Source organism: Pristiophorus japonicus, chromosome 3, assembly GCF_044704955.1.
Source record: "Pristiophorus japonicus isolate sPriJap1 chromosome 3, sPriJap1.hap1, whole genome shotgun sequence".
Classification (NCBI taxonomy): domain Eukaryota; kingdom Metazoa; phylum Chordata; class Chondrichthyes; family Pristiophoridae; genus Pristiophorus; species Pristiophorus japonicus.
Genome location: NC_091979.1, coordinates 304,693,860 through 304,838,038, shown reverse-complemented (window position 1 = coordinate 304,838,038; position 144,179 = coordinate 304,693,860). Strand labels below are relative to the sequence as shown.

General features: G+C 47.4%; 1 protein-coding gene across 1 annotated transcript; it reads right to left on the bottom strand.

Annotated features, from left to right (window-relative positions):
- Positions 1-59,462: 59,462 nt before the first annotated feature.
- On the bottom strand, positions 59,463-108,810 carry tmem26b (transmembrane protein 26b). Its single transcript, XM_070875053.1, has 6 exons — positions 108,620-108,810; positions 89,464-89,593; positions 71,602-71,670; positions 71,116-71,321; positions 70,955-71,031; positions 59,463-59,806 (listed from the first exon to the last, which is right to left on the bottom strand). The coding sequence occupies exons 1-6, from the start codon at positions 108,808-108,810 to the stop codon at positions 59,463-59,465; spliced, it is 1,017 nt and encodes a 338-aa protein (XP_070731154.1).
- Between the last annotated feature and the right edge of the window lie 35,369 nt (positions 108,811-144,179).

Genomic DNA, 144,179 nt, shown 5'->3' with positions numbered 1-144,179 from the left:
GGCCGCCCATTTAAAACTGTGATGAGGAGGAATTCCTTCTCTCAGACAGTTATAAATCTGTGGAATTTGCTGCCTCAGAGAGTTGTTGAAGCTGGGTCATTGAATACATTTAAGACAGAAATTATCGGGAGCGGGCAGGGAAGTGGACCCGAGTCCATGATCGGATCAGCCATGATCGTGTTAAATGGCGGAGCGGGCTCGAAGGGCCGTGTGGCCAATTCCTGCCCCTGTTTCTTATGTTCTTATGTAATATACTTGCATAATTGGTAAATGAATTTCAACATAGGGAAGTGTGAGGTATTACATTTTGATAAGAAAAATAAGGAGGTCACACATTACTTGGAAAATAAGGATCTAAATGAGGTAGAGGAGCAAAGAAATTTGGGAGTACAAATACCCAAATCACTAAAAGTAGTGACACAGGTTAATAAGGCCATAAAAAAGCAAACAAAATACCAGGGGTTATTTCTAGAGGGATAAAATTGAAAAGTAGAGAAGTTATACTAAACTTGTATCGAACCTTGGTTAGACTGCACTTGGAGTATTGTGTACAGTTCTGGTCTCCATATTATATAAAGGATACAGAGTCACTGGAGAGGGTTCAAAAAAGATTTATAAGGATGATTCCAGAACTGCGAGGTTATACCTATCAGTCAAAGGGCTACAGGGGGGGAGGAACTTAACACAGTCACAATCACTAAGGAGGTGGTACTCAGTAAGATAATGGGTCTAAAGGCAGATAAATCCCCTGGACCTGATGGCTTGCATCCTAGGGTCTTAAGAGAAGTAACGGCAGGGATTGTAGATGCATTGGTTGTAATTTATCAAAATTCCCTGGATTGGAAAAGTGTAAATGTAACGCCCCTGTTTAAAAAAGGAGACAGACAAAAAGCAAGAAACTATAGACCAGTTAGCCTAACATCTGTGGTTGGGAAAATATTGGAGTCCATTATTAAAGAAGCAGTAGCAAGACATTGGAAAAACATAATTCAGTCAGTCAGAGTCAGCATGGATTTATGAAGGGGAAGTCACGTTTGACAAATTTGCTGGAATTCTTTGAGGATGTAACAAACGGGGTGGAAAAGGGGAAACCAGTGGATGTGGTGAATTTGGACTTCCAGAAGACATTTGACAAGGTGCCACATAAAGGTTACTGCATAAGATAAAAGTTCACGGGGTTGGGGGTAATATATTGACATGGATAGAGGATTGGCTAACTAACAGAAAACAGAGAGTCGGGATAAATAGTTCATTCTTGGGTTGGCAATCAGTAACTAGGTGCCGCAGAGATCAGTGCTGGGACCCCAACTATTTACAATCTATATTAATGACTTGGAAGAAGGGACCGAGTGTAATGTAGCCAAGTTTGCTGTCGATACAAAGATGGGAGGAAAAGCAATGTGTGAGGAGGATACAAAATATCTGCATAAGGACATAGACAGGCTAAGTGAGTGGGCAAGAATTTGGCAGATGGAGTAAGTGTGAGGTTAAGCACTTTGGAAGAAAAAAAATCCAAGAGCAAGTTGTTATTTAAATGGAGAAAAATTGCAAAGTGCTGCAGTACAGCGGGACCTGAGGGTACTTGTGCATGAAACACAGAAGGTTAGTGTGCAGGTACAGCAAGTGATCAGGAAGGCCAATGGAATCTTGGCCTTTATTGCAAAGATGATGGAGTATAAAAGGAAGGAAGTCTTTCTACAGCTATATAAGGTATTGGTGAGGCCACACCTGGAATACTGCGTGCAGTTTTGGTTTCCATATTTAGGAAAGGATATACTTGCTTTGGAGGCAATTCAGAGAAGGTTCACTAGGTTGATTCTGGAGTTGAGGAGGTTCACTTATGAGGAAAGGTTGAGTAGGAAGGACCTCTACTCATTGGAATTCAGAAGAATGAAAGGTGATCTTATCGAAGCATATATGATTATGAGGCGGTTTAACAAGGTGGATGCAGAGAGGATGTTTCCATTAGGGGAGACTAGAACAGGGTAGGGCATAATCTTAGAATAAGCGGCCGCCCGTTTAAAACTGAGATGAGCAGTAATTTCTTCTCTCAGAGGGTTGTAAATCTGTGGGATTTGCTGCCTCAGAGCGCTGTGGAAGCTGGGTCATTGAATAAGTTTAAGATAGATAGGGACAGTTTCTTAACCGATAAGGGAATAAGGGGTTATGGGGAGCGGACAGGGAAGTGGACCCGAATCCATGATCGGATCAGCCATGATCGTATTAAATGGCGGAGCAGGCTCGAGGTGCCCTATGGCCTACTGCTGCTCCTATTTCTTATGTTCTTATGTTCTTATGAAACCATGGGTGAGGATCCTGACCAACATGGCATTTGTAAGATCAGGGAACTTCTAACTATCAGGGAAGACTGAACAAGCTGGGGCTCGTTTTCCTAGACAGGAGAAGGCTGAGGAGCAGCCTGATAGAGGTCTTAAAATCATGAAAGGTTTGATAGGGCAGACATATAGAAGATGTTTCCACTTGTGTGGGTGTTCAAAACTAGGAGATAAATATAAAATAGTCACTAATGAATTCAATAAAGAATTCAGGAGCAACTTCTTGACCCAGAGAGTGGTGAGAATGTGGAACTCGCTACCACATGGCATGGTTGAGGCGATTAGTATAGATGCATTTAAGGGGAAGCTTGATAAACACATGAGGGAGAAAGGAATAGAAGGATATGCTGATGGAGTTAGATGTAATAGAATGGGAGGAGGCTCGTGTGGAGCATAAACACCAACACAGACCTGTTGAGCCGAATGGCCTGTTTCTGTGCAGTAAATTCCATGTAATCATCTCCAAAGTCTCCGTCAGTACATGTTCCAGTTTAATGACTTCACCTGATAAATATCTGCAGCCACCATTTGAGAGTTTAATCAGACATTACGTTTAATATCAAAGTTGGCCATGGGTATGGAATGTACATTGGACATAGTTAGCTGTTCAACAGATTTTGTCCCCAGTTGTAAATGTGTGGTACCATCTGAGAACTTCTGTTGTGTATGGAGAAAGAGTCAGACTGAACACTGTGAGCTCTAAGTAAAGTGTGACCTTAGTCTTTTATTGCAGGTTTCCAGAGTGCCTCTTCAACCTGTGAAGCCTCCTTAAATACCTATGCTCCCAAGTGATTATGGGATCTCTTGGGACTCCAGGGGATGAGCCCTCTGGTGGCTGTACAGAGTAAATACAAGTTTACATATATAACAACCCTCCCCCACAAAGTCAATAGTGTAACTATTTACAATGTGAGTCAATCTGGGGCCCTTCTTGCCCTGGTTGATCGTCTCGGTGTGAAAGCTGGTGTTGTTGAATCATTTGTTGGGCCCTCGCTGGGCTGCTGTGCAGCTGGCCTTGCTGGGCTGCCTGTTGTTTGGGCCCTGCTGGGCTGCTGTGGATGATGGGTTCTGCTTCGTGGTCAACCGTGGTGTCGGTTGCCACTGGTGTGTGTGTTGGGGGATCAAAAAAGGTAGGGTCCAAGGTGGGTTGCTCAGGATAGTCTGTGAATCTGAGTTTGATTTGGTCCAAGTGTTTCCGGTGAATTAGTCCATTTGAAAGTTTGACCCGAAACACCCTGCTCCCCTCTTTGGCCATGACAGTGCCGGAAAGCCAGTTGGGACCTTGTGCATAATTCAATACAAATACAGGATCATTGATTTCAATCTCGTGTGACACATTTGCGCTATCATGGTATGCACTTTGTTGAAGCCACCTGCTCTCTACCTGTTCATGTAGATTAGGGTGAACTAACGAGAGCCTTGTCTTAAGTGCTCTTTTCATGAGCAGGTCAGCAAGCGGGATCCCAGTGAGTGAGTGGGGTCTCGTGCGGTAGCTAAGCAGGACTCGGGATAGGCGAGTCTGCAGTGAGCCTTCAGTTACCCTCCTCAAGCCTTGCTTGACGGTTTGCACTGCTCTCTCTGCCTGACCATTGGACGCTGGTTTAAACGGGGCAGATGTGACATGTTTGATCCCGTTACGGGTCATGAATTCTTTGAACTCAGCACTGGTAAAACATGGCCCGTTGTCGCTCACCAGGACATCGGGTAAACCGTGAGTGGCTAACATGGCCCGCAGGCTTTCAGTAGTGGCAGCGGACGTGCTAGCCAACATTATCTCACATTCATTCCATTTAGAGTACGTGTCTAAAACCACAAGGAACATTTTACCCAAGAACGAGCCTAGACCACAGTTTGGAGGGTCAAGACCATAAACTTAGCGGCGTCTCCCTGGGTACATTGCTTAACTGCGAGCATGTATTACATCTGTGAACGTAGGACTTTTAAGTCCGCATCGATCTCGGGCCATCACACGTAGAATCTGGCTATCGCTTTCATCATTACGATGCCTGGGTGGGTACTGTGGAGGTCATTGATGAAGGTGTCTCTGCCCTTCTTGGGGACCACTACTCGATTGCCCCAGAGAAGGCAGTCTGCCTGTATAGACATTTCACCTTTGCGCTGTTGGAACGGCTTTATCTCTTCCTGCATTTCCACTGGGACACTGGACCAGCTCCCGTGAAGCCCACAGCTTTTGACTAGAGATAATAAGGGGTCCTGGCTTGTCCAGGTTTTGATCTGCCGGACAGTGACAGGTGATTGCTCACCCTCAAATGCTTCCATAACCATGGCTAGATCTGCGGGCTGCGCCATTTCCACCCCCATGGTGGGTAATGGCAGCCTACTGAGAGCATCGGTGCAGTTTTCTGTGCCTGGCCTGTGGCGGAAGGCTTAGTGGTATGCAAACAACCTGAGCGCACATCTCTGGATGAGGGCCGATGCGTTGGTATTTATCCCTTTACTCTCGGAAAACAGGCTTATAAGTGGCTTATGGTCAGTTTCCAATGCGAATTTTAGCCCAAATAGGTATTGATGCATTTTCTTTACCCCATATACACATACTAACGCTTCTTTCTCAATCATGCTGTCGGCTCCTTCAGCCGTGGACAGACTGCTGGGTGCATAAGCAACCAGTTGCAGTTTGCCAAAATCATTAGCCTGTTGCAATACACACCCGGCGCCATATGACGACGCATCACATGCTAGTACCAAACGCTTACATGGATCATACAACACAAGCAATTTGTTTGAGCATAACAATTTTCTCGCTTTTACAAAGTCATTTTCTTGGCTTTTGCCCCAAACCCATTCACCCCCTTTTCGTAGTAAGACATGTGTTAATTCCTGGATTCTTTTACCTCAATCTGGTTCAGTAAAATTACTGAGTCGAATACCTCTTGTGCTTTGAACAAAGCAGTCTTTATTACCGGCCAGTAAGACCTATCAGACAGAAGATATACTCTCTGGATAGAGCGTACACACTCCCTACGGATAGGTGAAGTTACATCGTAAAGCGTTAACAGTTATACAGTTTTGAAATCAGATAACAAAATACAAATGGATTGACAGTCTAACTCAGCCACTCATTAGTCAATCTATATGAGATGTTCTTCTTGAAAGCTCAAGTATTGCCTCCAAATGTTTCAATCTAATGGTGTGACTATTTACTGAGACCTTGCAATTCTGCAGATGTATTTCATGTTACAATTATATATTATTGGCAGGATTAGTGACTTGAAACCTTGAGACAGATTGTTAGCTATGCTGATGTTGCACTATTTGCAATCTGACATTCTCCCAGCTATTCTTCCATGGCTTATACATTTTCATATATCCCGTTTACTTTACTGTCCTTAATTCCATATATTCCGTTCAGATATCCACATCCCCCCTTTTATCATTCTATGATAACATTTAGGATCATTCTATGAGTATTGCATTGTTGAGTAGTTCTCTAGTTTGTTGGATCATAACCCGGGAACCCTTGACCACAAGAGGGTCTGCTAACCTTGTCATTGCTTTACAGCAGAGGTTAAGGCAACCAACAATCAAACAGCAGGTAATTATTATGAGGAGAACAATTGCCCCATGTATTAGATAGGATCTCCAAGATCCACCCAGAAACCAATCAAACCTGCTAAGTTCTTTTGCTGGTGTGGATAACTTTTTCACCTCCCTCCTTATGTGATCGGCAAGGTGGGTTATGTTTTCTGAACTATCAGGAATGTAAGTGCAACATTCAGATCCTATCAGGGCACACGTTCCCCCTTTCTCAGCTAACAGGTAATCGAGGGCCATTCGGTTTTGTAATGCTACGGTCCTTATCGCTACCATTTCAGCTGTGATGCCCTCCAGAGCCTCAGCAGTGCGGTTAGCTACCTGTTCCAATATCGTTTCTTTGAATCCATCTAACAGTCTCAGTTAGGGTCAGGGGAACGGTGCGCAAAGGAATTCCCCCTTTGGAATGTATAGGGATATGTGAACACACCCAGCATCTAGTGAAGTGCCCTTTTTCCGCATAAACGTAAGACATAAACAAAAAGGTGTTTACATGGAGCTCTCGCCTTTGTCTTCCTTCCCGTGCACCAAAACTGTCATATATCAACACTATTATGCAGACAGTAGCATACAGACACAGTCTCATCTTATAAATAGTCCAATTATTTAGCTGATAAAAAGAGTTCTGTTTTCACGTTTCCCTTCAGGTCTCCGTCAGTGTATTTGGCTGTCTGACAGGTAAGATTTCAAACTGATCCTCCTTCAACTGCCTTGTTCAGCTATAGGGAGGAGGAGATCTGGAACAGAAACAGGAATTAGACTAACCAGCAAAATTTGTTTAAATGGTGATGAGCTTGCAGTGGTGCAGGTGAACCCAGGCACTTTTCCCCTCAACCTTGGCTGCAGTGGGGGTAGTGAGTGACACCTAAAAAGGCCCCTCCTATTGTGGCTCTAATCCCTTCCGAGTCCATACTTCCCTGGTGCCACGAGGGACAATTCGGGTAAAACTGGGAGGTCGAGGTGAGCATCTTGAACCTGGTTGTGAACTAGTCGCAGAGCCTGAGTCAGAGAAAGAACATAGGTGGTCATCAGTCTAGCTGAGATCTCATATCTAGGAACAATTTCCCTCATTAACACCTTAACAACAGTCTGAGTCTTATCGTCCAGGTTAGGGTAGGCTTCAATCCATCTGCTAAACACATCTACTATTACTAACACATATCTGTAACACTGAACTTTTTGCAACTCAATGTAGTTCAACTGAAATGTCTCAAAGGGACCTTCGGGTAGGGGCGTTTTACCCCAATCACAGGGGACTCCCTTCCCTGGATTATGTTGCTGGCCAACCAGGCAACGACTACTGATGTTCTAGGTGAGCGCCTGGAGTCTAGGGTGCCACCAAGTAGCCAAAAGCGTATCACTTGTTGCCCTTGCTCCACAATGAGTAGCAAAATGCAGACATTCTATAACCCATGAGGCCAACTCGTCAGACATGCAAGTCTGTTCCGCGGGAGTGGTCCAGAGTTTAGAAACATTGTCATAAGTACATGCATAATATTTCCACAACAGTTTATCTTTTTCAGGAGCGTCCTCCTGTGCTTTTATAACATCTTGGATGGTTGGCATTGGTTTTTCCGAGGCTAACTTATCCTTCGCAGGATTTTTAGTCTGACTCATAATTTTGGGCACTACCATATGTTGGTCACGAGAGGCCTGTTTGGCCTCTTGGTCAGGACAACGATTCCCTATATCAACCAGAGAATTTCCGGTAGTATGGGCGGTACATTTGACAATGGCAATGCGTTTGGGGAACATGAGGGCTTGCAACAAATCAGATACTAACTGTTTATGAGATATCTCATTCCCCTGTGAGGTTAGGAATCCTCTATTTTTCCATAATTGTCCGAAATCATGGACCATCCCAAAGACATACCTAGAGTCGGTATAGACATTGACTTTGAGATCTTTGGCCAAGATACATGCTCGGGTGAGGGCGAATAGTTCAGCTTGTTGAGCAGAATAGGCGGTTTCAAAGCAGCAGATTCCAAGACCTGATTCTCCTGGTTTACTATGGCGTATCCTGAGATTTGTGTATCTTCTGGATTAATAGAAGTACTTCCGTCAACATACATAAACAATCATGACTGGGTTCTTCCTCATCTTGGGGTGGCTCAGTAAGAATACAGTCTGGATCTTCCATTGGTACATCAACTAAATCTTCCCTGACTGATGTGGCCTCCTAAATTAAAGATAAGCAATCATGACTGGGTTCTTCCTCATCTTGGGGTGGCTCAGTAAGAAAACAGGCCGGATTAATTGCAGTACAGTGCCGAAAGGTCAGTTTAGGATTGCCTGTGATTTCAGTGGGTTCTGTCTGATTGCCCTGCACTGGGATCTCAATCGGATCAATGGGAGTATAACCCACTTGGGAGGGGTCCTCTGCCCACACATGAGGATCCACATAGTCAGGTATGCCGGAGCCAGTATGATGCTGTAGAGTCCTTAAGACCTTCTCGGGGTCCCCATGAAATTGGACTGTTCGGCCATGTTTTATGATTTGCACATCCCGGCTGGTAGGGTCAGCCTCATCTATGGCCTTGCGTACCATAACTCCCAAATCCTTAGCATGGTGAGGGGCTAATACTTCACGAGCAATATGCGGTGCCATTGTTAGGGGCTGTTTCCACAGATTCTTATCCACTTCCACAAAATCTGCCTCTCTTTCCAGTCCAGTCACTCTAGCCCTTAATAGAATTCCCTTCACTTCCCCTTCGTGATCCTGATAAAAGTTCTGCAGGTCCTGATTCTTTCCACTGGGATCGTATGCTAGGGTCACGTGATAGGGTGCCTGCGGCAGGTCCAGAGACCACCACTGAGGGGTTCTAGTGGTATAATACTGCCGCTTAAGGGTTTCCTGTTTTACAATAATCCCATTATCTCCACACTCCAAATGCAACTGGAATTTGCAAAGGAGGTCTCTAGCCATCAAGTTACAGTCCAGATTGGTTGTGATAACAACTCGATGTTCCACCGATTCTTCCTGGTAACCCATTTTAACCGGTTCTGACACTGGGAATGTCGAGATTTGTCCCAGGAATCCTGAAAGTTCCTGTGTTTCAGTAGAAGCAGGGAGTTTAAGCTTTGATTGTACAGAAGACATGAAGGCTCCCGTATCTATCAAAAAGGGTTGCCACTCATTCAGAATGGGTTCGTCGTCCGGGGAGGATCCCTGCACAATCAAGCTGCGTAGTCAATCGGGGGACAATTGACCAAAGGGGTTGTTCTGGGAGAAGTTAGTGTAAGATCCTCCTCTCCCCCCTTGCCCCCCTCCTCTTCCTCCTCTTCCTTTTCCATGCTGACGGTAGGGGCAATTTTTATTCCAATGTCCTTCCTGCCCACAATTAAAACAGTCAATTCCTCTTACCCAGTCCCGGCCTCTTCCCATACCATGCCGGGGACAATAGGGAGGTTTATTAGCAGGGCTCGGGCCATTTGGTTGTTTAGTATAACCGTATCCTTGCTTATCCATCCAATCCTGTATGCAACACTGCGGTTCTATTGATCCTTCCTCCCGAGATGGCTCTTCCTTTCTAGTCACGTATTCAGTCTTGACCCGGGTTGGGGGCGCACCTCCCCCCTCCCCTTTCTTTTTCTGCCAATAATATCTAACTGCCCTTTCCATCTGTCCGGATAGCGTGAGCAATCAAATAGTTGTTTGAAGATCACAGACATCTATAGAGAGGTGGTCTGCAGCTTGTTGTGCATCAGGGTTTGGCATTGGTCTGACAGGGAATTGGTGTCGGGACTTTGGGATCTTGGAAATCATTTCTAGGCCGGTGGATGTTTCAGAGCTGTCTGACTGCTTGACAGTTCTGCGTCTCGATCGGCGGGGGTGTTTGCTATGTCTTTCACAACTTGGACTGGTAGGTTGACTAGAAGATTTACGGGACTGTTTGTGATGTTGAGATATAGTTCTGCCCTTTCGAGTGTGAGATCTGGTCCTTTCGGCTATATTGCTTGTAAACTGGGGATCCGAATCGCTATCAGAGGATGAGGAGTCAGTTTGGGTTTGTTGCTTTGGTGATATGTGGTTGTTCCTAACTCTTTTTACCGGAGTGTTAGGTGGAGGGTATTGGGAAGAGGACTGGAGCAAGAGGCCAGGGGGTGCGGGAGGCGCCGTTGGGCGCTGAGTCAGTGGCCACTCATCAATTTCATCATCAGCCTCGGTTAACACAAAGCCAGCCATTTTAACTTGTAGTTGATCAATACCTTTCTCAGAGGTCCCAGAGGATCTCTTAGCAAGTTTCTCGTGCGCACATTCATTCTTTTTTTTTTTAAAGACGTCTACAGTTTTAACATGTGTTCCCTCTGTCAATGCAAGTCCTAATTTAATAGCATTTGTTTGCCAACTCGATAGAAGTGATGCATCTTTTAATTTCTGACAATAATGTCGCCAGGTTGCAATTAAATTTTTTTATCCCCTTTTCCTCGTCCCCTTCTCCAAATTAATCCCTGTGCTTTTTTTTTTACCTCAACGCTTCTAGTGTCGCTTAGAGGCCACTGGTCATCCCCTAATAATTTGTTCAGGGCTCCTGATAATTTTCTAAAGTCTTCAGCTCTTTCAGGGAATTCCTCACATAGCTTTTGTAGCGGATTATCCGCATCCGTGGTTTTATCTAACTGATTACCCATTTTCACACTGCCCCTCGTATTACTGTGTCGCTACGCGTTTGTGTCGTCATGCAATTTAAACAAACTTAAAAATAGACACAGACTTTACAGAACTAACACGGACTTTAACTAACTCCAAATAACCAAACTTTACTAATGCTAACACTTACCCGCATCGCCGCACGGTCCGCGTCGCCGCGCGATCTCAATACTAAACTACCACGTCGCCTCGCAGTTCACGTCGCCGCGCAATCCGCGTTGCCTCGCAGTTCATGTCGCCGCGCAATCCGCGTCGACCCGTGGCTCGCGTCGCCGTGCGAGTTAAGATACTTTAACTTTAAAAGGTAAACAAGGACTTCTAACACGTACCCGCGTCGCCGCGCGGTTCGCGTCGCCGCGCGATTTACAAAATAGACAAAGACTTCTAACACTTACCCGCGTCGCCGCACGGTCCGCGTCGCCGCGCGATCTCAATACTAAACTACCACGTCGCCTCGCAGTTCACGTCGCCGTGCAATCCGCGTTGCCTCGCAGTTCACGTTGCCGCGCAATCCGCGTCGACCCGTGGCTCGCGTCGCCGCGCGAGTTAAGATACTTTAACTTTACTTAAAACTCTAAACACTTTAAGACTTACAGACTTACTGCCATTAGCACTGACTTTCGCGATTCGCGTTGCTGCGCCTCTGCGTCACTACGCGTCGGCGTCACTGCGCGTTTACGTCACTGCGCGTCTACGTCACTGCGCGTTGACGTCACTGCGCGTTCGCTTCACTGCGCATTTACGTTACTGCGTGTTCGCTTCGGCCCTACCTTCCGAGTTGCTGCGGGGGTTTTTTAAAAAAAATTCAATCAGAGCCTAGACGGGCCAAGTGATATACAAGGTCGACGTCGTACCTGAGTTGAACACCTATCTTCTATTTAAATCCCCATTTTATTCCCTGTGAGCCTAATTTTCTAATTTTGATTTCTTATGAGCCTCAATTAATTTCTTTCAGTTTCCAAATTTCCCTATCCTTTGACGTTACTGCGCAGTTTAAATTCAATCAGTCAATGAAAGCCCTAATTTAATGAAGTTTTTCTGCCAATTGGACAGGAGTGATTTTATATTTTTCATAATTTAAAATCTCAGAACATTTTTTTCTTTCAGCACCTATTTAGTACGTTACTTTTTTTTATAACTAGAGAGAAGTCTGGCACGTAGGCTGTGGACTGCTTTTCGTTATCTCAATTGTTCCAGCCTCAAGGTCGTGTTATTTAATATAATTTTTTTTTTAAATCCTTTTGAATCCATCTCAGTTGTTTTGCTGTGCCTTCTCTGAATGTTTGCTTTCAACAAGTTTTTCTTTTTTTTTTAACCACCGGGACCATGTAATTTTTTCTTTTTTTAACAAATCTATCCTTTGGGCATTTCCTGGCTCCGCAACTTATCATCCGAATATACGTAATTCAATAAGGTTCACACTCTTAAACTTCCCACATACAGGACAACACTACGAAGGGTTAAAACAAACTTTCATTCTGTTTGAGATAAAACAAACCACAACTTCCCGGCTTTTTTTTTACAGTAAAAGTCACAGAAGCATTTCTCATTTAAACAGACATTCACAAGAGTCTCTTTTCTTTCCTATTAATTTTTTTTTTTTTGGATCCATGATTGATCATCTATCCCTATCTAGCTCTAACTATCTTTCCAAGTCGCCGCTTGGTTTGCGTCATCGCACAATTTCCCTATCTCTATCCCTATTCTAAGTTTGAAAGGTATTCACCAGATTGTCCTGGATCTCGTTCAGACACTACCTGAGAACCAGTGAGTGGCTAAACTTTCCTCAGACTTTTGAAACCGGGGGAAACTGGAGCAGTATTGAAATCATACTCACTCCAGTGGCCATTTTCCCCTCGTCTCGTCCAAGGCTAGTCTGGCTCTTAATTCGCAAGTTTTCGGCAGTCGTCCGTTGAGATCCCACTTCTGACACCAAATGTTAATTCCTGGATTCTTTTACCTCAATCTGGTTCAGTAAAATTACTGAGTCGAATACCTCTTGTGCTTTGAACAAAGCAGTCTTTATTACCGGCCAGTAAGACCTATCAGACAGAAGATATACTCTCTGGATAGAGCGTACACACTCCCTACGGATAGGTGAAGTTACATCGTAAAGCGTTAACAGTTATACAGTTTTGAAATCAGATAACAAAATACAAATGGATTGACAGTCTAACTCAGCCACTCATTAGTCAATCTATATGAGATGTTCTTCTTGAAAGCTCAAGTATTGCCTCCAAATGTTTCAATCTAATGGTGTGACTATTTACTGAGACCTTGCAATTCTGCAGATGTATTTCATGTTACAATTATATATTATTGGCAGGATTAGTGACTTGAAACCTTGAGACAGATTGTTAGCTATGCTGATGTTGCATTATTTGCAATCTGACATTCTCCCAGCTATTCTTCCATGGCTTATACATTTTCATATATCCCGTTTACTTTACTGTCCTTAATTCCATAACAGTGTGCTGAGACCCGGTATGAAGTTACCAAAGTAGTCCAAGAGTCCCAGAAACGACCACAGCTCCGTTACATTCTGTGGCCTAGGTGCGTTCTCGATTGCCTCCGTCTTCGCGTTGGTGGGCCTGATGCCGTCCGCCGCAATCCTCCTTCCCAAGAACTCCACTTCAGGCGCCAGGAAAACGCACTTTGAGCCTTTTGACCTGAGCCCCACGCGGTTGAGTCAACTAAGAACCTCCTCCAGTTTTGCAGATGCTGGACTGTGTTCCGACCTGTGAGCAAGATGTCGTCCTGGAAGACCACGGTGTGCGGGACTGACTTCAGTAGACTTTCCATGTTTCTCTGGAATATTGCCGCCGCTGATCGGATTCCAAACAGGCATCTGTTGTAAACAAAAAGACCTTTTGTGCGTGTTGATGCAGGTGAAGGCCTTCGATGATTCCTCAAGTTCCTGCGTCATGTAGGCTGAAGTCAGATCCAGCTTCGTGAACGTCTTTCCTCCCGCCAGCGTTGCAAAGAGGTCGTCGGCCTTTGCTAATGGGTATTGGTCCTGCAGGGAGAAATGATAATTACTTTGCAATCACCACAAGGCCTTGAGGACTGGGACGATAGGATTGGCACACTCGTTGAACTTGATCGGTGAAATGATGCCCTCTCTTTGCAGCCGGTCTAGCTCGACCTCTACCCTTTCTCTCATCATGTATGGTAATGCTCTTGCCTTGTGATGGATGGGTCGTGCCCCCAGAATTAGCTGGATCTGCACTTTTGCTCCTTGGAATTTCCCGATGCCTGGTTCGAACAGTGAAGGAAATTTGTTTAAGACCTGGGCACACGAAGTGTCGTCAGCGGGCGATAGCGCTCGGACACCGTCCCAGTTCCAGTGTATCTTTCCCAGCCAGCTCCTGCCGAGCAGCGTGGGACCATCGCCCGGTACCACCCAGAGTGGCAGCTTGTGCACCGCTCCATCGTAGGAGACCTTTACGATAGCACTGCCGATTACAGGTATCAGTTCTTTCGTGTAAGTTCTTAGTTTCGTGCGAACTGGAGTTAAGACTGACCTTGAAGCCTTGTTGCACCACAACTTTTCGAAAGTCTTTTTACCCATGATGGACTGGCTCGCGCCTATGTCCAGCTCCATTGACACTGGGAGTCCATTTAGTTCAACATTCAGCATTATCGCGGGACAATTCGTGGTGAATGTGTGCACTCCATGTACCTCTGCCTCCTCAATCTGAAGCTCTGGTTCGTCGTGATCCTCCGTGGATCTGTCCTCCTTTGCAACATGGTGGTTTTCAGGTTTAACAGGCTTTTCAGCTCGCCTGCACACTTGTTGGAGGTGTCCCATTGTTCCACAGCCCTTGCAAACATACTCTTTGAATCGGCATGAATGAAAACGATGATCATCCCTGCAGTGCCAACAAGGTGTTAATGGCCTTGCATTCATCACCCTTGATGGTGGACTCTGAGTCATCTGCGGACATGTAGCTGCAGGTATGTGTGACCTGCCCTGTATGTTATGATACGAAAACAACATCACTTTGTTCACAGTAGCACTTGTGTGCTGAGAGATTTGCTTCGTATTGTCACTGGTGGTCTCTACAGTCAAAAGTTTGCGAAGTATGGTATCGTGGCCAATGCCAAGTACGAAAAAGTCTCTGAGCATGTGCTCCAAATGTCCTTCAAATTCACAATGTCCTGCAAGGCGTCTTAGCTTGGCGACATAAAAAAGGGAAGGTGGCTCAACCGTGGCTATCTAGGGAAATCAGGGATAGTATTAAAGCCAAGGAAGTGGCATACAAATTGGCCAGAAATAGCAGTGAACCCGGGGACTGGGAGAAATTTAGAACTCAGCAGAGGAGGACAAAGGGTTTGATTAGGGCAGGGAAAATGGAGTACGAGAAGAAGCTTGCAGGGAACATTAAGGCGGATTGCAAAAGTTTCTATAGGTATGTAAAGAGAAAAAGGTTAGTAAAGACAAACGTAGGTCCCCTGCAGTCAGAATCAGGGGAAGTCATAACGGGGAACAAAGAAATGGCAGACCAATTGAACAAGTACTTTGGTTCGGTATTCACTAAGGAGGACACAAACAACCTTCCGGATATAAAAGGGGTCAGAGGGTCTAGTAAGGAGGAGGAACTGAGGGAAATCTTTATTAGTCGGGAAATTGTGTTGGGGAAATTGATGGGATTGAAGGCCGATAAATCCCCAGGGCCTGATGGACTGCATCCCAGAGTACTTAAGGAGGTGGCCTTGGAAATAGCGGATGCATTGACAGTCATTTTCCAACATTCCATTGACTCTGGATCAGTTCCTATCGAGTGGAGGGTAGCCAATGTGACCCCACTTTTTAAAAAAGGAGGGAGAGAGAAAACAGGGAATTATAGACCGGTCAGCCTGACCTCAGTAGTGGGTAAAATGATGGAATCAATTATTAAGGATGTCATAGCAGCGCATTTGGAAAATGGTGACTTGATAGGTCCAAGTCAGCATGGATTTGTGAAAGGGAAATCATGCTTGACAAATCACTGGAATTTTTTGAGGATGTTTCCAGTAAAGTGGACAAAGGAGAACCAGTTGATGTGGTATATTTGGACTTTCAGAAGGCTTTCGACAAGGTCCCACACAAGAGATTAATGTGCAAAGTTAAAGCACATGGGATTGGGGGTAGTGTGCTGACGTGGATTGAGAACTGGTTGTCAGACAGGAAGCAAAGAGTAGGAGTAAATGGGTACTTTTCAGAATGGCAGGCAGTGACTAGTGGGGTACCGCAAGGTTCTGTGCTGGGGCCCCAGCTGTTTACACTGTACATTAATGATTTAGACGAGGGGATTAAATGTAGTATCTCCAAATTTGCGGATGACACTAAGTTGGATGGCAGTGTGAGCTGCGAGGAGGATGCTATGAGGCTGCAGAGTGACTTGGATAGGTTAGGTGAGTGGGCAAATGCATGGCAGATGAAGTATAATGTGGATAAATGTGAGGTTATCCACCTTGGTGGTAAAAACAGAGAGACAGACTATTATCTGAATGGTGACAGATTAGGAAAATGGGAGGTGCAACGAGACCTGGGTGTCATGGTACATCAGTCATTGAAGGTTGGCATGCAGGTACAGCAGGCGGTTAAGAAAGCAAATGGCATGTTGGCCTTCATAGCGAGGTGATTTGAGTACAGGGGCAGGGAGGTGTTGCTACAGTTGTACAGGGCCTTGGTGAGGCCACACCTGGAGTATTGTGTACAGTTTTGGTCTCCTAACTTGAGGAAGGACATTCTTGCTATTGAGGGAGTGCAGCGAAGATTCACCAGACTGATTCCCGGGATGGTGGGACTGACCTATCAAGAAAGACTGGATCAACTGGGCTTGTATTCACTAAAGTTCAGAAGAATGAGAGGGGACCTCATAGAAACGTTTAAAATTCTGACGGGTTTAGACAGGTTAGATGGAGGAAGAATGTTCCCAATGTTGGGGAAGTCCAGAACCAGGGGTCACAGTCTAAGGATAAGAGGTAAGCCATTTAGGACCGAGATGAGGAGAAACTTCTTCACCCAGAGAGTGGTGAACCTGTGGAATTCTCTACCACAGAAAGTAGTTGAGGCCAATTCACTAAATATATTCAAAAGGGAGTTAGATGAAGTCCTTACTACTCGGGGGATCAAGGGGTATGGCGAGAAAGCAGGAAGGGGGTACTGATGTTTCATGTTCAGCCATGAACTCGTTGAATGGCGGTGCAGGCTAGAAGGGCTGAATGGCCTGCTCCTGCACCTATTTTCTATGTTTCTATGTTTCTATGTTTCCTGGCCGTCAGACCTTTTGTAGGTGTAAAACCGGTACCTCGCCATCGGAACGCTTTCCTTCAGGTTCAAATGCTCTTGGACTAGTGTGCACAAATCGTCGTATGATTTCCCCGTGGGTTTCGTGGGAGTGAGCAGATTCTTCATGAGGCCATACGTTGGTGCTCCACAGATGGTGAGGAGGATCGCCCTTCGTTTGGCAGCGCTCTCTTCCCCATCTAGCTCATTGGCCACGATGTATTGGTCGAGTCGCTCCACAAAAGTTTCCCAATCATCTCCCTCCGAGAATTTCTCCAGGATGCCCAGTGTTCTCTGCATCTTTGGGTTCGCTATCTATATCTCGTCGCCAGTTGTTGTGTATGCTGAAAGAGTCAGACTGAACACTGTGAGCTCAAAGTAAAGTGTGACCGTAGTCTTTTATTGCAGGTCTCCAGAGTGCCTCTCCAACCTGTGAAGCCTCCTTCAATACCTGTGCTCCCAAGGGATTATGGGATCCCTTGGGACTCCAGGGGATGAACCCTCTGGTGGCTGTACAGAGTAAATACAAGTTTACATATATAACATCTCCCACCAACCATGCATAGCAGAAAATATTCTGGGCAGCCAGTATCCATGTAGATTTTGTGTGTTACTGCTCCTTGCTCAACGGGAAAGCTGATCGAGCAACTTGGCACAGAAGTCAGCATGTTCATTTTACAGCATTCTCAATTATCCAGTCATTAACTTTAATGACTGTAAATTCATGAGGCCTGTGAATCAGCCATGGCTGATTGTCCGATCGGCTCTCCCATCGAGCTACACTCCATACCATAAGAACTCAATCATAAAATCTGCCCCATTCTTGTATATTGAGAATCCAGATTACAAATGTGATGCGGATGACAAGTACATGGTCTTCATTGTACTGATAGAATGAAAGTGTAAGAACATAAGGTCATAAGAAATAGGTGCAGGAGTCGGCCATTTGGCCCCTCGAGCCTGCTCCTCCATTCAATAAGATCATGGCTGATATGATCATGGACTCAACTCCACTTCCCTGCCCGCTCCCTATAGCTCTTTACTCCCTTGTCGCTCAAAAATCTGTCGATCTCCGCCTTAAATATATTCAATGACCCAGCCTCCACAGCTCTCTGGGGCAGAGAATTCCATAGATTTACAACTCTCTGAGAGAAGAAATTTCTCCTTATTTCAGTTTTAAATGGGCAGTCCCTTATTTTATATCCCCTAGTACTTCTCCCATTTCCTTTATCTGCCCATGACACAAATGATTCCCTACCTAACGACTTCCTCCCAAGCCTCTGCCAATAGCACTTGGTCACTGGCTGCTTGGAGATATATGAGAGTGGGCTAGTGCAAATCATTAAACTGTAAGGAACCATCTGGTTTGCACTAAGGACATGGCTGAGACAAGCATGCACTGTACAGGGATGACTATGTCTCATGTTTAGCAAAGACGAATAAGAGGCTGGTGAGATAGACAAAATGGTGGCTTGCACAATAAAATATTTACAGTGGCTGATGCAAAATTGAAGTGACAACCCAAACTGGCCAAGTTAAGTTCTTCAGAAACAAACTTGAAATGGTACAATTGGGGTGCTCAGTATGGTTCAGGCCTTGCTTTGAATAAATCATTCAAATTCATGTTGTTCCTCATCTAAAATTCTGCTGCCAATCCCAGATCAACCTTCTTTCCCAGCTCGCCTTTGCTTCCTATCTATCTCACTTTGTCTTTTCTTCTTTTCTTCACTTCATCTTCTCATTTAAAATTCTCGTTCCCTACTGTCCACCTAAACACGATAACAATTTTATCAGCGAGATATCTTCACTGTTTTCCTCCCTCAGCCTCTCCACCGAGCGACTTCATATCTTCGGTGATTTCAACCTCCATCTCAATTTATCATGCTCTCTCTCCTCTGAGTTCACTAGCCTCCTATCATCCCTTAACCTCTCCTTCCATGTAAACACCCCCAACCCATATTCACAGCCATCGCTTTAACCTTGCAATCTCTCGTGGCCTCACTATTCCCATCGTGTCAGTTGCAGATACGGCCATCTCTGACCACTTCCTTGTATCGTTCTACACCCACATCCCCCTTCCCCACCCATCCCTGCTTTCTTCTGTGCCCACCCCTGGAAAAAAACTCTCTTACAACTGCATTTATGAAATCTGAATTGTCCGGCCTTTGTCCCTCCATTCACCATGGCATTTCTGCAGCGACCGATCTGCTCAACCACACCCTCACCACCACCTTTGATGCCCTTGTCCCTATTTAAACCATTACTCTCTCACCCTGGCCATTTCCCCTAGTACAGCCCTCATCTTTGCTCTGTCAAGTCCAAGGGACGCAGACTTGAACGGATATGGCGGACAACTGGTTAAGCCATTCACCCCCAGATCTGGCTGGACCACATAAAGCATTATTGGGTCCTACCAAATACCTATGACATCCTTTGTGATAATGAAAAAGGTAAACTATCCCTCCTCGTCCTTCTCGACCTGTCTGCAGTCTTTCACACGGTTGACCACTCCATCCTCCTCCAACGCCTCTCCACCATCGTCCAGCTGGGTGCACTCGCACTCGCCTGGTTCCATTCCTATCTATCTAATCATAGCCAGAAAATCACGTACAATCTTCCCACTCCCGCATCATTACCTCTGGTGTCCCCCAAGGATCTATCCTTGGCCCCCTTCTATTTCTCATTGCTGCCCCTTGGCGACGTCATCTGAAAACACAGAGTCAGTTTCCACATATACGCTACGACGCCCAGCTCTACCTCACCACCACTCCTCTCGACCCCTCCATGGTCTCTAAATTGTCAGACTGCTTGTCCGACATCCAGTACTCAATGAGCAGAAATGTTCTCCAATTAAATATTGGGAAGCCATTGTCTTTGGTTCTCACCACAAACTCCATTCCCTAGCCATCCACTCCATCCCTCTCCCTAGTATCTGTCTGAGGCTGATCCAGACTGTTCACAATTTTGGTGTCTTATTTGTCTCTGAAGTGAGCTTCCAACCACATATCTGCGGCATAACTAAAACCGCCTATTTCTACCTCTGTAACCTTCGCCCCTGCCTCAGCTCATCTACTGTTGAAACCCTCATCAATGCCTTTGTTACTTCTAGACTTGACTACTCCAACGAACTCCTGGCTGGCATCCCATATTCCACCCTATATAAACTTGAGGTCATCCAAAACTCGGCTGCCTGTGTCCTAACTCAAACCAAGTCACGTTCACCCAACACCCCTGTCCTCGCTGACCTACATTGGCTCCCGGTTAAGCAACACCTCGATTTCAAAATTCTCATGCTTGTTTACAAATCCCTTCATAGCCTCGCCCTTCCCTATCTCTGTAATCTCCTTCAGCCTCACAATCCCCTGAGATATCTGCGCTCCTCAAATTCTGTCCTCTTGAGCATTCCTGATTATAATCGCTCAACCATTGGTGGCCGTGCCTTCAACTGCCTTGGCCCTAAGCTCTGGAACTCCCTCCCTAAAGCTCTCCACCTCTCAACCTCTCTTTCCTCCTTTAGGATGCTCCTTAAAACCCACCTCTTTGACCAAGCTTTTGGTAATCTGCCTTAATTTCTTCTTACGTGGTTCGGTGTCAAATTTTTGTCTTATAAAACACTTGTGAAGTATCTTGGGACATTTTACTATGTTAAAGGCACTATAAAAATAAAAGTTGTTCTTGTTGTTTTTATTCGGGAGTTGTGTGGGCTGCCTCTTCCTCATGACACAGGAGTAAGCCAGCCCCTCAAGCCTGCATTGGATCATGGCTGATCTGTAGTTCAACTCCATTTATGCACCTTTGTTCCGTATCCCTTGATACCCTTAACAAAAAAAACTACCGATTTCAGTCTGCACTGTCGGAGGTGACGTCTTTCGAATGAGATGTTAAACCGAGGCCTCATCTGCCCTCTGAGGTGGATGTAAAAAATGCCATGACACTATTCAAAGAAGAGCTTTTGAGTTCTCCTTGGTGTTCTGGCCAATATTATCCCTCAACCAACACCTAAAACAGATTACCTGGTCATTATCTCATTGCTGCTTGTAGGACATGGCTGTGCACAGATTGGCTGCTGCACTTACTACATTACAACAGTGACTTCACTTCAAAAGACTATAAAGTGTTTTGGGACATCCTCAGGTTATGAAAGGCACTATATAAATGTATGTTCTTTCTTTTAATATTGGTCTAAGGGCTGATTCACCAAGCACGGCCCTCGGTTTCTCTACTCGCAGCCTCTCTGCCAACAGAGCGTACTTAGGAAGTCAGCCCTCTAATGTTTCATAGACAGAAGAAAATCGAAGGGGAGGCTGGAAAAATAGTCTGTCCACAGAGGGTAGTTCGAATACAGATCTCCCTGCACAACCCGTCACTGAAGCAGAGTCCGTAGTGTCTTTTAAGAACATACGAAATAGGAGCAGGAGTAGGCCACCTGGCCCCTCGAGCCTGCTCTGCCATTCAATAAGATCATGGCTGATCTGATCATGCACTCAGCTCCACTTCCCTGCCCGCTCCCCATAACCCTTTTACTCCCTTATTGCTCAAAAATCTGTCTAACTCCGCTTTAAATATATTCAATGACCCAGCCTCCACAATTCTCTGGGGCAGAGAATTCCATGGATTTACACCCCACTGAGAGAAGAAATTTCTCCTTATCTCAAGTTTTAAATGGGCGGCCCCTTATTCTAAGAACATAAGAACATAAGAATTAGGAACAGGAGTAGGCCATCTAGCCCCTCGAGCCTGCTCCGTCATTCAAAAAGATCATGGCTGACCTGGCCGTGGACTCAGCTCCACTTACCCGCCCGCTCTCCATAACCCTTAATTCCCTTATTGGTTAAAAATCTATCTATCTGTGATTTGAATACATTCAATGAGCTAGCCTCAACTGCTTCCTTGGGCAGAGAATTCCACAGATTCACAACCCTCTGGGAGAAGAAATTCCTTCTCAACTCGGTTTTAAATTGGCTCCCCCGTATTTTGAGGCTGTGCCCCCTAGTTCTAGTCTCCCCGACCAGTGGAAACAACCTCTCTGCCTCTAACTTTTTGTAGATGTTTCTCTTTTTAATTATCTATCCCTTTCATTATTTTGAATGTTTCTATAAGATCACCCCTCATCCTTCTGAACTCCAACGAGACCCAGTCTACTCAATCTATCATCATAAGGTAACCCCCTCATCTCCGGAATCAGCCTAGTGAATCGTCTCCGTACCCCCTCCAAAGCTAGTATATCTTTCCTTAAGTAAGGTGACCAAAACTGCACGCAGTACTCCAGGTGCGGCCTCACCAATACCCTGTATAGTTGCAGCAGGACCTCCCTGCTTTTGTACTCCATCCCTCTCGCAATGAAGGCCAAAATTCCATTCGCCTTCCTGATTACTTGCTGCACCTGCAAACTAACTTTTTGGGATTCATGCACAAGGACCCCTAGGTCCCTCTGCACTGCAGCATGTTTTAATTTCTCCCCATTCAAATAATATTCCCTTTTACTGTTTTTTTTTTCAAGGTGGATGACCTCACATTTTCTGACATTGTATTCCATCTGCCAAAGCTTAGCCCATTCGCTTAACCTATCTCAATCTCTTTGCAGCCTCTCTGTGTCCTCTACACAACCCGCTTTCCCACTAATCTTTGTGTCATCTGCAAATTTTGTTACACTACACTCTGTCCCCTCTTCCAGGTCATCTATGTATATTGTAAACAGTTGTGGTCCCAGCACCGATCCCTGTGGCGCACCACTAACCACCGATTCCCAACCCGAAAAGGACCCATTTATCCCGACTCTCTGCTTTCTGTTCGCCAGCCAATTCTCAATCCAATCTAAAACCATGGGCTTGATTTTCCATTATTTTTGCATGCATAACGCCCACTTAACATCCATTCTAACGCTGAAATGAGGTGTAACGTCCAGATATCGCCCATTTAGCCACAAAATGGAAACTGACGCCCATTTTTCGGACACTTATCGCCGAACGTTACTTTTCCCATGTACGTAACGCTGGGCAAAAATAATATCGCCCGCCCACTTTTTTGGGGCGGGATCAGAATGGGCGAAACCAACACCCATAATATCGCCCAGCGTTACTTTCAGCACGTAATTAACGCCAAGATTCAATAATACTGACTACCCACTTTTTTTCGTCGTAAAGATCAAATTTGCCGAAACTAACGCCCAGTATATCGCCCAGCGTCACTTTCACCACCTCGCACACATCTCACCCACAATATCGCTCGTCCAAAACACTGCTCTGAAAAAGTGGAACTGTTCTGAACGAACTACAGCGGTGTGGGTGTCATTTTTCAAATCACAGGTGGCTTCATTGAAAAGGCTACTTCAACTTCGGGGGAGTTTGAATTGACTCTGGAGTTCTTCTCAGGTGAAGTGATCATCTCAACAGACATCTTTTCAGACTCTGGATGCTTGAGTTTTACTGTAGGTGTCCTCTAGTGTTGAAATTATTGCCTCTGATCAATCAGTATTGTACTTTCCTTGGAATGGGGCTAGCCATTTCTCAGCCTGCATCGATTAATACGCAGATGCTGCAGAGTGCAAATGGCACAATGCCTATTGCACACCATTATGTGCCAAATCTAAGACATGCCAGAATGAGGAGGAGGTCCAGACTATACATACCCTGCACTTACAGGGAGAAGAGGTCTTACCTCGACATGTCCAAGAACACCGGCCTTCGGAGACTGCACTTCCACAAAGTGGTGATCACTGAAATATGCCAGCTCATCAGGCCCAGATTTGCAGCCTGCCATCACCATCAGGACATCAGTGTCGGTCGAGGTCAAGGTCACCGCGGCACTGCCTTTCTACGCGTCCGGTTCCTTCCAGGCCTCCGCGGTCGTCATTTCCCCTCTGTCTCACCATGCAACCCATCGCGGTATTAGACATGTCACGGAAGCCCTGTACACGCGAAGGATGGACTTTATCAGCTTCCCCATGACCACAGAGCTCAGACTGACAAGGCTGGAGCATTCTACCACATTGCTAAGTTCCCCAGGTGCAGGGAGCAATACAGTGCACTCACATCACCATGCGGGCACCTTTTCAGGACCCAGAGCTTTTTCGCAACAGGAAAGGATTTCACTCCCTGAAGATAATAATGGCAGTAAATGCCAAATGTCCGGGCAGCTTCGATGAGACTCACATCCTTTGTGAGAACGCTGTCTCTAACATGTTTAACAGTCAGCCACAAGGACAATGCTGGATGCTTGATGACAACCGATATGGCCTAGCCACCTGGCTGATGACCCCCCTGCGGGACATCCATACCGTGGTCGAGAGGCGATACAACGAGAGTCACAGAGACACACGCAATGTGGTGCAGAAAACAATTACTGTGCTTAAGCAGCGCTTCAGATGCCTGGACCACTCAGGAGGGGAGCTACAATACAACCCTGAGCAAGTAGCTAAATTCGTGGTCGTGTGCTCCATGCTGCACAACCTGGCTATCAGGAGGGGGCAAGAATTGCCAGAGAGACTAATGGAGAGAGAGGAAGAGGAGGACGAGGGGCTGGACGCTGACCTCGGGCCAGACAATAAGGCTGACTATGTAACTATGACCACGTCCCCCTCCAGACCGCAGGAAAGGGCCCGTGGTGGCTACATAGCTGTAAGACCCTTACGTCAGGAGCTCATAACTGAACGATTTGTCTGAAAGAACATTGCTGTAATTTACAAAGCTGATACACTACTATGTGTGTGCAGCTCAGACATCAATGGTGGGCAACACCTTGGTGCCAGTTTAAAGTTTAAGTTGATTCAAGTTAAGTTTAATTCTACCCTTTCATGTTAACGAATCACCAGTGTGTAACGGTCCAGCTATCTGAGACAATGCACAACAAGGTTATGTTGAATAAATAACATTTTATACGATCATTGGTCTGAAATCATTAGTATCACGGGCAAAAACACCCCACCCCCACCCCACTTTTTCGAACATTGACATCAGTCAAATGGTCAACATGTCCAGCAACACAGAACACAAATGCAAAGCAGGAGGGTGGCTCCTTCCCCCCATACATTACAACAAATTGTATACACCCAGATGGAGATATAACACAGCATCACCTGTGGACATGCACCTCACTTTCCTTCCCCCCCCCCCTTCTTCTCCCCACCTCTACCCCTTCCCCTCCTCGCTCCACGCCACCTGGCAGAGGAGCCCCTCAGGTGGTGCCTCATCGGGGGGGGATGAAGGCAGAGCTGGTGGTTGCATGGGTACGGGAGCGGGGGTGGGGGTGCTGAGATGGGAACATTCTCGGATCCAGAAACAGGATCTTGGTCCTACCTCTCATGTGTCGTTGGCACTGGTGATGCGGAACCTAAGGGTGGAGTGCCGCGCTCTGGGACCACTGGGAGGCCTGTGCCAGTAGTGTTCCTGGCTATCGCCTCCAGGGCCTCCGCCATCTGTGGAACGTACTCAGTCATGGTGCCGGAGATGCTGGCCAGCTGTCGGGATATGTCCCCCAATGCATTTAGAATCTGGTCACCCATATCTACAGTCCTCCTGGACAACTGTACCATCTCTCCGCTCTCATCTGGTGCTCATGGACCCTTCCCCGTCCACGAACTCTCTGCAGGGTCGGCGACATCCTGGGGACAAATGGGATGCCCTGTGGCGAGATGCATGGGCCCGATACCACCAGAGTGGAGGCGGGAATGGCTGGAGGAGCACTAGATGGCCTTAGGGTGGAATGCCTTCTGGAGCGTGGCGATGCAGGTTCCTCGAAGTCCACACTCTCATCCGCAGAGAACAGAACCAGCGGATTGGCGGGCGAGAATCGGAGCCCCTCAGTACCAGATGTAGGATTGCCCGATGAGTCCGGCCCCGCGCCCCCACCTTCTGGCCTCTGTGGTCTTGCCTGGGGCTGTTCTGCTGGCTGAGCTGCAAAACACAAATGAGGTTATTAGAGGAGAAGGGGGTGCTAGGGTCACAAGGTGAGTCCAGCGCTACACGCAGCACCATGCACGACAAAAGCACCACCACTCTCAAAATCTTCACAGACATCACATTTCATGACCATCAACACATTGTGCATTGCAATGATTTTCATTAGGCCAGCATTACTTATAGGACAATTTTAGAAACCATCTATCATATATAATTGTTCAGATATAAGTGGATGTGGCATCAATTGACTTTAGATCACGCAATGGTGTATACTTTACTCACGTAGCATCACTTCACGGTCTGCAGATGCGTCCGTGGCCATCCGGGGGTGCCTCCCCACGAGTGTGTGCACCCGCTCCTCGATGTCACTGATGTCGCTGGTGACTGGTGGCCCCCCCCATCCGTTCACCTCTCGCGGACGTAATCGTCGATAGCTTCTTCTGTAAAAGGTAACAGGACGACATGGCATGAGATCATTTTACCTCGTAATATCATTACTAGGTAAAATCTAGCCCTATGTCCCCTAGTTTTAGCTTCCCCTACGAGTGGAAACATCCTCTCTGCATCCACCTTGTCGAGCCCCCTCATTATCTTATAAGTTTCAATAAGATCACCTCTCATTCTTCTGAACTCCAATGTGTATAGGCCCAATTTACTCAACCTATCCTCATAAGTCAACCCCCTCATCCCAGGAATCAACCTAGTGAACCTTCTCTGAACAGCCTCCAATGCAAGTATATCCTTCCTTAAATACGGAGACCAAAACTGTTGTGTATTTAACCCCATGCAACCTGTATTACACTACCACCAGAGGGCCTACCTGTTGGAGTTCCAAGGGATCCCAGCATCCCTTGGGAGCACGGTATATAAGCAGGTCGCCCACGAGGTACCTGCACTCTGGAGTTTCATTAAAGGAGCTAAGGTCACACTTGCTCATTGTACACAGTACTCAGTTTGATCTTTTATTATGAGCTTATCAAAAACTGTATGCAATACTCCAGGTGTGGCCTCACCAATACCCTGTACAGTTGTAGCAGGACTTCTCTGTTTTTATACTCTATCCCCCTTGCAATAAAGGCCAACATTCCATTGGCCTTCCTGATTAATTGCTGTACGTGCATACTAACTTTTTGTGTTTCATGCACAAGGACCCCCAGGTCTCTCGGTACTGCAGCACTTAGCAATTTTTCTCCATTTAAATTATAATTTGCTTTTCTATTTTTTCTGCCAAAGTGGATAACCTGACAATTTCCCACATTATACTTCACCTGCCAAATGTTTGCCCACTCACTTAGCCTGTCTATATCCCTTTACGGATTTTTTGTGTCCTCCTCACAATTTGCTTTCCCACCCATCTTTGTATCATCAGCAAACTTGGCTACATTACACTCGGTCCCTTCATCCAAGTCATTAATATAGATTGCAAATAGCTGATGCCCCAGCACCGATCCCTGCGGCACCCCACTAGTCACTATTTGCCAACCGGAAAATTACCCATTTATCCCGACTCTCTGGGGCCGACTTTGGTGGCCCCTCATTTTGCGGCAGCCACCAGGTGGGAGGTCCATTTTTGGCACCCGCTGCCACCGGGTCCCATCGGGAGCCACTTTGGTCGCCGTTGTGTGGGCGGCAGCCAGAGGAGCAGCAGACATCAGTCGGCGAGCGGGAGCGGGCGGGAGCGGGATTCTGCGGCAAGCATCATCAGGCGGAGACCTCTCCACTCGGGTTTTTTGGAGGGCCACCACTGCACAGGCGTGGGATTTAGTCGATTTATTAAATTGTAGTTCTATGTAGCCTGTAGTAGCCCTCTTGTGGCCCTTGCACACGAATTGAGTAAGTGCTCAGGGCCTGATGATGGTTGTCGCCGAATCCCGCTCCCGTTCGCCGACTGACGTCTGTTGCCCCTCCCGCTGCCGTCCACACTACTCAATTTCACCTGCGAGGGGAGAGGAGAGGAGAGGAGAGAGACAGGACAGAGAGAAAGGAGAAGAGAGCAGAGGATACAGAGAAGGAAAGAAAAGAGAGGAGAGGAGAGAGTGAAGGAGAGAGAGAGAATATAGAGGAGAGAGGAGAGAGGAGAGGAGAGGAGAGGAGAGGAGAGGAGAGAGAGAGAGAATATAGAGGAGAGAGGAGAGAGAGGAGAGAGAGGAAGGAGAGAGGAGAGAGAGAGAGGAGAGAGAGAAGAGGAGAGGAGAGGGAGAGAATATAGAGGAGAGAGGAGAGAGAGGAAGGAGAGAGGAGAGGAGAGAGAGAGGAAGGAGAGAGGAGAGAGTTGGAGTTAGAGGGGCCAGTCTGAGTTGCAGAGGGGGGAGTGTGACAACTTTATAACCAAACTGTTCAGCAGCCATTCCTCTCATAGAGGATGAGTGATCAGAAATCGTCAATGAAGACTGGCAGAACCAGGCCCAGAGCTCTGTGTTCAATGAGCAGGAGTTGGAGAAGCCAGTGACAGAGGTGGAGTGTAGGTACAGCGAACTCACCCGGGATGGGCGTGGCAAGCCTCCACCAGCCCAATACCGCCATCGTTGGATGGACATCGGTCAGATGGTCAGTGCAATGGGCAACGTGGAGCGCGATGGAGACCAATGCTGCAAACGTTGGAATAATTTGGTGGCGGCAGCTAAAGTGAGCACATTCATCCCCTCCTGTCCAAGGCCAGAAAGGTTGTGCGTGCGATGTGTGTGTGTGGGGGAGTGTGTGTGAGGGGCATGAGCAAAGGGGGTAAAGGCTGCAGCGTTTCTTTGTGCAGAGAAAACAAGCAGCCAAACAGGCAAGCCTGAGTGCGACTGGAGGGGGCCCACAAGCTGTGGTGGAATTGACCAGGCTGGAGGAGCGTGTGTTGGCATTGGTGGGACATTGCCACATTCCAACCACGAACGTTTCTGCAGATTCGGTGCTACCGCAGTGTAAGGCTACACTCATCTCTGGTGTCAGCAACGCTCATGGCATGAAAGTACTTGCAATGTTAATGCACTCTCGGTTGAACTTTGTCACCCATTATTGGTGTGGACATGTAGGGGTGAGACTCCTTGCTGGAGATGTGAGATGGAACGGCTCACATCTCACTTTCACCACCACCACCCCGACCAGCTCCCCCCCCCCACCGCCCACTGACTGAAATGTTGTCCTCTACTTGCAGATGCTGACTCGGACACCACGGATCTAGAGAGACCATTGACCTCTGGCCTTCACAGAAGCTCAGCATCTTCCATCCCGACGTTCTCCACACCCGAGGACACCGGATCCTTCCTGCACCCCCAGCCCACATCACCGTGTCCACCGCTCCCACCTCTGCCACCCAGGGCAGGAAGAAGAGGAGAGAGAGGAGGGAGAAGGGCCCATATTTGTTCCCCTTCACCTGGAGGATCCGGAAGTGCCTGACATCAGCCTCCTGCCAAATCTGCCAAGTGTCCGCAGAACCTCGGCGTCAGGCTCAGATTTCCTGGGGTTTCCAACAGACTCCACTCAAGCTCAAGCAAGCGCTGAGTCCGTGGCGCAAAGGGAAGCAAGGCCCCAGCACCCAGCAGCAGCGAGCAACCACCTGCGGATGCAGGACGGCTCGCTCTATTGAACCAGATGGTCCAACTCTCAACCAGCGGCCTGGAGGTAGGTCACGAGATGCTGCAGACCATGGCTGGGATAGCTGCTAGCATCACCACATCACCCAGCAGTACGATGAAAGGATGGAGCGCCTCCTCACAGTGTTGGAGCGCACATCAGAAAGCGTCGAGGCCATAAGGCAGGAGATGACTTCTGCACGCGTGATGCAAGCCCCTGACCCCACATACTCAAGGCACACAGATGCGGTGGAGCAGGAGATCCCGACGCCTTCAGTCCCGCGCCCTACGTTGTCACCGATACGCACATGTCTGCACACATCGTGCTGCCCTCCTGCACAACCTCCTGAACCAGAGGCAGTGGAGGGCCACTCCGTTGTGTAGGCGTGGGGAGGAAGAGAAAAGCGGGCATCGCTGCAAAGGAGGGAAGGGGGGGCGTGGGGGAAGAGAGGTGGTAGTGCCGGGTAGAGGGGTGGGTGTTGCTTCCTCGTGTAAAATATTTATATGTCATAATATTATGTAAAGTTTGTCATTGTGCACTTGTAAATACACTCACATTGTTTACCCGCTGTTTGTGCGTGTGTCATTTTAATGTCATGTATGGTGCGTTGCGCCAACCACACATCTGTCCCTCCGGTCATCTGCTTCATCAGGAATATCTTCTCATCCATATCTGACTGCAGTGGTCCTGTCACCAGGCCATTGCAAGACAATAATGAATGCAGGAAGGCTGCCATTCAATTACTCTAGTTTACCAAGTTGCAGGGCAGACCTTAAGGCTTGCATTTCAACCCTCTTTTTGTGAACCAAAGATGGAGGAGTGCCACCCCTGAGATGACATGGTCATTGTTATGTGTGCAACCCTATGTAACCAGCATTCAACCGCCACCAGAGGGCATATCTGTTGGAGCCCCAAGGGATCCCAGCATCCCTTGGGAGCACTGTATATAAGCAGGCCTCCCATGCTATACCAAAACTCTGGAGCTAGAATAACGAGACTAAGGTCATACGTACTCATGTCTACAGTACTCAATCACATTAGTTTATTCTGGACATAACAACTGGCGACGAGATAATGAACCATCACGTGAAAATGCAGAGAACTGTTGGTATCCTGGAGAAATTCTCAGAAGGGGATGATTGAGAAGCCTTCGTGGAGCGACTCGACCAATACTTCGTGACCAACGAGCTGGAAGGTAATGTGAATGCTGCCAAACAAAGGGCGATCCTCCTCACCATCTGCGGGGCAACAACCAAGGCCTCATGAAGAATCTTTTTGCTCCGGTGAAACCAACAACCAAATCGTATGAAGAACTGTGTACGCTTGTCCGGGAGCACCTAAATCCGAAGGAGAGCGTGCTGATGGCAAGATATCGATTTTACACATGTCAATGGTCTGAAGACCAGGAAGTTGCAAGCTATGTCGCCGAACTAAGGCGCCTTGCAGGACATTGCGAATTTGATGGATTCCTGGAGCAAATGCTAAGAGACTTTTTTGTGTTTGGCATTGGCCATGAGGTTAACCTTCGCAAACTATTGACTGTTGAAACACCGAACCTGAGCAAAGCCATAACGATAGCCCAGGTATTTATGTCCACCAGCGATAACAACAAACAAATTTCGCAGCATAAAGAGGTTACGGCAAGTACTGTACACAAAGTAACGTCGTTTTCAGGCAGGAATGCATATGGCAGAACGTACATGCCTGCAGCTGCATGACCTCAGATGACCCAGAGTCCGCCATCAAACGTTAATGCGAGGCAGTTAACACCTTGTTGGTGCTGCGGAGGTGATCATCGAGCCCATCAATGCTGCTTCAAACACTATGTGTGCAAAGGCTGTGGAACAATGGGACACCTTCAGCAAATGTGCAGACGAGCTGCAAACCCTGCAAACCACCACGTGGTAGAGGAAGATTGATCCATGGCGGATCAAACTGAACTAGAGACTCGAACCGAGGAGACAGAAGTGTACAGGGTACACACCATCACCACGAAATGTCCACCGACCATGTTAAAAGTCGAACTGGATGGAATTCCAGTATCCATGGAACTGGACACGGATGCGAGTCAGTCTATCATGAGCAAAAAGGCCTTCGACAGGCTGTGGTGCAGCAAGATACACAGGCCCAAGCTTAGCCCCATTCACACCAAGCTGAGAACTTACACTAAAGAGCTGATCCCTGTAATTGGCAGCGCAGCAGTAAAAGTCTCCCATGATGGAAGTAACGATTAACCGTTTTTCGCTGCAGGACCAGTACCCGCTACCCAAGGCAGATGACCTATTTGCGACGCTGGCAGGAGGAAAGACGTTCACCAAGTTGGACCTGACCTCGGCCTACATGATGCAGTAGCTGGCGGAATCTTCGAAAGCCCTCACCTGCATCAACAGGCACAAAGGTCTGCTCATCTACAATAGATGCCCGTTTGGGATTCGATCGGCTGCGGCTATTTTTCAAAGGAACATGGAGAGTCTGCTAAAGTTGGTTCCACGCACCGTGGTTTTCCAGGACGACATACTGGTCATAGGTCCGGACACCATTGAACACTTGCTGAACCTGGAAGAGGTTCTAAGTTGGCTAGATCATGTGGGACTCAGGTTGAAACGCTCGGTGTGTTTTCCTGGCGCCAGAGGTCAAATTCTTAGGGAGAAGAATCGCAGCAGACGGCATCAGACCCACCGACGCCAAGACAGAGGCCATCAAGAACGCACCGAGACCACAGAACGTGACAGAGCTGCGGTCGTTCCTGGGACTCCTGAATTATTTTGGTAATTTCCTACCCGGGTTAAGCACCTTGCTAGAACCTCTACGCGTGTTGCTACGCAAGGGAGATGATTGGGTATGGAGGAAATCACAAGAGACAGCTTTTGAGAAAGCCCGAAATCTGTATGTTCCAACAAACTGCTTGTCCTGTATGACCCATGTAAACGTTTAGTGCTAGCTTGCGATGCGTCTTCGTACGGGGTCGGGTGCGTGTTACAACAAGCAAACGAATTGGGGACATTGCAACTGATCGCTTATGCATCCAGGAGTTTGTCTGAGGCCGAAAGGATGTACAGCATGATTGAAAAAGAAGCTCTGGTATGCATTGACGGGGTAAAAAAAATGCACCAGTATCTGTTTGGGCTTAAGTTCGAGTTAGAAACTGACCATAAGCCGCTCATATCGCTATTCTCAGAGAGCAAAGGTATCAATGCCAATGCCTCTGCTCACATCCAAAGATGGGCGCTCATGCTGTCTGCACATAACTATGTAATTCACCACAGGCCAGACACAGAGAACTGCGCTGACGCCCTCAGTCAGATACCATTGCCCACCACCGGGGTAGAAATGGCACAGCCTGCAGACTTGCTCTTGGTGATGGATGCATTTGAAACCGAAAAGTCACCTGTTACGGCCCACCAGATCAGGACCTGGACCAGCCCTTGTAAAAAACTGTCCTCCTTGGGAGCTGGTCCAGCGTCCCAGCGGAGATGCATGAAGAAATCAAGCCGTTCCAGCAGCGTAAAGACGAAATGTCCATATAGGCGGATTGTCTTTTGTGAGGTAATCACATTGTTTTGCCCAAGAAAGGCAGGAAAACGTTCATACGCGACCTACACAGTACCCACCCAGGCATAGTAATGATGAAAGCTATAGCCAGATCCCATGTGTGATGGCCCAGCATCGACTCAGATTCGGAGTCTTGCGTGCGCCAATGCAACACTTGCTCTCAACTGAGCAATGCACTCAGGGAGGCACCGCTAAGTTTGTGGTCATGGCCCTCCAAACCGTGGTCTAGGATCCACGTTAACTTCACTGGTCCATTTCTAGGCAAATGGTTGTTCTTGGTTGTTGTGAATACTTATTCAAAGTGGATTGAGTGTGTAATAATGTCTGTAAGCACGTCCACTGCCACCATCGCAAAGCTATGAGCCACGTTTGCCACGCATGGCCTGCCTGATGTCCTTGTCAGCGACAACAGGCCGTACTTCACCAGCGCTGAATTCAAGGAATTCATGACCCGCAATGGGATCAAGCATGTCACATCTGCCCCATTCAAGCCCGCATCCAACGGCCAGGCACGGGCAGTCCAAACCATCAAGCAAAGCTTGAAACATGTGTCGGAAGGCTCCCTGCAGACCCGCCTGTCCCGCGTCCTGCTCAGCTACCGTCACCAGACCCACTCACTCACCGGGGTTCCCCCAGCCGAGATGCTCATAAAACAGGCGCTCAAAACAAGGCTCTCTCTCGTCCACCCTGATCTCCATGATCACGTCGAGGACAGGCGGCACCAACAAAGCATATACCATGATCGCGCAAATTTGTCAGGCGATATTGACGTCAATGACCTTGTATTTGTACACAACTATGGACATGGTCCCAAATGGCTTGCTGGCACTGTCATATCCAAAGAAGGGAGTAAGGTGTTTCAGGTCAAACTAGCAAATGGACTAACTTGCAGAAAGCATTTGCACCAAACCAAACTGCGATTCACAGACAGCCACGAGCAACCTGAAGAGGACACCACCAACTTTGACCCTCCGACACACACACAAGTGGCAACCGACATCACGGTTGACCACGAAACTGAACTCATCATCCCCAGCAGCCCAGCAAGGCCAGCTGCCCAGCAGCCCAGCGAAGAACCAATCAACTCACCCATACCTGCATTTGTACCAAGACGATCAACAAGGGGGCGAAAAGCCCCAGATCGTCTCACCCTGTAAATAAGTGTACTATTGACTTTGGGAGGGAGTGATGTTATGTATGCAACCCTATGTAACCAGCATTCTATCGCCACCAGAGGGCATATCTGTTGGGAGTCCCAAGGGATCCCAGCATCCCTTGGGAGCACTGTATATAAGCAGGTCTCCCATGCTGTACACTCTGGATTTAGAATAAAGAGACTAAGGTCATACTTACTCACGTCTACTCAATCACATTAGTTTATTCTGGACATAACAGTCATCAGTTACATTGCAGTACGTTGTGCGAGACAATTAATGAATCAGCTTGGATGTACAACATGTGAGATGCTGAACACTTGTCAGTCACATAATAATTTTCCCTTTGCCATTGGCCTTCTCAATGAAAGACTTTAAACAAGGTGCAACAAAAAAGCCTCCATTAGCTTACCCACAATTCAGTCGGTTTTATCACATCCAATTTAAACATCACCATCAGCAAGAAAGTAATGCAACATTGACCTAACTTCTTTCTAGCAGTCCCACTGATATGGTGCAGAATCCGACTGGCTGCCGTGATGTGATGGCCACCAGCCCTCTCTCCCAGCCGATGTGCCACAGCTGCCCCAAAGCCTCCACCTCTCCCTCCCTCCCTCTCTCCCAGCCGATGTGCCACAGCTGCCCCAATGCCTCCACCTCTCCCTCCCTCCCTCCCAGCCGGTGTGCCAGAGTTGCCCCAATGCCTCCACCTTTCCCTCCCTCACTCCCAGTCGATGTGCCAGAGTTGCCCCAATGCCTCCACCTTTCCCTCCCTCACTCCCAGTCGATGTGCCAGAGTTGCCCCAATGCCTCCACCTTTCCCTCCCTCACTCCCAGTCGATGTGCCAGAGTTGCCCCAATGCCTCCACCTTTCCCTCCCTCACTCCCAGTCGATGTGCCAGAGTTGCCCCAATGCCTCCACCTCTCCCCTCCCTCCCTCCCAGCCGATGTGCCAGAGTTGCCCCAATGCCTCCACCTTTCCCTCCCTCACTCCCAGTCGATGTGCCAGAGCTGTCCCAATGCCTCCACCTCTCCCCTCCCTCCCAGCCGATGTATGATTGTTGCCCGCTCACACTGCTGCCTCCCTCCCTCCCGATTGACGCCGCTCACACTGCTCCCACCCTCCTCCCTTCCCGCCCTCCCGATTGACGCTGCTAATAATGCTGCCTCCTGCCCGATGTGCGATTGCTGGCTCACTGCCGCCCAGCTCAGACCCGCTTTTCCAGAGCGGTCCTTCTGGCGGGCGGCAGGTCAGCGGGAGTGCAGCAAAAGTCGCAAAATGGCAATTATCTGACCACATGGGCGGGCGGGACACTGCGACATTGGCAGAACCCTTTCTTACCAGTGGTAAACCAGTGGCAATTTAAAGTAATGTAACGGCATTTCATTATAATATATGATGTCATGCAGCTTCTGTACTACTCTCATAAGAACAACATAAAAACATAAGAAATAGAAACAGGAGAAGGCCATTTGGCCCCTCGGGCCTGCTCTGCCATTCAATAAGATCATGGCTGATCTGATCATGGACTCAGCTCCACTTTCCTGCCTGCTCCCCATAACCCTTTACTCCTTTATCGCTCAAAAACCTGTCTATCTCCGCCTTAAATATATTCAATGACCGAGCCTCCACAGCCCTCTGGGGCAAAGAATTCCATAGATGTACAACCATATGATTAATCATATGTAACGTCTCTCGTTCACATTTATTGCAGTAGTGTTGCTCCTCGTACATATGTCAGCGCAGCGCAAGCATTCTCATGTCTACCCTTCTGTTCTAATACCTCAATTATGTTTTGCAGGTCCCGAAACTCCCAAGGCGTGAAGGGAGGCCCCTCCACGAATGCCTGTGCCATTGTAGGTGGTCATCACCACGGGTCTAGAGGAGACTACTGAAGAGGAGGAAGATGACCAATTGTCATCTGTTGTACCTGCGTCTACGTCTTCATCGACGGATGAAGTAGCGGGGCCAAGCGGCTTGCAGCAGGCCACTCCAAGGCAAACAGTGCCCACGCTGACCCCACTGAGGCTGAGTCAGCGAGGTAGGCACGTGCTGCGATGGGCAGATCCGAACGAGGACATGGTCTCACTGTCAAGGGTGAGCGTTGACATCGGTCGAGAACTCCTCCAATCGATTGGTGGGTTGACCGGAAACATTGCACAATTTCCGCACAAATAACGGGGGGGCATGGAGCGAATAGTTGTGGCAATGGGGCAAACGACTGACTCTGACTCTGCAGCTTGCGAGAGTGTCGGGAAACGGCACTGCACCCCAAGGTGCCGTCCCACCAAGCACCGGACAGATGCGCGACAGAAGAACTTCCTTTTGACTCGGAAGACATTGCTTCGGAAATGTCTTCTCCTCCATCCACTGAGGAGATTCTGCCGATGTCACAACCCCCCCGCCCCCCACAACATCAGCAGGCATTGGGGTCCCCTGCTGCAAGATGTCCTGGTCCCATTACTCGGGGATTTAAATGGGGGCTGACTACAAGGGGGGTCAAGGTTCAGGAGGGAAGCGTGGCCACGGGTAGGGAGGCTGTTGCATATAGTTCTTGTTAAAATTACATTTTTGTTAAATGTTCACTATTGGGGATGGTAGGATGGTTGTTATGCTATTGTTGTGTTAAAAATATTGTTGAATGTTCAGGGTTGGGGGGGCAGTGTTATATATGTTTGTTGTAAAAATGTTCAAATTTGTGTTTCATTATTAAACATTTTTATTTAACTTTACAATTGTCCTCAAGTGTCTTCTAATAACATAAGGTAAAACATCAATACAATGGTTGGAAACAATGGACATGGCAGGCCAGGCCAGCCAAGGATGAAATGTAACGCAATTGTCACCAATGTAAGTTCACGCAAAGCATTCATTTATGACCTGCTGATACAAGAGTTTTGCAGCTGCGTAACTACCATGGGGCTTTTCCAGTCTTACGGGGGGGAGGGGGGAGGGGCGGCGTGGGTTCATCACCAGGCTGATTGTCCTCCCCGAGGTCCTCGTCCTCCTCCTCCTCCTCTTCCGCCTCCCCTCTCTCCTGAGGTGGACTGATGGTCCCATCTGGCAATTGTTGTCCTCTCCTCATAGCTAGGTTATGCAACATGCAGCACACCACAATGAACTCAGCGACCTGCTCAGGGTGGTGTTGTAGGTTTCCTCCTGAGTGGTCCAGGCATCTGAAGCACTGCTTAAGCACTCCAGTTATCTTATCGACGATATTGCATGTAGCTATATGGCTTTCATTGTAGCACTTCTCGGCTTCCGTCTGGGGCTTACGCAGTGGGGTCATGAGCCAGCTGGCAAGGTCATATCCTTTATCCTCCAGTATCCAGCCATGACCTTGTGGCTGACTCTTCAACAGGTCAGAGACAGTGCTCTCACGCAAGATGTGCGCATCATGGATACTGCCTGGAAAATTTGCATTTACTGCCATGATTATTTACTTGTGGACGACAATGAGCTGCGCATTCAGGGAGTGGAATCCCTTTCGGTTCCAAAACACCTCCGTATCCTGTAAAGGTGCATGCAGGGCACTGTGCGTGCAGTCTATTGCTCCCTGCACCTTGGGGAAGTTTGCTATTCTCGAAAAACCCAAAGCCCTCTCAGTCTGTGTCTCCCTGGTCTTAGGGAAGCTTCTAAAGTCCATCCTGCATGTATAAACGGCTTCAGTCACCTGTCGAATGGAGCAATGTGTGGCGTACTGAGAAATACCGCAAATGTCGTCAGCTGAGGACTGAAAGGAGCCCGATGCGTAGAAGGAAACATAGAAACATAGAAACATAGAAAATAGGTGCAGGAGTAGGCCATTCGGCCCTTCTAGCCTGCACCGCCATTCAATGAGTTCATGGCTGAACATGCAACTTCAGTACCCCATTCCTGCTTTCTCACCATACCCCTTGATTCCCCTAGTAGTAAGGACTTCATCTAACTCCTTTTTGAATATATTTAGTGAATTGGCCTCAACAACTTTCTGTGGTAGAGAATTCCACAGGTTCACCACTCTCTGGGTTAAGAAATTTCTCCTCATCTCGGTCCTAAATGGCTTCCCCCTTATCCTTAGACTGTGTCCCCTGGTTCTGGACTTCCCCAACATTAGGAACATTCTTCCTGCATCTAACCTGAATAACCCCGTCAGAATTTTAAACGTTTCTATGAGGTCCCCTCTCATTCTTCTGAACTCCAGTGAATACAAGCCCAGTTGATCCAGTCTTTCTTGATAGGTCAGTCCCGCCATCCCGGGAATCAGTCTGGTGAACCTTCGCTGCACTCCCTCAATAGCAAGAATGTCCTTCCTCAGGTTAGGAGACCAAAACTGTACACAATACTCCAGGTGTGGCCTCACCAAGGCCCTGTACAATTGTAGCAACACCTCCCTGCCCCTGTACTCAAATCCCCTCGCTATGAAGGCCAACATGCCATTTGCTTTCTTAACCGCCTGCTGTACCTGCATGCCAACCTTCAATGACTGATGTACCATGACACCCAGGTCTCTTTGCACCTCCCCTTTTCCTAATCTGTCACCATTCAGATAATAGTTTGCCTCTCTGTTTTTACCACCAAAGTGGATAACCTCACATTTATCCACATTATACTTCATCTGCCATGCATTTGCCCACTCACCTAACCTATCCAAGTCACTCTGCAGCCTCATAGCATCCTCCTCGCAGCTCACACTGCCACCCAACTTAGTGTCATCCGCAAATTTGGAGATACTACATTTAATCCCCTCGTCTAAAGCATTAATGTACAGTGTAAACAGCTGGGGCCCCAGCACAGAACCTTGCGGTACCCCACTAGTCACTGCCTGCCATTCTGAAAAGTCCCCATTTACTCCTACTCTTTGCTTCCTGTCTGACAACCAGTTCTCAATCCATGTCAGCACACTACCCCCAATCCCATGTGCTTTAACTTTGCACATTAATCTCTTGTGTGGGACCTTGTCGAAAGCCTTCTGAAAGTCCAAATACACCACATCAACTGGTTCTCCCTTGTCCACTCTACTGGAAACATCCTCAAAAAATTCCAGAAGATTTGTCAAGCATGATTTCCCTTTCACAAATCCATGCTGACTTGGACCTATCATATTACCTCTTTCCAAATGCACTGCTATGACATCCTTAATAATTGATTCCATCATTTTACCCACTACCGATGTCAGGCTGACCGGTCTATAATTCCCTGTTATCTCTCTCCCTCCTTTTTTAAAAAGTGGGGTTACATTGGCTACCCTCCACTCGATAGGAACTGATCCAGAGTCAATGGAATGTTGGAAAATGACTGTCAATGCATCCACTATTTCCAAGGCCACCTCCTTAAGTACTCTGGGATGCAGTCCATCAGGCCCTGGGGATTTATCGGCCTTCAATCCCATCAATTTCCCCAACACAATTTCCCGACTAATAAGGATTTCCCTCAGTTCCTCCTCCTTACTAGACCCTCCGACCCCTTTTATATCCGCAGTAACCTTAACCTCAACGGACAGTACGGTCCTGATGGTGCTGGTAGGCTGCAGATCTCCCTTAATTGGCTGGCATATCTCACTTTCGGAAGTGCAGCCTCCTAATACACGTGTTAGCGGACAAGTTCAGGTATGATCGCTCATCCCTGTAAATGCGTTGGGTTTAATGTCTCCTCCACTGCAGCAGTCTGCCATCTCTTTGATTGGGCACATAATGCTCTTCAATATACCTTCTCCCTTCTTCAGTCTGCAGCATGTGATTAGAGACCAATACTGGGTGAGAAATTACAGGTCCGACACTATAAATCGTTATAAATGCCCTTAATTTGTCCTCAACAGATACAAATGTGATTAGATGATTGGCAAGAGTCAAAAAGGCTCTTAAAATCACTCACAAATTGATTTTCCTCACAAGCACTTGAAGCAGCCTTTCAGTACAGATCCTCCGAGTTTCAAAAAGACGTCCGTAGTGCCGAGTACTGCCGAGTAGTGCCGACTTAACGTCAGGTTAGTGCAGCTTTTTTCAGCGACTTTTTCGTCCAGCGACCATTTCGGCGAAGTATGGGCGAAATGCCGAAAGTTGCGGTTGGCGATACTCTGGGCGATTATCGTGCGCAAATTTCCATTCTCAGAATTATTCCCAGCCTTGCACGCAGAGGATGTCATATTTTTTTTAAACTTAGGCCGGGCGATGCAACACATTCACGTGTGGCGAAAGTTGGACCGATGATAAATAGACAATAATCGGGCGCTGGTTTTCACTTTTTAGCAAATATGGGCAATAGCCTGTATCTCAGTTCATATAAGGGTGCTAAATGGGCAATAAATGTGTGATGATGTGCCTAAAGTCATCATTTTCGTAAGCTGACCCCTTTGTCCCACTTTCACAAACATACACAAAGGACCTAATGCCTGTTTTAGGCAGCCATCAGAGCACCTGAAAGGTGGCCTGCATAATTTCGGGTCAGATGTTTGTCAGGCGTGCTTGGGATGCAGGACGCTGGTGCCTGGAAATGGGCCTCGTTGCGCTCGGTTAGTGCTTGTTTTACGCTCATAAAATGGGCGTAATGAGGTCCAATTTCTACCTAACCATCAGTCAGATGAAGTTGTCTTGTAAAACATTCTTATGGCATCTAACTGAAGGTAATGAACGCTATATCAATGTACGTTGTTGTTACAATGTACACATCCAAAAGCAACATTCAAATATGTTTATAGCTTAATGTCTTCTAGGTAGAAAACCAAAATGAATTAGAGAAGCCTGGATTCATTTAATCTGCCATTTCATTCACTCTCTAGTCTCAACATAACAAGGCTGCTGTGGTCTGGTACAGTTTTGATAAGGGCGAGTGAACATAGAGGGAGTGCTCGCAGCTATATTGAATGAAGTCAGTTTAATTGGGCAGAAGTGTTGGTGTTTGGGAATTTGCAGAAAGAGATTATACGTTTTATTTGGAAATGCACATGCTCCACAAAGAGTGAAAGGGGCAGTTTATGACACATCTCAGAGTCCTGCTGCATTCCTCGAATCTCATGGCAAGTCCAAAATCTCATTAGTTTCATTGTTGTTTCGAGTTCCCAAATGAGCCACAGACACATGTATAAAATTCAACAGTTTCATTGTAAAAACATGAATGCATTTTTTTTGAAGGTCATCATCATCATTTTGTATCTTTACAGTCCTCCCTGGGAGAATAGTGAGAAGATTTGCAGGCTGATTAACAGTCTGACTGGCTGCAGTGTAACCAGTTAAGCTGCAAAAGCCTTCCTTGACCACAACCATCTTTATACCAGTCGATAAGGTGGTTAGTCTTATACTGGGGGATGGGTGGTTTACGGGCTCACCACCCCTGCAATGAAGGGGTGGGGATCGCCCTCAACCCACTGGATGTCAACCCAGAATTCAGACCCGGAGCTCCGTTCTCCACTCACTGGGTCTGTCTGGAGTGGGATTCAAACCCTGCACCTACTGGCCCAGAAGCAGGAATGCTACCACTAAGCCAAGGGCTCATTCCTTTTTTTTTAAGTGAAGTCGCCCTCTTTTTTAAAATGTTTTTCTTTCTGTCCTGCTTTTTGGTTCTTCGACACCTCACCCCACTTCAACTGACGGGACAGGTGTATGACGTGTTCCCGTCCCTCCACTGAAGCCACTCGGAAGTTGGTTTCCAGACTGTGGGCGATGACCCAGTGAGCTTGCCTCTCAGGCAGCTGACCTGCACAGACCAGGAAGTGCCCAGGGTGGATCTCCGCTCTGTGCTGAACTGACGGGTCTCAGCACACAGAATAACGGTAAAGATACTGCAGTTGGCCTCATCGCTGCTGGGTCAGGGACAGAAAAATTGGCTAGGGCTCCAGCAATCCTAATCACTAGCCACTGGATTAACAATAATCACAAGAAGAATGGAAGGGGAGGTTAGGAAACACTTACTTAAACAGCGGCTGGTTAGAATGTGGAATTCTCCACCACAAACCCTCTGCTGAAGTCGAGTCCATCGATTCTATTAAATGGGGACTTGACTATTCCAGTGCACTCCTAACCAGCCTCCCAGGTTCTACTCTCCATAAACTTGAGGTCATCAAAAACTCTGCACCAAATCCTGTTCTCCCATCATCATCATCATCATCATCATAGGCAGTCCCGCGGAATTGAGGAAGATTTGCTTTCACTCTAAAAATGAGTCCTTAGGTGGCTGAGCAGTCCAATACGAGAACCACAGTCCCTGTCACAGGTGGGATAGATAGTCGTTGAGGGAAAGGGTAGGTGGGTGGGACAGGTTTGCACCCCTGTGCTTGCTGACCTACATTGGCTCCCGATTGAGCAATGCCTCAATCTTAAAATTCTCATCCTTGTTTTCAAATCCCTCCGTGGCCTCACCCCTCCCTATCTGAATAATATCCTCCAGCCCTACAACCCTTCAAGATATCGGCGCTCCTTCAATTCTGGCCTCTTAAGCATCTTGAGACTCTGTCTTCGACGCGAGTATCCTCAACTCCATCCCGCAGCATGCTACCCGCCACCATCTCAGCACAACCCCAGCCCGGCACGAGGTAGAAAAGGCCATCCGATGGCTGAAGAACAACAAGGCATCAGGAGCAGATGGAATCCCCGCCGGAACACTAAAACATGGTGGAGAAGCACTATTGGCGCAAATACACGACCTAATTTCTCTTATCTCGAAGGAGGAAAGCATGTCAGGAGATCTGAGAGATGCCGTAATCGTGGCCATCTTCAAGAAAGGTGACATGTCCGACTGCGATAACTACAGAGAAGTTTCCCTGCTGTCGGCCACAGGGAAAGTCATCTCAAGAATCCTCCTCAATTGTCTTCTCCTTGTGGCTGAAGAGCTCCTCCCAGAGTCGCGGATTCTGCCCACTAAGGGGCACAACGGATATGATCTTCACCGCGCGGCAATTACAAGAGAAATGCAGGGAACAGCACCAACCCTTGTACATGGCCTTCCTTGACCTCACAACGGCCTTCGACACTGTCAACCATGAGGAATTATGGAGCGTCCTCCTCCGTTTTGGCTGCCCTCAAAAGTTTGTCACCATCCTCTGCCTGCTTCACGATGACATGCAAGCCGTGATCCTGACCAACAGATCTACCACAGATCCAATCCACGTCCGGACTGGGGTCAAGCAAGGCTGTGTCATCGCACCAATGCTCTTCTCGATCTTCCTCGCTGCAATGCTACATCTCACCCTCAGTAAGCTCCCCACTGGAGTGGAGCTAATCCACAGAACAAACGGGAATCTGTTCAACCTCCGCCACCTCCAGGCCAGATCCAAGGTTGTCCCATCCTCTGTCATTGAATCATAGGCGGTCCCTCGAACGAGGATTACTTGCTTCCACATGAGTTCACAGATGTTTCAATGAAGAACCCGATGTTCCAGCCCTGAACTCCAATTGTGGGGGCTGGAAGATGCCTGTGCGTGGATCCTTTTAAAGTGTGGTGACCGTTGCACACCAGCCACCATATCTGCATGCAAACTAGCGATAGCTAAATACTATAATTGCGTCTTCATGGTTATTCCGCCATGGTTGGCCTAGGCTGAGGGAAAACGTGGTCTTCAGATATTTCACTTGACATTGAGTTCACTGTGTGAAATACCCCATTTCTGTAACGCACATAAGGACATAAGAAATAGGAGCAGGAGTAGGCCAGCTGGCCCCTCGAGCCTGCTCTGCCATTTAATAAGATCATGGCTGATCTGATCATGGACTCGGCTCGACTTCCCTGCCCGCTCCCCATAACCCTTTACTCCCTTATCGCTCAAAGATCTGTCTATCTCCCCTGATATCTCCTCTAAACCTCCCCCCAAATACTTTAAATCTATAATCCATGGTTGTTGACCCCTCTGCCAAGGGAAACAGGTCCTTCCTATCCACGCTATCCAGGCCCCTCATAATTTTATACACCTCAATAAGTGGTGTGTACAGATTCAATAGTAGCCTTCCAAATGGAATTGGATAAATACTTGGAGAAGATATTGCAGGATATGGGTAAAGAGTGGGTGAGTGGGACTAACTGGATTGCTCTTTGAAAGAGCCAGCGCAGACTTGATGGAATGAATGGCCTTCTGTGCTGTACTATTCTATGATTCTAGATTCTAGTGGAAGTCACCTAATTTGCATATGGGCAGCCCGTGCCACTCGCAGCTCATCTCAGGTGCCCACTTCCCCTCACGGGCCCTGAAGGCCTGGGGGAATGTGCCAGTTCACGGGGTGGTGCTTTCATTTATTCAAACTTTAGACCGTTTTATAAAAGGGGGCTGGACAATTCTCTTCAAATTTCTTAACTCTTCGGCGGACCATGCCACTCTCCAGGTATGTCACACAACCGTTCGGGAAGAGGCTGGCATGCGCCTTCTCACTGGACACCTCGGCCTCGCAGAAACTCGGGCCTCAATGGGAGGCAAAGCCGGCATTTATTGTCCATTTCTGGTCGTGGGATACCTGCAGTCCATGTTTGTGGCAGTTTGGTACAACTGAATGGCCACTTTAGAGGGCAACTGAGAGTTAACCATGTTGGTATGGGACTCGAGTTACATATAGGCCCAGATGAGGTAAGGACAGCAGGTTTCCTTCCCTAAAGTACACTCGGCTGACATTCCAGTGCAGTACCATGGGAATGTTGGACTGTCAGAGGTGGCATTAAACCGACGCCCCGTCTGCCCTCTCAGATAGATGTAAAAGATCCCATGGTACTATTTTGAAGAATAGTGGCCTGGCCAATACTTATCCCTCAACCAACATCACTAAAACAGATTACCTGGTCATGTATCTCATTGCTGTTTGTAGGACCTTGCTGTGCACAAATTGGCTGCCGTGTTTCCTACATTACAACAGTGGCTGCAAAGAGACTTGGGATGTCCTGAAAGGTGCTACATAAATACAAGTTCTTTCTTTTAGTGAGCCAATGAGCTTTTCGCAATGCAACAGCTTCATGGTCACTTTTACCAGACTTTATTTAAAACTTAATTCAAATTTACAAACTAGCAAGGTGGGATTTTGAACTCACATGCACTGGATCGCTAGTCCAGTAAAATAACCTCTACACTACATGAGGAGCCTCGAGCTACACTCCTCTACAGAGATCTAGGTGAAGGGCCAAGGCTGATAGTGTGGGACAATGTCACAATAAACAATAAGAAGATGCAAACATTGATCAAGATAAATATAGAACTGGAGCTCAATGATGTCACGATGGTTTCTAAGAGATTGTCGTTTTTTGTGAGTCTGCAGAATTCTGAGTGTTTGGACCTCACAAACCTTTCTTTGTTAATAGTGAAACTTACAGTCTGAACTAGGCTCTCCATTGTGAACTTCTTCAGGTTGGGATTGTTATTCGAGGCCAATGAGAAGTAGGATACAAATCGATAAGAAGCAAGTAGGGAACAAAATGGAAGCAAGAACAAATGGGCAAATTTGGCTGAATTTTATTTTTAAAGCAGAAATGAAGGAAAATAATTCTGTCTGAGGACTGATAATTTGCATTTTGTTTAAATCAGGTCTCTATTCTTTTTGTGGTTCGTGGTCTTCTTGTTCTAGTAAGACAGTGAAAATCCCATCTACAAATCTGGAAAAATATTTCTAACAGCAATAAATGTAACCTTTCGTTACCTCTATTCCAATGCTCTCCTGGCTCGCCTCCCATCTTCCACCCTTTATGAACTTGAGCTCATCCAAAACTCTGCTGCTTGTATCCTAACTCGCACCAAGTCCCATTCACCCATCATCCCTGTGTTCGCTGACCTACATTGGCTCCCGTCCTTCTCGACTTGTCTGCAACCTTTGACACGGTTGACCACTCTATCCTTCTCCAACACCTCTCCACCGTTGTCCAGCTGGGTGTGACTGCACTCGCCTGGTTCCATTCTTATCTATCTAATCGTAGCCAGAAAATCACCTGTAATGGCTTCTTTTCCCACCCCCCCATCGTTACCTCTGGTGTCCCCCAAGGATCTATCCTCGGCCCCCTTTTATTTCTCAACTACATGTTGCCCCTTCGCGACCCCATCCGAAAACACAGCGTCAGTTTCCACATGTACGCTGATGATACCCAGCAGTTCCTCACTACCACTTCTCTCAACCCCTCCATGGTCTCTGAATTGTCAGACTGCTTGTCCGACATCCAGTTCTGGATGAGCAGAAATTTTCTCCAATTAAATATTGAGGAGACTGAAGCCATTGTTTTTGGTCCCGCCATAAATTCCATTTTCTAACCACTGACTCCATCCCTCTCCCTAGTATCTGAGGCTGAACCACACTGTCCACAACCTTGGTGTCATATTTGATTCTGAAATTAGCTTCCGACCACATATCGGCGGCGTAAGACCACCTATTTCCACCTCCGTAACATTGCACATCTCAGACCTTGCCTCAGCTCATCTGCTGCTGAAACCCTCATCCATGCTGTTGTTACCTCTTGATTTGACTATTCCAACACACTCCTGGCTGGCCTCCCACGTTCTACCCTGCATAAATTGAGGTCATCCAAAACTCAGCTGTCTATGTCCTAACTCACACCAAGTCCCATTCACCCATCACCCCTGTGCTCACTGACCTACATTGGCTTCCGGTTAAGCAACGCCTCGATTACAAAATTCTCATCCTTGTTTTCAAAGCCCTCCATGGCCTTGCTCCTCCCTATCTCTGTAATCTCCTACAGCCCCAACACCGTCCCCCCCCCTGCTATCTGTGCTCCTCTAATTCTACCCTCCTGAGCATCCCTGATTTTAATCGCGCAACCATTGATGGCTGTGCCTTCTGTTGCTTAGGTCCTAAGCTCTGGAACGCCCTGCCTAAACCTCTCCCCCTCGCTACCTCTCTTTCCTCCTTTAAGAACCTCCTTAAAACCTATCTCTTTGAACAAGCTTTGGTCACCTGCCCTAATTTCTCCTTACGTGACTTGGTGTCAAATTTTTTGTTTGATAATACTCCTGTAAGGCGCCTTGGGACGTTTTACTACGTTAAAGGCGCTATATAAATATAAGTTTTTGTTGTTGTTGAAGGTTACGAAGTTGCAATTTGTATTGAAAGTTGCATTTCTTGCTAACCCTCTGGGGTCCAATATTTATGAAAATTTGGAATATTTCACATTTTTCACAACATAGTACTTTAATTTGATCATTTTAGTTTTGTTTGAATTTGGGAATAATAAACGTTTATTAAGCTAAGGAAGCCTTTGCACATCGCTGCGAAATGTAACTTCTGAAAATGGACGCACTCTTTATCAACGCGGTTTGCATTTGGTGATTTCTAGCAGTAGCTTGGGGTTGAATTTCCGGTTGGCGCCAGCCAAACCAAGAGTGCTGGGAAACTGGGTGGGGGGGGGGGGAGTAATGGCCCAGTACCCTGCAGAGGAGATAGTCACTTAGGTACTTGAGTCATCGAACCTTCTGTGCCGCAATGACCCAATAAATTTCACCTGCAGTCGTATCCTCTGCCCTACTTCAACTATCATAGATGCCCATCCTTTGATCTGTTGCCCAATAATTCTGCTCCAATTGTGCACAGTTCTGCTCTCCTTTATATAAAGAGGATATAAACAGAGTTGCATTTATATAGCGCCTTTCACAACCTCAGGCTGTCCCAAAGCGCTTTACAGCCAATGAAGTACTTTTGAAGTGTAGTCACTGTAGGAGCAAACTCTTCATAGAAAGTTGAAATAAAATGATGCCCTGGAAGTGACATATACATGTTTCTTTACTGTTCATTACCCCACTGGTGACACTACATGGTTCCAGAACCTTTTTTTACTGCTTCTTCTAAGTGATTCCCTGGAAGGACTGAGGTGGCTGCCTGCTGTATGTCAGTAGTAACTATTTTGATGGATGTAGCCTTTTATCTCCTTCTGCTGGGCTATGCCTGGGCCCTGCAACAGTTAGAATCATAGAATAGTATAGAACAGAAGGAGGCCATTCGGCCTAGCCAGTCTGCACCAGCTCTTTCAAAGAGCAATCCGGTTAGCCCCACTCGCCCGCTCTTTCCCCATATCCCTGCAGTTTTATACTCCTTCAAGTATTTATCCAGTTCTCTTTTGAAAGCTACTATTGAATCTGCCACCACCACCCCCTATCAGGTAGTGCTTTCCAAATCCTCACCACTTGTTGCATAAAAAAGTTTTTCCTCATGTCGCTTCTGGTTCTATCGCCAATCATCTTCAACCTGTGCCCTCTGGTTATCGACCCTTCAGCCTTTGGAAACAGTTTCTCTTTATTTATTGTATCTAAATCCTTCATGATTTTACACACCTCTATCAAATCTCCTCGCAGCCTTCTCTGCTCCAAGGAGAACAACCCCAGCTTCTCCAGTCTATCCATCCACGTAACTGTGTTCCAGCGGGCGGTCCATGGGTGAATCTGCTGCTTGCGCCTCAACCCCCATGGAAAGGGGGCATGTCAGGAGAAGTTCCCTGAGAATTCAACCCATCAGTCCTCGGCAGGCCTCTGGTCAACTGAGATCTGGTGAGAGCGCATGGAGGCCGCGGGAAAAGTCCCAGAAGTCTTTGTAAGACTACAGCATTTTTGCCTAATTTTTCTGCTAATAACAGCTTGGTTGACCATTTTTAATAACCCAGTATGCTTTGAGCAAAAAATGAACTTTTGAAAGATCCCACGACTGCAAAGAAATATCCTCACACGAAGTAAGAGACACCCTGGAATTGTCTAAGAACTGTGAAGACAGCTAGGGCGATAAGAAATGACAATATTTCTATTCATGGGAAGAATTCATTTAAGAATATTTCCTTTGTTTTAAACTGTACAATTAAGTACACAACATTGGCTCACATCCAGAAAAATAGTATAATTGTGGAGACATGGGAGGTGGTCGGGTGCTGCAGTCTCAGAGAAGCAACAATGGTTGGAATTAACTCTGCATGAGCATCTTTGCTTTTTAATGAATCACTAAGGGGATAGACAATTGTAACCATTATAAGGATTTAACGGGATAGGTTGGTGCAAGATGATAATTAAGCATTGTGCATTTAATGCTATTTGTATTGCTCGTATTTCTTTTGATTATTCTAAGTAAAAGATTGAACCCCTGCATTGGGGTGGTTGAAGAAACATTCTGTGTCTGCATCATTTTGCCTCACAAGTTCGAACTCTAAGTGTAGAGATAAGCTCTGACTATGTCCTAATTAAGACAAGTTTTACATTGGTCAAGCCGTAAATAAGTTTTGACCCTGAATGACCTTTACCTAAGTTAAATCGTAAATAAGTCTTGACCTGTCTTAATTAAGGAGTGAAAGTCTTACAACTCCCAGATTACGATAGTTGATGTCAGAGTGAATGGATTAGCTTGACTTTCCTGCAGATGGCTCCTCTTGGAGTTGAAGGTGTTTAAAGAGATGTCTGTGGCCTGAAAAGGGGACCGCAGGCAGACTGGCTTTGGCCCGCTCCACCTTACAAGGGAAGATCCAATCCTGCAAACAACCCTGTCCTTGCAATTTGGGCAGAGTCTATATCTTCGGACATGGGATGCCAGGAATTCCGCTTAACCGAACTTGTATTGGCAGAGTGGGACTCCCATAATGTCCAAACCTTTGTATCCTGATAATACTTTTGAAAACCAATTAATTTTGCCATCTAATTGTCTTCGCAATCCAATTATTTGGCTCCCCACACTTGGCCACTTACCTTTAAGTGGTCAATTCCCTTTAAATAGCTGTTGCAGCCCTCCACATTGCCGCAGCAACACATAACATCCCACCCCTTCACTGTCCAGTCTCCCAGCAATACAAGCCTCAGGCAGGGAGCAAACACTGATCATTAAAATTAGCAGAACCAAGCAGAACTAAGATTCTCAGGCGGGATTTGGTCTTGGTGTTCCATTTAATTGTGCAAAATTTCACCATTTACTTTCAGTGAATACCAGATATAATGCTCCTTTCCTATAACGATAAGTCTTCAAGGAAAGAAATGAGGATACATCGATGAGAAACTCTCGATGGGGATTGGGGGTCGATAGTCAACAAGGATTTTAAAGAAGTTGCGATAGGTGGAACAAGGTGGGGTGGTCGGAAGAGGAGAAGATGCCAGAGAAGTAGAGGAATGACCAAGGTGTGACTTGGTGTTAAGGGCCACACCACCACCATGGCTGTTTGGGCAGGGCAGGTGTTGGAAAGTATAGCCAGGCTTCAGTAAGGGGCAAAAGTTCACCACCCAAAATCCAAGTTTCAAAGCCAGGATGTCAATGCAATTGGTTACTGTAAGGTCATGGATGGCAAGGGCCAATCTAGCATCAGTGCCTTGCTGGCCAGTGGGGACTTTCACAGGGGGTAAGATTGCAAGCTGTGCCAATCCTGCGTGTAGCTCTCCTCAAAGCGTATTCACCTCAACTTCAGTAGCTATGCCAAAATTCAAAGAATCTCTTTATTAGTGGGAGCAGATTAAGAGGAAGACAGTTAACAATCATTGTTTGATGAATTTAGATGGATATATGGACACAGCTAAGTTCCACTGTTGCATCAGCTGTTTAAGGCAGCGAGAAGCTGAGGCATACAGAATAGGAAGATACCAGGCTTGATTCTCACTCCACACTTAGTTTATAGATAGACAATAAATACTGGACAGGGAACTCACTTTGGCTTGGTGTTTGGTGAGCTTTGCTGGGAGCAAGTTTGTGAGGACAGGATTGCTTGCCAACACTAACTGTCTAGGCTCACATATGAAGAATGGTGAGGTATTGGAGAGCACCGATGTCCATGTAATCATGTCCTATCAAGCAATCAAAGCCACCAGGAGTGAAGGAAAGAAAACTAGCAGAGAAAGGAAGAAAAATATCAGCCCAGAATGTCTATTAGACAACATCATCATCATCATAGGCAGTCCCTCGGAATCGAGGAAGACTTGCTTCCACTCTTAGAATGAGTCCTTAGGTGGCTGAACAGTCCAATACCAGAACCACAGTCCCAGTCACAGGTAGGACAGACAGTTGCTGAGGTTAAGGGAGGGTGGAGGATGGGACAGGTTTGCCGCGCGTTCCTTCCGCTGCCTGCGCTTGTTTTCTGCATGCACTCGGCGATGAGACTCGAGGCGCTCAGCGCCCTCCTGGATGCACTTCCTCCACTTAGGATGGTCTTTGGCCAGGGACTCCCAGGTGTCGGTGGGGATGCCGCACTTTGAGGGTGTCCTTGTAGCGGTTCCTCTGCCCACCCTTGGCTCATTTGCCATGAAGGAGCTCTGAGTAGAGTACCTGCTTTGGGAGTCTCGTGTCTGGCATGCAGACAATGTGGCCACCCAGCGGAGCTGACCAAGCGTGGTCAGTGCCTCAATGCTGGGGATGTTGGCCTGGTCGAGGACGCTAATGTTGGTGTATCTATCCTCCCAGGGGATTTGTAGGATCTTGTGGAGGCATCGTTGATGGTATTTCTCCAGCGACTTGAGGTGTCTACTGTACATGGTCCATGCCTCTGAGCCATACAGGAGGGTGGGTATTACTATAGCCCTGTAGACCATGAGCTTGGTGGTAGATTTGTGGGCCTGGTCTTCGAACACACTTTTCCTCAGGCAGCCGAAGGCTGCGCCAGTGCACTGGAGGTGGTGTTGAATCTCTTCATCAATGTCTGCTTTTGTTGATAAGAGGCTCCCGAGTTATGGGAAATGGTCCATGTTGTCCAGGGCTGCGCCGTGGATCTTGATGACTGGGGGCCAGTGCTGTGCAGCTAGGACAGGCTGGTGGAGGACCTTTGTCTTACGGATGTTTAGCGTAAGGCCCATGCTTTCGTATGCCTAAGTAAATACGTCAACTATATCCTGGAGTTCAGCCTCTGAATGTGCGTAGACGCAGGCGCGTTCGTGTACTGTAGCTCGACGACAGAGGTTGGGGTGGTCTTGGACCTGGCCTGGAGGCGACGAAGTTTAAACAGCTTCCCATTGGTTCTGTAGTTTAGTTCCACTCCAGCGGGGAGCTTATTGAATGTGAGGTGGAGCATGGCAGCGAGAAAGATTGAGAAGGGGGTTGGAGCGATGACGCAGTCCTGTTTGACCTCGGTCCGGATGTGGATTGGGTCTGTGATGGATCCGTTGGGAAGGATCACGGCCTGTCAGTCGTCGTGGAGCAGGCGAAGGATGTTGACAAACTTTTGGGGCATCTGAAACGGAAGAGGACGCTCCATAGACCCTCGCGGTTGACAAAGTCAAAGTCCTTTATAAGGTCGAAGAAGACCATGTATAAGGGCTGGCGATGTTCCCTGCATTTTCCTGCAGCTGTCACGCTGCAAAGATCATGTCCGTTGTGTCCCGTAGGGGACTAAGTCCGCACTGTGACTCCGGGAGAAACTCCTCGGCCACAGGGAGAAGACGATTGAGGAGAACTCTAGCGACGACTTTCCCAGTGGCTGATAGCAGGGAGATTCCCCTGTAGCTGCTGCAGTCGGACTTGTCTCCTTTTTTAAAGATGGTCACGATCACTGCATCTCTGAGATCCCCAGTCATGCTCTTCTCCCTCCAGATGAGAGAGATGAGGTCATGTATCTGCGCCAACAGCGCCTCTCTGCCCTAGTTTAGCGCCTCCGCAGGGATAGCCTTGTTGTTCTTGAGCTGTCTTATGGCTTTTCCTACCTCGTGCAGTGTTGGAGTTTCACTGAGGTGGTGGCGGGTCGCATGCTGCGGGATGGAGTCGAGATAACTCGAGTCAAAGGCAGAGTCTCGATTGAGGAGATCTTCGAAGTGCTCCTTCCAGCGGGCCCTGACTGCCTCGGTGTCCTTGATGAGTGTTTCCCCATTTTTGGCCAGCCGTGGGATGGGGCCTTGGGAATTTGGACCGTAGGTGGCCTTGACTGCGATGAAGAATCCTCGCACGTCATGGCTGTCGGCCAGTTGTATCTCCTGTGCTTTCTCCATCCACCACCTGTTCTTTAGGTCCCGGGTTTTTTGTTGGACCTCAGCCTTGAGTAATGTTGCTTTGCTGCTCCAGAGTTGGGTTGTTGCTTGAGGCTTAGAAATGCTCTGCGCTTGCGATCTATTAATTCTTGGATCTCCTGGTCATTCTCATCAAACCAGTCCTGGTATTTCCTGGTTGAGTGACCGAGCGTCTCTTCGCAGGCACTGGTTATGGAGGCTTGGAGGGCAGACCAAGTGCTGTGGGCATTCTGCGTCTCAGGGTTGTCAAGGCACTGAGGCGCTGGCTGTTAGCTGTGAGGCGCTGGCTGTATAGGGCTCTTTTAGCTGGGTCATTAAGTGCCCCGGCATTGACTGTTTTGCGGCACTGCTTCTGCTGTCTTCTCCGCTTTGGGGCTATGTTGATGTCGATGATGGATTGGATTGGGCGGTGGTCCATCCAGCAGTCATCAGCTCCTGTCATGGCGCGGGTGATGCGCACATCCTTGTGATCCCTGGCTCGGACGATGACATATTCGAGCAGGTGCCAGTGTTTGGAGCGAGGGTGTTGCCACGATGCCTTACATTTGTCCCTCTGGTGGAACAGGGTGTTGATAATGAGACGTTCATGTTCTAGACATTTTGTCAGGAGTAGGGTACCGCTGGAGTTGGCTTTCCCTACTCCCTCTCTACCAATCACGCCTTCCCAGAGGGCTGTGTCTTTGCCAACCCTGGCGCTGAAGTCACCTAGGAGGATCAATTTGTCGCCCACGGGGACGCGGGACAGGGATGTTTTGAGGTTGGAATAAAAACCCTCTTTGGTCTCATCCGTTGCATCGAGTGTTGGGGTGTATGTACTGATGACTGTGGCGCATTGGTTCCAGGATAGGTTGAGACGAAGAGTCATGAAGTGTTCATTAGCCCCGCAGGGAGAGTCTTTGAGGCGGTCGACCAGCTCATTTTTGATGGTGAAGCCGACTCCATGAAGGCGGTGTTCTTCCTCTGGTTTCCCGTTTCAGAAAAAGGTGTAACCTCCACCTTGTTCCTTGAGCTGGCCTTCCCCTGCCCGCCGGGTCTTGCTTAGGGCGGCGATGTCGATGTCAAAGCGTCTAAGTTCCCGGGCAACTGTGGCGGTGCGGCATTCCGGCCTGTCGCTATTGGAGTTGTCCATGAGGGTCCTGACGTTCCAGGTCCCAAACTTCATGTTAATGGAGTGGAAGATGCCTGTGTGTGAGTTCTTTTAACGTGAGGTGGCTGCTGCACACCGGCTACCACATGAGCTTAGCTGAGCAAGGTCTTGGTCCAGTGGCAAGGGGGCCCAAGACGACTGGAGACCAGGCACAGCTGTATGGGCCTAATTGCCTACGGCGAGATGTTGGCCGCAAGCTCGACGCCGAGTAGCGTCCTTGATGGTGGGTGGTCTGAGGCTTGGTTGGGGACAGGCATTAGGAGGGTCAGTTGTCTGTTGGAGTTCCGGGTGGGAGGTCAGCAAGGAGTGGAAGGGTGGAAGAGTCATAGCCGTGATGGAGGGAATATAGGCCCGCAACTGGAGGGATGAAAGCCCGCCGCAGGGCGGCGGGGTGATGTCCTGGTCGCCTGGCCGAAGGCTCATCTGCTCACCGGGCGTCGTCGTGAGTAATCCGGTTTCAAATGACTGAAAATGATGCTAAGAAAACACACCAAACTATTTTCTAGTTAGAATGGGGTACATTAAAAAAAATTTTTACTATGGAATTGAATGAAGAAAATAATTCTTAAAAGTTCTTCCACGTTGTTTAAAAGTTTCACCAGAAGTTTTAAAAGTTTCCCCCGAAGTTTTAAAAGTTTTTCCAAATTGTTTAAAAGTTTCTCCAGAGGTTTTAAAAGTTTTCCCAAGTTGTTTAAAAATTTCCCAAGTTGTTTAAAAGTTTAGAATGAAAGTTAATAGTAAGTTACTTCCTTTGGTATTGTTCCATGGGTGCTGCCAGCCCTCTGCATCTGTACAAAGCCCTGGCCAGACCACACCTGGAGCACTGTGGGGAAGTAGAGGCCCAGTCGTCTCTGAAGGAGGGGGAAAGGACAGCCACCATCGTGGAAGGGGAGGAGGTCCAATCGCCGTCGTGGAGGAGAGGCACAGCCGTTGCCACTGGAGGCGGGGGATCCGGTCGCCGCTGGGGAGAGGTCTGGACGGCGCCGGGGATCCCGAACGCCTGGTGACTGTTAGCCTGGGCCTGTTTCCGCGAAAAAGACCCGGAGTTGCAAATTCGAGACCTGTTGTTTCTTAATCCGGACAACACCTACAGTATCAGCATGGCTCCGATTGCGAGTCCAACACTCCAAATGCTAACAAGCTGACAAATGGGTTAGGCAACACTAGCTTAATACATTCACATGACATTACTTGGGTTACCATTTTAACAGAAACATTAACCGTTTAAAACGAATCTATGCTAACATCAGACTGTAACTTCTAGCCTACACAGCTGCCCTGTGTTTGGGTCTTGACACAAGATATTTTCTTGGCTATAGATTCAGCAGTTATCCTGTATATGAATCTCATATCCCCTACATCCAGCAAACAGATTTTATTGCACAATATCTAGGCAACAATAGCAAAACCCCGAGATTGTAACAAAGAACCCTTACTCTGTACGCTGGCTACTGGTATGTAACATGTGATTCTCCTCTCTTCATTTTGCTACATTAAAGGCACTATATTAATCCAAGTTGTTATTGTTCAAAAGGCAAACAGATATACTCTTCCCAGACTTTGGAGCAATGTGCTTTTATTTACATAAGACAGATAAATGAACAATAAACAGTATAACATAGTGAAATATTCATTTCTGAACATTCCTCATTGCATAAAAACAAAAAAGGTAACACTCGCTTTCTGTCTGAATGTATCTGTTGAATCTTCCATACGGGTACGGTAGTGTAGCGGTTATGTTACTGCACTAGTAACACAAAAGCCTGGATTGAACATAAGATTGAAATCCCACCGTGGCAGTTTGAGAATTTGGATTCAGTTTTTTTTAAATCTGCAAATAAAAAGTTGCTACCAGTAAAAGTGACCGTGAAACTGTCGGATTGTCATAAAAACCCAAAGGCCCCGATATTTACTGGGCTGGGTCCTGTGAGCTGGGGGTGGGGAGGAGATTTGGCCGACCCCACACACGGTAGAGTTTTAACGTCATGGCGGCAACTCTTTTTTTCCAGCAGGTTCCCCGCCCGGAAGCCAGTTGATTGACAGGCTTGGCTCCCTGTCGGATGTGGAACACTTAGGAGGAGGCCACAGGCCAGGAGCAGGTAGGGAGCCTGCAGCTGGGTCAGTGGGTGCGTGGGAAGGTCTGATCCACAGGGGGTGGGGGGGATCTGATCTTGGGAATGGGTGCCTGATTGTAGAGTGGGGGGGTCCGATCTCGGGGGGAGGGTCTGATCTCGGGGGAGGGGGGGGGGGGAGGAATCCAATGGCGGGCAGAGTAGCAGGTAAGCTTGGTGGGGTGGGGGGAAACACTCCTGCCTCTCCTGGCCCACAAGCAGTGCTGTAAAGACACTTAACTTTTCCACAAACTAGTCCTCGCCTCCTCCCTTTAGCTTCCGGGTTTCACAAGGCCTGAAAGACAGGTTAAATATGAGTAACGCAGCCTCATTATAATATTTAAATGGGCAGCATGTCCCCTGGGAGTGGATTGGTTGCCCGCTGGCCCCCTCGCCTCATCCTGCCTCCATTAAAAACATAAATAGGTGGATAGAGGCAGATGGAGGCGGGTTGAAGTCGGGTTTGACAACCCACCCAGTTTTGGGGATTAACATTACCCCCAATGAGTTACTAATGTCTTGAGAGAAGGAAACCACTTACCCAGTCTGGTCTCCATGTAAACCCCAGTCCCACACTAATGTGGTTGACTCTTAAATTCCCTCTGAACTGGGCTGGCAAGCCACTCAATTATATGAAACCGCTACAAATATGGACTGCAGCAGTTCAAGAGAAAGGCTCGCTATCAGTTTCTCAGGGCAACAAGGAATAGACAATAAATGTCAGCCGTGCTAGACGTCCACATCCTGGGAGTTATTTTTTTTTAAAATCTTTAGTTTTATTAATCTGCACTTGTGAAGAACACCACAACCAGCTCATCTGGCACTGAACGTTTGTGTAATCCTTACACGCTGATTGTAGCAATTCATTGGATATATTCAAGAGGGAGTTAGATATGGCCAGAACCAGGATACACAGTCTAAGGATAAGGGGTAAGCCATTTAGGACCGAGATGAGGAGAAACTTCTTCACCCAGAGAGTGGAATTCTCTACCACAGAAAGTTGTTGAGGCCAATTCACTAAATATATTCAAAAAGGAGTTAGATGAAGTCCTTACTACTCGGGGGATCAAGGGGTATGGGGAGAAAGCAGGAATAGGGTACTGAAGATGCATGTTCAGCCATGAACTCATTGAATGGCGGTGCAGGCTAGAAGGGCCGAATGGCCTACTCCTGCACCTATTTTCTATGTTTCTATGTAGCAATACAAAAATACAGAATATCTGTTAACATGTATAATTTTACCTCTCACCTTCTGGTATCTGAAACATTGAACATTGGCAGCTAAGCTTTTGATTGTGATCTCCTGGACTGATTTCGGTCGCCGAAGGGAGTCGGAGACGAATTTTCCAGAGTATTTTTTCCCTTTTCAACCCTAAGTTATTTCTCTGTGTTTTTTGCCTCTGCCTGGAGATTACATGGCTGTGGGACGGGGTGGGGTGTGTGTGTGGGGGAGGGGGGGGGGTTGTGGCGGGGCTGGTAGAAAGTGTCTGGTCATGATGCTCCAGGCATCATGGTGTGTGGCAGGCTTAGTGGACCCCAGCTGTTTTTTTCCTGTCCCTCAATACCACATGTTCATATACAACCCCTTGCACCCGATTTTAATCGCTCCACCATTGGCGGCCGTGCCTTCAGCTGCCGAAGACCTAAGCTCTGGAATTCCCTCCCTAAACCTCTCCGCCTCTCTACCAATGTTCTCTATAAATTGCGCAGCCAGTGATCCAGGCGGTCCCGCGCAACCAGTGAGCCAGCTTTTAAATTGAAAAGAACACACATGCATGGATTTATGAATGGGCCGCCCAGCCCATTAAAGGGGTCGCATGGCCCAAAAAGAATTACGGGGAACATGGCTCTCTACCTCTTCTCTCCTTTAAAACGCTCCTTAAAACATACTCTGCCCTCATATCTCTTTTAGTGGCTCGGTGTCAAATTTGCGCCTGTGAAGCACTTTGGGACATTTTACTACGTTAAAGGTGCTATATGAATACACGGTGTTGGTGTTGTAACAATGAGGAGGAATTCTAACGGCACCCTTAAAACCAATTCATCCCAGTGAGACCAGCGTTGTCCCTCCGACGTCACCCACAGCCTCATGAGCAAGCGATGAACCTTCACTTGACATATTTCAGCATATTGAGATCAGCAGTTCACTGAGGGGAGGAAGGGATTGAACTGGGGATTGAACTGAGGCTTGCTGCTCCACTGGTAGTCATCAAATAGCCTTTTGTCAACAAAAACATTGTGGCATCGTTACAAAGTCTTGTTTGTTCTGCTCAGATTACGTACTGTGTCGGCACAGAAGCTATACTGTGTGTTTTATAACATTCACAAAACTCATACATTCTATTATCAAATGACTGAATTGTTTCAATCTAGTCATTGCTTTGCAACAACGCAGCACGGAATGTAACATTTATTCAACTAAGCAGCAATTCAAGTCTGTCTTTCTTTTTTAAGCTTCCTCGCAGAGCATCGTGCACCACACATGCACGATTACATTTTTGTCTTATTTCCCCTGATTCCTAACAAAGAAATAACAATTCTAATTCAGCCTGGAACGAGGTATCTCAGAGCAGACTTTGTAAAGGTTTGTAAGATGCTTTAAACAGGATAAAAGAAACAGGGCACAATACTTTCCAACAGAAGTCAGAAGGTTGTGGGTTCAAGTTCCACTTCAGAGACTTGAGCACAAAATCTAGCCTGACACTCCCAGAGCAGTACTGAGGGAGAGACAGCAAACCATTTGCCCTCTAAGGTGAATGTAAATGATCACTAATTGAAGAGTGTTTAAAGAGTAATTGAAGAGCACTATCTGAAGTTGTCCCTGATGTCCTGACCAACATTTATCCTTCAACCAACACCTAAAACAGATGAACTGGTCATTTATAGCATTTATATCTGCCATTTTTCCTACAATACAACAATGTCTTTGGCTGTGAAGGGCTTTGGAATGTCCTAAGGTTGTGAAAGGTGTCATAAAAATGCTAGTTCTTTCTTTCTTTTTCGATGAGTAAGATAGGGCAGTGTAGGCTCAATGTTGTGAAGGGGCAAGTTCTGAATCCTGCAGTCCCACTATGGAGCATGCCTCTCAGGGAAGGTCGGCTGTAGAATCGGAGCTACATCGTCCTTGGCAAACCGCCAGCTCGAGCACCCAACGAAGATCACATGGTGAATAAATGTGCTTTGAAACAGCCTCCTAAACTTGCCCCTGGACCTACGCCATTTGGTGCTGCTGCTCTGGTGTATGGGAAAGTGCTGTTCAGTGCTTCATCTAACCCTGACTGGCAACCGTTGTATGAGAAGCAGTTGGACACATTGCCTTGATTCCTCCCAACACTGACGACACTCTTGCTAAGTCCCAGTGCTGTCACCCTATCCCCAATCCCCACCAACAACACAGCTACTCAGGGATCTCATCCATCTCGGTGGTATCCGGGGAGACATTGACCTCAGTAGTCATCTGTTGTTGCTGCCACTGGCATGACTTGCGCATTTCTAAATATATCACGGCCAGTCGGTATATCTGCAGTGTCAGCACCAAGGCATTCTTGATCATGAAGAACAACAGCATCTGGTGGATAATCCCTTGCTTGAAAATTAGGAATAATCGGAAAATGAAGAAGGGCCCATCTTGTATGAATATACTTATGGTAATATTCCAGAGGTCTGCACTGTATTTGTACAACTGTGTTTTCCGGGCTGGCATGTCCCCCTGTGGAAGTGGATCTTCTGCTTTCTGTAGCACTGCAATTCAATGAGCAAAGATCAATTTTAGAACTGGTTAACTTGCTTTTTATAGTTGTTGTTTTCGTACCTTCGAACACTTCCCTTGGCAAATAGTGTGAAGTGATGAAGGGATTTATAGACTGATTAACAGTCTGACAGGCCGCAACGTGGCCCTCCATTGCCGTAACCATCTTTATACAAGTCGATAGGGTGGTTAGTCCATAACGGCGGGAGTGTTTTATGGGCTCACAGTCCATATGATGGAAGGGAGGCCACTCACACCCATTGGGCGCGAGTATCTCAATAGATACCAAACCAGAATTCAGAGCCCGAGCTCCAGCCTCCACTCACTGGGATTGTTGAGTGTTGAGTCTGCCTCAGTGGAGACCACAACACACAAATCAAGTCCCCATCACACCTCACTCCATGAATTAACACCAGACAAAACAAGTCCCCATCACACCTCACTCCTTGAACTAACACCATACAAATCATAGCAACACAGGAACAGGAAAAGGTCATTTAGCTCCTCGAGCCTGTTCCACCATTCAATGAGATCATGACTGATCTGCCTTTGGTCTTTATAGCTGTGTCTGCTGTGGCTCAGTGGGTAGCGCACTGGCCTGAGTCAGAAAGTTGTGGGTTCAAATCCCACTCCAGGGACTTGAGCACAGAAATTTAGACTGACACTCCAGTGCAGTGCTGAGCAAGTGCAGTACTGTTAGAAGTGCCATCTTTCAGATGAGACGTTAAACCGAGGCCCCATCTGCCGTCTCAGGTGGATGTAAAGGATCCCATGGCATGATTTCGCAGAAGAGCCGGGGGATTATCCCCAGTGTCCTGGCCAATTTTTATCTCTCAATCAACATAACAAAAAAGTTTATCTTGTCATTATCACATTGCAGTTTGTGGAACCTTGCTGTGCGCAAATTGGCTGCCGCATCACAACAGTGACTATACTCCAAAAGTACTTCATTGGCTGTAAAGCCCCTTGAAACATCCAGTGGTCATGAAAGGCGCTGGATGTAAATGTAAGGAATGAAATTCGGTACCGTCCATTTTGAGGCGTTATTTCTGGCAGGGCAGTAAGTATAGCGCCCTCTAAATGTTTGTGCCTCCGACCATGAAATTTGGTTGAATCGCACCAAGAGGGAAAGGGGACGCTAAATCAGGCGTTGCAAATATCTACTCAGGTGCTCCAACCGAAATTCTCAGCGCTAAAATGGAAGGTGAAATGCGCATGCTCTGAAGGCCACTATAGATCCCAGACCCAGCCGAATGGCCTACTCCTGCACCTATTTTCTATGTTTCTATTACACATCACCCAGTCTAGGATGGCCAGCCCTCTAGTTGGTTCCTCGACATATTGGTCTAGAAAACCACCCCTTATACACGACTGGAAATCCTCCTCCACCGTATTGCTACCAGTTTGGTGAGCCCAATCTATATGTAGATTAACGTCGCCCATGATAACTGCTGTACCTTTATTGCACGCATCCCTAATTTCTTGTTTGATGCTGTCCCCAACCTCACTACTACTGTTTGGCGCTCTCCAGGGCCGCTCTCCAGCGTGAGGAAGCCGGACAACATGCCAGCTGCTTCTGTCCTGGGCCGAAGGGACCCCGTGGCGGCCGTTTCTGTCCCGGGCCGAAGGGATCCTGTGCCGGCCGCCTCTGTCCCGGGCCAAAAGGACTCCACTCCGGTCCAGCCCCCTGCGGGCGGCGCACAGCGGCCCCTGAGCAGCCCCGGCGGCGGGACAGCACACAGCGAGCCCTCAGTAGCCCCAGCGGGACAACACACAGCGGGCCCTCAGTAGCCCCAGCGGGACAACACACAGCGAGCCCTCAGTAGCCCCAGCGGGACAACACACAGCGGGCCCTCAGTAGCCCCAGTGGGACAGCACACAGCGGGCCCTCAGTAGCCCCAGTGGGACAACACACAGCGGGCCCTCAGTAGCCCCAGTGGGACAACACACAGCGGGCCCTCAGTAGCCCCAGTGGGACAACACACAGCGGGCCCTCAGTAGCCCCAGTGGGACAACACACAGCGGGCCCTCAGTAGCCCCAGTGGGACAACACACAGCGGGCCCTCAGTAGCCCCAGTGGGACAACACACAGCGGGCCCTCAGTAGCCCCAGTGGGACAACACACAGCGGGCCCTCAGTAGCCCCAGTGGGACAACACACAGCGGGCCCTCAGTAGCCTCAGTGGGACAACACACAGCGGGCCCTCAGTAGCCCCAGCGGGACAACAAATAAACGTTACCTTGCAGTTGCCGAAGGGACCCCGCGCCGGCCGCTTCTGTCCCGGGCCGAAGGCATCCCGCGCCGGCCGAAAGGACACCACACCTGCCCACGCCTGTCCCTGTGGTTGCACACCAGGTGTTCATTGTGTTGACAGATTGGGGGAAGGTGGAACCGGCCAAAGGGACTCCAGGCCGGCGCTGAAACGGCCGAAGGGACCATGGCGGCCGCGTTCAACCCAATGTCTTAAACTCCTCATCAACTTTTAATTAATTTAAAAACTTTTAATCAACCTTTAAACTTTTTAAACAAGTTGGGATAACTTTTAAAACTTACATTTTAGAATTTTAATCGAAATACTTTTAAACATCTATTATTGACCTACATCCTTGACTTTTTAACAATTTTTAGAAACTTTTTAAACTGGGGAAACTTTTATAACCTATTATTGATTTACAGCTTAGACTTTTTAACAACTCTTAGAAACTTTTGAAATAAATTGGGAATTTTTATCAACTTTTAACTTTTAAATTAACTTTGGAAGTCACCTTCCTAATGCCTGCCCTCCAGCCAAGCCTCGGGCCATCCCCATCAATGGCGCTGAGCTTGCGGCCAACGCTTCGTCGTAGGCAATTCGGCTTATAGACCTTTGCCTGGTCTCCAGTTGTCTTGGAGCCCCTTGCCACTGGACCAAGACCTTGTTCAGCTAAGCCCAGGTGGTTGCTGCGGCCACCCCACGTTAAAAGAACTCACGCACAGGCATCTTCCACTTCGTCAGTATGAAGTTCGGGACCTGGAAATTCAGGACCTTTATGGACAATCCCAACAGCAACAGGCCAGAACGCCGCACCGCCATAGTTGCCCGGGAACTCACAGACATTTCGACATTGACATCGCCGCCCTAAGTGAGACCCGGCGGGCAGGGGAAGGCCAGTTGAAGGAACATGGTGGAGGGAAACCAGAGGCAGAATGCCGCCTTCATGGAGTCGGCTTTGCTGTCAAGAATGAGCTGGTCGACCGTCTCAAAGACTCCCCCTGTGGGGTTAACGAACATCTCATGACTCTTCGTATTACCCTATCTCGGAACCAATGTGCCACAGTCATCAGTGCGTACGCCCCTACACTCGATGCAACGGATGAGGCTAAAGAGGGTTTTTATTCCAACCTCGAGACATCCTTGTTCCGCATCCCCACGGGTGACAAATTGATCCTCCTGGGTGATTTTAATGCCAGGGTCGGCAAAGACACAGCCCTCTGGGGAGGTGTGATTGGCAGAGAGTGGGTAGAGAAAGCCAACTCCAGCGGTACCCTACTCCTGACAAAATGTCTAGAACCTGAACTCCTCATCACCAACACCCTGTTCCGCCAGAGGGACAAATACAAGGAATCGTGGCAACACCCTCGCTCCAAACACTGGCACCTGTTTGACTATGTCATCGTCCGAGCCAGGGATCACAAGGATATGCGCACCACCCGCGCCACGACAGGAGTTGATGACTGCTGGACGGACCACCGCCTAATCCAATCTGTTGTGTATTGCTCTGGTACATTAAATGTATGATAAGTACAATGGTGCACCACAGAGGGCGCTGTGGTGGGAGACCTGAAAGTACCTGCACGAGGCATTATAAAAGGCTGCCCACTACACCTGTGAAGCACTCTGGAGCTGTTCAACAAAGGACTAAGGTCACAGCAGTTAGATCAACACCAGACCGTGTGGAGTCAGTGATTTGTATGTTACATACACGACATTGGCGACGAGGAAGTGGATGAACTCCACGCAACTGTGGCTACTCTGAGCTCGCTAAAGGATTTTACCATGGGAAATGAATGGGAGGCCTTTACGGAAAGGCTCGAGTACTACTTCACAGCAAATGACCTGACGGGGAGCACGGACGCAATGAGAGATAAGCGTAAGGTGATATTGCTTTCCAGTTGTAGCGATGAGGTTTACTGTCTCATCAGGGATTTGCTGGCACCCGCGAGCGCCAGGGACAAGTCATATGAGGAGCTGGTCGCACTCATTCGTGACCAGTTGAAACCAAAGGAGAGCATCCTCACGGCCAGATACAAATTTTACCATCACTGCAGACCCGAGGGCCAGGATGTCACCAAATATGCTGCGGACCTCAGGAGACTCACAGCACCGTGTGATTTTGGCGCACACCTTGACGATTGGCCACGAGGGCCTCCTTCACAAGCTGTTAGCCACGGAACCGACAGTCACTCTGACAAAGTCCATCACCATCAGCCGGGCATATATGACCTCGACTTGCAGCACCAAGCAAATGATCCACACAGTCTCGAACCTGGCAGGCACTGTCCACAGGATAGCGCCCACCATGGACAAAACTGCAGAACGTGGCTCTGCCCAGGGCAGAGAGCACGAACCTCGGGGTCCTGGAGCTCAGAGTCCGCCGAGGGGGGCCAATCAAGCAGCACCATGCTGGCGCTGTGGAGGAAGCCATGGGGCAGGTTTGCGGAGTATACGTGCAATACCTGCCACCTGAAAGGCCACCTTCAGCGTACGTGTAAAAGAAATCGGACTCACCATGTGGCTGAGGAGATGGGGGGTTCAGTGAGGAGCAGACAGAAGAAGATGAGGGGTTGGGACTGTACACGTGCACCGACGATTCGCCCCCAGTGATAATGGAAGTAAAAATTGACGGAGTCCTAGTGAGTATGGCAGTGGATACGGGATTGGGTCCGTCACTGATGAGTCAGAGAACTTTTGAGAAACTATGGGGTAACCCGGCTGCATGACCCAAGCTGGTCCCGGTCACGGCGAAGCTGCGTACCTACACCAAGGAACTGATACCTGTTCTCGGCAGAGGGGATGTGCAGGTATCTCACGGGGGCGATACGCATGGTTTACCCTTATGGGTCATTGCAGGCGTTGGGTCAACGCTGCTCGGCAGAAGATGGATGGGAAAGGTCCGTGGGAGCTGGGAAGACTTCTTCACTCCTCCACAGACTGCTGCTCCCAGGGTTCCCAAAAAGCAGTGCCAACTGAGCTGGAGCTGCAGCCTAAATCCACACACAGGTGACAGCAGCCCAGAACTCCTGACCCCAAGCAATCCAGCAGCCTCAGCCTCCACAGACGAGCAGACCCTGGAAGAACAGGTTTGCAGGTCAGCCTCCACTCAAAGTTACAGGTGCGGGTCTATTGCTGGGGTGCGGGCCGGCAGGGCGCTGCGGGCGAGAAGCGGGAGGTCCATCGATGGCCGGCGGATCCGGGGGGCCCACGCAGCGGAACAGTCGGGTGGTGGCAGCGGCCGCGATGGTGGCGGCCACGGAGACCGCAGGAGAGGCGGCCACGGCGGGAGCAGAGGCTGCGGCGGTGGCGGGAGCGGAGGCTGTGGCGGCGGCGGGCGCGACTCGGAGGGACATGAGGCAGAGCGGCAGCAAGCACGGAGCGACTCACTGTGACTGATCGAGTCCAGGGAGCCACTGCTGCAAGAGGGTTTGATCTGGTCTGTTTTGCTTTTTCCTTTTCCCTTCTTCCTTGTTTCTTCTTCTTTCTAGGCCAGCAGAACACCTAAGATGGCGGCGCCCAAAGGAAGCCTCGTGGGAGCCACAAGATGGCGTCTTAAAAGGGAAATGCTCCCGGGAGTCTTAAAAGGGCCTCACACCACTGCGGTCCCCACATAAAGACTTTTGGACTTTTGTAAGGCTAGAGCGAGTCTGTGTGCTATGTGAATGTAGGATGATGGATTTATGACAAGAAATAATATTTTAATGCTGGGTGATCACTGTGTTTAAAATAATGGACATGAATTGCGAATTACGACAAGAGTTAATATTTCAATGCTGAATGGTCACTGTGTTTAAATTCAGGGACGTGGATCCGTGACCAACATTACCAATGGGCTAATGCGTCTTTCGATTTAGGGGATTCAAGCAACGGCTTTTTGAACTGGGGGGGGGGCAGTGATGTTGTGTATTGCTCTGTACATTAAATGTATGATAAGTACAATGGTGCACCACAGAGGGCGCTGTCGTGGGAGACCTGAAAGTACCTGCACGAGGTAGTATAAAAGGCTGCCCACCACACTTGTGGAGCACTCTGGAGCTGTTCAACAAAGGACTAAGGTCACAGCAGTTAGATCAACACCAGACCGTGTGGAGTCAGTGATTTGTATGTTACATACACGACACAATCCATTATCAACATTAACATTGCCCCAAAGCAGAGGGGACAGCAGAAGCAGTTCCGCAAAAAGGTTAATGCCAGGGCACATAGAGACCCAGCTAAGAGAGTCGTATACAGCCAGCGCCTCACAGCCAATCTGGTGTGACTTGATGACCTTGAGATGCTGACTTCCCACAGCGCTTGGTCTAACCTCCAGGCCTCTATAACCAGGGCCTGTGAAGAGACACTTGGTCACTCAACCAGAAAAAATCAGGACTGGTTTGATGAAAATGATCATGAGATCGAAGAACTAATAGATCGCAAGCGCAAAGCATTTCTGAGCCTCAAGCAACAACCCAACTCGGGAGCTGCAAAACAACATTACAGACGGCTCAAGGCTCAGGTCCAACAAAAAACCCAGGACCTAAAGAACAGGTGGTGGATGGGGAAAGCACAGGAGATACAACAACTGGCCGACAGCCAGGATATGCGAGGATTCTTCACTGCAGTAAAGGCCACCTATGGTCCAAACTCCCAAGGCCCCACCCACTCCTGGCCAAGAACGGGGAAACACTCATCAAGGACACCAAGACTGTCAGGGCCCGATGGAAGGAGCACTTTGAAGATCTCCTCAACCGAGAGTCTGCCTTTGACTCGAGTGTTCTCGACTCCATCCCGCAGCATGCAACCCGCCACCATCTCAGTGAGACCCCAACATTGCACGAGGTAGGCAAAGCCATAAAACAGCTGACGAATAACAAGGCTACGGGTGCGGATGGAATCCCTGCTGAGGTGCTAAGGTATGGCGGAGAGGTGCTGTTAGCGTGGATACATGACCTCATCTCTCTCATCTGGAGGGAGGAGAGCATGCCGGGAGATCTCAGATGCAGTGATTGTGACCATTTTTTAAAAAGGGGACAAGTCCGACTGCGGCAACTACAGGGGAATTTCCCTGCTTTCAGCCACTGGGAAAGTTGTCGCTCGAGTTCTCCTCAATCGTCTTCTCCCTGTGGCCGAGGAGCTCCTCCTGGAATCACAATGCGGATTTCATCCCCTATGGGGCAAAACAAACATGATCTTTGCCAGTTGCAGGAAAAATGCAGGGAGCAGCGCCAGCCCTTATACATGGCCTTTTTTGATCTTACAAAGGCCTTTGACACTGTCAACCGTGAGGGTCTATGGAGCATCCTCCTCCGTTTCGGATGCCCCCAAAAGTTTGTCAACATCCTTCGCCTGCTTCACGATGACATGCAGGCCGTGATCCTTACCATCGGATCCATTACAGACCCAAACCACGTTCGGACCGGGGTCAAACAGGGCTGCGTTATTGCTCCAACCCTCTTCTCAATCTTCCTCGCCGCCATGCTCCACCTCACAATCCACAAGCTCCCCACTGGAGTGGAATTAAAGTACAGAACCAGTGGGAAGCTGTTTAATCTATGCTTCCTGCAGGCCAGGTCCAAGATCACCCCAACCTCTGTCGTTGAGCTGCAGTATGCGGATGACGCCTGCATCAGCGCACATTCAGAGGCTGAACTCCAGGATATAGTCAATGTATTCACTGAGGCATATAAAAGCTTGGGCCTTGAGCTTAACATCCGTAAGACAAAGGTTTTCCACCAGCCTGTCACCGCCGCACAGCACTGCCCTCCAATCATCAAGATCCACGGCCCGGCCCTGGACAACATGGACCATTTCCCATATCTCGGGAGCCTCTTATCAACAAAGGCAGACATTGATGCGGAGATTCAGCATCACCTCCAGTGCGCCAGTGCAGCCTTCGGCCGTCAGGGGAAAAGAGTGTTTGAAGACCAGGCCCTCAAATCTACCACCAAACTCATGGTCTACCCACCCTCCTGTATAGATCTGAGGCATGGACAATGTATAGAAGGCACCTCATGTCTCTGGAGACATATCACCAACGATGTCTCTGCAAGATCCTGCAAATCCCCAGGGAGGACAGGCGCACCAACATCAGTGGTCTCGACCAGGCTAACATCCCCAGTATTGAAGCATTGACCACACTTGTTCAGCTTCGCTGGGCAGGCCACATAATACGCATGCCAGATACGAGACTCCCTACGCAAATGCTTTATGCGGAGCTCCTTCATGGTAAATGAGCCAAAGAAGGACAGCGGAAGCGTTACAAGGACACCCCTAACGCCTCCCTGGTAAAGTGCGACATCACCACTGACACCTGGGAGACGCTGGCCGCAGACCGCCCGAGGTGGAGAAAGTCCATCCGGGAGGTCGTTGAGCTCTTCGAGTCTCAACGCAAAGAGCATGAAGAGGTCAGGCGCAGGCAGTGGAAGGAGCGCGCGGCAAACCAGCCCCACCCACCCCTTCCCTCGATGAATGTCTGTCCCACCTGTAACAGGGTCTGTGGCTCTCGTATTGGACTGTTCAGCCATCAAAGAACTCACTTTGGGAGTGGAAGAAAGTCCTCCTCGATTCCGAGGGACTGCCTATGATGATGATGACTGTTTGGTGGTCTGTACACAAATCCCACTAGAGTTTTCTGGTATTCCACAGCTCCACCCATACAGATTCCACATCATCCAAGCTAATGTCCTTCCTTACTATTGCGTTAATTTCCTCTTTAACCAGCAACGCTACCCCACCTCCTTTTCCTTTCTGTCTATCCTTCCTGAATGTTGAATACCCCTGGATGTTGAGTTCCCAGCCTTGGTCACCCTGGAACCATGTCTCCGTGATGCCAATTACATATATTCATTAATTACTGCCTGTGCAGTTAATTCGTCCACCTTATTACGAATACTCCTCGCAGTGAGGCACAGAGCCTTCAGGCTTGTCTTTTGAACACACTTTGCCCCTTTAGAATTTGGCTGTAATGTGGCCATTTTTGATTTTTGCCTCTGCCCTCCACTTTTACTTTTCTTCTTTCTATCTTTTGCTTCTGCCCCCATTCTCCTTCCCTTTGTCGCTCTGCATAGGTTCCCATCCCACTGCCATATTAGTTTAACCCCTCCCCAACAGCACGAGCAAACATCTCCCCCAGAACCGGTTCCAATGTCCCAGGAATTTGAATCCCTCCCTTCTGCACCACTCCTCAAGCCACGTATTCATCTGAGCTATCCTATGGTTCCTACTCTGACTAGCACGTGGCACTGGTAGCAATCCTGAGATTAATACCTTTGAGGTCCTACTTTTTAATTTAACTCCTAGCTCCCTAATTTCACCTTGTAGGACCTTATCCCATTTTTTACCTATATCGTTGGTACCTATATGCACCACGACAACTGGCTGTTCACTCTCCCCCTTCAAAATGTCCTGCAACCGCTCCGAGACATCCTTGACCCTTGCACCAGGGAGGCAACATATCATCCTGGAGTCTCGATTGCGGCCGCAGAAATGTCTTTCTATTCCCCTTACAATAGAATCCCCTACCACTATAGCTCTCCCACTCTTTTTCCTGCCCTCCTGTGCAGCAGAGCCACCCACGGTGCCATGGACTTGGCTGCTGCTGCTCTCCCCTGATGAGTTATCCCCCCCAGCAGTACCCAAAACAGTGTATCTGTTTTGGAGGTGGATGACCGCAGGGGACCCCTGCACTACCTTCCTTCCACTGCTCTTCCAGTTGGTCTCCCATTCCCTATCTGTCTGTGTCACCTTTACTTGCGGTAAGACCAACTCACTAAATGTGCTATTCATGGCATCCTCAGCATCGCGGATGCTCCAGAGTGAATCCACCCACAGCCCCCGTGCCGCAATGTGGTCTGTCAGGAGCTGCAGCAGGATACACTTCCCGCACATGTAGTCGTCAGGGACACTGGAAGCGTCCCTGAGTTCCCACATAGCACAGAAGGAGCATAACACTTGTCCAAACTCTCCTGCCATGAGCTAACCCCTAGATTAACTTAATTTGGCAGCAACAGTGATAAAGATTACCTACTGATAAAGGAAAAGAAAAAGAAAAACGACTCACAATCACCAGCCAATCACTTACCCCCTTGGCTGTGACGTCACCTTTCGATTCTTTCTACTTTTTTGTTTACCTTCTGCCCCTGCACCGGCACCAGCTGGCCTCTCGAACTGCTGGGCCTTTTATAGGCCTCCGACTCCCTCCCTAATCTATTTATCTCTATGCCAATTTGCGCATGGCTTGGGTAATAATCCAGAGATTATAACCCTGAGGTTTTGTTTTTTAATTTAGCTCCTATTTCCTGGTGCTCTCAGAACAGAACCTCTTGCCGACTCTTCCCGATGTTGTTGGTCTCAACATGGACCACAATGACTGGATCCCTCCCATCCCTCGCCAAAATTCGAGATGTCCCTCACCCTGGCACCAGGTAGGCAATATGCCATGTGGGACTCTCGATCCTGATTACAAAGGATGCTAACTGTCCCCCTAATTATTGACTGCCCTACAACTACCACATTACACTTCACTTCCTCCTCCCTTTGGACAGCTTTCTGCTCCAAGTTGCTACAGTCAGTATTCTGGCTCTCCTTCTGACAGTCTTTATCCTTATCCTCACAGGTATCAAGCACATTGTGCATTTTGGATAGGATCCATTTCTGCGGATCCTCGTTCTCTATCTCACCTGGTTCCCCTTAGTCTGTGCACGATCGGTCACACCAACCTCGTTCTGATCCTGCACCTCTCTGCAACAAGTCCCCATTGCACCTCACTGCATGAACTAACACCACAGCACGTACACACTTTGGGAACAAAAATAGCATTCTCCAAAACTGAAAATATACCTGAACACAGTCACTATTAACATTTGCAAAATGCTCCGGGGGAGTAGAAAGCGCCGTTAAGATTTACCTGTAAGGTCCAAGGGAAACTGCAGCATACTCCATGTCCAAATGGCCAGAATGGCAAATACCAGCTCAGGATGGCATCTGAAATTAGTATTACAGCTAGTTAGTTAATGATACACAGCTCCAATAACACTGATGCTATTTTCTGCTGGGTATAAAGCCCACCTGACCCCCTGCTCTGACAAGGTTTCACTCTTAAACTCCAATATATCAGCCGCAATTCCCACAAACGTCAGGAGGAGCTGGGATAGTTGGTCTCGGTTGATGCCCACTCCCATAGGAAGTATCCATTTCCCTATTATAAGTAGGATCAGGAGGGTCTGGTGAAACCCCAGTGTCCAGTCAGGCGTGGCAGTCAAATAGTCGATGACCTGAAAAATTATTTAAAACAAGAAGTGAGATATAAGAGATAAATGCAATGACATCATATGTTCACACAAATGAGATACGGTAGATATAAGGAATAATATTCACACAGAAATCGGAGATCTCAAATTCGAGCTTTGTTTGTGCACATATTTTTTATTGATATGATGGTTGAAGTATTTTATTGCTTATTGGCACAAGTGGATATATGAAGCGAGATGAAATTCAAATGCAGCATTGGAGTTTTATGCAGGAAAAAAGTGTAATAAAAGTGAAAAGATTTACCGTAGCGATTGAATTACTGGAATTCAAGAGCCTTTCTGCAGCTGGTTCTTTGGTTGAAGGGACAGTATGCTGTAAATGAATTTTCACAGGTTATCTATGTTTGGGACTCTAGAAAGCCACATGTCACAGAACACTAGACTCAAAGAGTTAACTTTGTGTTCCCTCTGAGTGTGGCTCAAGGTATCAGGGGATGAGTCACACAAACCACTGAACATAGGGCCAGATCGAGGGCTCCTTCAGCACCTGAGCCCAGGGATTTGGATCTCATAAGGCCAGCCTGTCGCTCTCATTGTCACTCTGTCTGATGTCTTGCCTACCCGTTGCCCTGCCTACTTGTCCGGCCACTGGCCCTGCCCAGTTGCCCTGTCCACCTGTCCTGCCCTCCCTGCCTACTTGCCCACTCTGACTACATAGCTGCCCGCCTGCCCTGCCCACCTGTCAACCTTACAGTTAGGCCTCAAAATTCCTGGGAGTCCGCTCTGGCAACGGAAGTGCGGTGGAGCAGAACCCACACTTACTCTAACCCCAGAGAGGAGATCCTATTGCAAGTCACTTACATGGCTGGGGTGGGTTGCTGGTGTCTGGGATGGGCCAGTGCTGCAGTACAGCGGGAGCTGGGGGTACTTGTGCATGAAACACAAAAGGTTAGTATACAGGTACAGCAAGTGATCAGGAAGGCAAATGGAATGTTGGCCTTTATTGCAAAGGGGATGGAATATAAAAGCAGGGAAGTCTTGCTACAGTTATACAGGGTATTGGCGAGGCCACACCTGGAATATTGCATGCAGTTTTGGTTTCCATATTTATGAAAGGATATACTTGCTTTGATGGCAGTTCAGAGAAGGTTCACAAGGTTGATTCCGGGGATGAGGGGGGTTTACTTATGAGGTTAGGTTGTGTAATGTCTATAGCTCCACACTGTGGACGCCTGTGTTACTGCAGCTACTGCTGTTAATAAAGAGCAGGTCACCTGGCCAGCAGGTCAGGAGTCACTGGAACCTGCAGCCATTTTACAGGCTGTGTGATGTGTGTGCTCGCTAAGATATGACATTTGGCGACGGGAATCGGATGTAATCGGATAATGCAAAGCTGAAATTATTGTTGGTGAAGGATTCAGCCAGCTGCCAGAGAGACTTTGAGAGCTTCTCTGTTTTTGGAAATAGCTACAAATCCGAGGTAAATTACGAGCACACTTGGTGAAACTGCCAGAGTCAAAACGGCTGCCCCTATAGGAGTTATAGGGCATGTGGGGAAATTTCAATGCGACCGTGAAAGTTTCAGAGTGTATGTGGATCAGATAGAAATGTTTTTCACTGCAAATAATATCATCAAAATTCCCATTAATGAAGACAATAACCGGGTGGTGTTGGAACGAAAAAGAGCTATATTCTTAACAGAGGCTGGGCCCGAGTTGTATGAAATGCTGATAAATTTGCTTGTGCCTGACAAGCCAAAGGATACAACACCGAAACAGATTCTAATGAAGCTAGAACAACATTACAGCTCCATTCTATTAGAAATTGCTGAAAGTTATCGTTTCGGAATACGAAATCAGAAGGCCAAAGAAAATATTAGTGAGTAAACTGTAGCATTAAAAAAGCTATCTATTCACTGTAATTTCGGAGACTTTCAGAACTGAGTATTGCGAGACCGCTTTGTTTGTGGGATGAAAAATGATGTGATCAGAAGGAAGTTATTGACAACGCCTAACTTGACTTCTGATTTAGCTTGCCAGACAGCTAGGTCGATGAGCATGGCCGACCAATATTCCCAAGAATTTCAAACTAATTTCAGTCATCAGACAACCGAGGTGAATCGCCTGCAGGTTCAAAGTAAAAGGTGATGGGGGTCCCAAAGTCTCAGAAACTGGAAATGGGAACAGAGCATTGACGTCCTGCTATCGGTGTCTGGGACAACACAGTGATCAAAGTTGTCCATATGTGAAAGCAGAGTGTTTCGTCTGCAGGAAAACTGGGCATCTTGCGAAGGCATGCCGACTGAAGGGTAAACCAGCTTTCAAAGCTATAAGTAGAAATCTCCAGAGACTACATAGCATGGAAGAAGAACAACAGGATGAGGAGATGTTAGCGTTAATCGTCATCAGGAGCACAAGATTAATGGATGGCGATTCGAAAAATATCATAATCCACATAGATGTTTCAGGATTCAGGATACCCATGGAAATCGACACTGGTACATCCGTGAGTATAGTACCGGAGTCACTATACCGCGACAAATTGCGGGATTTCCCATTGGAGAATGCCAGGATAGAGCTGCGAGGCTACTCGGGAAAGAACATTCTGGTGGTAGGTCGTATCTCCGTACCGGTGAAATACAAGGATCAAATTCAGAGCTTGCTTCTAATAGTAGTGGCAGGAGAAAAGCCTGCCTTACTAGGAAGAAATTGGTTGGGATCACTGAAGCTGGATTTGCGTCAAAGGATGATGTCATCAAGAATGATCCGAAGGTGTTCTGCGAAACGGGCAGTCCGATCCAGGGCTTCAAGGTGAATATCAGGGTACAGAAGGATGCTAGATCAGTTTTGTTGTGTATCTGTAAAGCATGCAATCCCATGTTCCTCCACCAGGGAGTGCATCCCCTGAAGTCCCAAGAGATCCCAGAATCCCTTGTAAGCACTGCATATAAGCTGGCCCCTAAGGCCTGTTCCTCACTCTGGATTGTCTTAATTAAGACTGAGGTCACTGTTACTTTAACCTCCCTGTGTGCAGTCTCATCTGTGTTAGGAACACATCAACTGGCGACAAGTACACAAATCCGACGCAAAGATGCAGCAAATTGTGGGCATCTTGGAGAAGTTCTCGGAGGGTGAGGACTGGGAAGCCTATGTCGAATGGTTAGACCAGTACTTTGTAGCCAACGAGCTGGACGGAGAAGGAAGCGCTGCAAAAAGGAGAGCGGTCCTCCTCACAGTCTGCGGGGCACCGACCTACAGCCTCATGACGAATCTTCTGGCTCTGGTGAAACCCACAGATAAGTCGTATGAGGAGCTGTGTACACTGGTTCGGGGGCATCTTAACCTGAGGGAGAGCGTGCTGATGGCAAGGTATCATTTCTATACGTACCAGCGATCTGAAGGTCAGGAAGTGGCGAGCTACGTCACCGAGCTAAGGTGACTTGCAGGACAATGTGAGTTTGATGGCTACCTGGAGCAAATGCTCAGAGACTTTTTTGTACTGGGCATTGGCCACGAGACCATCCTACGAAAACTTTTGACTGTAGAGACACCGACCCTCAGTAAGGCCATTGCGATAGCACAGGCGTTTATGTCCACCAGTGATAACACCAAACAAATCTCTCAGCATACAAGTGCTAGCAATGTTCATAAATTAACTGGAACTGTATTTGCGAGCAGAAATGTACAGGGCAGAACCCACGAGTCTGCAAATGCCAACAGGCCTCAGGTGACCCAGATGACTCAGAGTCCCCAACAAAGGATGAATGCAAGGCAATTCACACCTTGTTGGTGTTGTGGAGGCTTCCATTCAGCCTATTCATGCCTCTTCAAAGGGTATGTTTGCAAGAGTTGTGCAACAATGGGGCACCTCCAACGAGCTTGCAGACGAGCTGCAAGCTCTGCAAAACCTGCTAACCACCACGTGGCAGAGAAAGATCAGTCCATGGTGGACCAAAGCAATTTCGAGCCTCAGAGAAAGGAGGCAGATGCTGAAGTACATGGGGTGCACACATTTTTGACGAAATGTCCACCTATAATGCTAAACGTAAAATTGAATAGCTTACCCGTAGCCATGGAACTGGACATTGGCGCTAGCCCATCCATCATGAGTAATAAGATGTTTGCGAGACTGTGGTGCAACAAGGCACTCAGACCAGCCCTGAGCCCCATCCACACGAAACTGAGAACGTACACCAAAGAGCTTATCACTGTCCTGGGCAGCGCCATGGTCAAGGTCACCCACGAGGGCACGGTGCACGAACTGCCACTCTGGATTGTCCCATTCGTACCGCATCACACTTCTCATCTGCATTCTCTCACCATGTCACGGTATTGAGAGCCACATCTTGCCATGTATAAAAATGCCATAATGCACAACCAGGTCTCTCTGCACGCGCTCTCCTTCTGCGCTCAGACTCGCCCTCTCATTCGTAGGAGCTGGCTGGGCAAAATCCGCTGGAACTGGGATGACATCTGAGCGTTATCACATGTCGATGAGGCCTCATGTACCCAGGTTCTTAACACATTTCCTTCCCTTTTTGAGCCAGGCATTGGAAACTTTTCTGGGTGAAGGTGTGGATCCACTTGGTCCCAGAGGCACGACCCATTCACCACAAGGCGCGAGCGGTACCTCACATGATGAGGGAGAGAGTGGAAATCGAGCTGGACAGGCTGCAACGCGAGGGCATCGTCTCCCCAGTGGAATTCAGCGAGTGGGCCAACCCGATTGTTCCAGTGCTCAAAAGTGATGGCACGGTCAGGATTTGCGGCGATTATAAAGTAACTATTAATTGTTTCTTGCTACAGGACCAATGCCCGCTACCTAAGGCAGATGACCTATTTGCGACGCTGGCAGGAGGCAAGATGTTCACCAAGCTCGACCTGACTTCGGCTTACATGACGCAGGAGCTGGAGGAGTCTTCGAAGGGCCTCACCTGCATCAACACGCACAAGGGATTGTTCATCTACAACAGATGCCCGTTTGGAATTCGGTCAGCTGCAGCGATCTTCCAGAGAAACATGGAGAGCCTACTCGAGTCGGTATCATGCACAGTGGTTTTTCAAGACGACATATTGGTCACGGGTCGGGACACCGTCGAGCACCTACAAAACCTGGAGGAGGTCCTCCAATGACTGAATTGCGCAGGGCTGCGGCTGAAGAGGTCAAAATGCGTCTTCATGGCAACAGAAGTGGAGTTTTTGGGGAGAAAGATCGCGGCGGACGGCATTCGGCCCACAGACGCCAAGACAGAGGCTATCAGGAACGCGCCCAGGCCACAGAACGTCACGGAGCTGCGGTCGTTCCTGGCACTCCTCAACTATTTTGGTAACTTCCTACCGGGGTTAAGCACCCTCTTAGAGCCCCGACATGTATTATTGCGTAAAGGTGAGAACTGGGTATGGGGAAAAAAACCAAGTAATTGCTTTTGAGAAAGCCAGAAACATTTTATGCTCCAACAAGCTGCTTGTATTGTATAACCCGTGTAAAAGACTTGTGCTAGCATGTGATGCGTCGTTGTACGTAGCCGGGTGTGTATTACAACAAGCTAACGTTGCGGGGAAGTTGCAACCTGTCGCCCATGCTTCCAGGAGCTTGTCTAAGGCCGAGAGGGCCTACAGCATGATTGAGAAAGAGGCATTAGCATGTGTGTTCAGGGTAAACAAAATGCATCAGTACCTGTTTGGCCTCAAATTTGAGCTGGAAACCGATCACAAGTCTCTCATATCCCTGTTCACTGAAAACAAGGGGATAAATACTAATGCCTCAACCTGCATACAAAAGTGGGCACTATACCATCCATCACAGGCCAGGCACCGAGAACTGTGCGGATGCTCTCAGTCGGCTACCATTGCAAACTATGGGGGTGGAAATGGCGCAGCCTGCAAACTTGTTGATGGTGGCGCAGCCCGCAGACTTGTTGATGGTAATGGAAGCGTTTGAAAATGATAAATCACCTATCACGGCCCGCCAGATTAGGACTTCGACCAGCCAAGATCCTCTGCTGTCCCGAGTAAAAAACTGTGTACTGCATGGGAGCTGGGCCAGCATCCCCGTTGAAATGCAAGAGCTAATCAAGCCGTTCCAGTGGCAAAAGGACGAGCTGTCCATTCAGGCAGACTGCCTGTTGTGGGGTAACCGCGTAGTGCTACCCAAAAAGGGCAAGGAGATGTTCATCTTGGATATCCACAGCACACTCCCGGGTATAGTAATGATGAAAGCGATAGCCAGATCCCACGTGTGGTGGCCCGGTATCGACTCTGACTTCGAGTCCTGTGTACGGCAATGCAGCGTGTGTGCTCAGTTGAGCAACACGCCCAGAGAGGCACCACTAAGTTTGTGGTCCTGGCCCTCCAGTCCGTGGTCGAGGATCCATGTCAGCTATGCGGGCCCGTTTCTCGATAAAATGTTCCTGGTGGTGGTGGATGCTTTTTCAAAATGGATTGAATGTGAACTAATGTCGGGAAGCACCACCACCGCCACCATTGAAAGCCTGAGGGCCATGTTTGCCACCCACGGCCTGCCTGACATACTGGTCAATGACAACGGGCCATGTTTCACCAGTGCCGAATTTAAAGAATTCATGACCCGCAATGGGATCAAACATGTCACCTCGGCCCCGTTTAAACCAGCCTCCAATGGGCAGGCAGAGCAGGCAGTACAAACAATCAAACAGAGCCTTAAACGAGTCACAGAAGGCTCACTCCAAACCCGCCTGTCCCGAGTACTGCTCAGCTACCGCACGAGACCCCACTTGCTCACAGGGGTGCCCCCGGCTGAGCTACTCATGAAAAGGACACTTAAAACCAGACTCTCACTGGTTCACCCCAACCTGCATGATCAGGTAGAGAGCAGGCGGCAGCAACAAAATGTAAACGATGGTCGCGCCACTGTGTCACGGGAAATTGATCTGAATGACCCTGTGTATGTGCTAAACTATGGACATGGTCCCAAATGGATCGCGGGCACGGTGATAGCTAAAGAAGGGAATAGGGTGTTTGTAGTCAAACTAGACAATGGACAAATTTGCAGAAAGCACCTGGACCAAACGAGGCTGCGGTTCACAGACTGCCCTGAACAACCCACAGCAGACACCACCTTTTTCTAGCCCACAAAACACACCCAAAGGATCAACGACACCATGCCGGACCAGGAAATCAAACCCATCACGCCCAACACCCCAGCAAGGCCAGGCTCACCCAGCAGCCCTGCAGGGCCAACAACACGCCAGCCCAGCGAGGGCACAGCCAACACACCAGAACTGACATTTGTGCCGAGGCGGTCCACCAGGGAAAGAAAGGCTCCTGACCGCCTCACCTTGTAAATAGTTTTCACTTTGACTTTGGGGGGCGGAGTGATGTTGTGTATCTGTAAAGCATGCACTCCCATGTTCCGCCACTAGGGAGTGCATCCCGTGAAGTCCCAAGGGATCCCAGCATCCCTTCGGAGCACTGTATATAAGCTGGCCCCTAAGGCCTGTTCCTCACTCTGGAGTGTCTTAATAAAGACTGAGGTCACTGTTACTTTAACCTCCCTGTGTGCAGTCTCATCTGTGTTAGGAACACAACAGGTTTACTGCACGCCACATTCCGTACCATATGCACTCCAGGAGAAAGTTGAGCAAAAACTCAAAAGACGAGAGACTGAGAACATTATTTCGAAGATAGATCGATATAATTGGGCTAGTGTTGTTTTACCTAGTCCGATGGTAAGGTAAGATTGTGTGGTGATTATAAAGTAACCGTAAACCAGGTTCTAGAGGGTAATGTCCCAAATACGCTGCCAAATATAGAAGATTTGTTCACAACACTGACAGGGGGTCAGATTTTCTCAAAGTTGGATCTTACGAAAGCCTACTTACAGCTTGAACTAAATGAGGAGTCCAAGTAATGTTTGACTATAAATACTCATCTAGGCCGATATCAATTTTATAGGCTACCATTTGGAGTGTCTTCTGCCTCTGCCATATTCCAAGGGGTATTGAACCAGATTTTGCAAGGTATTGAAGGCATAGTATGTTATTTAGATGACTAATTTCAGCACCAACTAGGCAAATTCATAATAACATATTGAATGAAGTCCTCAAACGGCTAGAGAAGCACAGAGTACGAGTGTCTGCTCGTAAGTGTGAGTTATTTCAAAACTCAGTGGAGTACTTAGGATACAGAGTAGACAAAGATGGTTTACATCCAACCAAGGAAAAACTGGATGCAATCAGAAATGCACCCACTCCCAAGAATGTCACTGAAGTTCGATCATTGTTGGGTCTTTTGAACTATTATGGGAAGTTCCTACCAAACTTGGCTACAGTATTACATCCACTGAATGACCTATTGAAAAAACAGGTCCATTGGAAGTGGTCAAAAGAATGCAATACAGCATTTAAGGAGTGTAAAAGCAATTTGGTAGAGAACGCCATGTTAGTTCACTATGACGTAGCTCCGGAGATCAAGCTAGCATGTGATGCCTCTCTGCATGAAGTTCGGGCAGTAATCTCTCATGTATTACGTAGTGAGGAGGAGAGATCAATTGCTTTTGCTTCACACACTCTCAGTGCCAGTGAGTGTAATTATGCGCAAATCGAAAGGGAAGCAGACCCGGGCCATGCTCCTTCTGTGTTGTGAGGGAAATCAGGGACACTACTATGTGTGCAGGAAGTGTATCCAGCTGCAGCTCCTGTCCGACCGCATTGCAGCACTGGAGCTGCGCATGGATTCACTCTGGAGCATCCGCGATGCTGAGGATGTCGTGAAAAGCACGTTTAGTGAGCTGGTCACACCGCAGGTAAAGGTTACACAGGCAGATAGGGAATGGGTGACCATCAGGCAGAGCAGGAGCAGGAAGGTAGTGCAGGAGTCCCCTCCGGTCATCTCCCTCCAAAACAGATATACCATTTTGAATACTGTTGGGGAAGATGGCTCATCAGGGGAAGGCAGCAGCAGCCAAGCTCATGGCACCATGTGTGACTCTGCTGCACAGGAAAAAGAGTGGGAGAGCTATAGTGGTAGCGGATTCTATTGTAAGAGGAATAGATAGGCGTTTCTGCGGCTGCAAATCGAGACTCCAGGATGGTATGTTGCCTCCCTGGTGCAAGGGTCAAGGATGTCTCGGAGCGGCTGCAAGGCATTTTGGAGGGGGAGGGTGAACAGCCAGCTGTCATGGTGCATAAAGGTACCAACAATATAGGTAAAAACAGGGATGAGGTCCTACAAGCTGAATTTAGGGAGCTAGGAATTAAATTAAAAAGTAAGACCTCAAGGGTAGTAATCTCAGGATTGCTACCAGTGCCACGTGCTAGTCAGAGTAGGAATAGCAGGATAGTTAAGATGAATACATGGCTTCAGGAATGGTGCAAGAGGGAGGGATTTAAATTCCTGGGACATTGGAACCGGTTCTCGGGGATGTGGGACCATTACAAACCGGACTGTCTGCACCTGGGCAGGACTGGAACCGATGTCCGAGGGGGAGTGTTTGCTAGTGCTGTTGGGGAGGGTTTAAACTAGTATGCCAGGGGGATGGGAACCTATGCAGGGAGACAGAGGGAAATAAAATGGGGGCAGAAGCAAAAGGTAGAAAGGAGATAAGGAAAAGTGGAGGGCAGAGAAATCAAAGTCAAAAATCAAAAAGGGCCATATTACAACATAATTCTAAAAGGACAAACAGTGTTAAAAAAACAAGCCTGAAGACTCTGTGTCTCAATGCGAGGAGCATTCGTAATAAGGTGGATGAATTAACTGCGCAGATAGCTGTTAACGGATATGATGTAATTGGGATTACAGAGACATGGCTCCAGGGTGACCAAGGCTGGGGACTCAACATCCAAAGGGTATTCAATATTCAAGAAGGATAGACAGAAAGGAAAAGGAGGCGGGTTAGCGTAGCTGGTTAAAGAGGACATTAACACAATAGTAAGGAAGGACATTAGCTTCGATGATGTGGAATCTGTATGGGTAGAGCTGCGGAACACCAAAGGGCAGAATATGCTAGTGGAAGTTGTGTACAGACCACCAAACAGTAGTAGTGAGGTTGGGGATGGCATCAAACAGGAAATTAGGGATACGTGCAATAAAGGTACAGCAGTTATCATGGGTGACTTTAATCTACATATTGATTGGGCTAACCAAACTGGTAGCAATACGGTGGAGGAGGATTTCCTGGAGTGTATTAGGGATGGTTTTCTAGACCAATATGTCAAGGAACCAACTAGAGAGCTGGCCATCCTAGACTGGGTGTTGTGTAATGAGAGAGGATTAATTAGCAATCTTGTTGTGCGAAGCCCCGAGGGGAAGAGTGACCATAATATGTGTCACTCTTCATTAAGATGGAGAGTGACACAGTTCATTCAGAGACTCGAGTCCTGAACTTAAAGAAAGGTAACTTCGATGGTATGAGATGTGAATTGGCTAGGATAGACTGGCGAATGATACTTAAAGGGTTGACGGTGGTTAGGCAATGGCAGACATTTAGAGATCACATGGATGAACTTCAACAATTGTACAACCCTGTCTGGAGTAAAAATAAAACGGGGAAGGTGGCTCATCCGTGGCTAACAAAGGAAATTAGGGATAGTGTTAAATCCAAGGAAGAGGCAAATAAATTGGCCAGAAAAAGCAGCAAACCTGAGGACTGGGAGAAAGTTAGAATTCAGCAGAGGAGGGCAAAGGGTTTATTTAGGAGGGGGAAAATAGAGTAAGAGAGTTAGCTTGCAGGGAACATAAAAACTGACTGCAAAAGCTTCTATAGATATGTGAAGAGAAAAAGATTAGTGAAGACAAAAGTAGGTCCCTTGCCATCAGAATCAGATGAATTTATAATGGGGAACAAAGAAATGGCAGACCAACTGAACAAATACTTTGGTTCTGTCTTCACTAAGGAAGACACAAATAACCTTCCGGAAATACTAGGGGACCGAGGATCTAGCGAGAAGGACGAAGTGAAGGAAATCCTTATTAGTCAGGAAATTGTGTTAGAGAAACTGATGGGATTGAAGGCCGATAAATCCCCAGGGCCTGATAGTCTGCATCCCAGAGTACTTAAGGAAGTGGCCCTAGAAATAGTGGATGCATTGGTGGTCATTTTCCAACATTCTATAGACTTTGGATAACTTCCTGTGGATTGGAGGGTAGCTAATGTAACCCCACTTTTTAAAAAAGGAGGAAGAGAGAAAACAGGAAATTATATACCGGTTAGCCTGATATCGATAGTGGGAAAAATGTTGCAATCAATTATTAAAGATATAATAGCAGCGCATTTGGAAAGCAGTGACAGGATCGGTCCAAGTCAGCATGGATTTATGAAAGGGAAATCATGATTGACAAATGTTCTAGAATTTTTTGAGCATGTAACTCGTAGAGTGGACAAGGGAGAACCAGTGGATGTGGTGAATTTGGACTTTCAAAAGGCTTTTGACAAGGTCCCACATAAGAGATTAGTGTGCAAAATCAAAGCACATGGTATTTGGGGTAATGTATTGACATGGATAGAGAACTGGTTGGCAGACAGGAAGCAAAGAGTAGGAATAAACAGGTCCTTTTTAGAATGGCAGGCAGTGACTAGTCGGGTACCGCAAGGTTCAGTGCTGGGACCCCAGCTATTTACAATATACATTAATGATTTGGACGAAGGAATTGAATGTAATATCTCCAAGTTTGCAGATGGCACTAAGCTGGGTGGTAGTGTGAGCTGTGAGGAGGATGCTAAGTGGCTGCAGGGTGACTTGGACAGGTTAGGTGAGTGGGCAAATACATGGCAGATGCAGTATAATGTGGATAAATGTGAGATTATCCACTTTGGTAGAAAATACAGGAAGGCAGAATATTATCTGAATGGTGACAGATTAGGAAAAGGGGAGGTGCAACGAGACCTGGGTGTCATGGTACATCAGTCATTGAAAGTTGGCATGCAGGTACAGCAGGCGGTGAAAAAGTCAAATGGCGTGTTGGCCTTTATAGCGAGAGGATTTGAGTACAGGAGTAGGGAGGTCTTACTTCAGTTGTACAGGGCCTTGGTGAGGCCACACCTTGTATATTGTGTACAGTTTTGGTGTCCTAATATGAGGAAGGACATTCATGCTATTGAGGGAATGCAGCGAAGGTTCACCAGACTGATTCCCGGGAGGGCAGGACTGACATATGAAGAAAGACTGGATCGACTAGGCTTATATTCATTGCAATTTAGAAGAATGAGAGGGGACCTCATAGAAACATATAAAATTCTGACGGGATTGGAAAGGTTAGATGCAGGAAGAATGTTCCCGATGTTGCGGAAGTCCAGAACCAGGGGTCACAGTCTATGGATAAGGGGTAAGCCATTTAGGACCGAGATGAGGAGAAACTTCTTCACTCAGAGAATTGTGAACTTGTGGAATTCTCTACCACAGAAAGTTGTTGAGGCCAGTTCATTAGATATATTCAAAAGGGAGTTAGATGTGGCCCTTACGGCTAAAGGAATCAAGCGCTATGGAGAGAAAGCAGGAATGGGGTACTGAAGTTGCATGATCAGCCATGATCATTTTGAATGGTGGTGCAGGCTCGAAGGGCCGAATGGCCTACTCCTGCACCTATTTTCTATGTTTCGATGTATGGTCGTAAGTTTACTGTCGTTACGGACCATAAGCCTCTGACAGCAAACCTCCATCCAAAGTCCCCAGTTCCAACATTAGCTGCAGCCGAATGCAGAGATGGGCTTTGATTTTGTCAGCATATACATATGATATTGAATACAGATGATCAGTTTATCACAGTAATGCTGATGCTATGTCTAGATTGCCTTCCCCATCACAAGTTACATCCGATAGGGAAGAGGTGTTCTATTTTTCATACATCGATGAGCTGCCAGTCACAGCTGACAAGATTGGGAGGGAAACCAAACGTGACCCAGTTACGTCAAAGGTGTATGATTATATTGCAAAAGGATGGCCAAACCAGCTAACAGACAAAGATATTCATCCATTCTTCATTCATAGGAATGAATTATCAGTCGATAAAGATTGTATCATGTGAGGTGCAAGAATGGTTATACCAAATAAATTCAGGTCTAAATTATTAGGAGACCTCCATGACCAGCATCTGGGAATGTGCTTGACCAAGAGTTTTGCATGCAGTTACTTATGGTGGCCAGGTCTTGATAAAGATATAGAGTACATCGTCAGTCAGTGTACGACATGTCAATCGGTAAGCAAGCAACCACCATCAGTACCATTGCAGCCATGGAAATGGCCTCCTAGGGTGTGGCAAAGGCTACATATTGATTTTGCTAGTAGGGCAACAATTGTTCATTTTGATTAATAGCCATTCAAAGTGGGTCGAGGTGTTTCCAATGTGAAAAATAACAAGTAAAACATTAGACATTTTGCGAAGATTATTTTCTTCATTTGGCCTCCCAGAAGAAATTGTTTCGGATAATGGACCACAATTTCGTTCAGAAGAATTTGCACAGTTCACGAGCAAAAATGGTCCCACCGTACCACCCTGCTTCAAATGGTGCAGTAGAGCGCACTGTTCAAATTGTAAAACGTGCCCTTATCAAACAAATGTTGGATCCAAATCCAAAGAAACGACAATTGTCATTGGACCACAGATTGGCTAATTTTCTAATTGCGTATCGTAATACTCCTCTTACAACTACTGGTAGAACACCAGCAGACTTGTTTCTCAAACAACAGCCACGAACCAGATTCTCGTTGTTAAAACCAAACTTGGCACAGTCCATAGAAGAGACACAATTAAGACAGAACGAGAATCATGATAGAGGTAGAGTAAAAGAGAGAAGTGTGAAATTAAATCAGAAGGTGAGAGTGAAGAACCATCACCATAAATGGGTAAAGTGGTTACCAGGAAGAGTGGTGAAGATATGTGGTCCTCGCACTTACTTGGTCAAGATGTTTGATAATGGAAAGGTTAGGTTTGTTCACATTGATCATATTTTACCCACAGACATGGAAGTAGTTGAAGGTGGGAGTGATTATTTCTGACTCATCAGATAGTTTACATACACCAGTAGCACATCTTACATCCAATGTACTGGAAACAAATCCAAGAGAAAGTCAGAATTTAAGTCTGAGTCCGAGTCAGGAAAACAAACAGTCTGAAGTGAGAGAGAGTTCAAATGGAAATCAAGGGCATCGCTTAGAGGAAAACTTCCCTCAGGATCAGCCTCGATTGAGTTTAAATTCAACACCATGTTTGGAAGGTTCTGTTCGAGAGCGAAGGTATCCTCTTCGAAACAGAAAACAAGTGGTTAAGCTTAATTTATAAACATGGCAAAATAAGTCCATATCTTTTGTTATGTATAACCATGCAAGTTATGTATGATGATTGTTGTTGTAATGGTGCTGGAATTCCGATGTCCCGGGTCCTTATGAAGTTCCCACAGACCCCGGATGGCATCGGAAAAGCTGGTTTTCAGTGCGCAATGCGCATGCGCTGAAAACCGTCTTTTCTGATCTGACAAGTTTTGTAGCTTGACAGATCATCCGCAGATCGAGAGCGAGGACATTTGCAGGGCAAAATATCCGATATTTACGAATATCTTGCCCAGCAAATGTCCTTTAAAATCTTGCGCCTGAAAAAGCAGGCATATAGTCTACTTTTACAGGCCCAAGTGTTTTAAAAATACACAAAAACATTTTAAAATAAAGTTATAAAAACACATTTTATTCTTAAAAACCCTCCCCACTATGGTAAGTTTATTTTTAACCATAAATAAAAAAAACTTTTTCAAAATCGGGAAAATATTTTATTTTTATACCTTTAATTTCAATTAATTTTAAATATCTATGGTCTGTTTTTTATTTTTTATTATTTTGTGTGATTGCTTTTGTTCCCATTAATAGCACTGAGAACTCGTAGATAAGCACGTCTCAGTGCTATTAATGGGAACCTGTGAAATACTTACCTGATTGGCTGAGCAGTCACACATGACTGCATCTTCTGCGTCGGGACCCTCTGGGTGGGAACGCGCTTCGCAGCGCGGGAAGAGAAGGCCTCCCCATCAGAAATCAGGGCGCCTCCTAGATCACCAGGTAAATTCGTAAAAAATCTCCAACGAGGAGGCAATTGCCCGCGGGAAGACCCCCAGAGGAATTTCTGGGCCATTAACTCATCATTTAGGGGGGAGAAGTGTAATGTCTGTAGGTCCACACTGTGGACACCTGTGTTACTGCAGCTAGTGCTGTTAATAAAGAGCAGGTCACCTGACCAGCAGGTCAGGGGTCACTGGAACCTGCAGCCATTTTACAGGCTGTGTGATGTTGTGCTCTCTAAGATATGACAGGTTGAGTAGGTTGGGCCTCTACTCATTGGAATTCAGAGAATGAGAGGTGATCTTATCGAAACGTATAAGATTATGAGGGAGCTTGACAAGCTGGATGCAGAGAGGATGTTTCCACTGATGCGGAAGACTAGAATTAGAGGGCACGATCTTAGAATAAGGGACCACCCATTTAAAACAGAAATGAGGAGAAATTTCTTCTCTCAGAGGGTTGTAAATCTGTGGAATTCGCTGCCTCAGACAGCTGTGGAAGCTGGGACATTGAATAAATTTAAGACAGAAATAGACAGTTTCTTAACCGATAAGGGAATAAGGGATTATGGGGAACGGGCGGGGAAGTGGACCTGAGTCCATGATCAGATCAGCCATGATTATATTAAATGGCAGAGCAGGCTCGAGGGGCCGTATGGCCTACTCCTGCTTGTATTTCTTATGTTCTTATACAGCATTGCTATGACAGCAGAGTGGGATTTAAATTTAAATCTCCTCCCCCTTCAGAAAGGGTAATTGATCACTGTCCCCATCCCTCCTCCCCATTTAAAATACAATTCCAATGCTACCCCAAAAGCAGCCAGTCATGTTCTGTTGCTCCAGGAACTTCCCTTCCTCTCTTCCCCATGCGTGGGCCCCTCCCAACCTGACAGGAATCATCCCTTGGAGTCCACCAAAATGATCGAACTGAAACCAACCCCAGGAAATGGTTTTGGTCATCAGCGTAGCCTTCAGGGCAGGTGGGATTCCTGTCCCATTCTGCCAAACTGCGGCAAGATCCCATCCAGGACCTTTAAGCATCACAGACAGGAGTTAGAGACAATGTTACAGGATGTAAATATTGCACTTATAGGAACAGAAATAACAGGAGTCAGCCATTCAGCCCCTCGAGCCTGCTCTGCCATTCAATTTGATCATGGCTGATCTGTACCTCAGTCCATTTACCTGTCTTTGCTCCATATCCCGTGATACCCTAACCTAACAATAACCGAGCAATCTCAGTCTTAAAAGCTCCAATTGACCCAGAATCCACAGCCTTTTGTCGGGGAGAGAATTCCACTACCCTTTGTGTGAAGAAGTGCTTCCTGATTTCACCCCTGAACGGACGAGCTCTAATTTTAAGGTTATGTCTCCTTGTTCTGGACTCCCCCACTAAAGGAAATAGTTTCTCCGTACCTACACTAACAAATCCTTTTAGCATTTAAAACACCTCAATCAGATCACTTCTCAATACTCAAGGGAATACAAGCCAGGTTTATGCAATCTGTCCTTATAATTTGGCCTTTCATAGAAACATAGAAACATAGAAAATAGGTGCAGGAGTAGGCCATTTGGCCCTTCGAGCTTGCACCGCCATTCAATAAGATAATGGCTGATCATTCCCTCAGTACCCCCACACACACACTGCCCCGACACACACACACACACAGCCCCGACACACACACACACTGCCCCAACACACACATACACACACACTGCCCTGACACACACACCATCACACAGCCCCGACACACACACACACACACACACACACACACACACTGCCCCAACACACATACATACACACACACACTGCCCCGACACACATACATACACACACACACACACTGCCCCAACACACACTTGTCTGTAATAAGTATCATTCAAGTGACTCTGCACTGTAGCTCCCCCAAGGACAATATATCCTTCCTGGGGTGGCGTGTCCAGAATTAAATGCAGTACTGCAGATGCAGTCTGACCAAGGCTTAATACAACTGTGGCATAACTTCCTCCGCTTTGTATTCCAGCCACTTTGAGATAAAGGCCAACATTCAATTAGCCTTTTTGATCACTTATTGAAGGATGCAAGACTTATTGGGCAGGATTTTATGGTCAGCGGCGAATGAATGGCCCACAGACCTCTACATGGGATCTGGGACCTGTGTGAATAGGGCAAGTAACTGTATCTCCTTAACCAATCAGATTGAAGAATTCTTAATGAGCAGTGCAGTGTCTAAACCAGAAAGTGTCAGTTAGAATATTTAATTCAATGCCAAATCATGTACAGAAAGTGAAATACATAGAGGGAAAGAAAGATAGATTGAGAGAGATAAAAGAGACAGAAAGAAAAAGTAAAAGGAAACACATTTAAAAATGTATTTTAATCTCCAACAATAATTAAAATCTGAAGGAATGAGACTCCACACTTGTAAAAGTTCATTTTCAGTGCCAGAATGGTTGTTTGGCAGTAATTAAGACTTATCACATCGTTGCTAGAATGGGCAAGCCCTAACCTTTTCTGGCGCGTTTGGTGGGTATATCGTGGGCCATTACTGCAACTTGACGCGGTTCGATGTGTCTCTCAGAGAAGTCCTGGTATAGCGCTGCTTCCGGAGGAATTGGGCAATTCAGACTGCAACTTCCAGATTTCCATGTTTAGCTGCGCATGTGTGGACACCAGAAGTTGCTGTCCAATTTAATCTTTAATAACAGTGAGTACTGATAGCCTCACCATTATTCTTACCGCAAAATCCAGGCTAATATATTGTAGATATCAATAGATAGGTTATCCAGACTGACTGTCTCATAGGTAAAATGTTGTTCCATTGGGGATGACAACACTGTCCATCTTACTTTAATTAAGTACCTATTGTGTATGCCAGTGGTTAGCTGACTGCTTCGTATTTGCTCTAATGTTCTTTGGAAGATGAATTGCTGTAGTGATAAGATGTTAGTTAGCCTCGCAGGACATTAATTGCACCAAATGATGCATTGAAAATGGGCTGTAGAATATAAAAAGAAATATCATTCATTTGCAACAGGAATGACAATGGAACAAGAGGAAACATTTATCTCAGTGGCCATCCTGTATCAAATTCTATAAATTAAATAACAACATTTGTCATACGAACAAGTAGGAAAGTCATACCGTGCACTTAAGAGAGTAATTCATTGGCGTACATTCATTGCTGTGTATCCGTTTTTCAAGCTGATACATTTCAAGGAGCCACACTGGAGGTACTATATTGATTAGATAAAAAAACAGTGCTGGAGAAAACCTGTTCAAGTGAGCATACAAATATATTAGAATACAGAAACACAATCATTAATCGTTCCTGTCCTTTCAGTGCTAATTTTCATTCATCCACATTTCATTATATTAAAAATTTCATATGAGCATCACATTTAAAATGTGTGGTGGAATCCAATTTGTAACGCTAAGTGCAGAATTTATCAGGGCTGTCATAGCTATTTAGTAACTTCAGTACATGAATGACCTGTTTTGAGTTCTGCTCAATTGATGAGATTAGATAACTTACTTCAAATCAACTCTAGAGCTCGGTTCATAGTTAGATGTTCAGTTGCCTAGGCTCTAAGCTCTGGAATTCCCTCCCTAAACCTGTCCACCTCTCTAGCTCTCTTTCCTCCTTTAAGATGTTCTTAAAACCTCTCTCTTTGATCAAGTCTGTCCTAAGATCTCCTTATGTGGCTCGATGGTAAATTTTGTTTGATAACACTCATGTGAAGCGCTTTGGGACATTTTACTATGTTAGAGGTGATATAGTAAAGGCAGCCGGTGAGAGCCGGGAGCAGCGTGAGTGAGGCCTATAAAGGCCCAGAGGGTGTTCCTGAGGCGGAGGCAGTCGGTGAGAGCCGGGAGCAGCGTGAGTGAGGCCTATAAAGGCTCAGCTGGTGTTCCTGAAGCAACGGCAGTCGGCAAGAGGCCGGAGCAGCGTGAGTGAGGCCTATAAAGGCTCAGCTGGTGTATATGAGGCGGAGGCAGTCAGCGAGAGGCGGGAGCAGCGTGAGTGAGGCCGATAAAGGCCCAGCGGGTGTTCCTGAGGTGACGGAAGTCGGCGAGAGGCGGGAGCAGCGTGAGTGAGGCCTATAAAGGCCCAGCTGGTGTTCCTGAGGCGGAGGCAGTCAGCGAGAGGCGGGAGCAGCGTAGGTGAGGCCTATAAAGGCCCAGCGGGTGTTCCTGAGGTGACGGAAGTCGGCGAGAGGCGGGAGCAGCGTGAGTGAGGCCTATAAAGGCCCAGCTGGTGTTCCTGAGGCGGAGGCAGTCGGCGAGAGGCGGGAGCAGCGTGAGTGAGGCCTATAAAGGCCCAGCGGGTGTTCCTGAGGCGGAAGTCGGCGAGAGGCGGGAGCAGCGTGAGTGAGGCCTATAAAGGCCCAGCGGGTGTTCCTGAGGCGGCGGAAGTCGGTGAGAGGCCGGAGCAGTGTGAGTGAGGCCTATAAAGGCCCAGCGGGAGTTCCTGAGGCGACGGCAGTCGGTGAGAGCCGGGAGCAGCGTGATTGAGGCCTATAAAGGCCCAGCGGGTGTTCCTGAGGCGGAGGCAGTCGGCGAGAGGCCGGAGCAGTGTGAGTGAGGCCTATAAAGGCCCAGCGGGAGTTCCTGAGGCGACGGCAGTCGGCGAGAGCCGGGAGCAGTGTGAGTGAGGCCTATAAAGGCCCAGCGGGTGTTCCTGAGGCGGAGGCAGTCGGTGAGAGCCGGGAGCAGCGTGAGTGAGGCCTATAAAGGCCCAGCGGGTGTTCCTGAGGCGGAGGCAGTCGGCGAGAGGCCGGAGCAGCGTGAGTGAGGCCTATAAAGGCCCAGCGGGAGTTCCTGAGGCGACGGCAGTCGGCGAGAGCCGGGAGCAGTGTGAGTGAGGCTTATAAAGGCCCAGCGGGTGTTCCTGAGGCGGAGGCAGTCGGTGAGAGCCGGGAGCAGCGTGAGTGAGGCCTATAAAGGCCCAGCGGGAGTTCCTGAGGCGGAAGTCGGCGAGAGGCGGGAGCAGCGTGAGTGAGGCCTATAAAGGCCCAGTGGGTGTTCCTGAGGCAACGGCAGTCGGTGAGAGCCGGGAGCAGTGTGAGTGAGGCCTATAAAGGCCCAGCGGGTGTTCCTGAGGCAACGGCAGTCGGTGAGAGCCGGGAGCAGCGTGAGTGAGGCCTATAAAGGCCCAGCGGGTGTTCCTGAGGCAACGGCAGTCGGTGAGAGCCGGGAGCAGTGTGAGTGAGGCCTATAAAGGCCCAGCGGGTGTTCCTGAGGCGGAGGCAGTCGGTGAGAGCCGGGAGCAGCGTGAGTGAGGCCTATAAAGGCCCAGCTTGTGCAGCTTCAGCGGGGAGAAAAAGCAAAAAAGAAGCAGAAAGAAATCAAAAGGTGACGTCACAGCCAAAGGGGTAAGTGATTGGCTGGTGATTGGTAAGTAGCTTTTCTTTTTCTTTTTTATATCAGTAAGTAACCTGTTAACATTGTTGTCGCCAACTTAAGTGTATCTAAGGGTTAAGTCATGGCAGGAGAGCTCGGACACGTGATATGCTCCTCCTGTACTATGTGGGAACACAGGGACACTTCCGGTGTCCCTGACGACTACGTCTGCGGGAAGTGTATCCGTCTCCAGCTCCTGACAGACCGCGTTGCAGAATTGGAGCTGAAGGTGGACTCACTCTGGAGCATCCACGATGCTGAGAATGACGTGATTAGCACGTGTAGTGAGTTGGTCTTACCGCAGGTAAAGGGTCCACAGCCAGATAGGGAATGGAAGACCAACAGGAAGAGCAGTGCAAGGAAGGTAGTGCAGGGGTCCCCTGCGGTCATCTCCCTGCAAAACAGATACACCGCTTTGAGTACTGTTGAGAGGGATGACTCATCAGGGGAGGGCAGCAGCAGCCAAGTTCATGGCACCGTGGCTGGCTCTGCTGCACAGGAGGGCAGGAAAAAGAGCGGGAGCGGGAGAGTGATAGTGATAGGGGATTCAATGGTGAGGGGAATAGATAGGCGTTTCTGCGGCCGCGACCGAGACTCCAGGATGGTATGTTGCCTCCCTGGTGCAAGGGTCAAGAATGTCTCGGAGCGGGTGCAGGACATTCTGAAAAGGGAGGGTGAACAGCCAGTTGTCGTGGTGCACATTGGTACCAACGATATAGGTAAAAAATGGGATGAGGTCCTACGAGACGAATTTAAGGAGCTAGGAGCTAAATTAAAAAGTAGGACCTCAAAAGTAGTAATCTCGGGATTGCTACCAGTGCCACGTGCTAGTCAGAGTAGGAATCGCAGGGTAGCGCAGATGAATACGTGGCTTGAGCAGTGGTGCAGCAGGGAGGGATTCAAATTCCTGGGGCATTGGAACCGGTTCTGGGGGAGGTGGAACCAGAACAAACCGGATGGTCTGCACCTGGGCAGGACCGGAACCAATGTCCTAGGGGGAGTGTTTGCTAGTGTTGTTGGGGAGGAGTTAAACTAATATAGCAGGGGGATGGAAACCAATGCAGGGAGACAGAGGGAAACAAAATGGAGACAGAAGCAAAAGACAGAAAGGAGATGAGTAAAAGTGGAGGGCAGAGAAACCCAAGGCAAAAAACAAGAAGGGCCACTTTACAGCAAATTTCTAAAGGGTCAAAGTGTGTTAAAAAGGCAAGCCTGAAGGCTCTGTGCCTCAATGCGAGGAGCATTCGGAATAAGGTGGACGAATTAACTGTGCAGATAGCAGTTAACGGATACGATGTGGTTGGCATCACAGAGACATGGCTCCAGAGTGACCAAGGTTTGGAACTCAACATCCAAAGGTATTCAACATTTAGGAAGGATAGACAGAAAGGAAAAGGTATCGGGGTGGCGTTGCTGGTTAAAGAGGAAATTAATGCAATTGTAAGGAAAGACATTAGCTTGGATGATGTGGAATCGGTATGGGTGGAGCTACGGAATACCAAAGGGCAGAAAACGCTAGTGGGAGTTGTGTACAGACCTCCAAACAGTAGTAGTGATGTTGGGGAGGGCATCAAACAGGAAATTAGGGGTGCATGCAATAAAGGTGCAGCAGTTATCATGGGTGACTTTAATATGCATATAGATTGGGCTAACCAAACTGGAAACAATACGGTGGAGGAGGATTTCCTGAAGTGCATAAGGGATGGTTTTCTAGACCAATATGTCGAGGAACCAACTAGGGGGGAGGCCATCTTAGACTGGGTGTTGTGTAATGAGAGAGGATTAATTAGCAATCTCGTTGTGCGAGGCCCCTTGGGGAAGAGTGACCATAATATGGTGAAATTCTACATTAGGATGGAGAATGAAGCAGTTAATTCAGAGACCATGGTCCAGAACTTAAAGAAGGGTAACTTTGAAGGTATGAGGCGTGAATTGGCTAGGATAGATTGCTGAATGATACTTAAGGGATTGACAGTAGATGGGCAATGGCAGACATTTAGAGACCGCATGGATGGACTACAAGAATTGTACATTCCTGTCTGGCGTAAAAATAAAAAAGGGAAGGTGGCTCAACCGTGGCTATCTAGGGAAATCAGCGATAGTATTAAAGCCAAGGAAGTGGCATACAAATTGGCCAGAAATAGCAGCGAACCCGGGGACTGGGAGAAATTTAGAACTCAGCAGAGGAGGACAAAGGGTTTGATTAGGGCAGGGAAAATAGAGTACGAGAGGAAGTTTGCAGGGAACATTAAAACGGGCTGCAAAAGTTTCTATAGATTTGTAAAGAGAAAAAGGTTAGTAAAGACAAACGTAGGTCCCCTGCAGTCAGAATCAGGGGAAGTCATAACGGGAACAAAGAAATGGTAGACCAATTGAACAAGTACTTTGGTTCGGTATTCACTAAGGAGGACACAAACAATCTTCCGGATATAAAAGGGGTCAGAGGGTCTAGTAAGAAGGAGGAACTGAGGGAAATCCTTATTAGTCGGGAAATTGTGTTGGGGAAATTGATGGGATTGAAGGCCGATAAATCCCCAGGGCCTGATGGTCTGCATCCCAGAGTACTTAAGGAGGTGGCCTTGGAAATAGCGGATGCATTGACAGTCATTTTCCAACATTCCATAGACTCTGGATCAGTTCCTATGGAGTGGAGGGTAGCCAATGTAACCTCACTTTTTAAAAAAGGAGGGAGAGAGAAAACAGGGAATTATAGACCAGTCAGCCTGACATCGGTAGTGGGTAAAATGATGGAATCAATTATTAAGGATGTCATAGCAGCGCATTTGGAAAGAGGTGACATGATAGGTCCAAGTCAGCATGGATTTGTGAAAGGGAAATCATGCTTGACAAATCTTCCGGAATTTTTTGAGGATGTTTCCAGTAGAGTGGACAAGGGAGAACCAGTTGATGTGGTGTATTTGGACTTTCAGAAGGCTTTCGACAAGGTCCCACACAAGAGATTAATGTGCAAAGTTAAAGCACATGGGATTGGGGGTAGTGTGCTGACGTGGATTGAGAACTGATTGGCAGACAGGAAGCAAAGAATAGGAGTAAATGGGTACTTTTCAGAATGGCAGGCAGTGACTAGAGGGGTACCGCAAGGTTCTGTGCTGGGGCCCCAGCTGTTTACATTGTACATTAATGCTTTAGACGAGGGGATTAAATGTAGTATCTCCAAATTTGAGGATGACACTAAGTTGGGTGGCAGTGTGAGCTGCGAGGAGGATGCTGTGAGGCTGCAGAGTGACTTGGATAGGTTAGGTAAGTGGGCAAATGCATGGCAGATGAAGTATAATGTGGATAAATGTGAGGTTATCCACTTTGATGGTAAAAACAGAGAGACAGACTATTATCTGAATGGTGACAGATTAGGAAAAGGGGAGGTGCAACGAGACCTGGGTGTCATGGTACATCAGTCATTGAAGGTTGGCATGCAGGTACAGCAGGCTGTTAAGAAAGCAAATGGCATGTTGGCCTTCATAGTGAGGGGATTTGAGTACAGGGGCAGGGAGGTGTTATTACAGTTGTACAGTGCCTTGGTGAGGCCACACCTGGAGTATTGTGTACAGTTTTGGTCTCCTAACTTGAGGAAGGACATTCTTGCTATTGAGGGAGTGTAGCGAAGGTTCACCAGACTGATTCCCGGGATGGCAGGACTGACCTATCAAGAAAGACTGGATCAACTGGGCTTGTATTCACTGGAGTTCAGAAGAATGAGAGGGGATCTCATAGAAATGTGTAAAATTCTGACGGGTTTTGACAGGTTAGATGCAGGAAGAATGTTCCCAATGTTGGGGAAGTCCAGAACCAGGGGTCACAGTCTAAGGATAAGGGGTAAGCCATTTAGGACCGAGATGAGGAGAAACTTCTTCATCCAGAGAGTGGTGAACCTGTGGAATTCTCTACCACAGAAAGTTGTTGAGGCCAATTCACTAAATATATTCAAAAAGGAGTTAGCTGTAGTCCTTACTACTAGGGGGAATCAAGGGGTATGGCGAGAAAGCAGGAATGGGGTACTGAAGTTGCATGTTCAGCCATAAACTCATTGAATGGCGGTGCAGGCTCGAAGGGCCGAATGGCCTACTCCTGCACCTATTTTCTATGTTTCTATATAAATGCAAGTTGTTGTTGTTGTTAATGTTAGGATGTTTGAGGAGACGTGTTCCAATTTTCAGATATTTGTCTCACGCCAAGCCCCACTCCTTCACTATGAGCCAAAGAATGGCTTCACACACATATGGTCTGATAATGTAGTGTTGTCCAGGGCTGAACAGAGCCACCCTTGTTACTGTAATTGTCCTACTGTAAATAGCACAAGCCATCTTGGACCACGGAAGAAGGATCTGTCAGACATCAGGGTTTCGGCTAATCTGTGGAACAGGTTTATTGAAAATGTAAAGTGAAAAGACTGACACAACAGATTGCACCAGCTTACAACCTTTAACTTACCTAACATCTGTCCCCTAATTCACCCACTATCACTGGACTTGTATTTACATCGATAAAGCAAAACTTCAGTGTGATGTTGCATCTACTCAATGTCGTCATCAAATGTTTATCTCTACACAGGCTGCAGTAAAATAGGAATGGCTGTGAAACATAAAAGAGAAAGGGAAGAACTTGCATTTATATCGCACATTTTACAACCTCAAGATGTCGCAAAGTGTTTACTGCCAATTAAGTACTTTTGACGTGTAATGTAAGGAAACGTGGCAACAGCACGCTCCCACAAACAGCAATGGGATAATGACTAGGTAATCTGCTTTAGTGATGTTGTTTGGGGGATAAATACTGGCCGGGCACAGAGAATTCCCCTGCATTTCTTCGAATAGTGCCATGGAATCTTTTATGTCCATTTGAGAGGGCAGATGGGACCTTGGTTTACCTCGGCTACCAACTGATAAATTGATAGAGTTTACCTTTACATACCTGTACCAATACGTCCATTGTTCTGCAGTGTTACTCAGTGGACAAAGTTACATATCACATTGAGCTGTTACAAAAAAGGCTTAAGATAAATTGATTGATGGTCACATAATGTTGGGGTGTGCTGCCAGTTTAAGTCAATGAGTCACATAAAGTTACTTTAATTGTACCACTGTATATATATATATATAACTGTATAGAACTGTAACACTATTGTATACTGTGCAGTATACAATAGATAAAAACCAGCTGATCAGCCATGGTGCTGCACACTGGGAGTCAAAACCAAGTGTAGTCTTCAGCTGAAGCTGGGTATGAGGGCAGGGGTAAATTGAACTGGGGTGTACAGAGGTAATTCAGTCCCCATTTTGAAGTTGCACATTTTGTCCTTATTTTTATATAATACTTTGATTTGATATTATGTGTAGTTAAATTAAAAATGTAATGGCAATTTTAGAAGCAGAGTTAGTTAAAACATTTCCTCTGCAGCAAACGGAAGTGCAACAGCACCACAACTGGTGGGAGAATGTAATTACAACATGACAGATTAACATTGGCAATTTAAGAGCCTGACTGGCATTTTAACATACGCCTACTGCCTCTGTTGCAGCCACCACCATTTTGAAAAGGCCCTATTTCTGGACAGCCAAAGCACCTGCCTATTTCATGCAGTAGGCCCCTTTTACTAGGCAAATCAGCATCCTATGGCAAACCTAGGACTCCAATCGCTATTTTAGGAGGGAACTGTTCAGAGCCAAAGAGGCTCAGCAAAGACAAGTTTTAAATGATTTTTGTACAGCCATAAGGAGCAGGAGTTGGTCCTACATATTTTGTTGTGTCTTGCTGCTTCTGTGTGTTGTTGTTCCCATAAATAAATCTGAATTATCAAATTTAGCCTGTACACACTGGTCCAACAGAGTGGTATTTTGCACTTTTTGAAACAAACAGGAGAATGCAGTGGCATCCCACATGCACTACATATAACAACTCATCATCATCATCATAGGCAGTCCCTTGAAATCGAGGAAGACTTGCTTCCACTCTAAAAGCGAGTTCTCAGGTGACTGTACAATCCAATGCAGGAATTACAGTCTCTGTAACAAGTGGAGCAGACAGTGGTTGAAGGAAAGGGTGGGTAGGGTGTCTGGTTTGCTGCACACTCCTTCTGCTGTCTATGCTTGATTTCTTCATGCTCTCGGCGACAAGACTCGAGGTGCTCAGCGCCCTCCCGGAAGCTCTTCCTCCACGTTGGGCGGTCTCGGGCTGGAGATTCCCAGGTGCCAGTGGGGATGTTGCATTTTATCAAGGAGGTTTTGAGGGTGTTCTTGAAACGTTCCCTCTGCCCACCTGGGGCTCGCTTGCGAGTTCTGAGTAGCGAGTTTGCTTAGGGAGTCTCGTGTCAGGCATGTGGACGATGTGGCCCGCCCAACGGAGCTGGTCGAGTGTGGTCAGTGCTTCGATGCTGGGGATGTTGCCCTGAGCAAGAACACTGACATTGGTGGGTCAGTGGATTTTCAGGATCTTGCGGAGGCAGCGTTGGTGGTATTTCTCCAGCACTTTGAGGTCTCTACTGTATATAGTCTACGTCTCTGAGCCATATAGGAGGGCGGGTATTACTACTGCCCTGTAGACCATAAGCTTGGTGCCAGATTTGAGGTCCTGGTCTTCAAATACTCTCTTCCTCAGGCGACCGAAAGCTGCACTGGTACACTGGAGGTGGGGTCAAGCAGGGCTGTGTCATCGCACCAACGCTCTTCTCGATCTTCCTTGCTGCAATGCTCCATCTCACTCTCAACAAGCTCCCCGCTGGAGTGGAACTAAACTATAGAACCAATGGGAACCTGTTCAACCTTTGTCACCTCCAGGCTAGATCCAAGGTCATCCCATCCTCTGTCATCGAACTACAGTGCATGGACGACGCTTGCGTCTGCGCACATTCAGAGGCCGAACTCTAAGCCATCGTCAACATCTTCACTGAGGCGTACGAAAGCATGGGCCTTACATTAAACATCTGTAAGACAAAAGTCCTCCACCAACCTGACCCTGCCACACAGCAGTGCTCCCCGGTCATCAAAATCCATGGAGTGGCCTTGGACAACGTGGACCATTTTCTAAGCATTGGGAGCCGAGTATCAGCACGGGCAGACATCGATGATGAGGTCCAACACCGCCTCCATATAACAACTAGGAAGTAAGTGTCAACCGTAGGCATACTATCCCAGGTTAGGATATCTCTAAGGGTTTCAATTTTTTAGGAAATTCGGTCTACTGATGGAAACTGCCTTTTTACTCTGCGACAGCCGAAACAATGTCAAGCAACTTATTATAAATAACCCAATACTCGTTGAAAGTAAGTTATGAACACCACACCTCTTGGAGATTAGTCTATTCCATGAAGTTGGTTTTATACTTTAGCAACAAGAAACTTGTCATTTCTTCATTATGATTAGGAACACTGCCAGGCACTGGCAAAACACATCAAGGTGAAGTTGGCAGTGTTAATGTACAAGATTACATTGGAAATTCTTTGTCCTTGCCAAATAACTTTTTCACCCCAAACATCTTTGATGGAACTGGCCCTTCTCAATGTGTTGCAGCCCATGATGTGGGTTGTAGAATGCAGCAGAAAGCTGAAGGCTCACTTCGGCACTCAGTGACTTTGCATTCAGGATGCAAATACCCTCTTGTACCCGAATCATTGTCAAGCCTCCTCGCACTCCACTCCCACAGCTGATATGCATTTCATAAACATCACCCTGAGCTTCCCCTCACCTACTCCCAATCTTTGAAATACCTCACTCAACAGACACACAGATTGAAGTGAAGACATTTACATATCTGTCATGTATTCAACCAGCATTGTAATCCATGTATAATCTGACCTAAGTTGTACACTGTGAGAACAATAACCACTAGGTGGTGAACTTGTAGGAGACACTCCTAACCTGGACCTTCGGGTAGAAAAGGGGAAGCTCCGCCCACCTTCATCACTTGAGTGCTAAGGAATAAAGGACAGGTCACAGACTGACCTTCTCTCAAGCATGGGCCTCGTGTGCATTTATACTGTACAGTAAGGACGTATCAATGGCGAAGAGAAACTGGGATTTAAACCACGCGAGCATGGCCACTAGCAGAACAGACGAGAGGTACTGTGTTAAGGAATGGTTGGGACAGAGATTCAACATTGTTAAAGCAGCACACAGTTCTCCAGGCAGACAAGGGCAATCGGGCATGCCCCAACATGTAGTCGAACCCAAAGGGGGAGTTCGACAGAGACAATGGCAAGCTGAACAGCGATTCACGCCATTGCAAGGGACAATGCGGCCAGTAATGGGGCCATCAACACCTGTTAATGGCGCACTCAAGGACAATAACAGGGGCAGTCAGGGACGATCGACTGGCAAGGGACCTTTTGTTTCCAACAGCAGCTCATGTTGGAGGCGTGGAGGCACACACTCAGCCGGAGTTTGCAGAGATAAGCAAAATACCTGAAGAAATTGCAGAAATGAACGCTGGGGGAAATCGCTGGAAGCTGAAGTTCAGCAAATTCATGTGGAGCACGTGTACAGTTCATACACCAGGACGCCACTGATAATGATGAAAGTGCTCCTCAATGGCATCCCAGTATCAATGGAGCTAGACACGGGGGCCAGCCAGTCCCTGATGGGTATCAAACAGTTCGAAAAGTTGTGGGCGTCCAAGGCCAGGAGGCCAAAATTATCGCCGATTGATGCACAGCTACGGACTTACACAAAGCAGATCATTCCGGTGCTAGGCAGCGCCACGGTAGTCGTGACCCACAAAGATTCGGAGAACAGGTTGCCACTCTGGGTTGTCCCGGGGTACGGTCCCGCACTACTGGGGAGGAGTTGGCTTGCTGTCATGAACTGGAAATGGGGCGATGTCAATGCAATTTCCTCTGTGGAGCGAGTATCATGCTCACAGATCCTGGACAAATTTGACTCATTATTTCAACCTGACATTGGCACTTTCATGGGGGCCAAGGTAGTGATTCACATAAACCCGGACGCCAGGCCAGTACACCACAAGGCAAGGGCGGTGCTGTACGTGATGCGGGAAAAGATAGAAGGCGAATTGGACCGCCTGCTGAGGGAAGGCATCATCTCGCCAGTCGAATTCAGTGACTGGGCGAGCCCGATTGTGCCGGTGCTCAAGGCGGATGGGTCGGTCAGGATATGTGGTGATTACAAGGCCACCATCAATCGGGTGTCACTCCAAGACCAGTACCCGCTACCAGAGCGGAGGACCTCTTTGCGACGCTATCCGGTGGCAAACTTTTTTCAAAATTGGACCTGACCTCAGCTTACATGACCCAGGAGCTGGCGAGTGAGTCGAAGAAGCTGACTACCATCACGACACACAAGGGGTTGTTTGAGTACAACAGATGTCCATTCGCGATTCGCTCGGCCGCCGCGATCTTCCAACGAAATATGGAAAGCCTCCTCAAGTCGATTCCAGGGACGGTGGTTTTTCAGGACGACATCCTCATCACGGGTTACGATACGAAGAACACCTCCACAACCTGGAGGAGGTGCTATGCAGACTGGACCGGGTAGGTCTGCGACTGAAAAAGGCGAAGTGCGTCTTCCTAGCTCCAGAGGTAGAATTCCTGGGGATAAGGGTAGCAGCAGACGGGATCAGCCCTACTGCTTCCAAGACGGAAGCGATCCAGAGAACACCCAGACCACGTAACACGATGGAGCTGCGTTCGTTCCTGGGGCTCCTGAACTATTTTGGTAACTTTCTTCCCAAATTGAGCACGCTGCTAGAGCCGCTACATGTGCTCCTACGCAAAGGTCGCGAATGGGTCTGGGGGGACAGCCAGGAAAGGGCTTTTAATAGAGCACGCAGTTTGTTATATTCCAACAATCTGTTAACGCTATATGACCCATGTAAGAAACTTATGTTAATGTGCGATGCGTCGTCCTATGGTGTCGGGTGTGTGTTGCAGCATGTCAATGCCAAGGGTCAGTTACAGCCGGTAGCTTATGCCTCCAGGAGACTGTCCCAGCCAGAAAGGGGCTATGGGATGGTAGAAAAGGAGGTGCTCGCATGTGTATATGCGGTAAAGAAAATGCACCAGTACCTGTTTGGCAGGAAATTTGAGCTGGAGACAGATCACAAACCCCTAACGTCCCTTTTGGCCGACAACAAGGCCATAAATGCAAATGGGGGGAATCTCTGGGCAAGTCCCATTAAGGGGTGGGACAACCTTGTGCAGATGCCTTGCTATATTATGAGTACACCTGTAAATAGTTATTTTTAAAAAATGCATGTCGTTCAGTTACTTGTAGCAGAATGCTCTGCTACAAGTAACTGAACAACAAGCATTGTTTTCTTGCATCATTTGGTTTTGTTGGTTTATTGTATCATTTGGTCTTGGTGGGGGGGATTGTTTGTTACCTGTTTTGATAAAAAAAATGTCACTTTGACCCTTTGCCATTGGTGTCGTGTGCATCATTGCAAAGTTCAGTGTCGATGTGCTTTTATGGTGGCACATAGCTTGGCCAGTATTAGATGCATCCCTCAGCCTCCTCCATTATGCTCCGGCAGCATCTCCACGTCGCTTGCCCCGTGGATGGTGTGGCTGTCCAATCGGTACCTCGCCAGGCTCCTCTTCATCGTCCTCTTCCAGCTGAGGTGGGCCTGCAATCTCCACTGGCAATACCTGGCCCCTCATGATGGCCAAGTTGTGCAGCATGCAGCATACCACAATGAATTCGGAGACCTGTTGAGGGGAGTATTGAAGGCTATCTCCAGAACAGTCCAGGCATCGGAAGCGCTGCTTGAGCACCCTATTGTCTGTTCGATGATGTTGTGGGTGGCTGCATGGCTCTCATTGTAGCACTGCTCGGCTTCTGTGGTGGGGTTGCAGACGGGGGTCATGAGCCAGGTGGCTAGGCCGTATCCTTTGTCCAGGAGCAGCCAACTGTGCCCTTCCTGAAACATTCTGAAACATTCGAAAGACATTGTTCTCACGCAAGATGAGAACATCATCTGCGCTCCCTGGATAGCGGGCATTCACTGCAAGGATGCGCTGCATATGGTTGCGTATTACCTGGATGTTTAGTGAGTGGTATCCCTTTCGATTTCTGAATAACTCTGTGTTGTGGAATGGTACTCGCAAGACCACGTGTGTACAGTCAATGGCTCCTTGAACCCTCGGGAAGCCCGCAATTCTGCCAAACACACATGCCCGCTCATCCTGACTCTCCCTATTCATTGGAAACTTTATGAAATCCATTCTGCGGGTGTACAGAGCCTTTGTGACATGACGAATGTAGCGATGTGCAGCATATTGAGAGATGCTGCATATATCCCCTGCTGCTGCCTGGAAAGAGCCGGAGGTATAGAAGGCCAGCGCCACCGTCACCTTCACTGCGATGGGCAGCGTAGTCCTGTTGGCACTGGAAGGCTGGAAGCCTGCCTGTAGAAGAAGCCATATCTCTGTCAGTGCTTCCTTTTGGAAAAAAAAGCCTTCTCACACACTGCTCCCCAGAGAGCTGGAGGTATGAGTGTTGGTGCCTGTAAACCCGTGGGGGGTAAGTTCTCCTCACCAGACTTCGGCTTCTCCTCATCCGTGGCCCGACATGGCCAGCAGCCCTTCTTCTAGCTTGACGCCGGCTGGCAATAGCATGATATGCTAGCGAACCAGTATTCCCCCCGTTAAATTCTCTCACTGACCTTGTAAGGATCAGTGTAATGGCAGATAAAAGTGCTTTTTGAAAGTCGGAACTTCACGTAGCTTGATGTGTGCAACCATTGCAATCAATGTGACCTGCGATGTAGGATCCTCATCCCTCCATACCGTCTGCTGCACCCTGGGAACGCCTGTTTTTTCATCTGTTTCCTGGGGCGGGCGTTTAATGATGCGTTGGGACCCAATTTGGCATCCGGGCGCTAGCAGGCTGTTGTACGACGACTGATGTCATGATCTCAGTGAAACTAGAGGGTGGGGCAGTAAGTTTTTGCACCGCCACAAACCATGAGCCAAATTTGCTGGCCGGGTGGTAAAAGCGGGATGCCCGTTGTTCCACCTAGAAACACCATTTACCGCCCCTGCGGGGCGCAAACAGAGGCAAAAAGTAGCTGAAAATCCAACCTAAAGTGTTTCCTGTCAACCTATTCTATACTTATTGATCACCCATAAGAACAAATACATAAGAACATAAGAATTAGGAACAGGAGTAGGCCATCTAGCCCCTCCAGCCTGCTCCGCCATTCAACAAGATCATGGCTGATCTGGCCGTGGACTCAGCTCCACTTACCCGCCCGCTCCCCGTAACCCTTAATTCCCTTGTTGGTTAAAAGTCTATTTATCTGTGACTTGAATACATTCAATGAGCAAGTCTCAACTGCTTCCTTGGGCAGAGAATTCCACAGATTTACAACCCTCTGGGAGAAGAAATTCCTTCTCAACTCGGTTTTAAATTGGCTCCCCTGTATTTTGAGGCTGTGCCCCCTAGTTCTAGTCTCCCCGACCAGTGGAAACATCCTCTCTGCCTCTATCTTGCCTATCCCTTTCATTATTTTAAATGTTTCTATAAGATCACCCCTCATCCTTCTGAACTCCAACGAGTAAAGACCCAGTCTACTCAATCTACCATGCTCTTTCATTGCCTCCCACGCATATCCATAACTCAGTGAGGCACACCTTCCAGATGCAATGTACAATTAAAAAGTCTTGCTGCACACTTCTTCCAAAGACATAACACCTCACGTCATTGTAACACAACCAAGCTGAATGACACATAGTCATTTACTGATAGTGTGGCCTGTGGGTTTCTCATTTCTTTCAGTCAACATCTGCTCCTTCAACTTCCAGCATTACTTTACTGATTGCACAACCTTGAGTGCAAAATGCCAACCTGGAGAACGGCATCCCTTGATGAAGCATAGGTGGTGAAGGCACATCTCAACTGACCTATAGTAGCTCCCAGATCCTCAATGGGTTCAACATATATGCCGCCAACAATAACGACCAACAAAAGAAGAATAGGTGGGTTCAGTTCATTGCAGGCGGAGCACACTCTAGGTGCAGTCTGCCGACCTGGTGCCAAGGTGCAAGGGGGCGTGTTCAGAAAATTGGTCTCAAAGTATCTGCTGCCATAAACTGACAGATGCTCTCAATCCAGAAAGTGCCAATAATTCTTTTTTGGGATGTTAAATTAGGGGCAGTCAAAAAATCTCATGAGAGGAAACAATTTGGAATCTCAGAGAAGCAACCAATCAGGACTGCTCATAGGAACAGGAGTGGACCATTCAGCCCCTCGAGCTTGTTCCGCCATTCAATTAGACCATGTCTGATCTGTATTTTAACTCCATCTGCCCACTTTGATTCCGTAACCCTTAATACCCGTGCCTAACAAAAATGTGAAATTTTCAATTGACCCCCAACCTCAACAGTTTTTCGAGGGAGAGAGTTCCAGATTTCCATTGCCGAAGAAGTGCTTTCTGACATGACCCCTGAATGGCCTGGCTCTAATTTTAAGATTATCATCATCATAGTCAGTCCCTCGGAATCGAGGAAGACTTGCTTCCACTCCCAAAGTGAGTTCTTTGGTGACTGAACAGTCCGATATGAGAGCCACAGACCCTGTTACAGGTGGGACAGACATTCGTCGAGGGAAGGGATGGGTGGGAGTGGTTTGCCGCGCGCTCCTTCCGCTGCCTGCTCCTGACCTCTTCACGCTCTTTGCGTTGAGACTCGAACTCAACGGCCTCCCGGATCCACTTTCTCCACCTCGGGCGGTCTTCATCCAGGGTCTCCCAGGTGTCAGTGGTGATGTCGCACTTTACCAGGGAGGCTTTGAGGGTGTCCTTGCAACGCTTCCACTGCCCACCTTTGGCTTGTTTACTGTGAAGGAGCTCCGCATAAAGCATTTGCTTGGGGAGTCTCATATCTGGCATACGTACTATGTGGCCTGCCCAACGAAGCTGATCGAGTGTGGTCAGTGCTTCAATGCTGGGGATGTTGGCCTGGGCGAGGACGCTAATGTTGGTGCGCCTGTCCTCCCAGGGGATTTGCAGGATCTTGCAGAGACATCGTTGGTGATATATCTCCAGCGACTTGAGGTGCCTTCTATACATCCCAGATAAGGTTATAAACTCTTGTTCTGGACTCTCCCAGGAGGAGGAAATGCTTTCTCTCTATCTACCCTAAAAAATCCTTTACTTATCTTAAACACCTCAGTTTGATAGTCCTTCAAGAAAGGAGAGACACTGTATTTAACAATTATTCAAAAAGGAGTCGCTTAGTTCTTAGAATTGTGATCTTCCCTCTTGAGGAGTTGGAAGATCATGCACTGTAAATACAAAACTTTAAATGACAGTTTCTTGCTTATTTTTTGTAAAATGTATTTTCTTGATCTTTTAAACTTAAACTTGTTCCGGTGTGATGCTCTACTGCTTTTGAAGACCAGAGTGAGATCCTCCGGAACCATAAAATGTCCAGTAGCTTGAAGCAATCACCAGACAGGAAGTTAGATTTTTGTCTTCACTGCCTGGTGGAATGGATCTGTAGCACCAGCTGCCAGGTTTCAACTCCTTCTGCTCCCGGATTCCCACTCCCTCTGCTCCCAGATTCCCATTCCCACTGCTCCCAGGTCCCTACTCCCACTGCTCCCCACTCTCACTGCATCAGGTCCCCACTCCCACTGCTCCCAGGTCCTCACTTCCAGATCCCCACTCCCTCTGCTCCCAGGTCCCTATTCCCACTGCTCCCAGGTCCTCACTCCCAGATCCCCACTCCCTCTGCAATAGCAGGGAATCAGACTGTATAGATTATGATTATGGCTGCGGTGACACCGTTTAATCCACCTGCACTAATTTAAGTGGAAACTACTCACACAATCCAGGTAAATGTACTCCACATGTGTATATTTACTGAACATGCATCGACCATCATTCAGTGACTAAGGAAGTAAAGCACTCATAACAATCAAAAATACTCGCACACTCGGCTTTTTGTCTTAGCATTTCACCAACAAATGCACAAAAAGGTTACAGTTCCCATGCATACTCCATGCGAATATGAGGAATAGATCACATGCCCAACGACAGTGATCATTAGTCATTTTTTATTTATGAATCAGAAATGCAGTTTGCCACATCTGGATTTCCAATTCGCCACATGTGGGTGATGGCTAAAATATTGGACAGCCCTGCTCTATGTATTGCTTGACAAGGTAAGCCTGGCTTCAGTTCTCACCTGCACGGCATCTATATTTAACAGGACATTTATATAACAACATATATCCTTTTAACATTGCGGATCTTCATGGCGCTACTCAAAATACATAATACCTGATTATTTTTGGCAATTTTGAATGACACTGTTACCCAATTATTGTAACTTTTTCTGCATTAAGTGTCAGCTGTGGCTCAGTGGGTTAGCACCCTCGCCTCTAAGTCAGAAGGCTATGGCTTCAAGTCCCACTCCAGAGACTTGAGCACCAAAAGCTAGGCTGACACTCCAGTGCAGTACTGAGGGAGTGCTGCACTGTCGGAGGTGCCGTCTTTTGGATGAGATGTTAGGTGGACATAAAAGATCCCATGGCACTATTTCGAAGAAGAGCAGGGGAGTTATCCCCGGTGGCCTAGCCAATATTTATCCCTCAATCAACATCACTAAAACAGATTATCTGGACATTATCACATTGCTATTTGTGGGAGCTTGCTGTGCACAAATTGGCTGCCACGTTTCTCACATTACAACAGTGACTACACTCCAATGGTACGTCATTGGCTGTAAAGCGCTTTGAGATGTCCGGAGGTCGTGAAAGGCGCTATATAAATGCAAGTCTTTCTTTTTTCATTTTTGAAATTACATGACTGGCTGGTCTTTCCATTTCCTTTAGGCTAATAGTTATACCCCAAATTATATCACCTTTTAAGTGAATAAGCATACCCTGCTCCATCCCCACTACAAAGATTTTCTAAATACAGAGGGGATGAAATTGGTCTTTGCCAATAGTATTAAATAGGATCATAGCAAATCGGGAAAGAAAATTGAGCACGAGGAGTGTCAATTTGCTATAACCCCATTTCACACTACTAGCAAAAAGCAGTTCCACCCCCACAGACTTTGACATTCCTGGTAATCATTTTAACCCCTTCTTTAATCCTATAAATCCTCATTTGACTTGCATTGTAACTTTCTCTTGCTTATTTGGATATGAGAGATGTGCAACCTATGGAAGAAGCACAACCAATGGAACATAGGAACAGGAGTCGGCCATTCAGCCCTTCGAGCCTGTGCTGCCATTCTCGTGGACCACGGCCATCCTGTACCTCATCTCCATTCAGCTGCTTTTGATCTATATCCCGTTGATACCCTTACCTAAGAAAAATCTACTGATCTCAGACTTGACAATTTCAGTTGACCCGCAGCATGCACAGTGTTTTGGGGGACTGTTCCTCTCCCCCTTGATCACTTCGTGTCGATACAAAAGGGACAGGAGTCCGCTCACACTTGCTGCTCGCAAGACCTCTTCACTCTTTCCTAACATTCCCATCCCTCTACATACTGCACGAATGGGCTGTGAGCAGTTCGCACGGTGGAGTTGAGTCCCCATGGCAGGCTATAAGATGTGAAATACTGGTCGGAATGAAACACGTCATCGCTTTGCCTTAAATAAGCTAAAGCTGTGCAAATTGTGAAATCCCGTTGGTGCTTTTATTTATTTCGCCAGATCCTGAACTAAATGCATGAAGTACTTTTCAGTGTTACTGTTATTTTGTTGTCCTGCACGAGTCTAGCCCAGTTAAATCGCCAGCCTATTGAGTAAAACAGTTCACGCTTGTTTAAAGTCAGTTACTCCAATGCTGTAAACAACACCAGATTCGTCTCGTTACAATGATTTGTAAACAAGTGACAAATGCAAACCAGTCGTTTCAATAACATCTTTCGGAGCAGAATTCGATAATTGTATTCAGAAGTCACCCTTACCCTTTGTAATCGACCCCTTTCTGGATGGTTAGCGTCACTATCATCTCGACAAAGGTCAGTAAAATCAAAAGCAGCAGGAGCCAATACATGGGATCATCTTTCACTAAAGTCACTCGCCAAACTGCTAACACGGTGTGAAACATAAAAACAAGTCTTGGAACGATAGCGCTGAGATATACAAGCAAAACCATTGTCCTCCCAGTGCTCCCGGAGTCAGCTCGAAAAGCCTCCTTGTTCAGTTAGGGTCTTGTCCCAATGAAGCACACGGGAAGAGATTTTCTCATCGGTCCAAGCTGCCCCGCTGGCAGCACTACACTCTGCGCCCCTCCCACCCGAAAGCCTTTTGAGTCACAGCAGATTGCCAAGGAAAGAACAAGAGCGTTTATTGTAAACTGTAAAAAGATTGAGTGCAGTACTTTAGAGGACTCAATTTTCCCCAATGCCGTTTTGTATTGCAAGAGTTACACTCGTTTTTTTTGGCCCCAACTACTCCAAAAAAAATAACTTGCAAGTTTTCCCGTTCTATTTTTTGAAATTGGCGCCGCGGCAGCCTGTCTTTTCGCTTCGGGGACTGGAGCCTAATGTCTGCGCCGAAAAAGCGATGCACCCCCTCCCGTTCCCTCCTTCTGCGCATGCGCGAAAAAAGATATATTTTCCGTGACACGCCCAATACAGCTCCCGGTCTGCATTCGGCCATTGTTAAACAGCCAGTTGTGTGTGAGAACGTTAATTCTCAGTGGAAAAATCGGAACTGCAATACAAGATGCAACGCGGCTCAAGGACCAAGAATTTCTCACAGGACGAAGTGGAGGCACTAGTTACTGTAATTGAGGCCAGATGGCACGAGTTGGACACCAGCAGAGGTCACATAAAAGTTTCACCAAAAGAAATGAAGAAACGCTGGAATCAACTTGCAGAAGATTACTGTGCAAGGGTGACCACCCTGAGGTCCGGAGGCCAGTGCAAAAAGAAATGGCAGGACCTTGGTCAAGTAGTTAGTGTAAATAATATTTTCATTTATTCACTGGAATTGCAATTGTAAATGTGGCCATCTGTATATGTCCCACCCAGCAGAAAGACACCCTCTCCAAAAAGTTATATTTTCATGTTTGCAGAGGAAAGTGGCTCACAACAAAAGAGAGAGAACAGGAGGAGGCCCGGCAAATCTGCACCCACCGACACCCTTGGAAGACAGGGTCGCTGCTTTGATGAGTCCTGCCTGGAGAAAAGCAACCACCACTGCACAAGCTGGGCCCACACTCGAGGGAGAGGGTAAGAGCTGCAAATTCCACAGTCTGGCTTTGCTAAAAATGTTAAGTACTGCGTGGGCTAGTCATGCTTCGGTTCCTGGGGATGTCTCCATCAGCTACGCTTCGGTTATGCAATGTGCTATCATTCATCGTGGTCCTTCAAATGAGCCTGCACTTTGTGTGCCTACTCATGCCACCCTGCCCACTCCTCTGCTGCGAACCATTTGTTCTGTTATATTATCCAGAACTTGAGGCCAACCCTGACGAGGCTGAAGCTGATGCAGATTATTCAGACGCGGACGAGCCTGAAGAGGAGAACATCTTCCAATCCCACCTTCCAGACCAAGAGCATGGTGGTGAGGGGGAGGGGTAGGGGTAGGGGGAGGGGATGGATGAAGCCGGCACTGTTGTACTCACTTTGGAGGAGATGCAGGTGCCACCCATTGAGGTGCCAGGCCCTTTCCTGAGTGGTACAAGTGTTGGGACATTCCATGGTTTCTCACAATCCAAGACTGGGATTCCAGTGGGGTGCAGCGAGGCACACCCAGGGCCCCACCATCCGAGGCTGCGAGACCCAGTGGGATGCAGTGAGGCACACCCAGGGCCTCACCGTCCGAGGCTATGGGACCCAGTGGGATGCAATAAGCCACACCCAGGGTGCAGCGGTGAGTCGGGAGGCCTATAAAAGGCCCGTGAGTTCGAGAGGCAGCGGGAGTTGGTGCAATGGTGAGTCGGGAGGCCTATAAAAGGCCCGCGAGTTCGAGAGGCAGTGGGAGTTGGTGCAGTGGTGAGTCGGGAGGCCTATAAAAGGCCCACGAGTTCGAGAGGCAGCGGGAGTTGGTGCAGCGATGAGTCGGGAGGCTAGCTTTGCAGGGGCAGAAGGTAAAGAATCAGAAAGAAATTGAAGGGTGATGTCACAGCCAAGCGAGTAAGTGATTGGCTGGTGGATTGGAGGGTATTTAATCTTTTTTCTTATTTTTATTTCCTTATCAGTAGGTAACCTTTGACATTGTTGCCAAATTAAGTTAATCTAAGGGTTAAGTCATGGCAGGAGAGCCCAGACACGTGTCATGCTCCTCCTGTGCTATGTGGGAACTCAGGGATGCTTCCGGTGTCCCTGACTACATGTGCAGGAAGTGTATCCTGCTGCGGCTCCTGACAGACCTCATTGCGGCACTGGAGCTGTGCATGGATTCACTGTGGAGCATCCGCGATCCTGAGGATGTTGTGAATAGCACGTTTAGTGAGTTGGTCACACCGCAGGCAAGGGTTACTCAGGCAGATAGGGAATGGGTGACCAGCAGGAAGAGCAGTGGAAGGAAGGTAATGCAGGGGTCCCTGCAGACATCCCCCTCCAAAACAGATACACCATTTTGGGTACTGTTGGGGGGATTACTCATCAGGGGAAGGCAGCAGCAGCCAAGTCAAGCCAAGTCCATGGGTTGCTCTGCTGCACAGGAGGGCAGGAAGAAGAGTGGGAGAGCTTTAGTGGTAGGGGATTCGATTATAAGGGGAAGAGATAGGCATTTCTGTGACCGCAATCGAGACTCCAGGATGGTATATTGCCTCCCTGGTGCAAGGGTCAAGGATGTCTCGGAGCGGCTACAGGACATTTTGGAGGGGGAGGGTGAACTGCCAGTTGTCGTGGTACATATCGGTAAAAAACTGGGTGAGGTCCTACAAACTGAATTTAGGGAGCTAGGAGTTCAATTAAAAAGCAGGACCTCAAAGGTAGTAATCTCAGGATTGCTACCAGTGCCACGTGCTAGTCAGATTAGGAATCGCAGGATAGCTCAGATGAATATGTGACTTGAGGAGTGGTGAAGGAGGGAGAGATTCAAATTCCTGGGACATTGGAACTGGTTCTGGGGGAGGTGGGACCAGTACAAACCGGACAGTCTGCACCTGGGCAGGACTGGAACCAATGTCCTAGGGGGAGTGTTTGCTAGTGCTGTGGGGGAGAGGTTAAACTCATAGGGCAGGGGGATGGGAATCCATGCAGGGAGACAGAGGGAAGTAAAATAGGGGCAGAAGCAAAAGGTAAAAAGGAGATAAGGAAAAATGGAGAGCAGAGAAACCCAAGGCAAAAATCAAAAAGGGCCACATTACAGCAATAGTCTAAAGGGACAAAGTGTGTTAAAAAGACAAGCCTGAAGACTCTGTGCCTCATTGCGAGGAGTATTCGCAATAAGTTGGACGAATTAACTGCGCAGGCAGCTATTAACGAATGTGGTATAATTGGGATTACGGAAAAATGGCTCCAGGGTAACCAAGGCTGGGAACTCAACATTCAGGAAGGATAGACAGAAAGGAAAAGGAGGTGGGGTAACGGTGCTGGTTAGAGAAGAAATTAACGCAATAGTAAGGAAGGACATTAGCTTGGATGATGTGGAATCTGTATGGGTAGAGCTGCGGAATATGAAAGGGCAGAAAATGCTAGTGGGAGTTGTATACAGACCACCAAACAGTAGTAGTGAGGTTGGGGACAGCATCAAACAAGAAATTAGGGATGTGTGCAATAAAGGTACAGCAGTTATCATGGGCGACTTTAATCACATATAAATTGGGCTAACCAAACTGGTAGCAATATGGTGGAGGAGGATTTCCTGGAGTGTATTAGGGATGGTTTTCTCGACCAATATGTTGAGGAACCAACTAGTGGACTGGCCATCCTAGACTGGGTGATGTGTAACGAGAAAGGACGAATTAGCAATCTTGTTGTGCGAGGCCCCTTGGGGAAGAGTGATTATAATATGATAGAATTCTTTATTAAGATGGAAAGTGGCACAGTTAATTCAGAGACTAGGGTCCTGAACTTAAGGAAAGGTAACTTCGATGGTATGAGATATGAATTGGCTAGAATAGACTGGCAAATGATACTTAAAGGGTTGACAGTGGATAGGCAATGGCAAACATTTAAAGATCACATGGATGAACTTCAACAATTGTATATCCCTGTCTGGAGTAAAAATAAAACGGGGAAGGTGGCTCAACCATGGCTAACAAGGGAAATTAGGGATAGTGTCCAATCCAAGGAAGAGGCATATAAATTGGCCAGAAAAAGCAGCAAACCTGAGGACTGGGAGAAATTTAGAATTCAGCAGAGGAGGACAAAGGGATTAATTAGGAGGGGGGAAATAGAGTATGAGAGGAAGCTTGTTGGGAACATAAAAACTGACTGCAAAAACTTCGATAGATATGTGAAGAGAAAAAGATTAGTGAAGACAAAAGTAGGTCCCTTGCAATCAGAATCAGGTGAATTTATAATAGCGAACAAAGAAATGGCAGACCAATTGAATAAATACTCTGGTTCTGTCTTCACGAAGGAAGACACAAATAACGTTCCGGAAATGCTAGGGGACCGAGGTTCTAGCGAGAAGGAGGAACTGAAGGAAATACTCATTAGTCAGGAAATTGTGTTCGGGAAATTGATGGGATTGAAGGCCGATAAATCCCCAGGGCCTGATAGTCTGCATCCCAGAGTACTTAAGGAAGTGGCCCTAGAAATAGTGGATGCATTGGTGATCATTTTCCAACAGTCTATCGACTCTGGATCAGTTCCTATGGACTGGAGGGTAGCTAATGTAACACCACCTTTTAAGAAAGGAGGGAGAGAAAAAACGGGGAATTATAGACCAGTTAGTCTGACATCAATAGTGGGAAAAATGTTGGAATCAATTATTAAAGATGAAATAGCAGCGCATTTGGAAAGCAGTGACAAGATCGGTTCAAGTCAGCGTGGATTTATGAAAGGGAAATCATGCTTGACAAATCTTCTAGAATTTTTTGAGGATGTAACTAATAGAGTGGACAAGGGAGAACCAGTGGATGTGGTGTATTTGGACTTTCAAAAGGGTTTTTACAAGGTCCCACACAAAAGATTGGTGTGCAAAATTAAAGCACATGGTATTGGGGGTAATGTATTGACGTGGATAGAGAACTGGTTCGCAGACAGGAAGCAAAGAGTCGGGATAAACGGGTTCTTTTCAGAATGGCAAGCAGTGACTAGTGGGGTGCCGCAGGGTTCAGTGCTGGGACCCCAGCTATTTACAATATACATTAATGATTTAGATGAAGGAATTGAGAATAATATCTTCAAGTTTGCAGCTGACACTAAACTGGGTGGCAGTGTGAGCTGTGAGGAGGATGCTAAGAGGCTGCAGGGTGATTTGGACAGGTTAGGTGTGTGGGCAAATGCTTGGCAGATGCAGTATAATGTGGATAAATGTGAGGTTATCCATTTTGGGGGCAAAAACATGAAGGCAGAATATTATCTGAATGGCGGCAGATTAGTAAAAGGGGTGGTGCAACGAGACCTGGGTGTCATGGTACATCAGTCATTGAAGGTTGGCATGTAGGTGCAGCAGGTGGTGAAGAAGGCAAATGGCATGTTGGCCTTCATAGCTAGGAGATTTGAGTATAGGAGCAGGGAGATCTTGCTGCAGCTGTACAGGGCCTTGGTGAGGCCTCACCTTGAATATTGTGTTCAGTTTTGGTCTCTGAATCTGAGGAAGGACGTTCTTGCTATTGAGGGAGTGCAGCGAAGGTTCACCAGACTGATTCCCGGGATGGCAGGATTGACATGTGAGGAGAGACTGGATAGACTGGACCTGTATTCACTGGAGTTTAGAAGAATGAGAGGGGATCTCATAGAAATATATAAAATTCTGACGGGACTGGACAGGTTTGATGCAGGAAGAATGTTCCCGAAGTTGGGGAAGTCCAGAACCAGGGGTCACAGTCTAAGGATAAGGGGTAAGCCATTTCGGACCGTGATGAGGAGAAATTTTTTCACTCAGAGAATTATGAACCTGTGGAATTCTCTACCACAGGGAGTTGTTGATGCCAGTTCGTTAGATACATTCAAATGGCAGTTAGATATGGCCCTTATGACTAAAGGGATCAAGGGGTATGGAGAGAAAGCAGGAAAGGGGTACTGAGGTGAATGCTCAGCCATAATCTTATTGAATGGTGGTACAGGCTCGAAGGGCCAAATGGCCCACTCCTGCACCTATTTTCTATGTTTCTATGTTTCTTTGAGGAGGGGAAGGAGAGCCCGACAGCACTCTCCTAAGGTGCAGGATCTAACAGATGTGGTTCAGATGATGGTGGAGAGGATTGACCTTACGCGATCACTCCTGGACACCATCAGTGGGATGGGTGATGAGGTATCGGGACTGTCGGAAGAAGTAACAATACTCTCACGAGAAATGGGAACACTGTCCAGGCACCTGAGGGAGGGAATGTTGCAGGTAGCTGATACACTGTCGATGAACATGAGGGAGGGAATGTTGCAGGTAGTTGAGACACTGCTGGTGAACATGAGGGAGGGAATGTCGCAGGTAGCTGATACACTGTCGGCGAACCTGAGGCAGGGAGTGTTGCAAGTAGTTGAGACACTGCCAGGGCATATGACGGAGGGAATGTTGGAGTTAGCTGCTCCAATAAGGGAACACGCCCAGACTCCACGACCATTGACAGAATCAACTGCCACTCCCACTCCAATTCCAAGACCAGCCTCTGAAGAGGCCCAAGCCACATTACCACCTGCCCATGCCACCCCCCATCAAAAAGTGTGTATTACCCGAGATGTTTGAAAGAATAAGCTTCGTATCAACCCAGGGGTGGAGTCAACAAGACCAGGCGCAGCGGGCGGTCTTAGAATAAGGTGGAGGAGCCTTTCTTTGCTGCTGTTGTTGTTGCTGTTGTTATTATTGTCACTGTTGTAACTGTTCTCAAATTAAAAGTTTTTTGTAAGTTATGTAAATTTACAAGTTTAAAAGTTTGTAAGTGATCTTAAAGTTTTTATGTAATCTTAGAGTTTGTAAGTGATCTTAAAGTTTGTAAGTGATCTTAAATTTGTGAGTGATCTTAACTGAAAACTTTAAAGTTTGATATAGGAATATTTTTATTAAAGTTAAGTACAAACAAGTGTTAAAACGTTTGAATAAAATCTATTTAAAATTATAACTGAATCATTTCCATTATTTGTTCCATTATTAACACAATTTTTTGAACTAAAGAATAATCATTTGTTCCATTATTTGTTCCATTAACAAAACACAACATTACAGAACAGGTCCAAACAGTAAACATGGTCCATTTGGAATAGTTGCCGCTGAGCCTTCAGGCAGCAAAGCGTTCACGGATGAGCTGCTAAGCAAGGCTCGAGCAATCCTCAAAGGGGCACGATGGCCGGCCTCCATCGGAAACGCTGTTTCAAGATGCCAATGGTCCCCTCTATGGGCTTAAATTTCCCCAGGAATTGCCCTGTTTTTTTTTTGGAGTAAGTAGCTTTGTTTGGAGTAACTTAAAAATTGCAAATTTCCCCATTTAATTTGCTCCAGTGTAAGTCAGTTAGGTTTTTTTCTCGTTTAGTTTGTTCTCTCCAAAAGGGGGCGTGACAAGCCACTTACACCTCTTCTGGCCATAGAAGCAAATTTGGCCAGCTGAAAGTTACTCCAAACTAACTTAGGCCAGTATATGTGGCCACTTTTATAGGCACAGAAAAAAACTTACCTACATTTAAGAAATCAGCGCAGGTAGCCAGAGATGGCGGGGGTGGGGGGTGCGAGAGCGCTGGCATGGAAGGTGAGTTAGAGGATTCTAAAATACTAAAGACCTTCACAACATCAGCACAACATCACAACATCTTCAGCACAACAGCTGCACAACATCATCAAAAATAAATGAAAGATAAATCAGCTACTGAAAATAGAGCAGTCCTACCTTGCTGACTGCAGAACCAGGGCTAGGGGCGGCAGGCACACATGACTGTAGGGGTGAGGGATTTTAACTTTTTACAGTTGTCCCTAAATGCTGTGTGGTCCTAATGGAACATGATTCAGTTTTAATGCAAAATATCTTTTATTGGATATTTTGCAGTGCACTTCAACGACAACAACAACAACAGCAACAACAGTAAAGAAAGGCTGCACCCATCCCTCACCCACATCTCGGGAAAGTGCACTTCCTCATAGGGTTTGTGGGTGTTGGGGGCCCAGCTTGGGTCTCAGCGGTGGCTGGTGCGTGGATTGAAGTGGGAGTGATATTTGAGTATCCGGCCTTTGTGCCCTTATTGCAGAAGCTAGCTCCCTCATGGCATCGGCCATCGTTTGCACACCTTCTGAAATGCCCACCCTCACTTCCCGTCTCAGTGTTGAGATTTCACCCGACAGTGTCACTACCTCATCACGCACCCCACTGACGGTCGCCACGAGTGATCTTGTGAGGGCATTGGTCTCCTCACCCAATGACACAACCTGATTAACATCTGATGAAGGCTGAATCTCATGAGGAACTGGTCAGCTTCTCTTTCCTTTCGCCGTGGGTCTGCCTAGTGGCACCCCTCCAGTGCGAGCCGCAGCCTGGGACGGTGGGGCATTGGGTGTCCCAACATGCATTTCACCACCGCCACTGGGACCCACTGTAGGATCTCTGGGCTTACATTTGACAGTGAGACGATTCTTTCAGAACAATTGGCACAGTTTATTAAAAACACACACATGCATTTAACAGCAGTCGTCAAATATCCTATAGATCTACCTTAGTTACAACAGAGATACAATGAGGTTATAATAAAAAGCGATATACGTTACGCCCCTTTTGCTGGCTGGTTTGTACACCTGGCATGCTGATTTGGCTGGTCTTCAACAGAAGGTCTTTTGCCGTGTGTCCAGTAGGGAGGGAAGAGAGAGAAAAGTTCCTGGCTTGCGTTTTTTATATTCCTCAAGGCCATTGTCCTCAGAAAAGCCTCCCGATTGGACTTTGGTTCCAGGGCAGCTTCTTATTGGCTCTCCTCACACATGTGTCTGTCTGGACTGGCTCAGCCATCCCTGATTTGTTTAAATGGCTTTCCAATACACAAAACCCATGCGACAGCTCAGGGGGCTTTCATTTTGTTTCTTACAAAACTTAGCCCATGCTGGCAATCTGTGGGCTTCCATTTTATCGCAACACAAACAGGCCTTTCTATTAATGTATACTTTTAACATTTATATATATACATAATCAATTTTAATTATTAATAAACACTTTTATTCTTACAAAATCCCCACCTTGAGGGGGAAATATCCTTATAGACTCCTCATATATCGTAAGCATTGCGGGGGAGAGGAAGAAAAGTGGGTGGCCTGTCTTGGTCCCCGCCTCGTAAGGTGTAGGGAATTTAATAACAGTCCAATAACATCTCCAGCGGAGACTCTCCCCTTCCCGTATCTTCAGTGCACCGTCGCTTCTCAAAGCACATTGATGATTGATGATGTTCGTGAGTCATGCTGCAGCTCCCACTTCTCCATCTTCCCTCGGCTTCGGTCTTGGCCAGTGTCGCCCTGACAATCGTGAGGATCCGTAACATGGTCTTTGGGAAACAAGATCAGTGCAGTATTTACTCTTTGGCAGTTTTTAACTGATTAATGTGAAACCACTTCTTGTACTTAACACCCTTTTCCCCCGGTAACGGAATCAAATAAACCGCGGGGTTCAATCGGTCTATAATCTTATGCGGTCCCCACCACCTGGGCTCAAAGGCAGCTTCTTTTCCCCATAACGTGGAATCATTACTCAGTCTTCCACCTCATATTCAAAGGGACGTACTTTCTTGTCAAAGTACTTTTTAATTTGTCTTTTTTTGACTTCCCCAATTTGGTGCCCACAAATCAATTGATCTGATCGGTGTGATCTACCACTTGTTCCAGCCACTTGGAACGACATGGTTTCATTGTCAGGGGACTCATCCATGTTAGTATTAGCTGGCCTGGTGTTCTCATGAGCCTCCCCGTCATGGCCTGATATGGGGAGACCCCTGTTGTTCTATGAGGTGTGGATCTCATTGCCATTAAGCACATTGGCTGCATGTTAGCCCATTGAGTGGGGTGGTCCATGCACAATTTTTTTAACATTAACTTGAGGGTCCTGTTCCTCCTTTCGACCTCTCCGGATGACTGGGGGTGGTGAGCAATATGTAATTTGTGTTTTATCTCCAACATTTCCTGCAGGTGGGTAAAAATTTCACCGGTAAAGTGTGAACCTTGATCGCTGTCCACTTGTGCTGGTACTCCCCACCTACTAAACACATTATTCAGTAGTGTTTTGGCTGCTGTGATTGCGGTGTTGAAGCGGCAGGGGTATGCTTCGATCCATTTAGTGAATTGATCCACCACCACTAGGGCATGCTGAAAATTGCCTTGCGCCTGTGGAAGTGGCCCAATGAAGTCTATCTGGAGGTGAGTCCATGGCCCTTGAGGTGGGGGTACGCTTTGAAGCAAGGCTCGGTTAGTGCATGTGGGAGGATCGTGTTGCAGGCACGGTAGGCATCGTGCCACGTATTGATCGATTGTTTCTCTCATGGAAGGCCACCAAGCTATGGATGCTACCTTGTAGAAGGTTACCAAGGCCGAATAGTGCCCTGCTGTGGGGTGGAAGTGAAAGAGGGAGAGCAGTTCCTGACCCACCTCTGGTGGAACAGGCATTTGACTTTCTTTTGAACATCAGCAACTGCTCATCTGAGTCACGGGCAGTGGCTAGTATGGTATTGGGAGCCCAGGCTGTTGGTTGAGGAAGGGATCTGCCTTCCTCGTGCCAGGGGCTTACAGCAGCATATGGCCAGTATTTTAAATCTAGGTGATCTGTTGGGGAAGCCTTACTAACAGCATTGCAGGGCTCAACAACTATATCCTCTATCTCCCCATCAATCACAGCGACTTTAGCTGCTCTGTCTGCTCTGGAATTTCCATCATTATGTGGACCCCCTTTTCTATGGGCTGCTACCTTTCCTATGAAGCAGGGCTGGGATCGCTGTTTAAGGTATGACCAGAGGAGACGTAACCAGGGCCCATGGACCAGGGCCTTACCGTCTATCGTACAATAGTCAGTTTGTGGTATAGGGGCAGGGAGAGCATGGTGTTTATAGCATAGGCACTATCAGACCAAATATTCACGGGTTTATCTGAGGTTTTCTTTACAGCAGTTAGAAGTGCGGTGATTTCTGCATATTGTGACGACGGTTGCATCTTTGCTGGATGGTTCTTTCTGGCAATACCACAGCATATCTGGTGTGAGGGGATCCTTCAATGTGAAATGAGGACCCATCGATGTAGACATCTGGGGCACCCTGTATCGGCTCTTTCTGCATAGGATGAGTCTCAAAGTTAATCAGGTAACAGATATTCATGCAGGTCCCCCTCATAGATCAGAAATTGTGGCAGCAAGGTGGCGGGTTTGGAAATGGTATCAATGTCTTTTTCCATAAATTCCAATGTCCATTTGCTGAAGCGCTGCGAGGAAACTAGCGAATCTCCAGGTTTCATCAGTAGTTTCAGAGATGTGTCTCCGCTGTGCAGGATTGTTGCCTGTAACCCAATAATAAAGGTAAAGTGATGTACCGACCAGAAGACAGCCAGTAGGTGGCGCTCGCATGCGGTATATGTCTTTTCTGCCCCCTGCAGGATTCGAGACGCATATGCAATGGGCTGTAGTCGATCAGCTCACATTTGGACAGAACCGCAGTGAGGCTTTGCTCTGTGGCCCCGACCTCCAAACGGAAAGGCTGCGTGGGATCAGGAGTGATCAGACATGAGGCCTGTATCACTGCAGTTTTTAATTTAGACTGGGTGTGGGTATCAGTCCATGCCGGGCGTATGTCATCACCCTGCAGTTTTATTAAATCATACAGGGGCTTTGCACACTCTGCATAGCCTGGGATAAAGTTCCTTTGGTACCCCACCAAACCCAAGAATGATCCTCGGGCTGTTTTGGAAGTGGGTAATGGCAGTCGCTGTATTATCTCCACCTTGTGAGAGTCGGGGGATGATTCCTCTGGAGAAATGGACACTCCTAAAAAGGTGACCCGTTCTTTTACTAATTGAGCCTTACGGGGATTCACCTTTAGTCCTGCCTGAGCCAACAATGTCAAAAGTTCATGCAAAAGGGACAGATGCTCTTCCATGCTGTCGGTTGCCAGCAGCAGGTCGTCTACGTACTACAGCAAGCAGGTAGGGCGGGAAAAGTCTTTTAAAATTGCAGCCATTCTTTTGTGGAATATCGTGGGGGCATTGTGGAACCCCTGAGGCAAGCATGTCCAGGTGTAGCCCTGGTCCTCAAATGTGAATGCAAATTTGTACTGGTCTTCCCCTTTAACAGGGATACTCCAGAATCCATTGGCGATGTCGAGGGGCAAGAAGTATTTGGAACCCAGCAGGAATTTGAGATAATATGGTAGGAGTTTCTCTTACTACCGGTGAGCAGGTTGGTGTTACAGAATTTAACTTTCTGTAATCAATAGTCAGTCGCCAGCTGCTATCAGGCTTTTTAACCAGCCATGCGGGTGAGTTGGTCGTGAAAGTGCCTGTCTGAAGAACACCCTGCTCGACTAGGGATTTTATGGTGTCTCAGATGTAAGGGTAACTCTCCCTTGGGATGGGGTACTGTTTAGTGAATGAGTGGGGGGGGGGGGGCGGTCCCTCAATAGATTCCTTGCCTGCCATTTTTCCACAGTCAATGCTTGCATGTGGCAAACACAGCTAGGTGTTTCTGAATTAATTTCGCCACAGCTTCATTTTCGCTCCCTGGAGCGTCATACTCAGATGGCTTTTTAATAGCAAAAACCGAGTGAGCATCTGAAATTTCTATCACTCCTGCCTTATCTCCCAATCCCATCCAAACACAGTCCTGATTATAATCGATCACCGCGCCATACTGATCCAACACATCAGTCCCTAAAATTCCCCTTCCGTCGGGGGTGGTCATCAGCATAGGTGCTGGGACCTTACAGGTGAGGCTTCCCAACTGAAGTTCAGTGACCTTCCCTGTATACGCGGTGGTTGTGTAGAATTTACCAATATCTCGCAAAGATTCCAGGTACCTTTCCCCTGCAGAGGAGAAGAATCCCTTTCTGGGCTTTTAAAATGAGTTTAAAGGGGCAGGCGAAGCCTGCGGGGGATAAAAAGTGAAGCATTCAAGGAGACCCCTCCACCCCCGCCCCAGTGTTTGGACTCATAGGAAAGGGAATTCAAAATGGACCTAAATTACAGAAGCTTGAGATCCCGTAAACATCTATGAGAAGGAGCATATCAATTTTAAGATTCTACAACATTTTGGCTGCGAAAAAGAGTTACCAAATACAGGAGGTGGGGCCAACGTCTGAAGCAAATTCGTGTATTAAGGATCCCAGGCTATTCACCCCGTAAGAGATAATCGAATTACCCAATCAAGCACAATGGAAATCATGGTCAGGAAACTGGACAATCCTAAAACAATGCAAAACCAGTGATAGCACATTCTCACACCCGAATCGAGTTACTGCTGACAAAGGAGACATTTGAAAATCAATGGACAGAACAGTTTAAACAGAGCCCAAGAGATTTGATGGGCAATAACGGAGCCTTTTTTTGGGGATATATCTATCCTCCAGTTTTACAAGGAAAAACTAGCAGAACACAGACTGGAACTCGCACAGACTCGAGCAAGGGCACAGACGGGAACACAGACACAGACACAAGCAGCCTGCTTCCTCTACAGTGAAGAAATGGAATAGTGAAGGAAACTACCAGAACTCATCAGGAACTGACCGAGCACAAGGCCCACAAAACGGAAGGTTGTCAGCAACCAAATTGACAATCACTCTACAATCTACTTCTGAACGACCCAGCGGGGGAGAAATTACCAAAAGGGACTAACTAAAACTATTCCTAAGCAAAAAAAGTGGGTACTTACCCCATACATCCAAAACGCAACTTACCGCATCAACGGACGCACCCCAACCGAAGACTACGCAGTCCGAAGTCCTCTCCTCTGTCCGGGATGCGGCTCACCTAGAAGGCCCAGTGCAGCGAACCCCGAAACCGTGATTCACCGGCAACTGTCTAAAGGGATTGGTGAGCATAGCCCCTGAACCCCCAGAGCTATAACTTAGTTAGTTAGGGGAATTGGGAGGGGGGAGGCTGGGATAACTTGTGTAAATGTATCTGCATTCTCCTCTTTACCCCATTTAGAGTTTAAGCTGTATTCTTTTCCCTACAGGCTGTAATTTGACATTTTATTCAATGTGTTGTACCCCTCAGTATGTATTGGTCTGTGTGTGTTATTAAAGGTGTGCCTTTTACTTCTTTTTAAACACAATAAAGCCATACCTGCTTCCTACCTTGAAACCGATTGTCTGTCCAAGTCTGTCACAGTCCCTTCATAATTCCAGTGTCTAGAACCAAGGGTGTGGGAGCGATTCAGAACCGCTTATATAAGGTCAGAAGGGAAAGCTGACCCCCTGCAAACCACCCCTTACAGTTGTATCACCGTTAACCCCTTTAAGGATCATATAACCCTTGCCCGCTGCCGCATGGCGTTCAGGGTATGGGGTGTGGATGATGGTAACGGTTGAGCCAGTATCGATAAGCATAATCTGCTGCCTGCCCCCTTTTAAGACAACAAGGGCTACTCGTCTCCTGCTACCATCACGTCGGAACCCCACTTCCGACCAATCTTTGGGGGCCAAACTCTGTCATAGGGTCAATCCAGGAATGGGTCTCTCTAATGAGTGTGCATTGTCGATTACGTGCACCGGTAAATAATTTTGCATCCTCCCCGTGGCAATTTGGGTTTGTATAAGGCTTATCAATTTATCCAATCTTTGATCTGTCCCAGAGGGCTTGGATTCATCCCTCGGGAAGTATCTATGCGTTGCATCATGGTTCAGTACTGGTCTGGGTCTGCTGCAGTCTTTTGGTAGGTGGCCTACCTTCTTACAATTAATCAATTTTAATTATTAATAAACACTTTTATTCTTACACTGCGACCTCGGAAGGTGTGAACTCATGGAATGTCGCCGAGGAGCTCATGGAGGTTTCTGGCAGTGTGATGCCCTGTACTGTCGACTGATCCATATCGCGGTCAGCATTCTCCCGTGAACACATTTCCATGGACCCCTCCTCCCCCCACCCGCCTTGGTCTGGAGCGCACACATCTGGATCTTCTGGTGGATCTTCAGGATGTTGAGGAGTGTCTTCTTCTGCAAAATACAACAGAACAGTCAAATGGTTAGCAGCACAGGAGGGGGCAGGATGGGTGGCACGAGTAGTCTGATGTGTAGCAGGCCAGTCAGCAGGTTGATTTGAAGGGCGACTATGCATTTTAATGACTCACCCGCACCCTCGTGTGTGGGTCCAGCTTGTGCAGAGCTGATTCTTTTTCTGCCGGTGCGAGTCAGCAAGGCAGCAAGCCTCTGTTCCAGGGGTGACAGTTGGTGCAGATTTGGTGGACCTCCTCCTGTTCTAAGTCTTTCCCTTTTGTTGTGGGCCAATTTCTTCTGCAAAGATGAAAATATTAATTTTCACACATGGTGCGCTTCTGATGGGTGGGACACATACAGATGGTCACATTTTCAATTGCAATTCAATTTAAAGATGAAGATATTACTTACACTCACTGCTTTGACCAACATCCTGCCATTTCTTCTTGCACTGGCTTCTAGATCTTGCGATATTCACCCCTGCGGAGTATTCTTCTGCAACTAGGTTCCATCTTCTTCTCATTTCCTTGGGTGAAACTCTTGCTGATATCCAGCTCCAGCCATTTCTCCTCAATGACAGTCACTAGTTTCTCCACTTCCTCATGGAGGAAATTCTTTGTTCTTGTTGCACGTTCTTGCACCATTCATGTATTGGACTTACACTCAGGAAATGTTCAAAAATCACATTCTCACCTTTCTTCCACCTTCCTGCTACAGCGGGAGAGAAAGCAAAATAGAAGTAGAAAGGAATCAAAAGGTGACGTCACAGCCAGTGGGGTAAGTGATTGGCTGGTGATTGGTGAGTAGCTTTTCTTTTTATTTTTTATATCAGTAAGTGAACTGTAACATTGTTATTACCAATTTAAGGGTATCTAAGGGTTAAGGAATGGCAGGAGAGCTTGGTCACGTGATATGCTCCTCCTGTACCATGTGGGAACTCAGGGACACTTCCGGTGTCCCTGACGACTACGTGTGTGAGAAGTGTATCCGCCTCGAGCTCCTGACGGTCCGCGTTACGGAATTGGAGCTGAGGGTGGATTCACTCTGGAGCATCCACGATGCTGAGAATGACGTGAGTATCACGTGTAGTGAGTTGGTCTTACCGCAGGAGAAGGGTCCACAGCCAGATAGGGAATGGAAGACCAGCAGGAAGAGCAGTGCAAGGAAGGTAGTGCAGGGGTCCCCTGTGGTCATCCCCCTGCAAAACAAAAACACCGTTTTGAGTACTGTTGGGGGGGATGACTCATCAGGGGAGGGCAGCAGCAGCCAAGTTCATGGCACCGTGGCTGGCTCTGCTGCACAGGACGGCAAGAAAAAGAGTGGGAGCGCGATAGTGATAGGGGATTCAATGGTGAGGGGAATAGATAGGCGTTTCTGCGGCCGCAACCGAGACTTCAGGATGGTATGTTGCCTCCCTGGTGCAAGGGTCAAGGATGTCTGGGAGCAGGTGCAGGACATTCTGAAATGGGAGGGAGAACAGCCAGTTGTCGTGGTGCACATTGGTACCAACGACATAGGTAAAAAAAGGGATGAGGTCCTACGAAATGAATTTAAGGAGCTAGGAGCTAAATTAAAAAGTAGGACCTCAAAAGTAGTAATCTCGGGATTGCTACCAGTGCCACATGCTAGTCAGAGTAGGAATCGCAGGATAGCGCAGATGAATACGTGGCTTGAGCAGTGGTGCAGCAGGGAGGGATTCAAATTCCTGGGGCATTGGAACCGGTTCTGGGGGAGGTGGGACCAGTACAAACCGGACGGTCTGCACCTGAACAGGACCGGAACCAATGTGCTAGTGCTGTTGGGGAGGAGTTAAATTAATATGGCAGGGGGATGGGAACCAATGCAGGGAGACAGAGGGAGACAAAAGGGAGGCAGAGGCAGGAGACGGAGGGGAGATGGGGGGCGGAGAGGCCCGGGGCGGGGAACAGGAAGGGCCACTGTGCGGCAGAATTCTAAAAGGACAAAGGGTGTTAAAAAAACAAGCCTGAAGGCTTTGTGTCTTAATGCAAGGAGTATCCGCAATAAGGTGGATGAATTAACTGTGCAAATAGATGTTAACAAATATGATGTGATTGGGATTACGGAGACATGGCTCCAGGATGATCAGGGCTGGGAACTCAACTTCCAGGGGTATTCAACATTCAGGAAGGAAAAGGAGGTGGGGTTGCATTGCTGATTAAAGAGGAGATGAATGCAATAGTTAGGAAAGACATTAGCTTGGATGATGTGGAATCTATATGGGTAGAGCTGCAGAACACTAAAGGGCAAAAAACGTTAGTGGGAGTTGTGTACAGATCTCCAAACAGTAGTAGTGATGTTGGGGAGGGCATCAAACAGGAAATTAGGGGTGCATGCAATAAAGGTGCAGCAGTTATAATGGGTGACTTTAATATGCACATAGATTGGGCTAACCAAACTGGAAGCAATACGGTGGAGGAGGATTTCCTGGAGTGCATAAGGGATGGTTTTCTAGACCAATATGTCGAGGAACCAACTAGGGGGGAGGCCATCTTAGACTGGGTGTTGTGTAATGAGAGAGGACTAATTAGCAATCTCATTGTGCGAGGCCCCTTGGGGAAGAGTGACCATAATATGGTGGAATTCTGCATTAGGATGGAGAATGATACAGTTAATTCAGAGACCATGGTCCAGAACTTAAAGAAGGGTAACTTTGAAGGTATGAGGTGTGAATTGGCTAGGATAGATTGGCGAATGATACATAAGGGGTTGACTGTGGATGGGCAATGGCAGACATTTAGAGACCGCATGGATGAATTACAACAATTTCACATTCCTGTCTGGCGTAAAAATAAAAAAGGGAAGGTGGCTCAACCGTGGCTATCTAGGGAAATCAGGGATAGTATTAAAGCTAAGGAAGTGGCATACAAATTGGCCAGAAATAGCAGCGAACCTGGGGACTGGGAGAAATTTAGAACTCAGCAGTGGAGGACAAAGGGTTTGATTAGGGCAGGGAAAATGGAGTACGAGAAGAAGCTTGCAGGGAACATTAAGGCGGATTGCAAAAGTTTCTATAGGTATGTAAAGAGAAAAAGGTTAGTAAAGACAAACGTAGGTCCCCTGCAGTCAGAATCAGGGGAAGTCATAACGGGGAACAAAGAAATGGCAGACCAATTGAACAAGTACTTTGGTTCAGTATTCACTAAGGAGGACACAAACAACCTTCCGGATATAAAAGGGGTTAGAGGGTCTAGTAGGGAGGAGGAACTGAGGGAAATCTTTATTAGTCGGGAAATTGTGTTGGGGAAATTGATGGGATTGAAGGCCGATAAATCCCCAGGGCCTGATGGACTGCATCCCAGAGTACTTAAGGAGGTGGCCTTGGAAATAGCGGATGCATTGACAGTCATTTTCCAACATTCCATTGACTCTGGATCAGTTCCTATCGAGTGGAGGGTAGCCAATGTAACCCCACTTTTTAAAAAAGGAGGGAGAGAGAAAACAGGGAATTATAGACCGGTCAGCCTGACCTCAGTAGTGGGTAAAATGATGGAATCAATTATTAAGGATGTCATAGCAGCGCATTTGGAAAATGGTGACATGATAGGTCCAAGTCAGCATGGATTTGTGAAGGGGAAATCATGCTTGACAAATCTTCTGGAATTTTTTGAGGATGTTTCCAGTAAAGTGGATAAAGGAGAACCAGTTGATGTGGTATATTTGGACGTTCAGAAGGCTTTCGACAAGGTCCCACACAAGAGATTAATGTGCAAAGTTAAAGCACATGAGATTGGGGGTAGTGTGCTGACGTGGATTGAGAACTGGTTGTCAGACAGGAAGCAAAGAGTAGGAGTAAATGGGTACTTTTCAGAATGGCAGGCAGTGACTAGTGGGATACAGCAAGGTTCTGTGCTGGGGCCCTAGCTGTTTACATTGTACATTAATGATTTAGACGAGGGGATTAAATGTAGTATCTTCAAATTTGCGGATGACACTAAGTTGGGTGGCAGTGTGAGCTGCGAGGAGGATGCTATGAGGCTGCAGAATGACTTAGATAGGTTAGGTGAGTGGGCAAATGCATGGCAGATGAAGTATAATGTGGATAAATGTGAGGTTATCCACTTTGGTGGTAAAAACAGAGAGACAGACTATTATCTGAATGGTGACAGATTAGGAAAAGGGAAGGTGCAACGAGACCTGGTGTCATGGTACATCAGTCATTGAAGGTTGGCATGCAGGTACAGCAGGCGGTTAAGAAAGCAAATGGCATGTTGGCCTTCATAGCGAGGGGATTTGAGTACAGGGGCAGGGAAGTGTTGCTACAGTTGTACAGGGCCTTGGTGAGGCCACACCTGGAGTATTGTGGACAATTTTGGTCTCCTAACTTGAGGAAGGACATTCTTGCTATTGAGGGAGTGCAGCGAAGATTCACCAGACTGATTCCCGGGATGGTGGGACTGACCTATCAAGAAAGACTGGATCAACTGGGCTTGTATTCACTGGAGTTCAGAAGAATGAGAGGGGACCTCATAGAAACATATAAAATTCTGACGGGTTTAGACAGGTTAGATGCAGGAAGAATGTTCCCAATGTTGGGGAAGTCCAGAACCAGGGGTCACAGTCTAAGGATAAGGGGTAAGCCATTTAGGACCGAGATGAGAGAGACTTCTTCACCCAGAGAGTGGTGAACCTGTGGAATTCTCTGCCACAGAAAGTGGTTGGGGCCAATTCACTAAATATATTCAAAAGGGAGTTAGATGAAGTCCTTACTACTCGGGGGATCAAGGGATATGGCGAGAAAGCAGGAATGGGGTACTGAAGTTGCATGTTCAGCCATGAACTCATTGAATGGCGGTGCAGGCTAAAAGGGCTGAATGGCCTGCTCTTGCACCTATTTTCTATGTTTCTATCCAGCACTCCTTTCTACTCCCTCAGACACACAAAAGTCAATATTTAAACCTGACCTTTATATATCGTCCATTACCAATGATACTCAGGATACTCTCCCTTTAATTGGCCAATTGATTGCCAAGCTTCCTGCTGTACTGCGCATGTGCGCACGCTGAAACGCCCATTGCACATGCGCGCACGCTCAAACTGACATGCGTCCCCCTGCCGGCACTCTACAAGACGCTGGGCCCAAGCCCCGCCCCCCTGCTCAGTGCGGCCGAAGCTCCGCCCCCCGCAGGCTCTGCAACGCCACGCCGATGGATCCGGACAACAAGGGAGCGGCCAAAGTGGAAGGTAAGTCTTTGGTGCTTTTCTTGGCTAAGAAAGTCGGTGTGCCACCCCTAACCATGCCGCTCTAGGTGGCTGAGGAAATTTGGGCCCTATGATGCTGCGTGTCGCAATGTCCCAGCTTCCGTCCGTGTTACGTGTAGGGGCCTAGGGCCAGGTGGCGAGGCCGTACCCTTTGTCTCCCAGCAGCCGGCTTCGCCCTTCTGGCTGCTGCTGAAACATGGCAGATATAGCACTCTCACGTAGGATGAACGCATCATGGGTGCTCCCAGGGTATTTCGCATCAACTGGCATAATGCGATGCATGTCATCGCACACGAGCTGCACGTTCATGGAGTGGAAGACTTTTCTGTTCCTGTACATCTCGGAATCCTCCAAAGGTGCTCGCAAGGCGATGTAGGTATTATTAATGCAACCCTGTACCTTTGGGAAGCCAGCAATCCTGGAGAAGCCCACAGCCCTGTCACGCATTGCCTGGGCGGTCATGAGGAGCTTTATGTAATCATTCCTCCGGGCATTCAGTGCAGCAGTCACCCGTTGACTGTCGATATGTGTTGCATGTTGAGAAATGGCACACACATCCCCAGTTGTGCCCATGAATGATCCAGATGCATAGAATGAAAGTGCAGCTGTAACCTTCATTTCAACTGACAAAGCAGTCCTCCTGCTTTTATTAACTCACAGATCTCAGTTACATCTTCTTTGCAGAAACGCAGCCTTCTCACACAGTCCGCAGCACCCAGGTGCAGTTATGAAAGCCTGTCTCGATATACCCAACATCCTACATGCTTTGAGGTTCCTCATGCGATGACGTTGAATCAATCATCTCCTCCACAGCACCATCATGCAGAAGGCTTGCACGAGGTTTGGCATTGTCAATATTGCCCCCATACTGAAATTGTACCTTTGCAAGAAGCTCAAAAAAGCAGGACAAGGAGTTAAAGCTTCTCTCCTCTCTCTCTCCCCAAGGTCGACGCCCTAGTATGGACCACACTCTGGTCTGTGCATGCGCAATAGGGTTGCTGAGAATGCAAAGTTAGGCATTCAATGAGGACACTTGGAGCAATGAAGTCTAATGCAATTCTTTAATTTTAGATTTTTTTCAAAGTAGCACCCCACCACCGACCGAACGTCTCCTTGCCGGGCTCGAGGGTTCGGCCGGCAGAATTGCTCCCTCGCCCGGACACAGGGGCTCGGCAAACAAAGCCCCCACCCCGGGCTTCTTTTGAGGCTGCTGCACAGTGTAAGGCTTCTCGTGCCTTCAGTCTGACGTCCACCCGCCGTACCCGCCCCGCCCCCTCACCCTCCCCCCAGACCGAGTCCAGAGCTCCTGTGTCCGGGCGAGGGAACGATTCTGCCGGCCAACGCTCTGACCCTCGAGCCCGATGAGAAGATGTTCGGTGGTGGCATGGCACTTTGAAACAAATCCAAAATTAAAGAATTGAATTGCACTTCCTTTTTCTCCATTTTGAGTTTGAAAAAAAATGAAGCTTCATGGTGCATATTCACTGTCTTCTTGACTCCCTCCAAAACTTCGCCTAAAAACAATGGCGTCTTTCTGGGCCGAGTTTTTAATGTGTGCTGGTTTTTCTTAAGTGCCCAGAAGGTTTTTCGGGAGTGGTCACATACGCCATCCTCGGAAAAATGCAAATTGGCCAAACTTGCATAAATCTGAACAACTGGTGCAGACATCAGGTTACGCCCCTACGACGCAAAAAAATCCTAACCTAAAAAAAGTGTAACGAACTGAGTTACGCTGGAGCAGAAACTTTGGGGAAACTTGGATATTTTGATTCAGGCCAAAAAAAGCATAATGCACCAAAAACGGCACGGGTAACTGGGGAAAATTGAGCCCAATAAGTTATTGTTTTAAATTAGAAGTGTGAATTACTAACTTGTGTTAACAGCAATGTAATTTGTTGATTTAATAAGTTAGTGCTGTTAATTGTTTTTTAAATTTGTTCATGGGATGTGAGCGTTACTGGCAAGGCCAGCATTTATTGCCCATCCTTAATACCTCTTGAGAAGGTGGTGGTGAGCCACCTTCTTGAACCGCTGCAGTCCGTGTGGTGAAGGTACTCACTCCTGCAGTGCTATTAGGGAGGGAGTTCCAGGATTTTGACCCAGCGATGGTAAGGCGAGGCAACATCTGAGCTGGAACAGGCCACTTTACAAGACACAATCGCCTGCTGAGGTCATGACAGGCGAGGGTACAAAGGCTAAGCGGGAACGCCAGGAATCATTGGCCTGTGGATGCCCTTGTCACTGCTGTGAAACTTCTGTACAAAAGGGAATGAAAATAATTGACTCTTCACACACAGACCACTCAGACTAGACGTCACAACTGTAATAAGACTGTTGAGCAGAAGGCACCTCCTGAATTTCCTGGTTTCATTTAAAATAATAACAAATTGAATTATTGTTATTCAATAATGGTATCCGTGGGTTCAATAAAAAGAATGAGGGAGGGACAAAGAAAAGGAGGAAGGGAGGGAGGAAGAAAGGAAGGGAGTGAGGGAGAGAGGAAGAAAGGGAGGGAGGTAGGACGGGAGAGAGGGAGGAAGAAAGAGAGGGGGAAGGAAGTGAGAAAGGGAGGAAAGAAGGGACGGAGGATGAGAAGGAGGAAGCAAAGGAGAGAGGAAGGGAGGGAAGAGGACCATTATGAAGCTCCTTTCAAGCTTTCATGATGTTCCGAAGCATTTCACAGCTGATGAATTGATTTCTGAAATGTAATGACCATCATCATGTTAGTCAATGTGGCGGCCAATTTCACAGCAATACTCAAAGAGAACAGAAAGTTTCTCTTGGTGACAATACTCCTCCCTTGACCAACACCACCAAAAACCAGATTAATTGGTCATGTACATGTCCTGGCCAACATGCCTTCCACAGCCAACATCAGCAAACACACATGATCTGATCATTCATAAGAATTAGGAACAGGAGTAGGCCATCTAGCCCTTCGAGCCTGCTCTGCCATTCAACAAGATCATGGCTGATCTGGCCGTGGACTCAGCTCCACTTACCCGTCCGCTCCCCATAACCCTAAATTCCCTTATTGGTTAAAAAACTATCTATCTGTGACTTGAATACATTCAATGAGCTAGCTCCAACTGCTTTCTTGGGCAGAGAATTCCACAGATTCACAACCCTCTGGGAGAAGAAATTCCTTCTCAACTCGGTTTTAAATTGGCTCCCCCGTATTTTGAGGCTGTGCCTCCTAGTTCTAGTCTCCCCGACCAATGGAAACAACCTCTCTGCCTCTATCTTGTCTATCCCTTTCATTATTTTAAATGTTTCTATAAGATCACCCCTCATCCTTCTGAACTTCAACGAGTAAAGACCCAGTCTACTCAATCTATCATCATAAAGTAACCCCCTCATCTCTGGAATCAGCCTAGTGAATCGTCTCTGTACCCCCTCCAAAGCCAGTATATCCTTCCTTAAGTAAGGTGACCAAAACTGCACGCAGTACTCCAGGTGCGGCCTCACCAATACCCTATACAGTTTCAGAAGGACCTCCCTGCTTTTGTACTCCATCCCTCTCGCAATGAAGGCCAACATTCCATTTGCCTTCCTGATTACCTGTTGCACCTGCAAACTAACTTTTTGGGATTCATGCACAAGGAAAAAAAAGGGCCTTGTAAATGTCTGGTGTGTCACCCAGGTTGGGTGGCACGATTTAATGTTTTATGTTTTTGCAGGTAGACTCTAAAAGAGTTTCATGCACAAGGACCCCCAGGTCCCTCTGCACCGCAGCATGTTGTAATTTCTCCCCATTCAAATAATATTCCCTTTTACTGTTTTTCTTCCCAAACACTTTCCGACATTGTATTCCATCTGCCAAACCTTAGCCCATTCGCTTAATCTATCTAAATCTCTTTGCAGCCTCTCTGTGTCCTCTACACAACCCGATTTCCCACTAATCTTTGTGTTATCTGCAAATTTTGTTCCACTACACTCTGTCCCCTCTTCCAGGTCATCTATGTATATTGTAAACAGTTGTGGTCCCAGCACCGATCCCTGTGGCACATCACTAACCACCGATTTCCAACCCGAAAAGGACCCATTTATCCCGTCTCTCTGCTTTCTGTTAGCCAGCCAATTCTCGATCCATGCTAATACATTTCCTCTGACTCCGCGTACCTTTATCTTCTGCAGTAACCTTTTGTGTGGCACCTTATCGAATGCCTTTTGAAAATCTAAATACACCACATCCATCGGTACACCTCTATCCACCATGCTCGTTATATCCTCAAAGAATTCCAGTAAATTAGTTAAGCATGATTTCCCCTTCATGAATCCATGCTGCATCTGCTTGATTGCACTACTCCTATCTAGATGTCCCGCTATTTCTTCCTTAATGATAGTTTCAAGCATTTTCCTCACTACAGATGTTAAACTAACCGGCCTATAGTTACCTGCCTTTTGTCTGCCCCCTTTTTTAAACAGAGGCGTTACATTAACTGCTTTCCAATCCGCTGGTACCTCCCCAGATTCCAGAGAATTTTGGTAGATTATAACGAATGCATTTGCTATAACTTCCGCCATCTCTTTTAATACCCTGGGATGCATTTCATCAGGACCAGGGGACTTGTCTACCTTGAGTCCCATTAGCCTGTCCAGCACTACCCCCCTACTGATAGTGATTGTCTCAAGGTCCTCCCTTCCCACATTCCTGTGACCAGCAATTTCTGGCATGGTTTTTGTGTCTTCCACTGTGAAGACCGAAGCAAAATAATTGTTTAAGGTCTAAGCCATTTCCACATTTCCCATTATTAAATCCCCCTTCTCATCTTCTAAGGGACCAACATTTACTTTAGTCACTCTTTTCCGTTTTATATATCTGTAAAAGCTTTTACGATCCGTTTTTATGTTTTGCGCAAGTTTACCTTCGTAATCTATCTTTCCTTTCTTTATTGCTTTCTTAGTCATACTTTGCTGTCGTTTAAAATTTTCCCAATCTTCTATTTTCCCAATAACCTTGGCCACCTTATACGCATTGGTTTTTAATTTGATACTCTCCTTTATTTCCTTGGTTATCCACGGCTGGTTATCCCTTCTCTTACCGCCCTTCTTTTTCACTGGAATATATTTTTGTTGAGCACTATGAAAGAGCTCCTTAAAAGTCCTCCACTGTTCCTCAATTGTGCCACCGTTTAGTCTGTGTTTCCACTTTAGCCAACTCTGCCCTCATCCCACTGTAGTCCCCTTTGTTTAAGCATAGTACGCTCGTTTGAGACACTACTTCCTCACCCTCAATCTGTATTACAAATTCAACCACACTGTGATCACTCATTCCGAGAGGATCTTTTACTTGGAGATCGTTTATTATTCCTGTCTCATTGCACAGGACCAGATCTAAGATAGCTTGCTCCCTTGTAGGTTCTGTAACATACTGTTCTAAGAAACAATCCCGTATGCATGCTATGAATTCCTCCTCCAGGCTACCCCGTGCGATTTGATTTGACGAATTGATATGTAGGTTAAAATCCCCCATGATTACTACCGTTCCTTTTTCACATGCCTCCATTATTCCCTTGATTATTGCCCACCCCACCGTGAAGTTATTATTTGGGGGCCTATAAACTATGCCCACCAGTGACTTTTTCTACTTACTATCTCTAATCTCCACCCACAATGATTCAACATTTTGTTCATTAGAGCCAATATCGTCTCTCACAACTGCCCTGATATCATCCTTTATTAATAGAGCTACCCCACCTCCTTTCCCTTCTTGTCTATCTTTCCGAATCGTCAGATACCCCTGTATGTTTAATTCCCAGTCTTGGCCACCCTGCAACCACGTTTCTGTAATGGCCACCAAATCATACCCATTTGTAATGATTTGTGCCGTCAACTCATTTACTTTATTTCGAATGCTGCGTGTGTTTAGGTAGAGTGTTTTAATACTAGTTTTTAAACCATGATTTTTAGTTTTGACCCCTCCTGCAGCCGTTTACATTCAGTGGCCCTTTTTGTTTTTTGCCTTGGGTTTCTCTGCCCTCCACTTTTACTCATCTCCTTTCCGTCTTTTGCTTTTGTCTCCATTTTGTTTCCCTCTGTCTCCCTGCATTGGTTCCCATCCCCCAGCCATATTAGTTTAACTTCTCCCCAACAGCACTAGCAAACACTCCCTCTCGGACATTGGTTCCGGTCCTGCCTTGGTGCAGACCATCTGGTTTGTCCTGGTCCCACCTCCCCTAGAACCGGTTCCAATGCCCCAGGAATTTGAATCCTTCCCTGCTGCACCACTGCTCAAGCCACGTATTCATCTGAGCTATCCTGCGATTCCTACTCTGACTAGCATGTGGCACTGGTAGCAATCCTGAGATTACTACTTTTGAGGTCCTACGTTTTAATTTAGCTCCTAGCTCCTTAAATTTGTCTCGTAGGACCTCATCCCTTTTTTTACCTATGTCGTTGGTACCAATGTGCACCACGACAACTGGCTGTTCACCTTCCCTTTTCAGAATGTCCTGCACCCGCTCCGAGACATCCTTGTCCCTTGCACCAGGGAGGCAACATACCATCCTGGAGTCTCAGTTGCAGCCGCAGAAACGCCTATCTATTCCCCTTACAATCGAATCCCCTATCACTATCGCTCTCCCACTCTTTTTCCTGCCCTCCTGTGCAGCAGAGCCAGCCACGGTGCCATGAACTTGGCTGCTGCTGCCCTCCCCTGATGAGTCATCCACCTCAACAGTACTCAAAACGGTGTATCTGTTTTGCAGGGGGATGACCGCAGGGGACCCCTGCACTACCTTCCTTGTACTGCTCTTCCTGCTGGTCTTCCATTCCCTAGCTGGCTGTGGACCCTTCACCTGCGGTAAGACCAACTCACTAAACTTGCTATTCACATTATTCTCAGCATCGTGGATGCTCCAGAGTGAATCCACCCTCAGCTCCAATTCCGCAACGCGGTCTGTCAGGAGCTGGAGGTGGATACACTTCCCCCTCACGTAGTCGTCACTTGCTGTTTGTGGGCCCTGTTGTGTACAAATTGGCTGGTGTGTTTGTCTACATAACAATAGCGACTACCTTTCAAAAGTAATCCGTTGAATGTGAAGCACTTTGGGAAGTCCCACGGTTGTAATAAGGCACTGTATAAATGCAGGTTTTTTTTTCTTTCCTCACACACTTTAGAACTGATTAACTTGTACTTTACAACAAGTCTGGTCAAGCCTGGATTGTCAAGTTGATTCAATTTATTCTCATCACGGTCCAATGAACTCAAATGTGGATTGAAGGCACTAAATTCACTCTAAATACGTTTAATGCTGGTTCATGGAGAACACAGTTGTTTGGAGAGACACAGAAATCGAACTTGTTATGTCCAAATAAACACTCGATAATGTGGTAATGCCAGCACTTCGGAACATATGCCATTCCAGTATAAAGTGTGAACTCAAGTGTAGTTGGTGCACATCCATTGGCAAGATACATGCACCAACGTCAGTGTTCTCACTCAGGTCAACATCCCCAGCATCGAAGCATTAACCACGCTTGATCAGCTCTGTTGGGCGGGCCACATTGTCCGCATGACCGACACAAAACTCCCAAAGCAAGCGCTCTACTCAGAGCTTCGACACGGCAAGTGAGCCCCAAGTGGGCAGAGGAAATGCTTCAAGGGCACTCTCGAAACCTCCTTGATAAAGTGCAACATCCCCACTGACTCCTGGAAATCCCTGGCCCACGACCACCCAAAATGAAGGAAGAGTATTTGGGAGGGCGCTGAGCACCTCGAGTCCCATCGTCGGGAACAAGCTGGAAAATTGCAATGTAATTATTCCATATTGATAGAATATACATGGGATAATACCTGGAATGGGAAACTATGGGGTTGATGTTAAACAGAGGCACATTCAAGACAGGCAAGATCTTCTGGACAAAGTTTACTTCTACCTCATTAACATTACTAGCATCCACCCTTGCGTCAGCTATTCCACTGCTGTATCCCTCATCCATGCCTTTGTCACCTCCAGACGTGACTATTCTCATGCTCTCCTGGCCAGCCTTCCGATACGTCCTTACTATGCAGTATAAATGCACACGAGGCCCATGCTTGAGAGAAGCTCAGTATGTGACCTGTCCTTTATTCCTTAGCACTCAAGTGATGGAAGTGAGTGGAGCTTCCCCTTTTATACCTGAAGGTCCAGGTTAGGAATGTCTCCCACAAATTCACCACCTAGTGGTCATTGTTCTCACAGTGTACAACATAAGTCAGATTATACATGGGTTACAATGCTGGTTGAATAGATGACATCACCTCCCCCCCAAAGTCTTATTGAGATCCCAGGTTGAGCCTCTCTGGTGGTTTACGCTCTCTTGTAGAGCACCTGAGTTGGGGCTCCGGTTGTTGGGTGCTGGCCTGAGTGTCTGCTGTTTGCGGTGCCTCAGGCCTATCCGTACTGCCCACAGTGACTGGGCTCTCCTCCCTTCGGTCACCTGTGGAGGAGTGAACTCTATATCGTGTTCTTCCTCTGCTTCTTCTATGGGATTGCTGAACCTCCTTTTTGTTTGATCCACGTGTTTGCGGCAGATTTGTCCATTGGTAAGTTTAAGTACCAGAATCCTATTTCCCTCTTTGGCAATCACAGTGCCTCCGAGCCATTTGGGCCCTGCAGCGTAGTTGAGGACAAAAACAGGGTCATTTACATCAATACATCGCGCCCTCGCATTCCTGTCATGGTAGTGATATTGTGACTGGCGCCTGCTCTCGGCAATTTCTTTCATGGTGGGGTGTATAAGGGATAACCGGGTTTTGAGCGTCCTTTTCATTAGTAGCTCTGTGGGTGGAACCCCAATGAGCGAGTGTGGTTGGGATCTGTAGGCCAACAGGAAGCGTGATAAGCAGCTTTGTAGGGAACCCCCTTGGATTCTGAGCATCCCCTGTTTGATTATCTGCACTGCTCGTTCTGCCTGGCTGTTTGAGGCCGGCTTGAACGGTGCCATGGTTAATTCTGACATGGTTAATTCCATTGCCTGCCATGAAGTCCTGGAATTCAGTGCTTGTGAAGCACGGGCCATTGTCGCTGACCAAGATGTCTGGTAGACCGTGGGCGGCGAACATTGCCCGTAGACTTTCTACCGTGGCAGAGGATGTGCTTGAATTGAGAATGTCACACTCGATCCATTTGGAGTAGGCGTCTACTACAACCAAAAACATTTTTCCCATGAAAGGACCTGCATAGTCCACATGGATGCGTGACCAAGGCTTGGCGGGCCATGGCCAGGGGCTAAGGGGGGCTTCCCTGGGCGCATTGCCCAGCTGGGCACACGTGTTGCACCTGCGAACACAAAGTTCCAGATCTGCGTCTATCCCTGGCCACCAAACGTGTGACCTGGCAATTGCTTTCATCATGACAATACCCGGGTGCTCATTGTGGAGTTCTCTGATGAACACCTCTCTGCCCATCTGAGGCATGACTATGCGGTTTCCCCACAGTAGGCAATCGGCCTGAATCGAGAGTTCATCCCTGCGCCTTTGAAATGGTTTAAATTCCTCAGGGCATGCCCTGTACGTGGCTGCCCAGTCCCCATTCAGGACACATTTCTTGACTAGAGACAATAGCGGGTCTCTATTTGTCCAGACTTTAATCTGACGGGCTGTCACGGGTGAGCCTTCGCTTCCGAAAGCTTCAACAGCCATGACCATCTCAGCAGCATGCTCGGTAGCCCCCTCAGTAGTGCCTAGTGGGAGCCTGCTGAGTGCATCAGCAAAGTTTTCGATGCCCGGTCTATGCCGAATTGTATAGTCATAGGCGGCTAACGTGAGTGCCCACCTCTGTATGCGGGCTGATGCATTTGCATTTATGGCCTTGTTGTCGGCCAAAAGAGACGTTAGGGGTTTGTGATCTGTCTCCAGCTCAAATTTCCTGCCAAACAGGTACTGGTGCATTTTCTTTACTGCATATACACATGCGAGTGCCTCCTTTTCTACCAACCCTTAGCCCCTTTCTGCCTGGGACAGAATTCTGGAGGCATAAGCTACCGGCTGTAACTGACCCTTGGCATTGACATGCTGCAACACACACCCGACACCATAGGACGACGCATCGCACGTTAACATAAGTTTCTTACATGGGTCATATAGCGTTAACAGATTGTTGGAACATAACAAATTGCGAGCTCTGTTAAAAGCCCTTTCCTGGCTGTCCCCCCAGACCCATTTGCGACCTTTGCGTAGGAGCATGTGTAGCGGCTCTAACAGCATGCCCAATTTGGGAAGAAAGTTACCAAAATAGTTCAGGAGCCCCAGGAATGAACGCAGCTCCATCATGTTACAGGGTCTGGGTGCTCTCTGGATCGCTTCCATCTTGGACGCAGTCGGGCTGATCCCGTCTGCTTCTACCCTCATCCCCAGGAATTCTACCTCTGGACCTAGGAAGACGCACTTCGCCTTTTTCAGTCACAGACCTACCCGGTCCAGTCTGCATAGCACCTCCTCCAGGTTGTGGAGGTGTTCTTCAGTATCGCAACCCATGATGAGGATGTCGTCCTGAAAAACCACCTTCCCTAGAATCGACTTGAGGAGGCTTTCCATATTTCGTTGGAAGATCGCGGCAGCCGAGCGAATCTCGAACGGACATCTGTTGTACTCAAACAACCCCTTGTGTGTCATGATGGTGGTCAGCTTCTTCGACTCACTCAGCAGCTCCTGGGTCATGTAAGCTGAGGTCAGGTCCAATTTTGAAAAAAGTTTGCCACCGGATAGCGTCGCAAAGAGGTCCATCGCTCTCGGTAGCGGTTACTGGTCTTGAAATGACACCCGATTGATGGTGGCCTTATAATCACCACATATCCTGACCGACCCATTCACCTTGAGCACCGGCACGATCGGGCTCGCCCAGTCACTGAATTCGACTGGCGAGATGATGCCTTCCCTCAGCAGGCGGTCCAATTCGCATTCTATCTTTTCCCGCATCACGTACGGCACCGCTCTGGCCTTGTGGTGTACTGGCCTGGCGTCCGGGTTTATGTGAATCACTACCTTGGCCCCCATGAAAGTGCCAATGCCGGCTTGAAATAATGAGTCAAATTTGTCCAGTATCTGTGAGCATGATACTCGCTCCACAGAGGAAATTGCATTGACATCGCCCCATTTCCAGTTCATGACAGCAAGCCAACTCCTCCCCAGTAGTGTGGGACCGTCCCCCGGGACATCCCAGAGTGGCAACCTGTTCTCCGAATCTTTGTGGGTCACGACTACCATGGCACTGCCTAGCACCGGAATGATCTCCTTTGTGTATGTCCGTAGCTGTGCGTCAATCGGCGATAATTATGGCCTCCTGGCCTTGGACGCCCACAACTTTTCGAATTGTTTGATACCCATCAGGGACTGGCTGGCCCCCGTGTCTAGCTCCATTGATACTGGGATGCCATTGAGGAGCACTTTCATCATTATCGGTGGCATCCTGGTGTATGAACTGTATACATGCTCCACATGAACTCGCTGAATTTCAGCTTCCAGCGATTTCCCCCAGCGTTCATTTCTGCAATTTCTGCAGGTATTTTGCTTATCTCTGCAAACTCCAGCTGAGTGTGTGCCTCCACGCCTCCAACATGAGCTGTTGTTGGAAACAAAAGGTCCCTTGCCAGTCGATCGTCCTTGACTGCCTCTCTGACTGTCCTTGAGTGCGCCATTAACAGGTGTTGATGGCCCCATTACTGGCCGCATTGTCCCTTGCAATGGCTTGAATCGCCGTTCAGCTTGCCATTGTCTCTGTTGAACTCCCCCTCTGGGTTCAACTACATGTTGGGGCATGCCCAATTGCCCTTGTGTGCCTGGAGAACTGTGTGCTGCTTTAACAATGTTGAATCTCTGTCCCAACCATTCCTTAACACAGTACCTCTCGTCTGTTCTGCTAGTGGCCATGCTCGCGTGGTTTAGATCCCAGTTTCTTGTCGCCATTGATACGTCCTTACTGTACAGTATAAATGTACATGAGGCCCATGCTTGAGAGGTCAGTCTGTGACCTGTCCTTTATTCCTTAGCACTCAAGTGATGGAAGTGGGTGGAGCTTCTCTTTTTATACCTGAAGGTCCAGTGTAGGTGTGCCTCCCACAAGTTCACCACCTAGTGGTCATTGTTCTCACAGTGTACAACTTAGGTCAGATTATACATGGATTACAATGCTGGTTGAATACATGACACCTTCCAGCTTCCACCCTCCATAAACTTCACCTCATCCAAAACTCTGTTGTCTGTATCATAATACGCAACAAGTCCCACTCACCCATCACCTCTGTCCTAGTTGACCCACAGTTGCTTCTGGTCCCCTCAATCCTACCAATTTAAAATAATAATTCCCATGCTGAAATCCATGTCCTTGCCCACCCTATCTCTGTAACCTTCTTTTCTACAACCCTCCAAGAACTCGTTATTCCTCCAATTCTGGCCTCTTACACATCCTCAATTCTTTCTGCCCCATTATCAGTGCTGTCTAGGCCCCAAGCTCTGGAATGGCTTCCCTAAACCTCCTGTCTCTCCACGGTTTTAGCCACACCTCCTAATCTTTCTTTCTTGTCAGCTCAGTTGGTAGCACTCTTGATCCTGAGTCAGAGAAGGCTGTGGGTTCAAGTCCCACTCCAGGGAGCAGGGAAATTCTCTGGGTTCCTGGACAATATTTATCCTTCAACCAACACTTAAAAATGGATTATCTGGTCATTTTATTATATTGCTATTTATGGAATCTTGCTGTGCGTAAATTGGCTGCCATGTTTCTGACAGTACAACAGTGACTACACTTCAAAAGTACTTCATTGGTTATAAATTTAGTGGGTACGGTAGCATAGTGGTTATGTTACTGGACTCGTAATTCAGAGGCCTGGACTAATGAGCCAGAGACATGAGTTCAAATCCCACCATAACAGTTGGGAATTTAAATTCAAATAAATAAATCTGGAATAAAAAGCAAGTATCAGTAATGGTGTTCATGAAACCCATCTGATTCACTAATGTCCTTTAGGAAAGGAAATCTGCCATCCTTAACTGGTCTGGATACAGACGTACAGCAATGTGGTTGACTCTTAACTGCCCTCTGAAATGGCCTAGCAAGCCACTCAGTTGTATTCAAGAAGGTGGCTCACTACCACCTGTAATGTATTTGCTTCATTGCTATTGAGAACTAGTTGGTTTATTAACAAAGGTTTCACAATCACACTACACATTACCAGTTCATCCACTAGGCTCACGACTGCATGCCTCATCGTGGATGACCTAGACCCAACTGGCAGGGGTTTTATTGAGTCTTGTGAACATCACGTGACTGGCTAAGCCACTCACAATGCAACAGCTCTACAAACCTGTGAGCATCCTCACAGACACCACCTTCTTAAGGGCACTTACCGATGGGCAATAAATGCTGCCAGTGACACCTACAGGAACAAATTTTTTAAAAGCGCCTTGGGAGATATACCTATGTTAAAGTCACTATATAAATGCAAGTTGTTGTTGTTGCTGAAGATGAACTCTCACTGACCCATTATAAACTGTCATAATATTTACAAATTAATTGAAGCCATGTTCCTTTTGGCTGGAAATCCATTGACTTTAACTGGATAGCCCTTAACCCATCTCAGGAGTACTTGGTGACAAGCTATCCTGACCAGATTACTCTTGTTGGTTGGACAGGAAAAATTTGCAGGGCTATTGGGAAACGGGGACCTACAGACCAATTAACCTGACATCAGTCGTAGGGAAAATGCTCGAATCCATTATTAAGGAAGTGGTAACAAGGCACTTAGAAAATAATAAGATTGGGCAGAGTCAACATGGATTTATGAAAGGGAAATCATGTTTGACAAATCTGTTAGAGTTTTTTGAGGTTGTAACTAGCAGAATAGATAAGGAGGAATGAGTGGATGTGGTTTATTTGGATATTCAGAAGGCATTCGATAAGGTGCCACACAAGAGGTTATTAAACAAAATTAGTGCTCATGGAATTGGAGATAATTTACGAGCATGGATTGAGGATTGGTTAACGGACAGAAAACAGAGAGTAGGAATAAATGGGCCATTTTCGGGTTAGCAGGCTGTAACTAGTGGGGTACTGCAAGGATCGGTGCTTGGGCCCCAGCTATTCACCAATTATATCAGTGATTTGGATGAGGGGACCAAATGTAATATATCCAAGTTTGCTGATGATACAAAGCTAGGTGGGAATGTAAGTTGTGAGGAGGATGCAAAGAGGCTTCAAGGGGATATAGACAGGCTAAGTGAGTCGACAAGAACATGGCAAATGGAATATAATATGGAGAAATGTGAAGTTGTCCACTTTGGAAGGAAAAATAGAAAAGCAGAGTATTTTTTAAATGGTGAGAAATTGGGAAATGTTAGTTGTTCAGAGGGACCTGGGTGGCCTTGTACACGAATCACTGAAAGTTAACATGCAGGTACAGCAAGCAATTAAGAAAGCAAATGGTATGTTGGCCTTTATTCCAAGAGGATTTGAGTATAAGAGAAAAGACGTCTTATTGCAAATATATAGGGCCCTGGTGAGACCGCACCTGGATTATTATGTACAATTTTGGTCTCCTGACCTAAGGAAGGATATACTTGCCATTGAGGGAGTGCAACGAAGGTTCACCAGACTGATTCCTGGAATGGGAGGATTGTCCTATGAGGAGAGATTGAGTAGACTAGGCCTATATTCTCTCGAGTTTAGAAGAATGAGAGGTGATCTCATTGAAACATACAAAATTCTGACAGGGCCTGACAGGGTAGATGCAGGGAGGATGTTTCCTCTGGCTGGGGAGTCTAGAACCAGAGGTCACAGTCTCAAAATAAGGGGTCGGCCATTTAGGACTGAGATGAGGAGAAATATCATCACTCAGGGGTTGGTGAATCTTTGGAATTCTCTACCCCAGAGGGTTGTGGAGGCTCAGTCTTTGAGTATATTCAAGGCAGAGATCGATAGATTTTTGAATATTAAGGGAATCAAGAGATAAGGGGATGGTGCAGGAAAGTGGAGTTGGGGTGGAAGATCAGCCATGATCTTATTGAATGGCGGAGCAGGCTCGAGGGGCCGAATGGCCTACTCCTGCTCCTAATTCTTATGTTTTTATGTTCGTATGAGCCGGGGAGTGGGACTAATTGGATAGCTCTTTCAAA

Bases quoted from the DNA above. Each gene is read 5' to 3' on its own strand.
- tmem26b (XM_070875053.1), bottom strand. From the start codon at position 108,810: ATGGTTTTGCTTGTATATCTCAGCGCTATCGTTCCAAGACTTGTTTTT. The intron at 89,594-108,619 runs GTAAGGGTGACT...TCACTTGAACAG, and splicing joins AAAGGGGTCGATTACAAAGG to GTTTTCTCCAGCACTGTTTT. The intron at 71,671-89,463 runs GTATGACTTTCC...ATTCATTTACAG, and splicing joins ATTACTCTCTTAAGTGCACG to CATACTGTCCCTTCAACCAA.